Genomic DNA, 135,053 nt, shown 5'->3' on the forward strand with positions numbered 1-135,053 from the left:
AAGTAACACTTTGGCCAGTCATTTTATGGAGTAACCTGAAAACTAGTAGGTACAGACAGAACTGCCTGGGACGCTGAAACACAAAGAGCCAGAGCAAACAATGCAATGAAAGTGACGTCAAATTGATGTAACCTTAAGCTCATGATTACAACAGTGTGAGAAAGAATAACTCCACACACAAGGGCTACTTTTTGGCTCCTACCTCAAAGCACACTGTTCGCTGTCATTTTAAACAATAAAAGGTGAATCAAATAGACCATTACGGCAAGGCTGGGATGGTCCATTTGGTAAAGTAAATCCGTTGGGCATCTTTCTTCGCCTTTAGACAATAATTCTGATGGCAAAAGAGCCAAACGGGACAGGCAAAAAAAAAAAAAAAAAAAGGGCTACGGAAATAGGTGAAATTAAAGAAGTACATTCATATTTCAATTTTAAGGTTTTATATATCAGGACTGGGTTTGAAAATTTGGTAAATATAACCTCAGATGGACAACAACACAAGACACATTACACCTTATCATTATTTTGTTAATAAATGCAAAGCCAAATGAAAATGTGAAAAAACTAGGTGCACTTTAAGATTAAATAGCTTGTAAAAGCCTTTGAGCAGGAATGACATGAAGTATCTGAAGTACAGAGCCCCGCAAGGGACATGGAAATAAAAAACATGAAGATGAACTTCGAACTGGTGGGTAAGACGTTTCCGAAAATGTCGGAGCACTTTTGCAAATATGTGATGTATTGATAAACTGAGCAGATATTTGAAGTTTACACAGCTACATTCTCCCCTGAAAATATCGCAAAAGTTTATTTTGTGACCCAGAAAGAGTAATAAGAGTAATATTAAAACTAAGTAGCTCCCGCCATTGATGGAAACTGGAATTGGCTGGGGATAGGTGATGAGCCAGGCGACGAAGGCTGTCCCAATTCGAAGGCTGCTGCAAATGCTTCCTTCGTGGCCCAACCTATGCCAGAATTCATAGCGCGGCCCAGCCAATACCAGTTTCCAACAATGGCGGCAGCTACTTAGTTTTAATATTACCAGCCAATCACAGGCTTGGATGCAAAAAATCTGATTGGCTGTTTTGGTCTCCAATCAGCTTGAAATGATGAAATGCAATATCCCAGAATCCATTTCGTCACAGATCTCACAAAAGTTTGTTTTCTTTTTTTTTTTTTCTCCCATGTCCCTTGCGGGGCTCTGTACTAAAAATAGTTAACTGGTTAACTCAGTTTGCCTGGTGGCATTTTTGAATTTATTTAATCTGTTAAACCACCCTAATGGACATGTATACAGAAGCTGCAGTAAGTTGCAGTAACAGCAGAGGGAGATATTTTATTTCAAGTTAAAACGAAAATAATCACATAAATGCATTTAAACAGACAATATTAACACATTTAAATGTAAATATATATTTGCCGACAAACGTAATCGTTTCTGTCAATTAACAACCCTGGAATGCTCTCATGTGACTTCTTGGCCTTAAATATATTATGGCCCCCAGCTAATGCAACTTCTGGATGTGTGTCCATTTCACACTTTGGTGAGGTAAACCATGAAATACTTTGTTTCTATCCTTAAATTTCAGTATATAGCCCACTGAATTGTGTTAAATTTATTATGTTTAGGGGAAAAAGAGGATACCTCAAACATGCACTATGAAAAATTTCTGAAGTTGACCTAGGTTCTATAGAAACATGCACATTTAATTCTGTCTCCAAAATACATGAAAAACTGAAAGGTGTGGGGGTTTTTTTTGTTTTGTTATTACCATTGTACATTGTGTCATGGTCATTAAAATTTATTTAGCTTTAACTTTCAAATTGATAATGATTCATCTCATAAGTCAAGATCACTGTTCTGCTCTATATAAGCTGTCTCTATAAGTTTAAAGTAGTAAGCTGTGTGAGTACGCATTTTGAGACCTATTACGTCACAGCGATGCGATGACGGCTGTCCCAATCCGAAGTGTACTCCCAATGCATACTCCAAATGCGCCGTCGATTTCCCCAAATTTCAAGCATGGTCCGGTGTACCCTTCATGGTTCCATATATCCCACAATTCATAGCGTGGCGGTGGGTGTGGATACTTTTGCCAAAAAATACGGCAGACGGCGGAGCGGCCGAAGAGTAAACTTTCAAAAGTAAGTACTGAATATTATGTAACTTATTCATGTGCAAATGTTTAATAATGAAGAACATTAGAACATTACTTTTGGCCACATGTCAGCAATGTTGTGTGACATTAGTGATGTTTGTACTAACTTGATTTTAAAGCCTTTAAAATATACGCCGTCCAATAGTCGACCTTAATCTTACAGAGAATGTGATGATTTTATGGATAATTAAAGTCAGTCATATATCCACAAACACAACAAGCTGAAAGTCAGTGATGCTGCTCGGTTTGCAGTCCTGAATATCACGGCACAAGCAGGATTCACTGCACTGTTAATGTTAGCTATGTTATATTGCTGCCTCTGTTTGGTGGTGTCGAGCCAAACGGACTTTACAGTTTTTCTCAAATGTTAAAACACAAAAGCCAATCCTGTAACCCAAATGACCAGTAGTCTAAACACATTTACTAAATGTAGCCACCATATTCCAGTACCATAAACACATGTCACATGAAGACACAATTCACAAAACACAACCCTCTGTACTCATAAATCTAAACACATTTTTCCTTGCTAAAACACATGTTGCAAAACAACTCTGCTCATATTCTCAAATGAAAGCCCATGTGATGCAAAATGCTTGCCACAGTCACCAATCTTTGAACACAGGGAACACACCTGGCGTCAGTCACTACACACAGCGACTCAAAATTGAAGACACCTGTTGCTAAAGATGTGACCCCACCTATAAAAGCATAGTTTGGTGAAGATGCCAAACAATCACAATGGATGAAGGCATTCGAGCGTGCGGAAGGAGAAGAGCTGCAGGCCAAAGAGGAAGAGGGGTTGAGATCAGAGGAGGAAGAGGTGAAGGCCTAAGAAGAAGAGGAGTTCGGAGTAGAGGAGGAAGAGAAGGAGGCCAACAAGAGAGAGGAGAAGGTCCAGGTGGGAGAAGAAGACAACCTCGCACCATCATAACAGATGATATGCGAGCAACAGTAATTGATCATGTCATTGGCCATGGCATGACAATGGCTGAAGCGGGACGAAGAGTACATCCAAACCTGAGTAGGTTCACCGTGGCCACCATTATCAAGGCATTTAGACAACACAACAGGTATAGTACACTATTGCTTTCTTTGTCACACTACAGTTTTACAGGCCTGTGAAAGTGGTCTGTTACTTTACATGTAGTTTTACATATAAATCAGTCAATTGACAACACATGTTTCTTTCTTTAGAGCTGAAAGGATGCCACATAGAGGTGGGAGGGTTGCCATATTCACAGCGGCACAAGAAACCCTCATTGCAGATATGGTCCGTGAGAACAACTGCATTAGACTCCGAGAGATCAGAGACAAAGTCATTGCAGATAATGTAAACTTTGAGAACATTGATGCTGTCAGCGTGTCCACAATAGACCGAGTTCTCCGGCGCCAACAGATGAGGATGAAACAGGTCTACAGGGTTCCCTTTGAGCGCAACTCTGCGCGACACATAGAACGACGTTACGAGTATGTGCAAGTACGTATACATCCATGTCCACAGTACAGTTAGTGGACATACTGTGTTGCTTAGTGGCCTACATTACTTCTGGACAATACTGTGCTACCTGATTGACCGTTCTGAACACCTGTACGCTTTTCCATGTTCACAGAGGATAATGCAGTTGGACGCGATGGCCAGACCCCATGAGTACCTCTTCCTGGATGAGGCTGGCTTCAACCTCCAGAAACGAAGGCGAAGAGGCCGTAACATCATTGGCCAAAGAGCCATCACTGAGGTTCCTGGCCAACGGGGGGGTAATATTACTCTTTGTGCAGCTATGGGTACGGAGGGGCTTGTCCACCGGCATGCTGTCCTTGGGTCTTACAACACCCAACGTCTCCTCACCTTCCTAGAGGAGCTAAAAGACATCCTCCTGGACCGTCAACAACACCATCCTAGGCTAGCACATCACATGTATGTGATCATTTGGGACAACGTCCGCTTCCACAAAACACACCAAATCAGAGAGTGGTTCACCACCAACAGTGACCACTTTTTAAACGTCTGTCTGCCACCCTACTCCCCTTTCCTGAACCCTATAGAGGAGTTCTTCTCATCATGGAGATGGAAGGTGTATGACAGACAGCCATACACAAAAGAGAACCTCGTACGGGCAATGGAGCTGGCCTGTGCTGACATCCCAGTGGAGGCCTTCCAGGGATGGATTCGCCATTCCAGGGCGTTTTTCCCGCGGTGCCTAGCAAGGGACAATATAGCCTGTGATGTGGATGAGGTGATGTGGCCCAATGCAGCTCGGCGACATGATGCCGCACAGTGACTGTGTGTAATACTGTAAAAAGACCGTGTAGACAATAAAAAAGACTTCACACCCTGATCATGTTTCCGAGAGTACTGTTGTGTGCGATAGATTCTGTTTTTGCATTGAGTTGTGTTACAGTAGTGTACGTACATGCAGGATGTTTTTATAGATTTATAGTCTTTATGTGAAACTCACAAATCTAAATGCCTAATCCTCTGCAGGGTTCTATGACGATCCGTTACTGTACAGTTTATAAAAATATGCATTGGCAGTTATGAACCAAAGAACCTTCTCACAAATTGAGCATTGTGTTTTCAATTGTTTTGCTGTAGTGTGTAATGCTGTGTATAGTGTTTACAGTTTTGACAGCTTCGAGCTGCTCTCTTGGTGTGGGAGTTTGAGTTTTGCAGTGGGAAGGTGTGGTTGTGTTTATGTAGCTTTAGAGAAAGGTGTTGTGTTTGGACATTGGGGGACCTGGTGGTAACGTTTGTGACATGTGTTTTAGCATTTGAGAAAAACTGTAACGTGTGTTTGAACGAGCTGACGGTTCACTCGTTAAGCTGAAAGAAAGATGCTTTAATCACAGGAGTCACACAATGAGCTCAGGCACTAGGCGACTGAGCACAGAGGAGAGCAAATCATTGGTACTGTACAAATAATGTAAATATGACGGTGCATCACAAAAGATTAATATCAAGCTGATCACTTGACCCATATTACGTTACTTGCTCTTCTAGTGAATCAACAAATGGCGAAATGAAAAGCCTTTTTAGATGCTGGTCAGAGTCTTAGCTTACTTATGTGTTTATTTCATATTTTCAGTTGTTACCCTCCATGGCTAAACAAAGCACTCTAAATCGGTTTCAGTTATGTACTGATGAACACAACAATGGACATAAGGGGCTTCTTTCAAAGAAAAAACTCAGGTAGATGTTATTTTATATATTATGCTTTGTACAGGGTGGGCCATTTATATGGATACACCGTAATAACATGGGAATGGTTGGTGATATTAAAGTCCTGTTTGTGGCACATTCGTATATGTGAGGGGGCAAACTCCTCAAGATGGGTGGTGACCATGGTGGCCATTTAGAAGTCGGCCATCTTGAATACAACTTTTGTTTTCTCAATGGGAAGAGGGCCATGTGACACATCAAACTTATTAGCAATGTCACAAGAAAAACAATGGTGTGCTTGGTTTCAATGTAACTTTATTCTTTCATGAGTTATTTACAAGTTTCTCTTTGTTCACAGCCATTGACATGTCGAAGAGGTTAACACGTGAGGAGCGGATCGAAATTGTGTTGATATCTGGTGAACGCAGTAACCGGGTCATTGCAGCAGATTTCAATGCAAGACACCCTACGAGACCACCCATCTCCCATGCTACAGTTAGCAAACTGCTTGCTAAGTTTCGTGAAACTGGTTCAGTGTTGGATTTGCCAAAATGTGGACGCAAGAAAACTGTCACTAATGAAGAAACATCAGTGGCTGTCCTAGCTTCATTCAGCAAGAGCCCACAGCGTAGCCCTCGCCGCATGTCACTGGAGAGTGGCATTAGTCGAACATCCCTTTGGCGGATATTAGCTACTCACAAATGGCACCCTTACAAACTCCAGCTACTGCAGCATCTCAACGAGGATGACCCAGATCGGCGCACAGAATTTGCAGAATGGGCAAAACAAAAATTGGAACAGGACCCTCAGTTCATGCAGAAGATTTTGTTCAGTGATGAGGCAAACTTTTATGCTACATGATGATGTGTTTCCCTCTTTATGCACTGAAGCTGGCACGTTCCCTGAGTTTTTCCAGCAAGATGGTGCACCACCACATTATGGGTGCCAGGTCCGAGCATTCCTAGATGAACAGTTTCCTGGAAAGTGGATTGGTCGTCGTGGGCCAGTTGAATGGCCCCCAAGGTCTCCCGATCTGACCCCCTTAGACTTTTATCTTTGGGGTCATCTGAAGGCAATTGTCTATGGTGTGAAGATACGAGATGTGCAGCACCTGAAACTACGGATACTGGATGCCTGTGCTGGCATTTCTCCTGCGGTGTTGTTATCAGTGTGTGAAGAGTGGGAGAAGAGGGTTGCATTGACAATCCAACACAATGGGCAGCACATTGAACACAGTGGTCAGAAAGTGGTCAGAAACTTGTAAATAACTCATGAAAGAATAAAGTTACGTTGAAACCAAGCACACCATTGTTTTTCTTGTGACATTACCAATAAGTTTGATGTGTCACATGGCCCTCCTCCTATTGAAAAAACTAAAGTTTTATCCAAGATGGCCGACTTCTTAATGGCCACCATGTTCACCACCCATCTTGACGAGTTTCCCCCCTCATATGTTGTTCAATATATTTCTATGCAAATCAAGAGAATTTTCAATACAGCAGTATATTCACATTTGAAACCAAATATTTACAAACACTTTAGGGAAAAAAAACATAAAAACATTATTTTACTGTACAACATCAATTTAGAGTAAAGTTGTTTTATTTTAGATAAATAAATATTTAAATATCTTTTGAATTAGTTAAATGTCAGAATAAAGAGAGAGAGAGCTGTCTATTTTTTTTTATCACTTTCATCAAATTTAGGAGTACATGTACACTAAGTTTATTGTTAATTAATAAGAAAACTCCAGACTCCAGATTCCATTCTGAGCTTCTGATAGGTTAGTAGTGTCCATGTGATAAAATTGTTGGCACAGCTGTGGATGCATGTAAGGCACCCCCAAAACACAGAGCCTGTTTCTTTGACATGGGAAAAATCAAGAGATATCAACAAAAACGCCAGGAAAAGAATTGTGGAGCTCCATAAGTGTGGCTTAACTTTGAATACAATTTGGTGCCGTTTGCAATTACAGTTTTTCTCAAATGCTAAAACACATGTCACAAACGTTACCACCAGGTCCCCCAATGTCCAAACACAACACCCTTCTCTAAAGCTACATAAACACAACCACACCTTCCCACTGCAAAACTCAAACTCCCACACCAAGAGAGCAGCTCGAAGCTGTCAAAACTGTAAACACTATACACAGCATTACACACTACAGCAAAACAATTGAAAACACAATGCTCAATTTGTGAGAAGGTTCTTTGGTTCATAACTGCCAATGCATATTTTTATAAACTGTACAGTAACGGATCGTCATAGAACCCTGCAGAGGATTAGGCATTTAGATTTGTGAGTTTCACATGAAGACTATAAATCGATAAAAACATCCTGCATGTACGTACACTACTGTAACACAACTCAATGCAAAAACAGAATCTATCGCACACAACAGTACTCTTGGAAACATGATCAGGGTGTGAAGTCTTTTTTATTGTCTACACGGTCTTTTTACAGTATTACACACAGTCACTGTGCGGCATCATGTCGCCGAGCTGCATTGGGCCACATCACCTCATCCACATCACAGGCTATATTGTCCCTTGCTAGGCACCGCGGGAAAAACGCCCTGGAATGGCGAATCCATCCCTGGAAGGCCTCCACTGGGATGTCAGCACAGGCCAGCTCCATTGCCCGTACGAGGTTCTCTCTTGTGTATGGCTGTCTGTCATACACCTTCCATCTCCATGATGAGAAGAACTCCTCTATAGGGTTCAGGAAAGGGGAGTAGGGTGGCAGACAGACGTTTAAAAAGTGGTCACTGTTGGTGGTGAACCACTCTCTGATTTGGTGTGTTTTGTGGAAGCGGACGTTGTCCCAAATGATCACATACATGTGATGTGCTAGCCTAGGATGGTGTTGTTGACGGTCCAGGAGGATGTCTTTTAGCTCCTCTAGGAAGGTGAGGAGACGTTGGGTGTTGTAAGACCCAAGGACAGCATGCCGGTGGACAAGCCCCTCCGTACCCATAGCTGCACAAAGAGTAATATTACCCCCCCGTTGGCCAGGAACCTCAGTGATGGCTCTTTGGCCAATGATGTTACGGCCTCTTCGCCTTCGTTTCTGGAGGTTGAAGCCAGCCTCATCCAGGAAGAGGTACTCATGGGGTCTGGCCATCGTGTCCAACTGCATTATCCTCTGAACATGGAAAAGCGTACAGGTGTTCAGAACGGTCAATCAGGTAGCACAGTATTGTCCAGAAGTAATGTAGGCCACTAAGCAACACAGTATGTCCACTAACTGTACTGTGGACATGGATGTGTACGTACTTGCACATACTCGTAACGTTGTTCTATGTGTCGCGCAGAGTTGCGCTCAAAGGGAACCCTGTAGACCTGTTTCATCCTCAGCTGTTGGCGCCGGAGAACTCGGTCTATTGTGGACACGCTGACAGCATCAATGTTCTCAAAGTTTACATTATCTGCAATGACTTTGTCTCTGATCTCTCGGAGTCTAATGCAGTTGTTCTCACGGACCATATCTGCAATGAGGGTTTCTTGTGCCGCTGTGAATATGGCAACCCTCCCACCTCTATGTGGCATCCTTTCAGCTCTAAAGAAAGAAACATGTGTTGTCAATTGACTGATTTATATGTAAAACTACATGTAAAGTAACAGACCACTTTCACAGGCCTGTAAAACTGTAGTGTGACAAAGAAAGCAATAGCGTACTATACCTGTTGTGTTGTCTAAATGCCTTGATAATGGTGGCCACGGTGAACCTACTCAGGTTTGGATGTACTCTTCGTCCCGCTTCAGCCATTGTCATGCCATGGCCAATGACATGATCAATTACTGTTGCTCGCATATCATCTGTTATGATGGTGCGAGGTTGTCTTCTTCTCCCACCTGGACCTTCTCCTCTCTCTTGTTGGCCTCCTTCTCTTCCTCCTCTACTCCGAACTCCTCTTCTTCTTAGGCCTTCACCTCTTCCTCCTCTGATCTCAACCCCTCTTCCTCTTTGGCCTGCAGCTCTTCTCCTTCCGCACGCTCGAATGCCTTCATCCATTGTGATTGTTTGGCATCTTCACCAAACTATGCTTTTATAGGTGGGGTCACATCATTAGCAACAGGTGTCTTCAATTTTGAGTCGTTGTGTGTAGTGACTGACGCCAGGTGTGTTCCCTGTGTTCAAAGATTGGTGACTGTGGCAAGCATTTTGCATCACATGGGCTTTCATTTGAGAATATGAGCAGAATTGTTTTGCAACATGTGTTTTAGCAAGGAAAAATGTGTTTAGATTTATGAGTACAGAGGGTTGTGTTTTGTGAATTGTGTCTTCATGTGACATGTGTTTATGGTACTGGAATATGGTGGCTACATTTAGTAAATGTGTTTAGACTACTGGTCATTTGGGTTACAGGATTGGCTTTTGTGTTTTAACATTTGAGAAAAACTGTAAGAAATTCATATGATTTATCTCTTTACTCTTAAATTTAACAAATATGTATTTTAATATTTATCAATCTAAAAAATTAACATTTAGTCTGATTTGATGTTACAATTAAAAAATTGTTTGTTTTTTTGTCTGAAGAGTGTGTAAATATCTGGTTTCAACTGTATATTTGATGATGTTGGTGTTTGGCTTGATTGTCAGCACAAAGAGGGAGAGAGAGGAACAGAGAGGGAGAGAGAGAGGAACAGAGAGGGAGAGAGAGGAACAGAGAGGAACAGAGAGGGAGAGAGAGGAACAGAGAGGGAGAGAGAGAGGAACAGAGAGGGAGAGAGAGGGAGAGAGAGGAACAGAGAGGAACAGAGAGGGAGAGAGAGGAACAGAGAGGGAGAGAGAGGGAGAGAGAGGAACAGAGAGGGAGAGAGAGGGAGAGAGAGGAACAGAGAGGGAGAGAGATGGAACAAGAGCCAGGTGAGACAGAGCTATTAGTCACATGATTTGCCAAAACTCATCAGAACATGTGTCTAGTACCTAGTGTATCTTTTTAGGTTTGTTATTTTTCAAATTCTATATTTATTAAGTGATGCAGGCTTGTTTGCACAACAAGGCTAAATAGTTATATAAACTTTTCTGAATCTAAATAGTGTACTTTAGATTAGTATAATTAAAAAATAAGTGTAGTGCACGTCTATGATGATTTTTAGTGTTACTATCATCTAGTTTTGATTCTGATTCTCTCTGATTTTGAACTGTTGTAGTCCTGTTTTAATTCCAGATCTGTTCTGGGTCTGGTTGAATTGGGGTTTAGTCCTCGTGTCTTGATACAGCCCTGATTTTGTTCTGCCTTGCTGCTTAACTGAAAAAATAGTTTAAGGTGTCCTGCATATGTGATATATATTTTTTTCTTATATGAAATTATTCTTTTTCGAACAAAACTCAAAACACATCCTAATAAATGTTAAATTTCACAGCATGTTTTGTCAGTCTTTTGTAAGCCCCCCCCCCCCCACACACACACGCACACTACCATTCAGGGCTAAGCCCTGGGTGTACAAAATATCTGGCTCCGCCTCTGGTAACAGCAATATAGGGCCTGGATTTCCTTGGTATTGGTGCACACATAGATACATATTGGTAGGGCTGCTCAATTAATCGAATTTTAATCACGATTACGATCTGGGCTTTCAACGATCATTAAAAATGACTGAGCCGATTATTAGCCCCTCCCTCATGCTTTACTCTCGCGCTGCTCCGTGTGGCAAATCGAGCGCACCTCTCTGCATTTCGAACAGGAGTCACAACAATTAAGAGGACCCGAGGGAAGCTCGGAAAGCTAAGCAGAAGTTATTTGGAGAGGAGAGTGACTGCCATTGGTTGAAAAGAGAGGTAAAAAAAAAAAAAAAAAAACTTCAGTGGTGTGGAAACATTATGGGTTCGCGGAGTCACACATGGATCAAGTAGACATAGTGTGTAAACTTTGCTATGGTGTAGTAGCTGCACCACAGAGCAACACTGCAAAGTTCACTAAACATAGATGTTTACATTTTTCATTTATTTCTTATACTGCAAACATTTGCACTGTTATCAGTATTTGCACACTATTTTATATTATTTTTAAAGTCATTGTTCAATACATTGTTATTGTTAACCCTTTAAAGCCGGTCAGAGCAGCACGCTCTGTTTTGTGTAACTATTTTTAAATCCCTGTAGAACCTGAACCACGTAAGCTAGCGCAATATTTTGTTTTGCATATGAAACCGGAGGAGTTGTACTTACATCTTATGCCATCAGCTTGTCCTAGGTCCCGGTTTCCTTCCACATAAAGCTTTGCAAAAATTGCATAAAAAGCGCTTGCAGGAACAAAAACATAATATTCCAGAAACACGCCGATCCGATCAGCTGTTCGTAATACTTCCCACATTGCAAGAGACCTCAGCACCAACGATAGCATGTCCGCCATTTCCTGCCCGAAACCGGAAGTGACGTCATTTTCACGGAAAATGTAGTTTTTTACTTGTAGGCCTTAAAAGCCTATACTGGTGTTTTTATAAGTCATGTTTGACTTTTCTGAACAGTTTCTGGGATGCTTAGAACTGAAATTGCACTGCTGGAAATAGTTTATTTTGATGCACATGCTGTTTTATTTGCAAATTTGCATCATAGGATTGTTTTTTTGTTTTTCCTACAGTATATAAAAATTGCTATATCTCCAAAATAAAACTATGAAGACACTCAAAATAAATTTCCTGTTGTTGTAAACTATTTTTTGCAACTTTTTTGTATTTAAAGTTTTGAGGGATAAACCTCTTAAATTTCTCCAAGTAGAAATATATGTAAAAAAAACAAAAACGATTTTAAATTTTTTTGTAGTTTATTGCACTTTTTTGCAATTAATGTAGTTACTATGGACTTAATGCATACATATGATTAAAATATGGGCTATAACAGTTGTATTGATGTATAGCAACTTGAAATGCTCCCACAAATGGCACTACAACATGTAAAAAAATAATATAAGCTCTGGCGGACTTGGTTCTATAGTAGGTCTTAAAGGGTTAAATAAATATCGTCAAATAATCGAGATCTCAATTTCAGTGAAAATAATCGTGATTATCATTTTTGCCATAATCGAGCAGCCCTACATATTGGGTTGACTAGATAGAAACAGCTGCAGAGAGAGCACACAGACAAATACCACAGCAGGTCCTGCTGTATTTGCAAAATAAATGCAAATGTTAGACCCTTGAAAAACAGAGCAAAGACTCACAGCTTTGATTCAAAGCTTAATAGTTTATTTCAGAAGCAGAGAGAGAACAATTTGTTCTGGGAAACAAAGTATAGCGAAAGAAAATAAGTCAAGATGTAAAAGTTGCTTCTTTGCCAGATGCCTTCATGTCAGCCTAAGAACGAAAGCATGTTCTTGACACAGACGTATGGGTGTCTGATGCCACAGTGCTGATCATCCCAGCAGTCCTGTCCTGAAAGCACCAAAAATCAGCATTCATTGAAATTACATGGACACTTATATATACTTTCCTGTCATTCATATGAAATATTCAGTCAACATTTATTACTATTTGTAACCCAAAGAAGTAGTCATTTACTTTTTCTTTTTTTAGCATTCACAGAATGTTAAATTATGCTTTCAGGAATTCTTTGGGAGATTTACCTAGCCAATTCATTGTCATGCAGTTCTGATTGCCTAAAAAGTTGTCAGGCTGTGTGTTATATGCGTGTATAACTGAAGCGAGTTCCATCGATCCAAAACCAGTAACGCTCCTAGAAAACAAAAAAGGATGACACACTTTAAAACAAGCTACATCCTCCAAATATAAATATGTAGAGAAATTATTATTAATTATTATCAGTGCAATTAATTTTATAACTGTCAGAACTTATATAGGGATGGTACTATACCACTTGTCCATCAGAGCCTCCAATCCCTGTTTCTCCATTGGCATGAGTGGCATGATATATAACCTTGCGAATTAAGTAGTAGTCCCTGATATTGCGTATGGATGCCAGGTTTGCATTCACAGACTCACAGGCTCACTAAAGTTTTTGACAGACTGCAGTATTACAAAGTATATTAAAGTAAATAAAAAGGGGGAAAAATACATGGTCTATTAACATCACTGTTTTTACCTGAGCCTCAGCCCAGTTCAAAGGATTGGAATAATAACGGAAGCATCGGTAGCCGTACTTAGTCCAGCCATGGGGACAACATATGGCTCTTTTCTCTACATAATGTTGTCCTGAAAACAAACAAAGACTTAGTAGCTACCAACAAATGATTTTTAGATGCTGGTCATTTTTGTTTCTGAGCTTTAAAAATATTTTTTGTACATCGAACTCATTCACATGCTGTCCTTCTGTTCATCATGACATAATTATTGTGATTAGTTTGTTAGAAATCTAGAAAATGTGATTTGCTCAGCTACAATGAAAAAAAAAAGGCACAAAGCTGGAGTTATTCTGTGTCTTTGCTGCACAGCTGCCTCTTCTCCTCTCATTCTCTCCCCTCCCTCTCCTGTTGCTACTTCAATCATGAAACTGATCAAGCTCTCTTGTTTGTTTATCGCCCACTTTGCGCCAGAAAGAGGAAACCAGCGGATGTTGCGCTAGACAACAGCAGCACGTTCAAGCTTGATCAGCTGTTGTTAGAATTTATTTGATATTACTTTCTAGTATCAGCTGATGTTTGCTGGAGCCACAGCTGTAAAAGCTGCTGGTCATGATATCGGTTTGGATATGTGGTGAGAGGGAAACATGAAGGTGATACAAATCATACATATATACCAACAAGACAGTGTACATCACTGTCACAACAGCGTTTGTTGTAGTTCAAAGGCTTTATGGTTTTTCCTATAATACCTGGTGGTGTAGTCGGGCGATTTTTTTGTCAGTTCAGCCTTATATATTATGTTTAACCCGAGTGACCACCCGGTCAGCTGGTGGGTAACAGGCATCTCCGAAAACGTTAGAGCACTTATGCAAATATGTGATGTCTTGATGAAGTTTATTAGATATTAGAAGTTTACACAGCACCATTCTCGCATGAAAATATCTTAAAAGTTTATTTTGTGACCCAGAAAGAGTAATATTTCAAACTCCGCCACTCTGTGTTCCTCCGCCACTGCCTCGTTTGAGTTTTGGACAAAATGGATTCTGGGATATTGCATTTTATCATTTCGAGCTGATTGGAGACCAAAACAGCCAATCAGATTTTTTTTTGCATCTAAGTCTGTGATTGGCTGGTTTTGTGGCACAAATATAACGGTGTATAGAAAGAGTTGAGCGCGCACAGGCAGAAATGTTGAGAGCGCGAGCAATACATTGTGAGCGAGCGCAAATGCAAAAACTGAGTGAGAGGGGCTGCTATTGTGTGTGTGTGTGTGGATAATAGCAAACACTGAAATACATTTTTTGCACACAGCAATGAATTTTGTTCACTCAAATTTAGCTTTTCTTCGCTCAAAATAAATTTCTCCTCAAAATGCAACACTTTCACCTGCAATTTTTTTTACGTGCGCTCAAATTTTTTTTACATGCGCTCAGAATAGTGGCAAAACAATAACGCCATAGTTGCTGCCCTTTCTGGATGAGGCAGACAAATTAAAACATCACATGTTGGCAGATACTTAAATTTCTATTTATTATGTTTCCACACATGCTGTATATTGCAATATTTAGTCACACACAGGTCGATTAGCTTAGAATTTTTTTTTATATCTTCTCTTTGAACAAGATAAAAATTTAGGAGCAAATCATTGGTACTGTACAAATAATGTAAATATGACGGTGCATCACAAAAGATTAATATCAAACTGATCACTTGACCCATATTACGTTACTTGCTCTTCTAGTGAATCAACAAACCCAACAGTGAGATCTTAAGAGAGCCATAATTGTTAATATGTATTTTTTATTACAAGCAGTACTGGCATGTACCCTGAAAGTTACAGGCATATTGGTGCATCATCAGTACAGCCCGTTCTCACTCCCGAGGCGTACCATCCTGACGATTTGTCACGTCCCGCAGCGTTCCTGAGGAACGTGAAAGGTGACCTTCCATGTTCTTATGCTACGCGCTGGGTTATGGGTGAAATCCAGTGGAATTACGGTCCCGGGGTAATGCACGTTCCAGGCATGTTTTCCAACCCTGACCATAACCTTATCCTTAACCTTAACCAGCACTTTAATGACGTTAAATAGTGTTTTTCAAAGCGATTTAAGTAAAATGAACGAACATGTGAAAATTGATCCCGAACGGTTCTCATGTTTCCTAATTTTTCCAAACTCGTCATTCAGGGTGTTGGAAGCGTAATATGTTGGCGATTTGTCACCTAGCATAAAATATTAAAATTTGGGAGTGAGAATGTGTTGATCAGTAACTTCACTCACAAGTAGAATTTTTGGTTAGCTTTCTGGCTTGCCCCTAGTTCTAATGTTTTGCATTAGATTGTAACTGTTCTAATCCTAGTTAACAGACCTGAATGTTGCAGTTGCATGACACACTGTTGATGACAATTGTATGCTGTTATCTTTGTACCAGAATAAAGAGGGAATTCAGAATAAGAGCAAATCCAATTTTGCAATGCCATCCATTCTTCATGGGTGTATAACATCACATTTACCATAAATTCTCAGAACAATAACAGCTGCACACATTTTAGAAGAGGCCCCCACGAGAGGGGGTCAACGATCACACCAGAACATCCAGCCACACTCCCCAAACCAACAAGTACCCAGATCCCAGGGAGTGGCACCAGGGTCCATGCAGAGTAATAGGAAGTGTACCCCACCCTCCCAACTCTTGATCGTGGCTCAAGAGTTGGGAGTTCGCCTTGTAACCGGAAGGTTGCCGGTTCGAGCCCCAGCTTGGACAGTCTCGGTCGTTGTGTCCTTGGGCAAGGCACTTCACCTGTTGCCTACTGGTGGTGGTCAGAGGGCCGGTGGCACCAGTGTCTGGCAGCCTCGCGCCCCCCAGGGTGGCTGTGGCTACAATGTAGCTTGCCATCACCAGTGTGTGAATGTGTGTATGAATGGGTGGATGACGGATGACCCTTTGTGTAAAGCGCTTTGGGGTCCTTAGGGACTAGTAAAGTGCTATACAAATACAGGCCATTTACCATTTACTCTTGACCATGTACCACAGGGGCCAAAGCTCAGTAAGGCCCCAGATACTCACTGACACATGATCACCCACTAATAACACATATGGACACATACTGTACTGTGTGCAGTTTTTTAAATTCATTCCAAACCCTTGTTGGTTAAACTTGCTTTAGGGATATGAAATGACACCTCACAATTGGGGATGGAGTCAACTCAAACAGTGGGCAAAAGATACAAAGGGAGACATCAAGCTGAAAAAGAAGACAGCTTGGCTGGCTTGTAGGACTCGAAAGGCAGTTGATGAGTACCGGTAGGCCAAGCAAGTTCAAACACTTTGAGAAGTGGTAAATGTTCACTTCTACTTTCTCTCTAAAAATGACTGGTGAATTTTACATCTGACATGTGGTTTTAGCCTCAAGTATTTGGCACTTCATCACGCATTTCGCCATCACTGCTAATTTTCCGACCCTTTTGTCTTTGTGCTTTAAAAAAGAAACCTACATTTACAAATCCATTTATCTTCTCATTCTGTGACAAGCAGCATTGAAAGCTGAAAACCTTTGTAGACAAATGTTACTTAAACTTTTATGTCTAGTATTGTGGTAATCATTGTGTCATGCATAGTTGGATGTTTTGTGTTGTGGTGCAGATGAGTATATAATTTTGACATCAACAGCCCCATCATATGGCCAAATACTTCAGTGCAAATATTTTAGAAACTCTGTGAACACACAAGAAAAACATCTAAAAGTTTAACCCAGCACAATTGTAATTTGGCACTTGATGAATAAAATTAAATTGAACTGTTTAAATGAACAGAGTTAAAGATTTACCCACAGGGTCTTAACAGATCATTGTTACACATCTGGATATTAAGTAAATATCTCCTTCCAGCTGACCCAGGATTCACATATGGGATAATGACTGGTGGTTACAGTCTGGATGGGCTTGTTGGCTTTTATTTTTATTTGGGATTAATAGAATCTTTAGTTTACTGATTGAATAATTACTTAGAAACCTTCAGATATATCAGTATAAAGGAATGTGCAGCAGCAGCAGTAGATATGATAACTGGTGCCTGATTTCTCGTTTGGCTCTCAGCGAAGGCGGTCGCACTTTTCTCCTCTCCTCCTTCCCCTTATCTTCCCTGCTTAGCCTCTTGTGTCCTTGTCCTGTCTCGTGTGTATTACTTTCCCTGGAACAGTCTCTCACTGTCGTTCTCTAAAACCATCCATCCATCCATCTTCATCCGCTTTATCCGAGGCCGGGTCGCGGGGGCAGCAGCCTAAGCAGAGAGGCCCAGACCTCCCTCTCCCCAGCCACCTCCTCCAGCTTATCCGGGGGAACACCAAGGCGTTCCCAGGCCAGCCGAGAGATATAATCTCTCCAGCGTGTTCTGGATCTGCCCCGGGGCCTCCTCCCGGTGGGACATGCCCGGAACACCTCACCTAGGAGGCACCCAGGAGGCATCCTTGTCAGATGCCCGAACCACCTCAGCTGGCTCCTTTCGATGTGGAGCAGCAGCGGCTCTACTCGGAGCCCCTCCCGGATGGCCGCACTTCTCACCCTATCTCTTTTTTTTTTTTTTTTTTTTTTTTGTGTCCCGTTTGGATCTTTAGCCATCAGAATTGTTGTCTTAAGACCAAGAAAGATGCCAAGCGGATTTATTTTACCAAGTGGATCATCATGGCCTTGCCATATTGGTCCATTTGATTGACCTTTATTATAATTATGAATTTATTTTATTTTCGGTTGCTACAAACGGGACAGACGTGACTGGGGGATAGGACAGGGAGAAAGAATGAAAGAAAGAGAGGGAGAGAAAGAAAACCAAAGGGGAGAAAAGACGGTGGGAAGGAGGGGAAGAAAGGAAAAAACAAACAAACAAACAAACAAAACACCTGGATCACCTGTATGGAGAAAAAAAAACAGAAGAGAAAGCAAACAACAAAGAGCAACATAATAAAAACAGCACCATCACAATAAACTAGCTAGCAGTAGATAACAGTAGATACTAAATAATAAACGATATTGTGCAGCACGCAAGATAGACAGCGCACAATGTGCTTTGAGGCAGCAGCCAAGAAAGGTGTAGTCCGCGTCTGTGAACACCCGTGTGTACACCTGTGTGCATACCTGTGTGGATCAGCATGCTTGTATTCCAAAGGTTTCTCCATGTAACGATCTGCTAGGGAGTGTGGGGAGCCATAGCCCCGTCCACCAGGGTATGAAGCAGGTATGGAGGAGATCCAGGCCCCAGATATCCAGAGGCCCCAGAGTACAAGGACCCGAGGAGGACCACCAAAGGGGGGGGAACCGTGCCACCCTCCTGGGAAGAGCTGAGTAGAGCCCCAAACGAGAGGTCACCCCGCAGCTACGGAGCAGAGGCCAGAGGGGGTTGCAGTGGCGTGCCCGCGGGCTCTGCCGGCAGCCAGCTGTGCCAGAGAGGACCGAGCTTCAGGCCCAGAGGCCAGAGGCCTGAGGGCATCCCACCCCCCGGAAGGAGCCCAGCCGGGCCACAGGCACCCAGCCCCGCCAATCGGCCACCAGGAGTGAGCCAGTACATGCATGAGCGCCCAGCCCCAGACGACAAGGACCACCAACACACCAACGTCTGAGGGCATCAGCCACCGGCAGGGAGTGTGGTGAGGGGAGATAGGCCTCCGTACTTTAGAGGGCCTGAGATGTACCCAGAGAGGTTGAGTCTAAGACCCAACCTGACATATAGACACAGACAAACAGGCACACGCGGACACAGACGTGCATTCCCAACCCCATATGCACAACCAAATACTCGGCACTCACCCAACGTGTAGACAGACACAAATAGACACTGCACAGACAGTCGCACTCCCCAAACATACTCTATATCCCAGGTCCAGGTACCCCCGCCCCCAGAGGGGCAAGCCGCACCTAGACCCAGGAGATGTAACCCTTCTCTCTGGGGTGGAGGCAAGCGGACCACCTCCTTATCTGCAGTAGCAGGGAGGCCCCGCATCCCAGACCCCAGTCTGACGGCCAGCACCTCCTCCCAGCCCCCCAGCCCTGACGGCTAACAGAACCGGGGTGAGTGAAGACCTCAAACCTCCCTACGCCCGCTCATATGTAGTGTTGCTGTGTGCTGTTCTAAAGTCTCACCCTATCTCTAAGGGAGAGGCCAGCCACCCTTCAGACGAAGCTCATTTCCGCCGCTTGTATCCGCGATCTCGTTCTTTCGGTCACTACCCACAGCTCGTGGCCATAGGTGAGGGTAGGGACGTAGATCGACCGGTAAATTGAGAGCTTCGCTTTTACACTCAGCTCCCTCTTCACCACGACGGACCGGTGCCACGTCCGCATCACTGCAGCCGCAGCCCCAATCCGTCTGTCGATCTCCGGCTCCCTTCTCCCATCACTCGCGAACAAGACCCCGAGATACTTGAATACTTGAACTCCTCCATTTGGGGCAGGAACTCATCCCCGACCCGGAGTGGGCACTCCACCCTTTTCCGGCTGAGAACCATGGCCTCAGATTTGGAGGTGCTGATTCTCATTCCCACCTCTTCACACTCGGCTGCGAACCGTTCCAGTGGGAGCTGGAGGCCCCCACCCGATGAAGCCATTTAGGTTTCTCTAAAACCTAAAAGAGAATTATGGATTTGATCAACTGGTCTCTGAATGCTATTGACACCCTTTCCTCAACGAGAAGTCTGGGCTCGGAAGAGCCCGAGTGCCCTGGAGGGACTTTCCCTGCCGGATACACGATGGACGGGTGGCAGAAATGGAGGATCATGTGCCTGGCGGGACTGTCGATCGAGGACGCTGAAGATATCTACCTATTCGGAACCATGATAACAGGGTTCTTGCTGATCAGAGCTGGCTTGGCCCTGGCTTATCGGAGAATTAAGAGAGCGGAACCGGCTGTTCAAACCCCCCCAAGGCTGCCCGCCGGGATTGAAACGATGGAACGAGGCGCGACTTCTCACAACGAAAGCAGCATGGTTAAGACCTTGGAGACGCTTACAGCTGCCGTGAAGACTCAAAATAACACCATTGAGCGTATATTGGGGTACATCAGAGAGGGGCCTGCTCAAAATGACACCCTTGAGCGAAAGTTGGATCACATCGCAGAACGGCTCACTGCAGTTGTGGGGTCTCAGAATCAAAAGAATGACAACACCACGGAACGGAAGTTTGGTACCATCATGGGGAGGCTCGCGGTTCTCCAACGGGAGATTGAGAGACCAGTGTCGGAGTGTTAAAGAACAGCTTTGAAATTCTCCTGAGCTGCTCGCATAAAAGAAAAATCAACAACATCAACATGCAGATACCTCGGCGCCAGCTGCGGGCCCAAGGCTGGAGCCGAACAAAAACTCCCAGATAACGACTGTGTGTTGACTATTCTTCCCATTCCATGCAAGGCCACCTGGGTTGGCTGGCAGACTGTTTACTTAGCCTGATAGGGCGAAGGACACTGTCTCAGCTGAACTCTGGACACGCACACACATACACTTACACTGATAAGCACGCACTCATCCCCCTCCCTTTCCAAATGCCTTCGATGCTTGTTTCCTGTGGGGGAACACGGCGGGTATGTGTGCCGCGCTGGAATGGCAGTGCTGTGCAGGGCGGCTGCTCTGTTTGCTTCGGATTACTCCTCACCCCCCACCCAATCCTGTGGCTTGTCATGTCTTTCGCAAAGTTGTGCTGTGGACATTTATGTGCTTTTGTGCAGAGGAGTTTTTTTGTTTCCTGTTCTCATGCTGTCCTACCATGGAAGCACAGCATGAGTAGAGGTCTCTTTTTTTCCTCTTGTACTTTCCCATTGTTGTGTATATTTCAGTGTTTTTCTGTAACACTACCGATCTCCGACTTGTATCCCCATGTAATGTCTGTGTTGTGTCTGTAAGGTCGGGGGGGTCCCATTTCACTGCAGGGCAACCTGCATGTGGCGAATAAAGCATTGATTGATTGATTGATTGATTGATTGATATCCATCATGGCCACCTCTTAGCTCAGGGCCAGCAAAACAAGCAGCTTCTCCCCACCAGTTTCAACCAGTTTTATAGATGCTCATATAAAACTCTGTGAACTGCCAGGGAGGTTACTCTTTTTTGGGAAGATGGACTGCAGCTAACTGTTTTACAACTTAAGGTTTTCTAAACAAAAGACTTCAATGTACATGAGGTGTCTGTGAAGGCTCTCAGTCAGCCAGGTCATCGTGCTGTTATCCTTTGTGTCTTCCATGGTGAACTTGATGTTCTTATCCACAGCGTTAATGTGAGCAGTGAAGGACCCAGCAACACACTCAGACAAAACAATGGTTCATCCTAAAGTCAGAACTCCAAAACACAAACTTAACAATGTGGTGTATGCTGTACAGTGTAGCGAGGAATGCCCAGACCTCTACATTGGAGAGACCAAAAAGCCACTTCACAAGCACATGGCACAACATAGAAGAGTCAGCTCAATGGGACAAGACTCAGTGGTCCATCTGCATCTAAAGGACAAAGGTCACTCTTTTGAGGATCCCAATGTTCCCAATTTTGGACAGAGAGGACAGATGGTTTGAAAGAGGAGTGAAAGAAGCCATCTATGTTCACTGTGAGCGACCATCTTTGAAAAGAGGTGGTGGTTTACGACACCAACTGTTTGGCATCTATAATCCAGTTTTGAGATCCCTTCCCTTAACGCCCACTTAACGGCCTTAACGCCCACTCACATCCTGGGCCATCAGACCTCAGGGAATCACATGATAGGGTGGGGCTAAATTTCACAATGAGCTCACCTGATACTGATTGTGACCTACACCTGTTTTCACACCTTGGCTCATGTGATTAGGTAGAGGATCATGAGGGGGTCCATTGTCTCTCTCTGGGGATACTCCCACAGGGCTTAAATCTGGAACTCGCCACCATTTGACCCTAGAACTGAAGAAGCTTCTCGGATGAGAGGTGAAACGTCTTCAAGCAAGTTAAAGAAGTCCAGACGCTTTTCTTTCCAAACTTCTTAGACAACAGGCTCACACCTAGCATAAAAAGCAGTGCATTACATCAGACCATGGCCACCTTGATTTTATATTGTTGTGGCGGCACTTTCTTTTTTAGCTATTTGCTAGAAAAGAAACATATGGCATCATATTATTTCGAAATTGTTAGTTACTTGACCAAAAATACGTGTAATACTTTCTATATGGGCAAAAAAACAACAACTAAGGAAACATAACTAAATAATGTTACTGAACACCATGAATAATAAAGGCCTCTTGATGAAGGCCTAAATAAAATGCACCCCTTTATAAAATATTACATCTTGTCATGGTCCTGGGTGTTAACCAGTGTTTTGTGTTTGAGTTCTTTTTCTTGATTATTGGTTATTCACGGTTTTGTGTTCTTTATTATTATTAGTTGTTGTTGTTCTGGCGTCTAGTTTCAGACACTGTCTTCTTTGTGTTCCATGTGTCACATTCTTTCAGTCTGTTTCTCTGTGTCAAGTCTGCATCTTTGCGAATTGTCTCTTGTTTCCTGTTTTATTTTGATAGTCCCAGTCCTACGTGCAGTGAGTCTAGTTTTAATTACCCTTGTCTCATTATGTCTAGATTCTTCCAGCTCAAACCTCGTTTTCCCTCAGTGTATTTAAGCCCTGTGTTTCTCTCAGTCACTGTTGTGTCGTATCCTCTTCATGCTTTGTGTTTCTGTCGTGCTTGTGTTAGTTTCTGAGTGTTTAGTTTCTATTTTTCCAGTTTGTGGTTTTGTGTTTTGTTTTTTTGTGAGGTTTAATTTTATGAAAATTCTCCCACTAATAAACGCTGCTGCTTTAAGTTTAACCTTCTGTTTCAGAGTCCTGCATTTGGGTTCTCCATCCTGCCTGCCACACAGCACACCATGACACATCTATTCTTTTCAAATTCTTCCTTTACCATCACCTCATCATAAAAAACACAAGATGAAAATTTGGGAGCATTCCTATGAAAATGTGACAGAGACTCAGAGACCAGTTTGATTCAATGCTTAAAGGTTTAATAATGAAGATGATGTTCATTCAGGGAAGTAAAGTGAAAGCTTAAAGCACTCTTTCCATTACACACTCAGTTTGTTCTTATTAAAAGAGACAATCCAACTACAGGTTGCATCATTTTTCAACTCATTCCTTATGTAGCGTTGTGGTGAACTAAAAGAAGTAAAGATGTAAGAAGAGAAACATTTTAAGCTGGATTTATGAGATTATTTGCTCTAAAGACTGGTGAACCAAGCCTTCATTCCAGAGATCGTCTGACTTTCCTGGCGCAGACAAATGGGTATCTGGCGTCACAGGGTATGTCATTCATACAGAGGTTTCCTGTAAGCACCAAAAATAAACATTAAGTGAAGCCATGATCACATGGACGTCTATACTGACACAAATATTTAGTTTGCATAATAGCAGGAGCACCTGTCAATATTCATTTTTGACTCTACTTTCACAGCACTATGTAAATTTACTTTAAATTTAAAGACGTGAAATACAGCAATCTATTTTATTCATTATGGTAAAAGACAAAGTTTGTCTCTGTTAAAAATAAAATTTAGAATTCATATTATTTTCCTGTAAGTCACTGCTATTTATCACACCAAATGATAAGCATTTTTGAGAAAATGTGGATACTGTAACAGTTTTTGTTCCCCTCAAAATGAATTCATACACTTTCTTTTAAGTTTTACCTGTCCAATTCATATGCAGGCAGTTCTCTCTGCCCCCGACATTGTTAGGCTCTCCATGACACCAGTTTGCATATGTGAAACGGGTTCCATCGATCCAAAACCAATAACGCTCCTAGAAAACAGAAAAAAAAACCCCAGAGAATAGTGTCGATAGGCAGGCATATCTTCTAGTGTCAGAACTAATGTCTAATATTGAGTAGTGTACCTCTTGAGCATCTGAGCCTCCAATCCATGTAGGGACATGATTACGAGCACCATTAAATATGACCCTCTGAATCGCTCGGTACTCTCCGAGGTTGCACACAGACGCCAGATTTGCATTCAGGGACTGACAGTGTCTCTATTAGGACAAAAGGTCTAGTTTAAACCAAGTTTGATATGAAAAGTATTAAAGCAGAGAGAAATGCTAAATCGAAATCACTGTTTTTACCTGCGCCTGAGCCCAAGTCAGTTGATTGGGAAAGAAGTGAAAGTATCGGTTTCCATATCTAGTCCAACCCCAGAGGCTCCTAAAACATGCAGATCTCTTCTCAACAAGATGCTCTCCTGAGGACAAGCAAAGGATACTTAGATACTCAAACATCAATTATTTTTGCTATTTACAAAAAAGTTGTAATTGTCTTTCAAACCATGTGTAAATGTGTTTACACACATACATATATGCATAGATCGATCAATCTATCTATCTATGCATATAGATACATATATATCTAGACAGATAGATGGATATAGATCGATAGATCGATAGGGTATAATGGTTTGACATACTTCATCTTCTCACTGTTAAAACATATTGTTTGAGCAACAAACTTAGCGGCATCCGAGTTAGGACATAGATGTGCTCTTCAGCATGACAATAATCTGAGAGGAAAATTGTTACCAACCTGGGGGATTTGATTCAGACCCATCCTTACCCACTTCATCTGGAAGAACCCGAAAAAATTATAATTTTGATAACTTTTAGTGTTAAATTTCCATTTATAATATTGATATTATGAATGTTGTTTGTATTATTGATTCCACACATATATACATTATCTATATTATACTACAATACTCACTGGCAGCAGTGGTCAGAGCGATCATTGCACAAAGAAGTGCAGACACAGTCAGCAGCTTCATGGTGATAATTAGTATCTCTGTTAACAACAAAAGACCCAAAGTTATTAGCACTTCATTAAACAAAGCACAGAAGAGAATCTGAGTTTTCAGCCAACCTTTTGTAGAATATCTTGTCTGTTCAGTCAGTAGCTTCAGCCTTCCAAGGTTGGAACAAGGTGCTGAACAGCTCTGAGATCACTGCTTATATTCTGTCTCTTTGTAGTTTCAAAACAGGGAACTAACATTGAAAAAAAATGACACGTGTATTATGTGATTCATGCTGGCCAGACTTTTACTGCACTTCTTTCTTTCTCAACCAACACCAAAATTATTGCCAAATGCTGACTACTTCTTCCAGCTGCCCACTTAATTTTACTAGTCAACAACTAGTCAAACACTGGTCAACACTCCATAGTATAAATACAGAACATTTTATATATATAAGAATGTATTTTCGGGACAAAAAAAACATAAAACAAAGGAGAAGCTGAGTTCATGGACCTCCAAAAGTTGATTCTGTTCATCTGGACGTAGCGTTTTTTGGGGGAGAAACGTTTCGTCACTCATCCAAGTGACTTCTTCAGTCTCAGCTGACTGCAGGTTTCCAATCTTATAAACAGTACATTTGCATAATGACTGAAACCAGCCCACTGAAGGGACAATGGGCTGGGAGGTCAGTTCCTTAATCATAATTATGCAAATTCTGCCCAAGCAAAAACCTGTAGTGATCCCATATGTGTCAGGAGTATCGGAGCAGTTGAGACCCATTTTTTCTAAACACTGGGTCTCTGTGGCTTTTAAACCCCAAAACACGCTGTGCCAAAAATTGGTCCACCCCAAGGATCGGGTCCCCCGACACAGAGTAACATAGGATTGCCAGGATTTATACATCGGTGGAAACCAAACAACCTCTGGCGAAGCGGATGGCACAACACAGAAGAGCCACCTAATCAGGCCAGGACTCTGCAGTCTATTTACACCTACAGGCCAGTGGACACTCTTTCTATGATGAGGATGTACACATCCTGGACAGGGAGGAACGCTGGTTTGAGCGCGGAGCCAACAAGGCCATTTACGTGAAAAGGGAAAGACCATCTCTGAATCGAGGAGGGGGCCTAAGGGTCCATCTTTCACCATCTTACAATACTGTGATTGCAGCCATTCCCCAACTCTCTGTGAATGGTACTCAGGGCCATTGATCATAGGTCTTTGATCTGTGGGTTTTGGTCAGTGGTTGTTGATCAATGGTCATGAGAATTTGCATAATTATGATTAAGGAACTGACCTCCCAGCCAGTGTTCCCTCTAATTTTTCACATGTCTGAGCGAACACACAAACTCCCTGAGCGATCCCTTGGACCACTGTGAGCAACATCAGACGTGTGCACTGTGGTCACACCGGCATCGAATCCATCCAAGTTACATGGTTTATTAAAATAATCAAATTACAGCATTTACATTTATGTTAGACTACTTTTAATTAACTGCTTTAGCCCACTTACAATGAAAATTAAAAAAAAATCTAGTCATTGACCTGTGTAGTATGTTAACACTATTGGAAGTAAAAATAACTTGAACTCCAATTTCGAAAACACAACTTACTTCTTTCTTTTTCTTTTTTTTATAAAGCTCTGACTTGTATTGTGAGTCTGTGGTCTGGGAGAGAGTCCTGTAACTCTCTGTCTGTAAAATACAGTATATAAAGACCAATGCAGTTAATTATATAGTTACTTCTTCAAAAAAGTAACTGAGTTTGGCAAACAACAAGGTTTTTTGCAGCTATTTTTTTTTAAATGCAGCCAAGGCGTTTTTAAATAAACATTTCAAACTATTTACAGCACAATCAGCTGTTCTGCATCAAATTTGATGCCATACAAATTATTTGTGCCACTCCAAAAAGTAATTTCTGTCCACTATGAGAAAAAGGAGAACAACTGCCTGATACCTGCAGGCCTGACAACAGCAGATGTATCACTCCTGTAACACCTGTAACATTCAGCAGTCGCCTCATTGTTCTGACACACACAACAAAACTATTGACTACACTACACACTAACTACACAAGATTTGCGCTAAACGGCGCAAATCTCTCACATCTCAAAACACCACCGTCACTCCTAAAACTTCCCCCCGTTTCTTAACAACTAGCTGCCATGTTGCCATATCATTTTTTGATTGGTCGACATGGTACTTTTTTGGACGAATAGGAAAGGGAGAGGGGGGTGGAGTTTGTTTTTGCTCGCAGGCAGAGAGCGCTTTCAAGCCTTTTTTCTTATAAAACGCCGTTTTTACCGTTTCTTCCCGCAGTAAATATAAACAACGATAGTATTCAGCAAGGAAACCAAACATTGCAGATATTTTTATCATAACTCTGGTTTTACGTGGCCTATCAACACAATTTAAAAACTGGTATAAAGTCCACACTTTTTCCGTCAGTTGTTCCGTCTGTCCTGCTCACATCTCCAATGGTTGTACACGTTGTCATTAACGTGGCTTCACTCCACATCAGCCACGCCGCTTTGCTAGCTAAAACACCGGCACATAGATTGAGATTATCTGATGGCTCGGTCTTAGCCAAGGAGCCCGAACAAGCATCTTGGGGCTATTTGCACAGTTTTTTACCCACCAGACAAAGGAAGGAACTGAACCAAACGGTAGAAACCAGCGGGGAAAAAAACTAAGAATAAAGATGTCCTATTGATACTGACTGGCTTGTAGGACTCACTGGTAGGAAGCTGAAAGGTAAACAGGCTGTTGCTAAGCAAGGTCATGGAGCAAGACACGGAATGGATGAGCCTTCAATTCCACTTCCTCTATAACAATGACTTGATCACTTTCTAGGTCGGGTATGGGGTTTTAGCCTCTGTTCTTTAGCACTTTATAATGCATTTGAATATTCAAGCTACGTATAGGATTGAGGGAAGTTTTCATGTTGAGAAACACCACAACTAGAAATCCATTTATCTAAAAGAAACTATCTAAACCTACCTGGTCATATATCGAAATGTAATTGCCCCTCTCATTAAATCGTGAAAATATTGGAATCATTTTTTGGAATGTTTCACTTTCCTTAGTTAAAGGCAGTGTTCATGATTCGACAATAAGAAGGAGACTAGGCAAAATGGCATCCATTGAAGGGTTCCAAGGCAAAAAACTACAAAATATAAAAACTTAAAATAAGTCACAGTTTCACCATGTCTTCTTCAAGGATTTAGGTTTTGGAAGCAAGAAAGGGAAATAACAGGAAATAATATCGGTAAGGATCTTGGGCACTTTGTACAGCTTTCAAATAATTATTATCAAATGACTGTCATTCTACCCCTGCCATGATATATTATTCTGTTTTCATTTTTTTCTTTGACTAGTTTTACAAATGGCAATTATATTATAACAAGTCAGTAGTTAATTGGGCATGAGTTAGAGGTCAGACCAAGTGTGATTCAACAGATCCCTTTGTTAATAAAAAAAAAAAAAAAAAAAACCTTCAGGGAACCTTGAACAGCCCCAACCTGGTGGCAGGCCTCCGAGACTGATTCATTTGAGACCAAAGGGTCCCAAATCCGCCAGGGAGGTCTGTTATCCCATAGGAAATAGTGCTTTGTGAAATAAGTCGGGGCCAAATCTGGAGGCCCGGGCAGTACAATCATGGGCTATACAAACTGGCTTTAGGCAAATCAAAAATCATCTTCCTGGTGGGAAAGGAGTTGAAAAAGCTGGTGGACACCAGAGGTGAAGGAAAATGTGGCTCACTTGTGGAATATTTTAGGTACCTGACATGTACAGACAAGCAAAGTGGGCCTTGGCTTTGTGTGCCCAAACGAGAAACATAGAATGGGTCTGCATTTGTTTCTACTTCCTCTATGAAATATGATGAAATATGTCAAAAGTTGCCAATTCATGTTGGCCTCAACCTCAGTTATTCGACACTTGATCATGACAGTATATCACTTTTACTTTTGGGAACTTTTATTTTCGACAGTTAAAATGATGAGATAGCTATAAAGCCCCAAGTCTTGTGAAATAATGTCTGAAGTGAAAATAATTTCAGAAGCTTTGAAAGATGTTCTTTCTTTAGAATGTTAGCAAGGCTGTTGGCTAATTGATGATACCATGATAATGAGTTTATCTGTCAGTCACAGACTTTAGATATGCTCTTCTTTGCTGTTTATATGATTTGCATGTTAATTCTCACATACTGGAGAGAAAACACCAGTAAGTGATGATTTTTTTTAGTCTTCTTAAAGTAACCCAATATACAAAAACCAACAATGTCAGGTTCAGGGTAAGTACGTGACCCAAATGCAGGACTTCACAAAAGAGACTGTGTTTATTCACAGTGCAGATGGTGAACAATAACGTGACAGTTTCCAAAAATATGGCTTCCATTGTGGAGCTCCTGACTCCCACACAGTGCTCATGGTCTGTAGTGTGAATGGTGAAAACTCCAACACTTGATATATACAATAGCTCCACTCCTGTGACACACTCCCTTACAGGCTCTTGAAAAGACAAGATCAAGCAAAAATAGTTTCATCTCAGAGTCAGGGCTGTACTGACTAGTTAGCTCAGCCACACTGTTAAGTAGTGGGCCACTGATGGGGATGATCAGCGGCAGCCGGTGAGACTTGATGCAGGACAGTTATGGCTGGCTTCAGGACGGGAAATCCTTCCAGCCTCATGATCAAAGATGATTAGAGACAGTAACGTGTTACTGTCTCTAATAAGGAATTACTATTGCAAAATAGTAAGGAATTACTATTGCAAAAAAGGTCATTAGATTACTGTTACTTTCCCGTAAGCATGCTTCGTTACTGCGTTATTAACCAGTGATTTTTTTTGTGAGAGTGTCTCATGACAATGACGTAAGCGTGTGCAACGTTCGTGGTTAACAGCTGTGTGCAGATCAACAATGGATAATATAACGAGTGCGGGACAGAGTATGACTGTGCAGCATTTAAAGTGTGGAAGTACTAACCTTACTTTAAATTTTGATTCAGTAAAAAGAGACAGAAACATTAGCGCCCGTTGTGTGTGGGAAGAAAACTTCTTTTTACAGCGAAAAAAACTCCTAAACTTCCAAGGAAGCACCGAGTATGCTGTCACAGGAATTTGAAATTCACAGAGAAACTGCCGGATCCTTCCGCTGACATGACCACTGTGGCACACCTGCACCAGGGCAAACCTCCACCCGCCCCACTCCTGCTAAACAGGTGAAAATAGATTTATGAGCAACAGGACTTAGTGCCGCTGAGTCTTTGATTTTATTTATTTTCTGGACTCTGGAGGTTTGCCCTGTGACAGGTGTGCCGCAGGTGTGCCATTTTACCACTGACATGTTAAAATCTAAAGAGCAGATCAGACAGAGACTTACAATGCTATCAGATGAGAATACTCTTCAAAAGGTGTTTGAATTCAATGAGAAGGCTCATCTAGCACAGCATAAAAAGTCTAAGACTTGTACATGGAAGAAATGGAGAAGAAGGCTTTGTTATCTACCCTGGAACACCACCAAGCCATTGGTTCAGGTATGTGGATGACACCTGGATGAAAATCAAATCTCAGGGCGTACCACAATTCACAGATCACGTTAACTTGGTGGACCAACACAGCAAATTCACCAGGGAGGTTATGAAAAGTGGCAGGTTAGCCTTCTTAGACTGAGATTTCCATCAGTAATAGGGGACATTTAGAAGTTGATGTGTACCGTAAACCTACGCATACAGATCAGTATTTAAGGTCTGACTCTCATCATCAACTGGAGAATAAACTGGGTGTCATCAGGACGCTACAACACAGAGCGAACACCATCCCCACAGACACAGCGGCCAGGGAAGCAGAAGAACATCACATCAGGAAAGCCCTGAATAAATGTGGTTATCCCAGCTGGACATTTGTCAAAGCTAGGAAGGCGCCAAAAGAAAGCTCCAGCCGATCCAGGAGAGAAGGACCACCGCTGCCTAAGGAAAAACCCTTAATGATCCCATATGTGTCAGGAGTATCGGAGCAGTTACGAATCCTTTTCTCTAAACACAATGTCGCTTATGACTTTTAAACCCCAAAACACACTGTGCAAAAAATTGGTCCAATGAAACAGGTCCCCTAATGTTAACAGAGTAATATAGTGTACACTGTTAGGTGCCAGGAGGATTGCCATGATTTTTATACATCAGGGAAACAAAATAACCTCTAGATAAGCAGATGACACAATACAGAAGAGCTAACTTGTCAGGCCAGGACTCCATAAAGAAAAGATTTAATTTCTACATCATGTGAGCACAGAAATTTGAATTTGCATGAGGTATTTGGAAAATGGTGGATTTATGCCTGGATATCTATGAATCTTTTGAAGTATTCCCATGAAAATGTGACAAAGACTCAGAGACCAGTTTGATTCAATGCTTAAAGGTTTAATAATGAAGATGATGTTCATTCAGGGAAGTAAAGTGAAAGCTTAAAGCATTCTTTCCATTACACACTCAGTTTGTTCTTATTAAAAGAGACAATCCAACTACAGGTTGCATCATTTTTCAACTCATTCCTTATGTAGCGTTGCGGTGAACTAAAAGAAGTAAAGATGTAAGAAGAGAAACATTGTAAGCTGGATTTATGAGATTGTTTGCTCTAAAGACTGGTGATCCAAGCCTTCATTCCAGAGATCGTCTGACTTTCCTGGCGCAGACAAATGGGTATCTGGCGTCACAGGGTATGTCATTCATACAGAGGTTTCCTGTAAGCACCAAAAATGAACTTTAAGTGAAGACATGATCACATGGACGTCTATACTGACACAAATATTTAGTTTGCATAATAGCAGGAGCACCTGTCAATATTCATTTTTGACTCTATTTTCACAGCACTATGTAAATTTACTTTAAATTTAAAGACGTGAAATACAGCAATCTATTTTATTCATTATGGTAAAAGACAAAGTTTGTCTCTGTTAAAAATAAAATTTAGAATTCATATTATTTTCCTGTAAGTCACTGCTATTTATCACACCAAATGATAAGCATTTTTTGAGAAAATGTGGATACTGTAACAGTTTTTGTTCCCCTCAAAATGAATTCATACACTTTCTTTTAAGTTTTACCTGTCCAATTCATATGCAGGCAGTTCTCTCTGCCCCCGACATTGTTAGGCTCTCCATGACACCAGTTTGCATATGTGAAACGGGTTCCATCGATCCAAAACCAATAACGCTCCTAGAAAACAGAAAAAAAAAACCCAGAGAATAGTGTCGATAGGCAGGCATATCTTCTAGTGTCAGAACTAATGTCTAATATTGAGTAGTGTACCTCTTGAGCATCTGAGCCTCCAATCCATGTAGGGACATGATTACGAGCACCATTAAGTATGACCCTCTGAATCGCTTGGTACTCTCCGAAGTTGTGCACAGACGCCAGATTTGCATTCAGGGACTGACAGTGTCTCTATAGGATAAAAGGTCTAGTTTAAACCAAGTTTGATATGAAAAGTATTAAAGCAGAGAGAAATGCTAAATCGAAATCACTGTTTTTACCTGCGCCTGAGCCCAAGTCAGTTGATTGGGAAAGAAGTGAAAGTATCGGTTTCCATATCTAGTCCAACCCCAGAGGCTCCTAAAACATGCAGATCTCTTCTCAACAAGATGCTCTCCTGAGGACAAGCAAAGAATACTTAGATACTCAAACATCAATTATCTTTGCTATTTACAAAAAAGTTGTAATTGTCTTTCAAACCATGTATATGCTTAAACTTTTATACCCCCCAAACACACACACACACACACACACACACACACACACACACACACACACACACACACATATATATATATATATATATATATATATATATATATATATATATATATATATATATAATGTATACATAAATTATAAATATTTTATTTTCTCACTGGTAAAACATATCATTTGAATACATACATTACATACAAGCATACAAGTTAGGACATAGATGTGCTCTTCAGCATGACAATAATCTGAGAGGAAAATTGGAAAATTGTTACCAACCTGGGGGATTTGATTCAGACCCATCCTTACCCACTTCATCTGGAAGAACCCGAAAAAATTATAATTTTGATAACTTTTAGTGTTAAATTTCCATTTATAATATTGATATTATAAATGTTGTTTGTATTATTTATTCCACACATATATACATTATCTATATTATACTACAATACTCACTGGCAGCAGTGGTCAGAGCGATCATTGCACAAAGAAGTGCAGACACAGTCAGCAGCTTCATGGTGATAATTAGTATCTCTGTTAACAACAAAAGACCCAAAGTTATTAGCACTTCATTAAACAAAGCACAGAAGAGAATCTGAGTTTTCAGCCAACCTTTTGTAGAATATCTTGTCTGTTCAGTCAGTAGCTTCAGCCTTCCAAGGTTGGAACAAGGTGCTGAACAGCTCTGAGATCACTGCTTATATTCTGTCTCTTTGTAGTTTCAAAACAGGGAACTAACATTGAAAAAAAATGACACGTGTATTATGTGATTCATGCTGGCCAGACTTTTACTGCACTTCTTTCTTTCTCAACCAAAACCAAAATTATTGCCAAATGCTGACTACTTCTTCCAGCTGCCCACTTAATTTTACTAGTCAACAACTAGTCAAACACTGGTCAACACTCCATAGTATAAATACAGAACATTTTATATATATAAGAATGTATTTTCGGGACAAAAAAAAACATAAAACAAAGGAGAAGCTGAGTTCATGGACCTCCAAAAGTTGATTCTGTTCATCTGGACGTAGCGTTTTGGGGGAGAAACGTTTCGTCACTCATCCAAGTGACTTCTTCAGTCTCAGCTGACTGCAGGTTTCCAATCTTATAAACATTACATTTGCATAATGACTGAAACCAGCCCACTGAAGGGACAATGGGCTGGGAGGTCAGTTCCTTAATCATAATTATGCAAATTCTGCCCAAGCAAAAACCTGTAGTGATCCCATATGTGTCAGGAGTATCGGAGCAGTTGAGACCCATTTTTTCTAAACACTGGGTCTCTGTGGCTTTTAAACCCCAAAACACGCTGCGCCAAAAATTGGTCCACCCCAAGGATCGAGTCCCCCGACACAGAGTAACATAGGATTGCCAGGATTTATACATCGGTGGAAACCAAACAACCTCTGGCGAAGCGGATGGCACAACACAGAAGAGCCACCTCATCAGGCCAGGACTCTGCAGTCTATTTACACCTACAGGCCAGTGGACACTCTTTCTATGATGAGGATGTACACATCCTGGACAGGGAGGAACGCTGGTTTGAGCGCGGAGCCAACGAGGCCATTTACGTGAAAAGGGAAAGACCATCTCTGAATCGAGGAGGGGGCCTAAGGGTCCATCTTTCACCATCTTACAATACTGTGATTGCAGCCATTCCCCAACTCTCTGTGAATGGTACTCAGGGCCATTGATCAGTGGTCTTTGATCTGTGGGTTTTGGTCAGTGGTTGTTGATCAATGGTCATGAGAATTTGCATAATTATGATTAAGGAACTGACCTCCCAGCCAATGTTCCCTCTAATTTTTCACATGTCTGAGCGAACACACAAACTCCCTGAGCGATCCCTTGGACCACTGTGAGCAACATCAGACGTGTGCACTGTGGTCACACCGGCATCGAATCCATCCAAGTTACATGGTTTATTAAAATAATCAAATTACAGCATTTACATTTATGTTAGACTACTTTTAATTAACTGCTTTAGCCCACTTACAATTATACAGTATATAATGACCAATGCTGGGCAGTTAATTATATAGTTACTTCTTCAAAAAAATAGCTGCATAAGTTTTTTGCAGCTATTTTTTTTAATGCAGCCAAGGCGTTTTTAAATAAACATCTCAAACTATTTACAGAACAATCAGCTGTTCTGCATCAAATTTGATGCCATACAAATTATTTGTGCCACTCCAAAAAGTAATTTCTGTCCACTATGAGATAAAGGAGAACAACTGCCTGATACCTGCAGGCCTGACAACAGCAGATGTATCACTCCTGTAACACCTGTAACATTCAGCAGTCGCCTCATTGTTCTGACACACACAACAAAACTATTGACTACACTACACACTAACTACACAAGATTTGCGCTAAACGTCGCAAATCTCTCACATCTCAAAACGCCGCCGTCACTCCTAAAACTTCCCCCGTTTCTTAACAACTAGATGCCACGTTGCCATATCATTTTTTGATTGGTCGACATGGTACTTTTTTGGACGAATAGGAAAGGGAGAGGGGGGTGGAGTTTGTTTTTGCTCACAGGCAGAGAGCGCTTTCAAGCCTTTTTTCTTATAAAACGCCGTTTTTACCGTTTCTTCCCGCAGTAAATATAAACAACGATAGTATTCAGCAAGGAAACCAAACATTGCAGATATTTTTATCATAACTCTGGTTTTACGTGGCCTTTCAACACAATTTAAAAACTGGTATAAAGTCCACACTTTCTCCGTCAACTGTTCCGTCTGTCCTGCTCACATCTCCAATGGTTGTACACGTTGTCATTAACGTGGCTTCACTCCACATCAGCCACGCCGCTTTGCTAGCTAAAACACCAGTGTCGGCACATAAAGACGACGTTGATTAGCTGCGTATATACGAATGTGAATCACATTATTGGCTGGACTATGGGATAAGGTGGCATCGTTCTAATCCCATACAGGAGCAGCCAGTCACTTACTGACCAACACTGCAAAACAGAATTGTTAAAGTATTGATTTTAATTTCAATTCAGGTTAGTTTTTTTTTTGTGCGCAACGCAGATTTTCTGTGCACAGAGACCATGCCAGCAGTGCGCAATTGCGCACGCGCACAGCTTAGAGGGAACATTGCTCCCAGCCCATTGTTACTTCAGTGGGCTGGTTTCAGTCATTATGCAAATGTACTGTTTATAAGATTTGGGGAAACCTGCAGTCGCCCTGTACCTGTGCATGTGCAATGACAATAAAGTTGAATTCTCTTCTATTCTAATTCTAGTCAGCTGAGACTGAAGAAGTCACTTGGATGAGTGACGAAACGTTTCTCCCACAAAATGCTACGTCCAGATGAACAGAATCAACTTTTGGAGATTTACTTTCCTGGATGATTGAGAATGTATCAAGATGAGATCATGGACATTAAATAATCAGCGTTATTATAAAGATCTAAAATAATTTCTGTCATTTTGCTCTCACAGTAGAGCAAAAGCAAAAGGTGGTTTTACAAAGCATTGACTCAGGGGGCTGAATAATTACACACACCCCACTTTGCAGTTATTTATTTGTAAAAAATGTTTGGAATCATGTATGATTTTCGTTCCACTTCTCACGTGTACACCACTTTGTATTGGTCTTTCATGTGGAATTCCAATAAAATTGATTCATGTTTGTGGCTGTGATGTGACAAAATGTGGAAAAGTTCAAGGGGGCCGAATACTTTTGCAAGCCCCTGTATGTCTTGTTTCCGAGTCACATATAAGATACTTTGTGTCTTAAAGTTTTGCAGACTTAAATGAGTAGCTTTTGAGCCTGAAACAGACTTTAAAGCCTTATTCAAAACACTCCTTTAATGATAACAAAATGGTTTCCGGAACATTTGCCAAGGCTTAGGAACCTGCTTGAGATTATCTGATGGCTCGGTCTTAGCCAAGGAGCCCGAACAAGCATCTTGGGGCTATTTGCGCAGTTTTTTTACCCACCAGACAAAGGAAGGAACTGAACCAAACGGTAGAAACCAGTGGGGGAAAAAACTAAGAATAAAGATGTCCTATTGATACTGACTGGCTTGTAGGACTCACTGGTAGGAAGCTGAAAGGTAAACAGGCTGTTGCTAAGCAAGGTCATGGAGCAAGACACGGAATGGATGAGCCTTCAATTCCACTTCCTCTATAACAATGACTTGATCACTTTCTAGGTCGGGTATGGGGTTTTAGCCTCTGTTCTTTAGCACTTTATAATGCATTTGAATATTCAAGCTACGTATAGGATTGAGGGAAGTTTTCATGTTGAGAAACACCACAACTAGAAATCCATTTATCTAAAAGAAACTATCTAAACCTACCTGGTCATATATCGAAATGTAATTGCCCCTCTCATTAAATCGTGAAAATATTGGAATCATTTTTTGGAATGTTTCACTTTCCTTAGTTAAAGGCAGTGTTCATGATTCGACAATAAGAAGGAGACTAGGCAAAATGGCATCCATTGAAGGGTTCCAAGGCAAAAAACTACAAAATATAAAAACTTAAAATAAGTCACAGTTTCACCATGTCTTCTTCAAGGATTTAGGTTTTGGAAGCAAGAAAGGGAAATAACAGGAAATAATATCAGTGAGGATCTTGGGCACTTTGTACAGCTTTCAAATAATTATTATCAAATGACTGTCATTCTACCCCTGCCATGGTATATTATTCTGTTTTCATTTTTTTCTTTGACTGGTTTTACACGTGGCAATTATATTATAACAAGTCAGTAGTTAATTGGGCATGAGTTAGAGGTAAGACCAAGTGTGATTCAACAGATCCCTTTGTTAATAAAAAAAAACCCAAAAAACAAACCTTCAGGGAACCTTGAACAGCCCCAACCTGGTGGCAGGCCTCCGAGACTGATTCATTTGAGACCAAATGGTCCCAAATCCGCCAGGGAGGTCTGTTATCCCATAGGAAATAGTGCTTTGTGAAATAAGTCGGGGCCAAATCTGGAGGCCCGGGCAGTACAATCATGGGCTATACAAACTGGCTTTAGGCAAATCAAAAATCATCTTCCTGGTGGGAAAGGAGTTGAAAAAGCTGGTGGACACCAGAGGTGAAGGAAAATGTGGCTCACTTGTGGAATATTTTAGGTACCTGACATGTACAGACAAGCAAAGTGGGCCTTGGCTTTGTGTGCCCAAACGAGAAACATAGAATGGGTCTGCATTTGTTTCTACTTCCTCTATGAAATATGATGAAATATGTCAAAAGTTGCCAATTCATGTTGGCCTCAACCTCAGTTATTCGACACTTGATCATGACAGTATATCACTTTTACTTTTGGGAACTTTTATTTTCGACAGTTAAAATGATGAGATAGCTATAAAGCCCCAAGTCTTGTGAAATAATGTCTGAAGTGAAAATAATTTCAGAAGCTTTGAAAGATGTTCTTTCTTTAGAATGTTAGCAAGGCTGTTGGCTAATTGATGATACCATGATAATGAGTTTATCTGTCAGTCACAGACTTTAGATATGCTCTTCTTTGCTGTTTATATGATTTGCATGTTAATTCTCACATACTGGAGAGAAAACACCAGTAAGTGATGATTTTTTTTAGTCTTCTTAAAGTAACCCAATATACAAAAACCAACAATGTCAGGTTCAGGGTAAGTACGTGACCCAAATGCAGGACTTCACAAAAGAGACTGTGTTTATTCACAGTGGAGATGGTGAACAATAACGTGACAGTTTCCAAAAATATGGCTTCCATTGTGGAGCTCCTGACTCCCACACAGTGCTCATGGTCTGTAGTGTGAATGGTGAAAACTCCAACACTTGATATATACAATAGCTCCACTCCTGTGACACACTCCCTTACAGGCTCTTGAAAAGACAAGATCAAGCAAAAATAGTTTCATCTCAGAGTCAGGGCTGTACTGACTAGTTAGCTCAGCCACACTGTTAAGTAGTGGGCCACTGATGGGGATGATCAGCGGCAGCCGGTGAGACTTGATGCAGGACAGTTATGGCTGGCTTCAGGACGGGAAATCCTTCCAGCCTCATGATCAAAGATGATTAGAGACAGTAACGTGTTACACGTTACTGTAATCTGATTACTTTTTTCAAGTGACGAGTAAAGTAAGGAATTACTATTGCAAAAAAGGTCATTAGATTACTGTTACTTTCCTGTAAGCATGCTTCGTTACTGCGTTATTAACCAGTGATTTTTTTTGTGAGAGTGTCTCATGACAATGACGTAAGCGTGTGCAACGTTCGTGGTTAACAGCTGTGTGCAGATCAACAATGGATAATATAACGAGTGCGGGACAGAGTATGACTGTGCAGCATTTAAAGTGTGGAAGTACTAACCTTACTTTAAATTTTGATTCAGTAAAAAGAGACAGAAACATTAGTGCCCGTTGTGTGTGGGAAGAAAACTTCTTTTTACAGCGAAAAAAACTCCTAAACTTCCAAGGAAGCACCGAGTATGCTGCCACAGGAATTTGAAATTCACAGAGAAACTGCCGGATCCTTCCGCTGACATGACCACTGTGGCACACCTGCACCAGGGCAAACCTCCACCCGCCCCACTCCTGCTAAACAGGTGAAAATAGATTTATGAGCAACAGGACTTAGTGCCGCTGAGTCTTTGATTTTATTTATTTTCTGGACTCTGGAGGTTTGCCCTGTGACAGGTGTGCCGCAGGTGTGCCATTTTACCACTGACATGTTAAAATCTAAAGAGCAGATCAGACAGAGACTTACAATGCTATCAGATGAGAATACTCTTCAAAAGGCGTTTGAATTCAATGAGAAGGCTCATCTAGCACAGCATAAAAAGTCTAAGACTTGTACATGGAAGAAATGGAGAAGAAGGCTTTGTTATCTACCCTGGAACACCACCAAGCCATTGGTTCAGGTATGTGGATGACACCTGGATGAAAATCAAATCTCAGGGCGTACCACAATTCACAGATCACGTTAACTTGGTGGACCAACACAGCAAATTCACCAGGGAGGTTATGAAAAGTGGCAGGTTAGCCTTCTTAGACTGAGATTTCCATCAGTAATAGGGGACATTTAGAAGTTGATGTGTACCGTAAACCTACGCATACAGATCAGTATTTAAGGTCTGACTCTCATCATCAACTGGAGAATAAACTGGGTGTCATCAGGACGCTACAACACAGAGCGAACACCATCCCCACAGACACAGCGGCCAGGGAAGCAGAAGAACATCACATCAGGAAAGCCCTGAGTAAATGTGGTTATCCCAGCTGGACATTTGTCAAAGCTAGGAAGGCGCCAAAAGAAAGCTCCAGCCGATCCAGGAGAGAAGGACCACCGCTGCCTAAGGAAAAACCCTTAATGATCCCATATGTGTCAGGAGTATCGGAGCAGTTACGAATCCTTTTCTCTAAACACAATGTCGCTTATGACTTTTAAACCCCAAAACACACTGTGCAAAAAATTGGTCCAATGAAACAGGTCCCCTAATGTTAACAGAGTAATATAGTGTACACTGTTAGGTGCCAGGAGGATTGCCATGATTTTTATACATCAGGGAAACAAAATAACCTCTAGATAAGCAGATGACACAATACAGAAGAGCTAACTTGTCAGGCCAGGACTCCATAAAGAAAAGATTTAATTTCTACATCATGTGAGCACAGAAATTTGAATTTGCATGAGGTATTTGGAAAATGGTGGATTTATGCCTGGATGTCTATGAATCTTTTGAAGTATTCCCATGAAAATGTGACAAAGACTCAGAGACCAGTTTGATTCAATGCTTAAAGGTTTAATAATGAAGATGATGTTCATTCAGGGAAGTAAAGTGAAAGCTTAAAGCATTCTTTCCATTACACACTCAGTTTGTTCTTATTAAAAGAGACAATCCAACTACAGGTTGCATCATTTTTCAACTCATTCCTTATGTAGCGTTGCGGTGAACTAAAAGAAGTAAAGATGTAAGAAGAGAAACATTTTAAGCTGGATTTATGAGATTGTTTGCTCTAAAGACCGGTGAACCAAGCCTTCATTCCAGAGATCGTCTGACTTTCCTGGCGCAGACAAATGGGTATCTGGCGTCACAGGGTATGTCATTCATACAGAGGTTTCCTGTAAGCACCAAAAATGAACTTTAAGTGAAGCCATGATCACATGGACGTCTATACTGACACAAATATTTAGTTTGCATAATAGCAGGAGCACCTGTCAATATTCATTTTTGACTCTACTTTCACAGCACTATGTAAATTTACTTTAAATTTAAAGACGTGAAATACAGCAATCTATTTTATTCATTATGGTAAAAGACAAAGTTTGTCTCTGTTAAAAATAAAATTTAGAATTCATATTATTTTCCTGTAAGTCACTGCTATTTATCACACCAAATGATAAGCATTTTTGAGAAAATGTGGATACTGTAACAGTTTTTGTTCCCCTCAAAATGAATTCATACACTTTCTTTTAAGTTTTACCTGTCCAATTCATATGCAGGCAGTTCTCTCTGCCCCCGACATTGTTAGGCTCTCCATGACACCAGTTTGCATATGTGAAACGGGTTCCATCGATCCAAAACCAATAACGCTCCTAGAAAACAGAAAAAAAACCCCCAGAGAATAGTGTCGATAGGCAGGCATATCTTCTAGTGTCAGAACTAATGTTTAATATTGAGTAGTGTACCTCTTGAGCATCTGAGCCTCCAATCCATGTAGGGACATGATTACGAGCACCATTAAGTATGACCCTCTGAATCGCTTGGTACTCTCCGAAGTTGTGCACAGACGCCAGATTTGCATTCAGGGACTGACAGTGTCTCTATAGGATAAAAGGTCTAGTTTAAACCAAGTTTGATATGAAAAGTATTAAAGCAGAGAGAAATGCTAAATCGAAATCACTGTTTTTACCTGCGCCTGAGCCCAAGTCAGTTGATTGGGAAAGAAGTGAAAGTATCGGTTTCCATATCTAGTCCAACCCCAGAGGCTCCTAAAACATGCAGATCTCTTCTCAACAAGATGCTCTCCTGAGGACAAGCAAAGAATACTTAGATACTCAAACATCAATTATCTTTGCTATTTACAAAAAAGTAATTGTCTTTCAAACCATGTATATGCTTAAACTTTTATACCCCCCAAACACACACACACACACACACACACACACACACACACACACACACACACACATATATATATATATATATATATATATATATATATATATATATATATAATGTATACATAAATTATAAATATTTTATTTTCTCACTGGTACAACATATCATTTGAATACATACATTACATACAAGCATACAAGTTAGGACATAGATGTGCTCTTCAGCATGACAATAATCTGAGAGGAAAATTGGAAAATTGTTACCAACCTGGGGGATTTGATTCAGACCCATCCTTACCCACTTCGTCTTGAAGAACCCGAAAAAAATATAATTTTGATAACTTTTAGTGGTAAATTTCCATTCATAATATTGATATTATGAATGTTGTTTGTATTATTGATTCCACACATATATACATTATCTATATTATACTACAATACTCACTGGCAGCAGTGGTCAGAGCGATCATTGCACAAAGAAGTGCAGACACAGTCAGCAGCTTCATGGTGATAATTAGTATCTCTGTTAACAACAAAAGACCCAAAGTTATTAGCACTTCATTAAACAAAGCACAGAAGAGAATCTGAGTTTTCAGCCAACCTTTTGTAGAATATCTTGTCTGTTCAGTCAGTAGCTTCAGCCTTCCAAGGTTGGAACAAGGTGCTGAACAGCTCTGAGATCACTGCTTATATTCTGTCTCTTTGTAGTTTCAAAACAGGGAACTAACATTGAAAAAAAATTACACGTGTATTATGTGATTCATGCTGGCCAGACTTTTACTGCACTTCTTTCTTTCTCAACCAACACCAAAATTATTGCCAAATGCTGACTACTTCTTCCAGCTGCCCACTTAATTTTACTAGTCAACAACTAGTCAAACACTGGTTAACACTCCATAGTATAAATACAGAACATTTTATATATATAAGAATGTATTTTCGGGACAAAAAAAAACATAAAACAAAGGAGAAGCTGAGTTCATGGACCTCCAAAAGTTGATTCTGTTCATCTGGACGTAGCGTTTTTGGGGGAGAAACGTTTCGTCACTCATCCAAGTGACTTCTTCAGTCTCAGCTGACTGCAGGTTTCCAATCTTATAAACAGTACATTTGCATAATGACTGAAACCAGCCCACTGAAGGGACAATGGGCTGGGAGGTCAGTTCCTTAATCATAATTATGCAAATTCTGCCCAAGCAAAAACCTGTAGTGATCCCATATGTGTCAGGAGTATCGGAGCAGTTGAGACCCATTTTTTCTAAACACTGGGTCTCTGTGGCTTTTAAACCCCAAAACACGCTGTGCCAAAAATTGGTCCACCCCAAGGATCGGGTCCCCCGACACAGAGTAACATAGGAATGCCAGGATTTATACATCGGTGGAAACCAAACAACCTCTGGCGAAGCGGATGGCACAACACAGAAGAGCCACCTCATCAGGCCAGGACTCTGCAGTCTATTTACACCTACAGGCCAGTGGACACTCTTTCTATGATGAGGATGTACACATCCTGGACAGGGAGGAACGCTGGTTTGAGCGCGGAGCCAACAAGGCCATTTATGTGAAAAGGGAAAGACCATCTCTGAATCGAGGAGGGGGCCTAAGGGTCCATCTTTCACCATCTTACAATACTGTGATTGCAGCCATTCCCCAACTCTCTGTGAATGGTACTCAGGGCCATTGATCATAGGTCTTTGATCTGTGGGTTTTGGTCAGTGGTTGTTGATCAATGGTCATGAGAATTTGCATAATTATGATTAAGGAACTGACCTCCCAGCCAATGTTCCCTCTAATTTTTCACATGTCTGAGCGAACACACAAACTCGCTGAGCGATCCCTTGGACCACTGTGAGCGACATCAGACGTGTGCACTGTGGTCACACCGGCATCGAATCCATCCAAGTTACATGGTTTATTAAAATAATCAAATTACAGCATTTACATTTATGTTAGACTACTTTTAATTAACTGCTTTAGCCCACTTACAATGAAAATTAAAAAAAAATCTAGTCATTGACCTGTGTAGTATGTTAACACTATTGGAAGTAAAAATAACTTGAACTCCAATTTCGAAAACACAACTTACTTCTTTCTTTTTCTTTTTTTTATAAAGCTCTGACTTGTATTGTGAGTCTGTGGTCTGGGAGAGAGTCCTGTAACTCTCTGTCTGTAAAATACAGTATATAAAGACCAATGCAGTTAATTATATCGTTACTTCTTCAAAAAAGTAACTGAGTTTGGCAAACAACAAGGTTTTTTGCAGCTATTTTTTTTTAAATGCAGCCAAGGCGTTTTTAAATAAACATTTCAAACTATTTACAGAACAATCCGCTGTTCTGCATCAAATTTGATGCCATACAAATTATTTGTGCCACTCCAAAAAGTAATTTCTGTCCACTATGAGATAAAGGAGAACAACTGCCTGATACCTGCAGGCCTGACAACAGCAGATGTATCACTCCTGTAACACCTGTAACATTCAGCAGTCGCCTCATTGTTCTGACACACACAACAAAACTATTGACTACACTACACACTAACTACACAAGATTTGCGCTAAACGGCGCAAATCTCTCACATCTCAAAACACCACCGTCACTCCTAAAACTTCCCCCCGTTTCTTAACAACTAGCTGCCATGTTGCCATATCATTTTTTGATTGGTCGACTTGGTACTTTTTTGGACGAATAGGAAAGGGAGAGGGGGGTGGAGTTTGTTTTTGCTCGCAGGCAGAGAGCGCTTTCAAGCCTTTTTTCTTATAAAACGCCGTTTTTACCGTTTCTTCCCGCAGTAAATATAAACAACGATAGTATTCAGCAAGGAAACCAAACATTGCAGATATTTTTATCATAACTCTGGTTTTACGTGGCCTTTCAACACAATTTAAAAACTGGTATAAAGTCCACACTTTTTCCGTCAGTTGTTCCGTCTGTCCTGCTCACATCTCCAATGGTTGTACACGTTGTCATTAACGTGGCTTCACTCCACATCAGCCACGCCGCTTTGCTAGCTAAAACACCGGCACATAGATTGAGATTATCTGATGGCTCGGTCTTAGCCAAGGAGCCCGAACAAGCATCTTGGGGCTATTTGCACAGTTTTTTACCCACCAGACAAAGGAAGGAACTGAACCAAACGGTAGAAACCAGCGGGGAAAGAAACTAAGAATAAAGATGTCCTATTGATACTGACTGGCTTGTAGGACTCACTGGTAGGAAGCTGAAAGGTAAACAGGCTGTTGCTAAGCAAGGTCATGGAGCAAGACACGGAATGGATGAGCCTTCAATTCCACTTCCTCTATAACAATGACTTGATCACTTTCTAGGTCGGGTATGGGGTTTTAGCCTCTGTTCTTTAGCACTTTATAATGCATTTGAATATTCAAGCTACGTATAGGATTGAGGGAAGTTTTCATGTTGAGAAACACCACAACTAGAAATCCATTTATCTAAAAGAAACTATCTAAACCTACCTGGTCATATATCGAAATGTAATTGCCCCTCTCATTAAATCGTGAAAATATTGGAATCATTTTTTGGAATGTTTCACTTTCCTTAGTTAACCCTTTAAAACCGGTCAGAGTGGGCACGCTCCGTTTTGCGTAGCTATTTTTAAATCCCGGTAGCACTGCAACCACGTGAGCTAGCGCAATATTTTTTTTTGCATATGAAACCGGAGGAGTTGTACTTACATCTTATGCCATCAGCTTGTCCTAAGTCACAGTTTCCTTCCACATATAGCTTTGCAAAAACTGCATAAAAAGCACTTGCAAAAACAAAAACATAATATTCCAGAAACAGGCTTTGCCGATCCGATCAGCTGTTCATAACACTTCCTACGTCCATCAGCGAGAACTATCGCATGTCCGCTATGACCTGCCCGAAACCGGAAGTGATGTAATTTTCGCGGAAATGTAGTTTTTTTACCATCAAGGCCTCATGAGCCTATACTGGTGTTTTTAAAAGTTATGTTTGACTTTATGGCTTTCTGTGTCGTTTCTGGGATGCTTAGGACTCATATTGCACTGCTGGAAATAGTTTATTTTGATGCATATGCTGCTTTTTTGCAAATTTGCATTATAATATTTATTTTCGTTTTTCCTGCAGTGTATAGAAATTGGTGTATTTAAAAAATAAAACTATGAAGACACTCAAAATAAATTTTTGTGGTGGGAAACTATTTTGTGCAACTTTTTTGTATTTACAGTTTTGAGGGATAAGCCTCCTAAATTTCTCTAACTAGAAATACATGTTAAAAAAACAAAAACGATTTTCAATTTTTTTGTAGTTTATTGCACTTTTTGCAATTTATGTCCTTACTATGCACTTAATGCATGCATATTATTCAAATTTAGGCTGTAATGGTTGTATTGATGTATAGCAACTTGAAATGCTCCCAAAAATGGCTCTACAACATGTAAAAATATAATATAAGCTCTGGCGGACTTGGTTCTATGGTAGGTCTTAAAGGGTTAAAGGCAGTGTTCATGATTCGACAATAAGAAGGAGACTAGGAAAAATGGCATCCATTGAAGGGTTCCAAGGCAAAAAACTACAAAATATAAAAACTTAAAATAAGTCACAGTTTCACCATGTCTTCTTCAAGGATTTAGGTTTTGGAAGCAAGAAAGGGAAATAACAGGAAATAATATCAGTAAGGATCTTGGGCACTTTGTACAGCTTTCAAATAATTATTATCAAATGACTGTCATTCTACCCCTGCCATGGTATATTATTCTGTTTTCATTTTTTTCTTTGACTAGTTTTACAAATGGCAATTATATTATAACAAGTCAGTAGTTAATTGGGCATGAGTTAGAGGTCAGACCAAGTGTGATTCAACAGATCCCTTTGTTAATAAAAAAAAAACAAAAAACAAACCTTCAGGGAACCTTGAACAGCCCCAACCTGGTGGCAGGCCTCCGAGACTGATTCATTTGAGACCAAAGGGTCCCAAATCCGCCAGGGAGGTCTGTTATCCCATAGGAAATAGTGCTTTGTGAAATAAGTCGGGGCCAAATCTGGAGGCCCGGGCAGTACAATCATGGGCTATACAAACTGGCTTTAGGCAAATCAAAAATCATCTTCCTGGTGGGAAAGGAGTTGAAAAAGCTGGTGGACACCAGAGGTGAAGGAAAATGTGGCTCACTTGTGGAATATTTTAGGTACCTGACATGTACAGACAAGCAAAGTGGGCCTTGGCTTTGTGTGCCCAAACGAGAAACATAGAATGGGTCTGCATTTGTTTCTACTTCCTCTATGAAATATGATGAAATATGTCAAAAGTTGCCAATTCATGTTGGCCTCAACCTCAGTTATTCGACACTTGATCATGACAGTATATCACTTTTACTTTTGGGAACTTTTATTTTCGACAGTTAAAATGATGAGATAGCTATAAAGCCCCAAGTCTTGTGAAATAATGTCTGAAGTGAAAATAATTTCAGAAGCTTTGAAAGATGTTCTTTCTTTAGAATGTTAGCAAGGCTGTTGGCTAATTGATGATACCATGATAATGAGTTTATCTGTCAGTCACAGACTTTAGATATGCTCTTCTTTGCTGTTTATATGATTTGCATGTTAATTCTCACATACTGGAGAGAAAACACCAGTAAGTGATGATTTTTTTTAGTCTTCTTAAAGTAACCCAATATACAAAAACCAACAATGTCAGGTTCAGGGTAAGTACGTGACCCAAATGCAGGACTTCACAAAAGAGACTGTGTTTATTCACAGTGCAGATGGTGAACAATAACGTGACAGTTTCCAAAAATATGGCTTCCATTGTGGAGCTCCTGACTCCCACACAGTGCTCATGGTCTGTAGTGTGAATGGTGAAAACTCCAACACTTGATATATACAATAGCTCCACTCCTGTGACACACTCCCTTACAGGCTCTTGAAAAGACAAGATCAAGCAAAAATAGTTTCATCTCAGAGTCAGGGCTGTACTGACTAGTTAGCTCAGCCACACTGTTAAGTAGTGGGCCACTGATGGGGATGATCAGCGGCAGCCGGTGAGACTTGATGCAGGACAGTTATGGCTGGCTTCAGGACGGGAAATCCTTCCAGCCTCATGATCAAAGATGATTAGAGACAGTAACGTGTTACTGTCTCTAATAAGGAATTACTATTGCAAAATAGTAAGGAATTACTATTGCAAAAAAGGTCATTAGATTACTGTTACTTTCCCGTAAGCATGCTTCGTTACTGCGTTATTAACCAGTGATTTTTTTTGTGAGAGTGTCTCATGACAATGACGTAAGCGTGTGCAACGTTCGTGGTTAACAGCTGTGTGCAGATCAACAATGGATAATATAACGAGTGCGGGACAGAGTATGACTGTGCAGCATTTAAAGTGTGGAAGTACTAACCTTACTTTAAATTTTGATTCAGTAAAAAGAGACAGAAACATTAGCGCCCGTTGTGTGTGGGAAGAAAACTTCTTTTTACAGCGAAAAAAACTCCTAAACTTCCAAGGAAGCACCGAGTATGCTGCCACAGGAATTTGAAATTCACAGAGAAACTGCCGGATCCTTCCGCTGACATGACCACTGTGGCACACCTGCACCAGGGCAAACCTCCACCCGCCCCACTCCTGCTAAACAGGTGAAAATAGATTTATGAGCAACAGGACTTAGTGCCGCTGAGTCTTTGATTTTATTTATTTTCTGGACTCTGGAGGTTTGCCCTGTGACAGGTGTGCCGCAGGTGTGCCATTTTACCACTGACATGTTAAAATCTAAAGAGCAGATCAGACAGAGACTTACAATGCTATCAGATGAGAATACTCTTCAAAAGGCGTTTGAATTCAATGAGAAGGCTCATCTAGCACAGCATAAAAAGTCTAAGACTTGTACATGGAAGAAATGGAGAAGAAGGCTTTGTTATCTACCCTGGAACACCACCAAGCCATTGGTTCAGGTATGTGGATGACACCTGGATGAAAATCAAATCTCAGGGCGTACCACAATTCACAGATCACGTTAACTTGGTGGACCAACACAGCAAATTCACCAGGGAGGTTATGAAAAGTGGCAGGTTAGCCTTCTTAGACTGAGATTTCCATCAGTAATAGGGGACATTTAGAAGTTGATGTGTACCGTAAACCTACGCATACAGATCAGTATTTAAGGTCTGACTCTCATCATCAACTGGAGAATAAACTGGGTGTCATCAGGACGCTACAACACAGAGCGAACACCATCCCCACAGACACAGCGGCCAGGGAAGCAGAAGAACATCACATCAGGAAAGCCCTGAATAAATGTGGTTATCCCAGCTGGACATTTGTCAAAGCTAGGAAGGCGCCAAAAGAAAGCTCCAGCCGATCCAGGAGAGAAGGACCACCGCTGCCTAAGGAAAAACCCTTAATGATCCCATATGTGTCAGGAGTATCGGAGCAGTTACGAATCCTTTTCTCTAAACACAATGTCGCTTATGACTTTTAAACCCCAAAACACACTGTGCCAAAAATTGGTCCAATGAAACAGGTCCCCTAATGTTAACAGAGTAATATAGTGTACACTGTTAGGTGCCAGGAGGATTGCCATGATTTTTATACATCAGGGAAACAAAATAACCTCTAGATAAGCAGATGACACAATACAGAAGAGCTAACTTGTCAGGCCAGGACTCCATAAAGAAAAGATTTAATTTCTACATCATGTGAGCACAGAAATTTGAATTTGCATGAGGTATTTGGAAAATGGTGGATTTATGCCTGGATGTCTATGAATCTTTTGAAGTATTCCCATAAAAATGTGACAAAGACTCAGAGACCAGTTTGATTCAATGCTTAAAGGTTTAATAATGAAGATGATGTTCATTCAGGGAAGTAAAGTGAAAGCTTAAAGCATTCTTTCCATTACACACTCAGTTTGTTCTTATTAAAAGAGACAATCCAACTACAGGTTGCATCATTTTTCAACTCATTCCTTATGTAGCGTTGCGGTGAACTAAAAGAAGTAAAGATGTAAGAAGAGAAACATTTTAAGCTGGATTTATGAGATTGTTTGCTCTAAAGACCGGTGAACCAAGCCTTCATTCCAGAGATCGTCTGACTTTCCTGGCGCAGACAAATGGGTATCTGGCGTCACAGGGTATGTCATTCATACAGAGGTTTCCTGTAAGCACCAAAAATGAACTTTAAGTGAAGCCATGATCACATGGACGTCTATACTGACACAAATATTTAGTTTGCATAATAGCAGGAGCAGCTGTCAATATTCATTTTTGACTCTATTTTCACAGCACTATGTAAATTTACTTTAAATTTAAAGACGTGAAATACAGCAATCTATTTTACTCATTATGGTAAAAGACAAAGGTTGTCTCTGTTAAAAATAAAATTTAGAATTCATATTATTTTCCTGTAAGTCACTGCTATTTATCACACCAAATGATAAGCATTTTTGAGAAAATGTGGATACTGTAACAGTTTTTGTTCCCCTCAAAATGAATTCATACACTTTCTTTTAAGTTTTACCTGTCCAATTCATATGCAGGCAGTTCTCTCTGCCCCCGACATTGTTAGGCTCTCCATGACACCAGTTTGCATATGTGAAACGGGTTCCATCGATCCAAAACCAATAACGCTCCTAGAAAACAGAAAAAAAAAAAACAGAGAATAGTGTCAATAGGCAGGCATATCTTCTAGTGTCAGAACTAATGTCTAATATTGAGTAGTGTACCTCTTGAGCATCTGAGCCTCCAATCCATGTAGGGACATGATTACGAGCACCATTAAGTATGACCCTCTGAATCGCTTGGTACTCTCCGAGGTTGCGCACAGACGCCAGATTTGCATTCAGGGACTGACAGTGTCTCTATAGGATAAAAGGTCTAGTTTAAACCAAGTTTGATATGAAAAGTATTAAAGCAGAGAGAAATGCTAAATCGAAATCACTGTTTTTACCTGCGCCTGAGCCCAAGTCAGTTGATTGGGAAAGAAGTGAAAGTATCGGTTTCCATATCTAGTCCAACCCCAGAGGCTCCTAAAACATGCAGATCTCTTCTCAACAAGATGCTCTCCTGAGGACAAGCAAAGAATACTTAGATACTCAAACATCAATTATTTTTGCTATTTACAAAAAAGTAATTGTCTTTCAAACCATGTATATGCTTAAACTTTTATACCCCCCCAAACACACACACACACACACACACACACTCACAAACACACACACATATATATATATATATATATATATATATATATATAATGTATACATAAATTATAAATATTTTATTTTCTCACTGGTAAAACATATCATCTGAATACATACATTACATACAAGCATACAAGTTAGGACATAGATGTGCTCTTCAGCATGACAATAATCTGAGAGGAAAATTGGAAAATTGTTACGAACCTGGGGGATTTGATTCAGACCCATCCTTACCCACTTCGTCTGGAAGAACCCGAAAAAAATATAATTTTGATAACTTTTAGTGGTAAATTTCCATTCATAATATTGATATTATGAATGTTGTTTGTATTATTGATTCCACACATATATACATTATCTATATTATACTACAATACTCACTGGCAGCAGTGGTCAGAGCGATCATTGCACAAAGAAGTGCAGACACAGTCAGCAGCTTCATGGTGATAATTAGTATCCCTGTTAACAACAAAAGACCCAAAGTTATTAGCACTTCATTAAACAAAGCACAGAAGAGAATCTGAGTTTTCAGCCAACCTTTTGTAGAATATCTTGTCTGTTCAGTCAGTAGCTTCAGCCTTCCAAGGTTGGAACAAGGTGCTGAACAGCTCTGAGATCACTGCTTATATTCTGTCACTTTGTAGTTTCAAAACAGGGAACTAACATTGAAAAAAAAATGACACGTGTATTATGTGATTCATGCTGGCCAGACTTTTACTGCACTTCTTTCTCAACCAAAACCAAAATTATTGCCAAATGCTGACTACTTCTTCCAGCTGCCCACTTAATTTTACAAACTGACTAGTCAACAACTGGTCAACTCTCCATAGTATAAATGGAGAACATTTTATATATTTAAGAAAGTATTTTCAGGAAAGAAAAAAAAAACCCATAAAACAAAGGAGAAGCTGAGTTTATGGACATTAAATAAGCAGCGTTATTATGAAGATCTAAAATAATTTCTGACGTTTTGCTCTCACAGTAATCATGATGAGAATGTTTCTTCAGTAGACCAATTCTTGCCAGTTCTTTCCTTAGCATTTCTGTAAAAGACATGCAATAAGAAAAAGATAAAATGAGATCAGTGCCTCAGCTGATAAGAGATGTCTTGTATCTTTGACAGGCATTCACCAGAAAATTTTTATGGAGACAGATCTGTCACAGTACTGGGTCTGTGTGCTGCGTTTTTGATCAGTTATGTTCTTGGATTTGTTGTTTTTCATGGTTTTGAGTCACTTTATTGTTTTCTGCTTATGTCAAATTCAGAGATGGGCAGTGATGCGTTAAAAGTAATGCGTTATTGTAATTTGATTACTTTTTTCAAGTAATCAGTAAAGTAACAGGACTACTTTTTCAAGTAACTTGACCAACACTGGTTATGTTCTTACTTTTTAGTCGTTCGCTTTCTGTAACTTTGCCCTCCCCCGTTCCACGTCTCACGTCTAGTTACTCTTCTCTCTGTGCTCCATGTCTGCTTGGTCTTCAACCCGTTTTCACTCCCGACTCGTAAAATACCGACGATTTGTAACGTCCCTAAAATTCTCATGCTAACGCAAAAGGTACCCTTCCACGTTTTTCTCAGTTCACTCCAATGTGAACCCGCTCACAGCGATAAGAGACGCTTCAAGCAGAGGCTCCAGCCATCCATTTACTCCAATAATAACCCCGTCATGGCAAAACATGACGCCGTGAAGTACAATCTAACTGGAGAACCGAGGACCCTCTCCCCCGACGTGTTTTTCTCCCTAATGTAAGGCTTTCTTTGTTTTGTTTTGTTTTTTTGTTTTTTAGCCATCAGAATTGTTGTCTGAAGGCCAAGAAAGATGCCAAGTGGATTTACTTTACCAAGTGGATCATCATGGCCTTGCCATATTGGTCCATTTGATTGACCTTTATTATAATTATGTATTTATTTTATTTTTGTTTTTTAAAGACGGGACAGACATGACTGGGGGATAGGACAGGGAGAAAGAATGAGAGGGAGAGAAAGAAAAATAGAGGGGAGAAGAGATGGTGAGAAAGGGGGAAGAAAAAAAAAGAAAAACAAACAAAACACCTGGATCACCACGATCACCAAAGAGCAACATAATAAAAACAACACCATCACAATAAACTAGCTAACAGTAGATAACAGAAGATACTAAATATTACATGTTTTTTTTTTCTTCTTTTTTAATTTCACCTGTTGAGAGTGAAAAAAGAAAACAAGCAGAAGGAAACAAGAGCAATACAATAAACAACATCATGATGATATATGGGAATATAACAGTAAATACTAAATATTAAACATTATTGTGCAGCACGTAATATCGACAGCGCACAGTGTGCTTTGAGGTAGGAGCCAAAAAGGGTGTCGTTTGTGTGTGTGAGCACCCGTGTGTACACCTGTGAGCATGAACGCGCTTGTTTTTAAAAGGTTCCTTCATGTAATGATCGGCTAGAGGGTGTGGGGAGCCACAGCCCCGTCCTCCAGGGCATGAAGCAGGTATGGAGGAGATCAAAACTCCAGCCATCCAGAGGCCCCCAGAACACAAGAGACCAAGGAAGTCCAACAGAGGGGCAGCCGTGCCACTATCCCAGAAAGAGCTGAGGAGAGTCCCAGATAAGGGGTCACCCAGCAGCCGCGGAGCAGAACCCAGGGGGGGTTGCAGTGACGTGCCCATGAGCTCTGCCAGCAGCCAGCTGTGCCAGAGTGACCGAGCCCCAGGCCAAGAGGCCGAGGGCACCCCACCCCGAAGTGGCCCGAACCAGCCCCAGGCTCCAGGCTCCAGGCCCCGACAAGCAGCCACCAAGGAGTGAGCCGGTGGGTACCTGGACGCCCATCCCCGGACACAAAGAACCACCAACGCACCGATGTCTGAGGGCGTCTGCCACTGGTAGGGGAAGTGGTGGGGGAGATAGGCCTCCATACCTTGGAGGACCTGAGGTGGCGTCTGATACCCAACCTGACATATGGACAGAGACAAACAGGCACACACAGATACAAACATCCATTCCCACCCTCATGCTCTCATATGCAATTACTCAACACTCACCCAACGTGGAGACAGACACAAATAGACACTGTACACACAATCACACTCCCCAAGCATACTCTATACCCCAGGTCTAGGTACCCTTGCCCCTGGAGGGGGAAACTGCACCCAGACCCAGGTGGTGTTACCCTTTTCCCTGGGGTTAGGGAGAAGCAGACCGCCCCGACTCTGCAGCAGCAGGGAGGCCCCACATTCCAGACCCCAGTCGGAAGGCCAACTCCTCCTCCTGGCCCCCCCGCTCCAGCAGGCCGCAGAGAACGGGGGTGTGTGAAGACTCCAAACCTCCCTCTGCCCGCTCATATGTAGTGTTGATGCATGTGTGTTCTAAGGTGCCTTTAAAACCCAGGAGGGCATGGAGCTACCTGCCAGAGAGTAGCAGGTAAGCGCATAGCCCCTCCTGCTAGCCCTCAATGTCTACGTGTATTTAAAATTGAGAGGTGGTCTTTTGGATTCCGTGTGGCGTGCCCACCCCCAAGATCCTATATGTATGTGTTATGAGAGTGTGAGTAATGTGAATGTTTAAGTTGTGAGATAAAATTGAGGCACAGGCACCCAGAAGGGGACAGAGGGGGGGGATGCCTCCCCTGCACCCTGGTGACACATCTTTACCCCAAGGCCCTGCATGTGTGGGTGATTGTGGTGGAGCGGGAAGAGGGAGGCAGCTGGAGATGGGGAGGGAAGGAAGGGAGGGGCAAGTGACCCCTCCCTGGGGCCAGTAGGCACCCCCATACTCCGCAACCCGCCTGGGAAAGGGGGCCCAGGCCCATCCGGACCGGGGCCCAGTGCAGCAGCGCCGCCTGGCCCCACAGAGCCCGGGACAGCCCACCTGACCCCACCTCAGAGAAAACTGCACCCACCCCGTCATCCACTCATCTTCCAGACTACACAAGACAATAGATGCCCAGGCTGAGATCTTCCCCCACCTCTCCTGTATTTCCCCCTCCTGCAGCGAGAGTTCCTGAAGAGAGGAGAGCTCCTGCAAGATGTAACAACCTCCCCCACCAGTTGAAGAGCCCCCCAGGTGGCTCGATGCACCGGCGCCACCCTGCGCCAGGACTGGGCCCCCATACAGAATAAAGTTACGTTGAAACCAAGCACACCATTGTTTTTCTTGTGACATTACCAATAAGTTTGATGTGTCACATGGCCCTCTTCCTATTGAAAAAACAGAAGTTGTATCCAAGATGGCCGACTTCTAAATTGCCACCATGGTCACCACCCATCTTGAGGAGTTTGCCCTCTACAGACATCTACAGTACGTATACCTCCGACCTGCCCTTTCAACAATCCAACAGATCAAGAAGCTAATGTGCCACAAACAGGACTTTAATATCCCCAACCATTCCCATGTTATTACTGTGTATCCATATAAATGGCCCACCCTGTACATTGGATTTGTGTAATCTGTTTCTATAAAAGTCAAGGAGTCAGGTTACTAGGGTGCACCCGAGCATTGAAACCCAACTTTGAAACCCTACATTGAAAACCAAAAGTAACACTTCGCCAAGTCATTGTCTTACTATGTTTTTTTTTTATTTTTCTTTCATTTTTTTGTAAGTTTCCTTTCTACCATTCTAAAGTGTCTTTAACCTGTGCTTGTTGAACTCATTGTTTATTTCACTAAAGCCAGCTGGTTCTTTTGAGTTACATTCTTGTCTCTGTGTCTCATTTAAAATCACCCCTGTGCTCCTATAGTCGAACCTATTGGCCCATTACTGTGTTACACTTCACACTTAAAGGGCCATGCCTGTAACACCTATAAAGAGAGATCAAAAGAGAGCTTGAGCTCTTTTGGAGCATTATAAAGAGACCAGACTGGGCATTTCTGTAAATGTGAGAAAAACATCTAAAAGGTACACAAATCTCTCATAATAACTATATAGGTGGCAGATATGAGAGTCTCTTTAGTATATAACAGTGACATTTATTCTGAGGAAATTCTTGACCCGGTTCAAAATTTTCTAGGTCTATTTTGTGAAGTATACAAGCGTTGAAGAAAAGGCACACCCACAAAAAAAACAAAAAAACACCCAGCACGCCCCTGCGGGCGGTTTATCCTTCAAGCTCGGGTCCTCTACCAGAGGCCTGGGAGCTTGAGGGTCCTGCGCAGTACCTTAGCTGTTCCTAGGACTGTGCTCTTCTGATCAGAGATCTCCGATGTTGTTCCCGGGATCTGCTGGAGCCACTCTCCTAGCTTGGGAGTCACCGCACCTAGTGCTCCGATTACCACGGGGACCACCGTTATCTTCACCCTACACATCCTCTCGAGCCCTTGGTATTTCTCCAGCTTCTCGTGTTCCTTCTTTCGGATATTGCTGTCATTTGGGACCGCTACATCGATCACTACGGCCGTCTTCTTCTGTTTGTCTACCACCACTATGTCCGGTTGGTTAGCCACCACCATTTTGTCTGTCTGTATCTGGAAGTCCCACAGGATCTTAGCTCGGTCATTCTCCACCACCCTTGGGGATATCTCCCATTTTGACCTCGGAACTTCCAGGCCATATTCGGCACAGATGTTTCTGTATACTATGCCGGCCCCTTGGTTATGCAATCCATGTATGCCCTGCCTGCTAGCATCTTGCACCCTGCTGTTATGTGCTGGATTGTCTCAGGGGCATCTTTACACAGCCTGCACCTGGGGTCTTGCCTGGTGTGATAGACCCCAGCCTCTATGGATCTTGTACTCAGAGCTTGTTCTTGTGCTGCCATGATTAGTGCCTCTGTGCTGTCTTTCAGTCCAGCTTTGTCCAGCCACTGGTAGGATTTCTGGATATCAGCCACCTCCTCTATCTGCCGGTGGTACATACCGTGCAGGGGCCTGTCCTTCCATGATGGTTCCTCGTCTCCCTCCTCTTTCTTGGGTTTCTGCTGCCTGAGGTATTCACTCAGCACTCGGTCAGTTGGGGCCATCTTCCCAATGTATTCTTGGATGTTCGTTGTCTCATCCTGGACTGTGGTGCTGACACTCACCAGTCCCTGGCCCCCTTCCTTCCGCTCAGCGTACAACCTCAGGGTGCTGGACTTGGGGTGAAACCCTCCATGCATGGTAAGGAGCTTTCTTGTCTTTATGTCAGTGGCTTCTATCTCCTCCTTTGGCCAACTTATTATACCAGCTGGGTACCTGATCACGGGCAGGGCGTAGGTGTTGATAGCCCAGATCTTGTTCTTACCGTTCAGCTGACTCCTCAGGACTTGCCTGACCCTCTGCAGGTACTTGGTGGTTGCAGCTTTCCTAGCGGCCTCTTCATGGTTCCCAATCGCCTGCAGGATCCCCAGGTACTTGTAACTGTCCTCTATGTCTGCAATGTTGCCGTCTGGTAGCTCGATCCCCTCAGTTCTGACTACCTTTCCTCTCTTTGTTATCATCCGACTACACTTCTCCAGCCCGAATGACATCCCGATGTCATTGCTGTATATCCTGGCAGTGTGGATCAGTGAATCGATGTCTCGTTCACTCTTGGCATACAGCTTGATGTCATCTATGTACAGGAGGTGGCTGACAACTGCTCCATTCCGTAGTCGGTATCCGTAGCCAGTCTTGTTAATGATCTCACTGAGGGGGTTCAGGCCCATGCAGAACAGCAGTGGGGACAGAGCATCTCCTTGGTAGATCCCGCACTTGATGGTGACTTGTGCTATGGGCTTGGAGTTGGCCTCTAGTGTCGTACACCACATACCCATTGAGTTCCTAATGAAGGCTCTCAGGGTCCTGTTGATCTTATATAGTTCTAGGCATTCCAGGATCCAGGTGTGGAGCATTGAGTCATAGGCCTTCTTGTAATCAATCCAGGCAGTGCACAGGTTGGTCAATCTGGTCCTGCAGTCTCGGCTGACTGCTTGGTCTGCCAGTAGCTGGTGTTTTGCGCCTCTGGTATTCTTGCCCATCCCTTTCTGTGCCCCGCTCATGTATTGACCCATGTGCCTGTTCATCTTAGCCCCTATGATGCCTAACAGGAGCTTCCACGTGGTGCTGAGCCAGGTTATTGGTCGGTAGTTGGAGGGGACCGGTCCCTTCTGGGGGTCCTTGAGGATCAGGACTGTCCGGCCTTCGGTTAGCCATTCCGGGTGTCTCTCGTCAACTAGCAGCTGGTTCATTTGTGCTGCCAGGCGCTCTTGGAGTGCAGTCAGCTTCTTCAGCCAGTAGGCGTGAACCATGTCAGGGCCTGGTGCTGTCCAACTCTTCATACTGGAGACCCTTTCTTGGATATCTGCCACTGTGATGGTTACTGGACCCTGTTTGGGGAGGTCGCTGTGGTCTGCCCTCAGATCCACTAGCCACTGAGCATTGCCATTATGGGTTGCGTCCTTCTCCCATATGCTCTTCCAGTATTACTCCGTCTCCAGCCTTGGTGGTGCTGTTCTCTTATTGTTCCCCTGCCACTGAGAGTACACCTTGGCTGGTTCTGTGGAGAACAGCTGGTTTATTCTCCTGCCTTCTATCTCTCTGGTGTACCTTCTCAAGTGGCTGGCCAAGGCGAGGGTACTGCCCCTTGTGGCTGTTCAACTTATAACCAAGCATCTCACTGATCACTGCTGCCGTATTGTAGATTAGCTTGTTAGTGTCGGTAATCGTGGCTGTAGGTATCGTCCGTAGTGCTGCATTAACATCATCTAGCAGACCTTCTGAGGGTACTTCACGTAATCTTGGTAACCGGCTACGGGGGGTCCAGGTTTCAAGCTTGGCCATGATCCTATCTTTCAGGTCAGTTCCTCTCGCACTCAACGATCCTTCTCCTATCGCACTTGGGGCTTGGTACCCAATCTCGGGTGGGGGTGATGATATCTCCCCCCTGACCTGGCGTCCTGGCTCCCCCTTGCCGTAGCATTTATGTTGTACCTCGTCAATCTCTAGCTGTGAGAGCAGCCCCTTCTTTCGAATGTTGGAACACTGAGCTACTAGTTGTTTTGCCATCATTGTGGATGTTGGGTATCGAAGAATCCATAGGTCCCTCATCCTATTCATGTAACCCCTTCCGCCAGGGTTACTTGCGTAGTAGCATTCCAACAACGCCCTGTTTTCGTCTCTTGCCCACCGATGCCTTCTTGTTCCAGTAGCCCACTTCTCGTCAGGGTGCCCTGGTTCCTCAACACCTGACGCGGACCTTGTTGATCCGGGCGACGTCCGAGCCGGCATGCCTTCATATTTATCTGTCTCGCTCATGTCTGCGGTAGGCTCGCTTAGCATAGGGGGTCTAGCCTTAGGACCCTTACTGGATAAAGACGCCCCAGGCGGGAATCAAACTTGCGATCCTCTGCTCCAAAGGCGTGTAGTCTAACCACTACGCTATCCAGCAGAAATGCTATTTCAGAGGGTTGAAGCAGGGTCGCGAGCATAAACTTTGCCCAAAGCAACATACATAAAAGGCAACCTAAAAGTCTAGAAGAGCTTTAACAACTGAATGAAAATGCAGAAGTATTGCAAAGGATCCATTTGCTTTGATTTACTCAGATCACAGGGGCAGGGGGGCTGGAGCCAACCCCAGCTGTCATAGGGTGAGAACTGGGACACATCTTAGACATGGGAAGCCAGAGAACCTGGAGACAATCCAAGCAGACAGAATATGCAACCTCTGCACAGAACGGCCCTAGCTGACAGGAGTAGTCAAACTTAGACTTTCTTGGAATGAGACAAAAGTGCTATCCCAGCTGTCCAAGCTCTGAAATGCATTTCAAAAAGTCCCCACTGTGAGCATTAGGGAACTCAGTACTATAAGAAAGGTCTTTTTCATATTTCTATAACAGTTAGTGTTCAATTAACTGTCATTTTTAAGTGCAAAATTCAAAATACTTTTTTGTTGTTGTTTGTTTGAAGTTCACAAATGTAAATAGAATTTGGTGCTTTTCTTTGGCATACATGAAAGTGGTTTGGGGGTTTTGATCTGAAGGCCCATGAAACGAAAGGTATCAAAGACTTCTAAAAATACACAATAAATCAGCAGTTTCACCCTTTCAGAAAGAGAGGGTGAAACTGGAGTAATGTGTTCTCGGTGCTTTAATAATGATCATCAGACATTCACAAGCATTTGTTCCCACAGTCAACGGGGGTAAAATTGATTAGTTAGGGAGAAATTCAACAGTCTTGTGAAACAATGTCTAAACTGTGGTTTCAAAGAATGTGTCAAAAGCTGCCGCTTCTTTTGAAATTAAACCAAGGCTGTTGGCTAACTGATGATCACCATGATAATGACTTTATCTACCAGTCACGGACTTAGACCTGTCCTTTTAGTTATTGCTAAACTTTTTATGGTAAGGAAAACATTAGAGAAAACAAAACTGACTCACCTAGCATTAGACATCGTTTTCTGATTGAAAAATCTTCCTGCAATTTTGTCCTCAAGATTACTTAAATGTCTAGAAGTCTATTGTTGAATTTATGAACAGAGACCCAGCTGATTTTTTACCTGATTTTTCTTTAAATTAAATTTACGTATTTAGTAGTTTAATCCTCATTTTATTTTATTTTTTTATGTCTTTATTGTCATTGTTGCAGGTACAACGGAATTAAAAGTGGTGTCCGATCAGTGCATCGACCATAGAAATATGAAAATATAAATAAAAACAATAAAATTTAATAAAATCAAAAAATAAAATACTTAAAGTACTAATAAGAATAGTATGAGCAAACATTTACATACATTCCCACACACATGCTTCAGTCAGTGCATAGATCATTTCAAGAGTGGCCTAATGGACATTTTTTTTTTTTAGTAGCAGTATTCAGAAATGTTATAGCAGTTATAGCAAAACTGTGTTTGAGTCTACTTGCACTAATTGCTCTTTACTGTCTGCCCAAGGGCAGCCGTCCAATCAGGGAGTGGCCAGGGTGTGAGGTATCTTTTATAATATTTTGAGCTTTTTTAAGACAGCAGGTATAGTCTAGATCTTCCAGCATGGGGAGAGGGCAGCCAGTGATCCTTTGGGCAGTGTTAATGACCCCTTGGAGTGCTTTCCTCTGAGCCACCGTTCAACAAGTGTACTAAATGCATATGCAATAGGTTAGTACACTCTCAAAGGAGGCTCTGTAGAAGGACACCAGCAGTCTCTGTGTGACAGTCTCTGTTGGGCCTTTTTCAGCAGCTCGGAGGTGTTCACACTCCAGGAAAGGTTCTCCTCTATGTTGACTCCCAGGAAGCGAAAGTTTGACACCCACTCCACACAGTCCCCATTAATGATTAGTGGTGGGATCTCTGTCTTTTTCTTCTGTTGTCTGTTATGAGTTCTTTGGTCTTTTAAGTGTTGAGGAGGAGGTTATTGGCCTTAGCATGATGACAGCTGCTTTGCTTTGTCTCAGTAAGCAGACTGGTCACCCCTGGAGATGAGCCCCACCACGGTGGTGTTCTCTGCAAACTTCACAAAGGTGTTGCTCTGGTGGGCAGGAGTGCAGCCATGTGTGTAGAGAGTGTAGAGCAGTGGACTGAGCACACAGCCATGGGGTGAGCCAGTGCTGAGACTCAGGGCTGGGGATGTGCAATGGCCAGCTCTCACTCTCTGTCTACGGCCTAAAAGAAAGCTGTTGATCCACAAGCAGGTGCTGTATGGAAACCCCAGGTCCTGTAGCTTGACCACCAGTTTTTGTGGAAGGATGGTATTAAAAGCTGCATGGAGCATGGAGTGCTGTGGCTATGGCGTCTTCCATGGATTGGTTTGCTCTGTAGGCAAATTGGTGTGAATCCAGGCTGCGAGGCAGGGCTGCTTTAACTTATTACCAGTATAAAAATATGGCCTGTAAATGTATAATTACTGTTCTGGTTTCATCTGTTCTGCTGAGTCCGAGTTTTTCTTGATTTTCAAGTTCGAAATCTGTTACTGGAACACTACAACTCTACAACAGCCCTTTTTATGCTAAGTGATTCAATGGTGCCTTGGCTGATGTTCTGGGGTTTTTAGACACATATGTAGGTGACAGCTGAAATGATTGCTGAACTTTTTATACTATCTCAGAGTGTCTAAATTGGAAGATAACCCTCAGTTTTACCTTGTTCTTACAAGCTTTGAGCTTATCAAATTTAAAGCACAACATTGCACAGAAGTTGTTTTTGCCATGGCTCCGTGAAAAGATTACTTTTTAAAGGGGCTAATAATGTTGGTGCTTCCACATAGTTTGCATGGAAGGTCTTTTCTTATCTGTTAACATTTAGCAACTACTTGATGAGTCTTAATGAAACTTTGAAATGAGGAACACAAAACTGTAAACGCAGACTGTATGCCTTCAAAAGCAAAGTGCCTTTTGAAATGGATTGTTTTTTTAACATACTGATAACAATGAATTACAGCGGTCCAGCCTAGAAGTTATAAATGCATGAACTAGTTGTAAGTAGTAATAAATTAAACTAGTAACATGAACTACTGTTAGCTTGAAGGCCTGTATTATGTAACCAATTAATAAAGATTGATCATATTTAAAATTAAAGCATTAGTTAATGCCAGAATTTGTTAGAACATTTTTGTAGGAATGGGATCTACAAGACACGTTGATGGTTTGGATGAAGTAATTACTGAAGTTAACTCAGAAAGATCAATTGGAGAAAAAGAGTCTAAATAAATATTAGTGATGAATAAATACCAGAGGTGAAAGGAGCCAAAAAGATTATTAAAACAATAAGTGTTATTGAGCTTGGTTGGCAGACTTTTCAAGACACGGAAAGATAAGTGTTTCTTTCCACTTCTGTTATAAGAATGACTTATTGATTTATAATGTCTTACCTGTGGTTTTACCGTCAGTTATTTGGCACTTTTATGTATTTCACCATTATGACAACTTTTAGGAACATTTGTTTTCTAACGTTTAATACAATGAAAAATGATGTGTTCGAGATGAAACAATAAATCTTGTAAAATGTCTGAACTTCAGTTTACAAAGTTTTTCCTTCATACAGTTACTCAGGCTGTTGACTAATTGATGATACCACAGTAATGTGTCTATCTCCCAGTCACAGACTTAGACATGCTCTTCTTTGCTGTCTGTATGGATTGCACGTTGGTCCTAGAACAACAGTCCTGCCAAGGCCCTTTATATTATGAGGTAAAGATCCTACAGTGCAGAGAAATGGTAAAGGGTAAATGGCCTGTATTTGTTTAGCGCTTTACTTCATCCCTAAGGACCCCAAAGCGCTTTACACATTCAGTCATCCACTCATTCACACACACATTCACACACTGGTGATGGCAGCTACATTGTAGCCGCAGCCACCCTGGGGCGCACTGACAGAGGCAAGAAAATGCAAGAGTACTACAAAGGATCCATTTACTTTCACTTATCCAGTCAAAGGTTGCGGCGTGTGGGAGAATTTGAATAGTGCTAATCACATTACAGTGCTACCCAAGATCTAAAATGTGTTTGGTGATTTGTTTAACAGATTGGTGATTTTTAATTATAAAACACAACATAAAATGTATTCATGATCATGAGGCATTTACAGACATTGTTTCTGTCCTAAAACTGGTCGTACAGTTTTGTCATCTCATAAAATTTGTTAAATGCCTCAAAACTCACTGTAGGAGTGATAGTGACCTACTCATACAGTGTCTGTAGAATAACGATACAGCTGACCTGTTGGTAAAAATATTGGTGGCGATTAAACATATCATCAGATGCCCACTTAATGTGACAGGGTTCCAAGATGAATATGAAACGGTAATATACAAACATGTAACTTAAATCCATGGACAGTTTAAAATCACTAATTTACATGCATGTCTTCAGGTGGCCTGGTGGAAACAGACAATCTCTCAACAGAAGGCCCAAGCAGGGATTCAGACCAAGATCCTTGTTCTTAATAATAATAATAATAATAATAATAATAATAATAATAATGGATTGCATTTATATAGTGCTTTTCGGGACCCTCAAAGCGCTTTACAATACCACTATTCATTCACTCTCACATTCATACACTGGTGAAGGCAAGCTACAGTTGTAGCCACAGCTGCCCTGGGGCAGACTGACAGGTAACAGTACTGACCACAAGAACCCCATTTCAGATCTTCTGTCTGTGTCAAGGCAGCTCTGACTTCTGTGTGCCCTCTGTTCCTTATGTGAACTGCACATCATCAGTCATATGCTGTGTTACTATTTGACTGCTTGGAGAGTCTCCATAATCATTCAAATACAGCCAGGACCTTGTTTCTGTGGGAACCTGGACAAATGTGATGAGGACACAGAGAGTTCTCGTGACAGTTTCAAGGTCTCACTTGAACACTGGCATCACTTGACCATAACAAATACACACAAAAACAACATTTACAGTTTCACAGTTTTAAGATTCCCAAAAATCACAATTTCCCCAGATTTGACCCACACTAGTGGATCTAAAATCTTAATGGACATGGGTCAGGTTTCAACTTGAACAACTCCTCCAATTTATTATTTGTAACACCGGTACAATAGTAGAACATTTGAAAAGGTTTTCAGTTTTGTGTATTGCATGTTATATGGGTCACCCTAGGAAAGAACATTTTTTAATTTAGTAGTTTTATTCTGTATATAGTATTAATGTAGAGAATAAATGAACAAAGATACAGTCTAATGAGAAAAAAAGTGTAAGTACTATCCCTGAAGATCCTTAGACTCCTTCTGCAACAATGTGAAGTAACATTAATTTACATACTATGTACATACTATCTACTACTTGAACAGAAGTAGGTGGAACTAGAGTCACATTTCAGGCTAAATAGATGATATTTCTGGTTCATTTGCTGCCCTCAAAAATACCCCAAACAGTAAAATGACTCAAATTTTACCCAAACAGTATGTAAGGGTTAAACTGTTTTCTTTGTGGAATTACAGTTGTCGTCATCTCAGTGGTGGGACGTCAGATGTTGTGTGTTGTGCAGTGGATGATTTGAATTGAACTGCAATGCCATCATGTGGTCAGATAGCTGTACGACAAGCTGGTTTGATATCATGTTTTTATTTGTTTTTAGGTAAAGGGCTTTGAAACTGCGTAATAAAAACTTATGTTGGCCATCCTTGAGCAATTTTTAGAATCAATGGTCATGCTGCTTCATTAGTATTTCATGCATTTTCATCCTGTTATTTAAAAAAGAATTTGCTGCTGATTATCAACTAAATCAAAGAAATACCATCTCGATATGAATCTAACATCGACAGCCCCATCATGAGTCCAGAAAATTAAACTGCAAGTCACCATTCACATACGATAACATACTAGACCCAGTTATGCATATGGAATTATACACTTTTTAAGAGTACAGCATCAAATCACTTAGAGTTCTGGGCCATTGATCTGGCGAGTTAAGTAGCAGAGGGGATTGTTAATTGGACTAGAGGGGCAACAATGAGACAACCTTCAAAACTGGAATGGTTTTTCACATTTGCATTGTATAAAGTCATGTACCTGACTTTGGCCAACCTTTTTCTTGTGGCTACACTTTGTCCCCAAGACTCAGGCTGTAAATTCTAAAATTCTGCTCTACTCTTATGCCCCCAGAGGATTCCGTTTTGATACACTGGAGGACATTCAGTGAAAATGTGACCCAAATGTAACTTTAAATTAGTTCCGTTTATTTAATATGTATTTGATAAAACATTATTTTGAATTGACAACGCGTGAGAAATCATTTTTATCATCGGAGCTTTTTCTTTTCTTTTTTTTCCCCTGTTTAACAGGGGCAACACATGTTAATGAACATCAGTATACCAAACATAATGCATGCCTGTTTTTGTCATATAAGTTAAAAATAGCCTCCTTTATTGCCTTTGGTAAACTATTACGTTTGGCACTTCACAGTCCCCTCTAGTGGTGGCCCTAGTGCCAACTCCATGATCTCCATGGTCTTTTGATGAATAAATTCATTTAACAGATGTGGGGCAAGTAAATGTAGAACTTTATATATCAAACAGGCATAACAGAGCCCAAGCCTTCATTATTTGAACTTAAACAATGACTGTATTGTCTTTACTGTACTCTCATCACAGTCACATATCTTAGAGTAACAAAAATACATTTTATAAATTTTATAAATTATCATTTTCTGCTCTTGCTCTTGATGAAGGCGGTCACACTTTTCTCCTCTCCTCCTCCTCCTCCTCCTCCTCCTCTCCCGTAGGTTCCCTGCTTAGCCTCTTATGTCCTTGTCTAGTCTCGTGGTTTTTTTGTATGTTTACCTAGCCCTGCTAGGCTAGGTAAACAGTCTTCCAGCCAACCCAGGTGGCCTTGCATGGAATGGGAAGGAACAGTCTAAACACAGTCCGTATCAGGGTGTTGTTGTTCAGCTGGCGCCAAAGGAGTATCCGCATGAAGTGATGGTGGTTTTTACTTTAGTGCGAACAGCTCATATGAATTTCAAAGCAGTTCTACAATCCAACACTGGTCTCGCAATCTCCCGTTGGAGAGACGCGAGCTTTGCCATACTTGCGTTCTGTGATGTTGTCATTTCTTGTGCTCAAGGAGCCGATTTCTGAGAACTCACGGCAGTGTGCCTCCCCGAGATGTCATCCAATTTGCGCCCAGAGATGTTATTCCGGGCTAGCCCTTCCGAGATGTAATCCAGTCTGCAGTCAGAGATCTTATTCTGAGTATTCACAGCAGCCGTAGCCTCTCCAAGATCTTACCCGTGCTGCACTCAATGAGCCCATTTTGAGAAACTCACGCCTCTTCCCATCGTTTCAATCCCAGCGGGCAGCCTTGTGGGGGTTTGAACAGCCGGTTCCGCTTTCTTAAATCTTCGATAAGTCAGGGCCAAGCCAGCTCCGATCAGCCAGAACCCTGTTACCATGGTTCCGAATAGGTAGATATCTTCAGCACTCAGGCTCACCCAAGCCCAAACTTCTCGTTAAGGGGTGTCAATTGCATTTAGGGACCAGTTGATCCAATCCATAATTCCTCTTTTAGGTTTTAGAGAACAGACTGTGAGAGAGTGTTCCAGGGAAAAGTAATACAAAAAACACGAGACTAGACAAGGACATAAGAGGCTAAGTAGGGAAGATAAGGGAGAGGAGGAGAGGAGAAAAGTGCGACCGCCTTCGTCAAGAGCAAGAGCAGAATGTTGCGCAAATGGAAGAAAGCAGTCCTACATATTTCACATAATATGTGCATTGAAGGACATATCCTGGTCAAAAATGACTCCAAGGTTCCTCACAGTGTTACTGGAGGCCAAGGTAATGCCATCCAGAGTAAAAATCTGGTTAGATACCATATTTCTAAGATTTTCAGGGCCGAGTACCTCAGTTTTATCTGAATTAGGGAGCAGTCATATGGAATACAGTAATTGTTTTATTCACTTTTTTAAAATGGATAATTAAATGAATTATTAAGGCTTTAAATGTTGCCGTTCACTCTTTTTTATGGTGCTAGATGAATTACTAATTGCAGAATTTATTACTGTATTAGATTGACTGCTTAGATATGATGGCTGACGTAGCTGTTGGTTTTTCATATTTTCTTCCTTAGTAGCAAAGACACACAAACCAGTATGATTCAATGCATAAGGTTTTAATGATGGCGATGATAAGAGCATTTCATTCTGGGAAATGAAGCTTTAAAGCAAAAGAAACAAGGTAAAAATGTAAATCAGCAACAGATTCTTCTGAAGGATTATTTGCCTTCAAGCCAGACCAGGAATCATCGAAATTACTTCCTGACTCAGACAAATGGGTATCGGTAGTGACAGGGTATGTCATTCAACACTGAGTCAAACCATGATCAAGTGGATGAATACTTATCTATACTGAGGGAAATATTTAGTTTTGTTTCATTACAGTCTTTTAACCATAAACATTATTTGCTGCAAAATACTCTATTTTACCTGTAAAGTTCATGTGCATGCAGTGCTCTTTGCTGCAAGAGTTGTTAGGCTCTCCATGACACCAGATGTCACGATCCTGGGTCTTATGACCCAGTGTTTTGAGTTTAGTTTATTTGGATGTTTATATGATTAAGCTCATTAGGTTTTCTAGTTCATTTGTTATTAGATTCCCCTTGTGTCTTCCAACCCCTGTTAAGTCTCCCTTGCCCTTCATGTGTTTCATGTCTGTTACGTTGTCAAGTTCATGTAGTCATGTCTGCGTTTCATTATGTTTCCTATTTTATTTTCTAAGAGGTTCTGTGTTTTGTTTTACTCTTTCCCTGTGGCGTTGTTATGTCCACGTTGTGTCTACTGTGCCTTTCTGTCCCATGTTTCAGGTCCCTATGTTCTGTCTTCTCAGTTGCTGTTAAGTTTGCATGTCTAGAGTTCAGTCAGTGTGTTTCCTGTTTTACTTTGAAGGTCCATGTCTCATGTGAGTGATTCTAGTTTTGCTTCCCTTGTCTCGTCCAGCCTGATTACTCCCAGCTGTGCTCTCCTTCTGTGTCTCATTCCCTCGTTATCCCTCTGTGTATTTAAGCCCTGTGTTTCTCTTTGTCAGTGTCGTAGTCTCCCTCGTGGCTGTGTTTCCCTGTGTGTTAGTTATCCATGGCCCAGTTTAGTAGTGATGGCCAAATGAAGCTTTCTGAAGCATTGAAGCTTGTATTGAAAAACGGTTCATTACTCTGAGCTTTTCAACACAATCCTCTCTGGTGACATCTGGTGGCCAAAAATATGAAGAGCAGCTTGAATCCACAAAAGAAAACCAACTGCTTCGTAATGATTGCCCACTCTACAGAGTGGAATTCTGTCTGATATTGGGCCACCGTTGTGTTGCTTTAAACGTGTATTTTTGGGGTGACAAAAATGTGGTTTATTTGTTTAATAAATAATTTTGACCAGTAAACTTTCCTTGTATAAACATGCACCATTGTGTGGTCTTTCTTTGCTTGTGACTTCTTGATGTTGGTAAATACAATAATTGAAAAATACCACGTTACATATAATATACATATAATAATGTACAACACATTATGGAGTATATTTCTGCTATATTTCCATGTACTTATGCAGTTAATCGCTAGACGGGTGTATTTATAAATAATATTATATTAGGGAAATTTTCCTATACATATTTTTGACCTGGGGGTAGAATTGATTGTGAACTGGAAAGGGAAAATGCTTATAAACTTGTAAATTAAAAACATGATGCATTTAAGGTAACCCTTTTCCATTTGTATTTAAGAAGAAAATTTGTTCCACTGTACGATGGCCGAACCTGTTCCTTTTCGTGGAGATAATTTCTCCTGCCTTAAGGAAAATCCCTTCACATGGCACAGAAGAGGCTGGAGTGCAGAGAAACTGGTAGAGATGCAGTTATACAGTCTACCTGGGCCCCACAAACTATCAGCTAAAGAGAATAAATAAATTAAATTGCTGCACATTTTGCAGACTAACAGTTTAAAATTATTTAAAACATAAAATATATATTTTTATAACATTAAATGTAAAGAGTCAAATAGAAGTCTTTCTAAAGTTATTTAATGATATTTATATTATGAAAAGCAGATTTTTGACATTTGAAGTTTTTCCCGTTGTCAGATAAAATAAACACGCACAAAACAAAAGCAAACAACAAGAACACAAAGCTGGAAAACCCACCCGATTGACCAAAATCAACTAAAAATACTCCCACACAACAGAAACTCCTCTATTCCTCGCTGGCTCCAAATCTCTCAATAGAAATATCAGTGGTTCGCTATCTGTAACCATCAAAACACTCCACAAATCCCGCGAATGGTTCACCTGCTTATAAACCATTGAATCAGACACCGAAGCAGTTAGGCTCTAAATGAAGCTTCGGACGTCACTGATCACGTGACTCTGGCCAAACGAATCAAGCTTCGACACAGTGCTTCTGAAGCAGTGTGTTGACTTTTTTGACACAGGCACCGGAGCTTCAGCTTCAAGTGGGCCATCACTACAGTTTACTTTAGTTTTCCATGCCATTCTGCAATAAAGCAGTTTAAGTTTGTTGTCGTGAGTTTTGCATTTGGGTCCTTCTCCTGCCTGTACACAGCCGAAACATGACACCAGAGCGTGTATCTGAAACGAGTTCCATCGATCCAAAACCAATAACCCTCCTACATAACACAACAAAATAGACAAAAATGCATTAAAAACAAACTACACCCCAAAATTAGAAATGTGGTGGGCATGGTAATATACTAGCAAAGTACAGTGCTTGATGAGTAGATTCAGATTTGTAACTGTCAGACTTTATGTATCGTATATTGGTGAGTATTATACCTGTTGAGTCTCAGAGCCTCCAATCCATGTAGTCTTGTATGTATGAGTTGCATGATAAATGACACGCTGAATCATCCGGTACTCCCAGAGGTTGTGTACCGATGCCAAGTTTGCATTCATGGACTCACAGTATCTCTGTAGTGGAGATCAACACAAAGCAGAAAATTCAAAGTGAATAAAAGAGAGAAAATGTCACCAAACCTGGCTTTAGAAAATATGAAAGTAAACAGAGAAAAAGTAAATGATAAATCCATATCATTGTTTTTACTTGAGCCTGAGCCCAAGTCATGGGAGTGTGAAAATAGTGGTAGTGTCGGTTGCCATATCTAGTCCAGCTGCTATACCTGCCACAAGTACATAAGGTTCTCTTTTCAACATGCTACTCTCCTGAAGACAAGCAAAGAAGCTAAGAATATTTTAGTACAAGTAAATGACTTTCTTGTATCCGTAAACACATTTTGTATTTTTCCTGTAATTGCGCGTTTTTGTTTTTGATTCTATGTACACATGTTGGATTTTATACTGTCATAAAATAAATATATTGTTAGTGCTTATTTAGTGCTTATTGTTACTTGTTTTTAATATAGTCTAAAAGGGCCGTCTCTGAGTAGAGCCTGAGCCAAGAGTACTGACAGGAAACTGCAAGCTTTTGCAGAGCACAGGAGCTGCAGGCAGAAAGTGAAACTAAGTAGAGTGTTTGATCGAAACTTAAAGTGTGCGTGAGGTGTAGAGGAAGTATATAAATAATCAGACTCGCGGCTCCTTTTTCAGACTGAAGCTGATGTTGTCTCTCTGCTCAGTCTCCATATTCCGCAATATGTAAAATTAAAGATCATTTTTGAGTTAGACCACTTTGAGCCGTGTCTTTCTTGGCCGTTAAAGAATACAAAGAACTGGATTTAATAATACATATTTTTAAAAATGTAATTTGTTTTGGTGAAAATCTCGAAAATGTCAGCCGACCTGGTGGATCAGCAGCAGTGATCAGAGCCAGCATTGCACAAAGAAGTGCAGACACAACCACCAGTTCCATGGTGATGTAGTATCTGTGAAAAACAGAAGACATCAGAGGACATCAAGACATCATTCATTAGAGCAGACCTTCCCAAAGTGTGGGGCCCGCCCCCTAGGGGGGGCGCAGAGCCATTGCAGGGGGGGCGCGGCATGAAAAGGGGAAAAAAAACAAGGCTTGGACACTGCTAGCACGGGGCGCCTACACAAACGCAAAGCAGGAGATGAAGCATAGCTGAATATGTTTCCAAACCAACTTCATTCTAAGCCAAAGACTAGAAAATATGGTGAAGCATATCTGCCCTTTGGTTTCACCTGCACAAGTGCCAAGGTAGGTCTCCCCTGCATAGTTGGTCTGTCCTGCGTCGGGAGCAGCGCTGGGCTCTTCAAATCACAGACAAACAGTATCCTACAGTTGTTTACGTTTTTAACCCATTTTGCACAGAGAGGCATTTTTTAAAAAAAAATGTATTGATAGCTATGTTGAATATTATTACACAGGAAAAAAACAACTACATGTTAAATAATCCCACCGTGAGCCTCTGCCTTTGTAAATAGAGGGACAGTAACTGCGTGTTTATATGTAAGCCTGTAAAACCTGAAGATAGAAACAAAATACTGTTAATCTGACTATCATCCATTCTGCAATTCCTCTCATGTAAACAATAACGTGGCGCACAGCTGACGTGAAAAAAGGCACATACCTTTAACGTTGCATGACGAACTCTGTATTCCTCATCCACACGTAAATGCAAAAAATGAGTTTTAAAAAATCTCAGTTTTCGGTGATCCGAAACGCCGTTTACGTGTGGACGAAACAGCTGCGTTTTCAAAAATACCCGTGTAGGTGTGGATGTAGCGTAAAAGAGTGAGTAGTTTATTTTCTTACTACCTGCAGATTACTTGTATTTGCTTAATTGTTTACTAAATGTTTGAGGTGTGAAATAAACCGCAATTGAGCAAAATATGGGTGTGTGTGGTTGGAGGATGTGTTAGTGTGTGTGTGCGTGCGGGGGGGGGGCAAACAAAGGGGGGCCCAGCGAAAAAAGTTTGGGAACCACTGCATTAGAGAAAGGATAACATAGATTTTATAGTAGACCTCTTGTAGAATTTATTATCAGCACCGACTGGTAGCTTCAGCCTTCCAGTCAGAAGGTGCTGAAGAAATGTGATTAATTTCAGTGAAAATCCTGAAAATGTTGACCAACCTGATTGCTTTGCCTCTGTCCCACCTTCATCTGGAAAAGCAGGACAAAGTAAAACATTTAACCGTCAAAGTTGACAATTATATTCATACTGTTATTTGTATGATTAGTTCAAACATTATGTACGTTAGACTGCAACACTCACCAGCAGCAATGATCAGAGTGATCATTGCACAAAGAAGTGCAGACACAGTCACCAGCTTCATTGCAATGTATAGTATGTCTGTGAAAAACAGAAGACATCAAGACATCATTCAATTAAAAAAAAGACAGAATAGATTTTGTAGCAGACCTTTTGGAGTATATGTTGAATATTTGTAAAACAGATTTCTTCTCAGCACCGACTGGTAGCTCCAGCCTTCCAATGAGAAGGTGCTGAACAGCTCTATGGTCGGTGCTTATATACTGTTTCTTTGAAGCTTCAAAATTAGGAACTAACACTGAAAAACTGACATGTGTAACATGTGATTCATGCTGGACATACTTTCACTGCACCTGATTCTTTCTCAACTAAAATAATGACACATTGACTAGTCCACAAAGAAGGTCCACAGAGTACAACCACAAAATATTTGATGTGTTTATCCTTGTGGCACCCATAAAATTTACATCCACTCTTTACCCTCGGGACCCAAACGGATCCCAAGTCAACAGGTGATATAGCAATATCATATATGAATTCATTTTTCTTTTTTTCACATCAGATCTTTTAAACAACTTCAGATCTAACCATAGATATAAAGTTTTTCATTATTTTTTTTAAATATTTTTTGTGTTTTTATGGCTTTATTGTCATAAAGACCCGTGTTTTTTTTTTGGGGGGGGGAACCCATAATCTGCAATATTTTCCAAAAATTAATTGCAAAACAGAATATTTGGCAAAAGGCTATTAGAGCTTTGAATAGGTCAATAATTGATAACAACATTGATTTGGATGCATTATTATTTTTGGAACAATGAAAATTTATTGCAAAAACAAACTGAACTGAGCTGAACAAACAAAACAACAAACTGAACAAAGATATAATTTACATCTTATAACATGAACCACAAAGCATTTTGCAATGGACTTTGCAGACCGGGGCACCACATTTGCAGCAGCTAGTTTGGAATTCTTCTGCGCTGTTTACACGATGTGCACTGGTTCCGCATTGTGGAACGCTCCTCCTCCTCCTCCTGCTCTTTGCCCTGGGCCTGTAAGACCAGGCTGGCTGCAAACGCTGTTCTAGGCAGGTGGGTTCTCTTCATCATGGTCGAGGTGATAAGGGCTTTGCCAACCTGCTCTATGAACAGACTCTGCTTGTAGTGCTTTCGTCTGTTCCGCTCTGGGTCCACAGCAGTGAAGAGGACAAAAGCATTGTAGCAGCTTACATCAATCATGTGGTCGAGCAGACACATGGGCCACCTACGTGTCTGCCGACGGCAGGAGTAGGTGCCACAAACCTGCAAAACAAAAAGAAATGATCAGATGACATAAATAGATTTATACAGCCATAGAAAATAGATTCTTTCTGCCTATGAGCATCAAACTAGACCCCCACCCCGCCCCTTTCTGTAACTATCAAAACTATCGTAGTCTAAAACTATCATATTAAAACTATCATAATCACATGATCTGACTTTATCAGTTATAACAATGAGAAACACTAAACAAATTTGGCAAATAATTGATGTATAATTGTGGTCCAGATGATCCACAGCCCCTTTGCACTTGTTATAATCCAGGATGATCTGGGGCTTTTTCTTGCCAGAGTCCTGGACTTGTGGCTCATGGTGCCTGGTGCTCAACATGACAACATTTTTTCTTTTCTTTGGGATGTAGGATACCACAGCCCTGCTGCGGCTAAAGGCAAAGACAGAGGACAGAACTTCTCTGTGTCGAACGTTCAGCAGCTGTGGGGGCAACTCAGGTTTGTTCAACTGCAGAGTGCCCACCAGGGCCATCCTCCTCTTCCTCAATTCCTCTGCAAGAGGAAATGATGTACAAAAAATTGTTGGTTGTGACTGTGTGGCCCTGCAGCCCCTCTGTCAACTCAAGCACTACCTGCATGGCTTGGTTAACCTCCCTGTTTGCTGATGCAGACTTTCCTGTATACACTTAAAGCCTCCAGGCATAGGAGGTCTGCACATCACATAGGGCCCAGATCTTCAGCCCATATTTAGCAGGTTTGGAGGGCATATATTGTTTGAATGAACAGTGGCCCTTAAAAGGGATCAGCTGTTCATCCACACATATATCTCTCCCTGGATTGAAACGTTTGGGCAGGTGGTCGCTCCATTTGCTCCACAAATCTTATATAGGAGTCAGCTTGTCCTCCCTGTAGCGACCTGGACGGGAAAGACGATCATCAAATCTTACTGCCAGATTAATTTGCGCGAATCTTTTTTTTTGACATTGTGGCATGAAAAAGAACACATCCTGTCACCCCATCCCACAGGCTCGTTGTCGCTTCATGTTGAGACCTGTACAGGCCAGCCAGGATCAGAAGCCCCATGTAAGCCCGCAGCTCCTCCTCATCTATGTCCTTCCAGTCTTTTACTGACCTCTTGCCATGCAGGTTGGTAGAATGCAGGATTAGCTGCATAATGTCCTCTGCAAAAAAAGATATTGAAAGTGCTCCCAGGGCTGCTGATTCTAACAATTGCATAATGGGTTGGTCCTGGGGTTAAAATGGGAGGAGGAAAAAATGGCAGGACCTCTTCATGTGTGGGTTGCCACATGATTTCTCCATTTTTAGATCTCCGCTGATGGTCATCCTCCAGTCTTGTCTCTTCCTCCTCCTCCTCAGATGAGCTGCAAAGCTTCTTGGTGCCTGGCAAAAATTCCTCCCTTTCTTCGCTGTCAGAATTATCTCCACTGCTCGTGGTGTCTTTTTCACTTTCTGAAGTAGTGATGGGATTTCCGGCTCTTTTTAGAGAGCCGGCTCTTTCGGCTCCGAACCGGCTCTTCAGGTTGTTTTGTTGCTTTGATTAATTTATTATTAACAATAATATAAAATTATGCACAAAATGAATTACTAATGGAAAAAAAAAGTGGTTTTATTTATATATATAAATATATGCGGTGGCCCCTAGAGACAAAACACGTACAAACTCCAAAACACATTTCTAGCATGAACTGAACTTCCAAAACAGAGCTACCTAGATCACTTAAATTACGCAATTGAAAGCATATGTGTATTGTTTGTGTATTTATACACAAGCATTCATATATATTCAAATAATTAAAAAACAAAATATGTTCATTTACCTGTTATTACCGCACACCAAATCCGGTCGTTGGTACTTCCTGGCTTGTGTAGCCACTAGGTAACAAAAGCTCAACACTGCCCCTAGCATCCTGGAGCACTTCTGTTGTGTTTTGTACGTGTTTTGGAGTTTTTACGCGTTTTGGAGTTTGTACGCGTTTTGGAGTTTGTACGCGTTTTGGAGTTTGTACGTGCTTCAGGGTTTGTACGTGATTTGAAGTTTGTATGTGCTTTGTCTGTAGGGGCCACCGTAAATATACTTTTATTTATTCACTCCACATAAAATGTAATAAATAAATAATATAATACAAAAATCAACTATTCACATTTCAACTTTTAACTATTTAAATTTTCAGCTTTTTCCTTTTACAAATTTAAAGTGAAACAACACAAAACACTGCAAACCACAACACAATTAAATATAAATTATGATATGAAAACAAAAAGAACATGCATATTCTCTGTCATATGGACCTGCATGACTAAACTTTCTGAATCCTTTATCATCTGCAACTGAAAATAGTTGTGGATGATTACTATACCTTTCTAATGTGACGTTGTTGTCCCTGGCTCTCGTTCTCTCTCTCTCCCTCCTGCTCTGCTCCTGTGCTACTGAGTGTAAAGCACAAGACTCGCTTGCGGAGTGAAGCGGAAAAAAAGTGCGAGAGAGAGGGTGAGAGAAAGAAAAAAAAAAAAAACAACCCACGGCTCGCGTCGTTCACGTCACAGATCCAGCTCTAAGAGCCATTTCGTTCGCGACCGACACATCACTATTATATAGCATTTTTCAACTCTCCCAGATTACTCAAAGTATACAACATGCCACATTCACCCAACCACACACACTTTCTCTTAACTGAGTGCTTCCTAACTACATTCATACACATTCACACTCACGACATGCAGACTGGAGAAGAGAGGGATTGAACCACTAACCTTCCGATCAATAGGTGACCTGGTCTACCGCCTGAACTATATCCACCCACTGGCACAGATGAGTAAACACTCACTAGGTTTTGGATAAAGTGTACACTCACAAACCTGTCAAACCCGCATTTGAAATGTTGGCTACCATAGCAGTATAGTATTGCAACATGGCATTAGGGTCTAACTAAAATAGGAACATAAATAGTGCATCGATGCCATATCTGGCCTGCATCTGGAGGACATACACTCTGCCATGGCACCAGTCAGTCAGTGAGTCAGTGCCAGCTTGATGCCAGATCTGGGCCAGGCCTGTTTTCTATGAGCCTGGGCCACATAAACCAAACCACAATCAAGCCAGATGTGGCATGCCATCACTTAGACTGTGCCACCTATGCCAGGCCTGGCCCATATCTGGATGACATACGTCTTATCATGCCAGAAGTCAGCCAGCAGTGCCAGCTTTATACCAGATCTGGGCCAGACCTGCTTGCTATGTGGGATGTTAGGGGAAAAAAATCAAACATCCAGTTAAAGCAGGGGTGTCAAACTCCAGTCCCGAGGGCTGGTGTCCTAAAACTTTTAAATGTGTCCCTGCTGCAACACAACTGAATACATTTATTAGGTCATTAGCAGTGATGGGAATAACAGCCAGTAACTAGTAATCTAACTAATTACTATTTTTATCATTACAACCCCGTTACCGAAGCTGTCTTCAGCTAACTGGGAGCTGGGGGGTGAAAAAGAAAGGTAGTCATGTCATATCAATCACATGACTAATTTAAGATAACATAGCATAGCAACCTGAGTCTCCATTTTTGTGTTAAAAGAAGGGACTTCAAACTATATACCAGTTTTTATGATAAATAATATACACAGTTTTTTCCTGAATACTATCGTCACGTTTACTGTCTAAGGACAAAGATAGCAAGCACTCTCTGCTTACAACCAAAAAGAAAACAAAAAACACCCCTTTCCTATTGCTGGCAAACTGTACCATGTCGATTAATAAAGCAGTTATATGGCAACCTTTGGGCATTTGGTTGTTTAAGAAGAGGTCGAACTTTTAGGAGTCACTGCGACGAGCGAGAGAGCAAAAGAAAGAGAGAGTGAGCGAATTTTGAGATGTGAGATGTGATGTTTACCGTGTTTGGAGTGTGTAGTTGGTGTGTTGTCTTGTGTAGTTAGTGTGTAGCGTAGATGATAAGTTTTGTTTTGTGTGGCAGAACAGTGAGGCAACAGCTGAATCTCAGATGTGCTGCCAAAAAGCCACCAAAGACAGACTGCAGTGTAAACGCTGTCTCCAAGTGGAAAACAGGAGGCGTGATAAACCTCCTGCTGTCAGGCCTGCAGTTATCAGGCTTGTGATGTGCTCCTCTGTCTTATAGTGAATAGAAGTTATTTTTTGGAGTGGCACAAATAATTTTGTGGTATCTTTTTTATGTAGAACACCTGATTGTTCTGTAAATAGCTCAAAATGGTTATAAGAAATGCATTGGCTGCATTTTTAGGTAAAGAGCTGCATATAACATCGTTGTTTGCAAAACTTGAGCATAGGTCTTTAAAATTTAAAGCTTACAATATTTGCATTTCAAGTTATGAAAATCATTCGTTAAACATGAATTTGTGGTTGTTACAGTAAAAAATTAACCATACTCTGATTTTATGTTTTTAGTCTGATTTTAGATCAGTGTGTTAATACAGTATGGCAAAATGAAAAAATAACAGTCAATTCAGACGTGAGGTTGTGCTGAAAAGAATGATACGAAACAAGGTAAGGTAAATAGTATTTCATTGGGAAATGCAAAGTTAAAATCATAAGTATTCGAAAACGGCCAACTATACCCTGAACCGCAGTGGCTAAACGTTTTTTTTAAAGTAACGCACAAGTTACTTTTCCTAGTAATTAGTTACTTTTATAATATTGTAACTCAGTTACTTTTTTGAAGAAGTAACTAGTAACTATAACTTTTTACTTTTTACTTTTTCAAAGTAACTTCCCTAACACTGGTCATTAGCTAGACTCTATAGAACTTGACTGCATGCTGCGGTGGCAATTCAGCCAGCTGATTCATGTTATAGCAGCTCATGAGCAGAGATGGGCAGTAATGAGTTACTAGTAAAGCGTTACTGTAATCTGATTATCTCTATCTGTTCATTGTTGTGCAATCCCTCATGACTGTGTGAAGCCTGGCTCTGTGTATTCCTGTTCTGAGTTTCACTGTATTAAATATTTACTAGTGTTTTGCAGTGTTTTGGTAGCCTTGTTCATTATGATTTCACTCCTGTCTTCTTTGCATTTGAGTTCACGATCATCATCTGCCTATCTGTGGCTGGTTCACTCATCATCGTCCACCGCTGCAGTCTCCCTGCTCATCATCATTGCCCACAAGACGGAGCGTGGTCCTTGATTTTGAACATTGCAGCTCGCTGACTTTTACGGTTGTGGGTATTGGTGCGCTGGCCTGCCTTTTCTCTTTATCTCTGTCTTTGCGTTATGAGTGTGTTTTTGTCACGGTGCTCCTGAGCTGACTCACTTTCCCTTCTCTATCCATCCATCTATTTATGGTCTCCCACGTATCCCTATAAGGATCATTAATATCATTAATACCTTTTGAGATGTTCATTTTCAAACATTGCTTCAGCTATGAAGCAAAAATTTTACAGCACTTTTTTTAGATGTTCAAACTTTGTGTAACTGTGTAAAAAGCAGGAAACAGAGCTGCAAAATGCAAAACTGCCTGTTTCTGTTTAATAACATATTAATCATCATGTTAACTTTAAAAACAAACTTATAGTTAATACCATGGTAATGATAACTGATAAAAACAAGCATCTAGAAGTCTGGAATGAACTGGAAACATTTATGCAAAATTATGCTATTATTAAGTTTAAAACAATAATACATATGAATATATTAGATTCACATAGGAGTGTAGAGGATCCTCTTTCACAGAGAGGGCCAGCTCTTTGCAACAGTGCCTCGTGTTTAAGGGGAAGACTAAAGGTCTGTTTTGCCCTTTTGTTTTTTCGTCTGAGTCTGAGACATGACATTTTTTCGTCTGAGACCTGACATTTTTTTTCCTGAGACCTGACGATGTCCTAAAATGTACACCGTAAACTTGTCGTTTGGTTGGCTGATATGGATGTCCACCTGAATGAGGTTGACCATCTGAGAGGAAACACCTGTGAAAAACTGAAACAACTGCAGGTGTGGGGTTGTTTTGATATGACATATATTTGATATGATATAATGTCAGAGACATTATCCTAAACTGGCCTAACAAAGGACCATGAGTACAACATGAAACTTGCCTTACATAACGTAAGGCTGAAGTTCATTGATAATTTTAATCAAAAACTTGTTGTTGAAATATTTTTACTGAACATGCAAACATGTTGCATGTTTGCATGTTCAGTAAAAATGAACATGCAAAATCAATGTGTTGATTTATTGGTCTGTTATGAAGCTATATTAATAATATAATAATATAATAATATTATATATTATTGCTATTTCTAATGTGTTTTTATCACTTTCTGATGTTTTATTAATTAAACAACACATGTATTAATTGTTGTGTTAGCTATAGATATAATATTTATATATATTTATTTATGGTATAGTAAAAATATTTAATTATTACTGTTTAAATGACTAATATGTGACATGTATTAGTAGTGATGTTGTGCTGAGGGTTAAAATGCCTTTTTGTCTTTTGGTAACTACAAAATGGCAATAAACTATTAATATATGTCTATGCTGTGCTCGTATTTATTTAACCCTACTCAAATTCAATTTATGATACATTTTATTTTGAAAGATTTAAAATGGTTCTTTAAAGAACCATTTTTAAAAAAGGTTCTTTGAAAAACCTTTAAAGGTGCCCCAAAGAACCATCAAGAAAATGGTTCTTTGGGGCACCTTTAAAGGTTCTTCGATGAACCACTGAAAGAAATGGTTCTTCAAAGAACCATTGTTTGAAAGGTTCTTTGTGGCACCAAAAAAGGTTCTTCTATGGCATCAGTCTAAAGAACCACTTTTGGTTCCAGTTGGCACCTTTATTTTTCTGAGTGTATATGAAGCTAAAATTTCACAGCAATCATTATGCATGTTCACATTTTCTATCATAAAGCTTTCATGCACATAAGACACAGATGAGCAGAGCAGAAGACGTGATTGCTCTTAAATGGAATGATGCAGGTGGATGTCTCAGACTTTAGTTATTAGACCCCAAAATATGTGAGATGTGGAACAGACGCACAGACCAGTTGGATTCAATGCTTGAGATTTTAATCATTAAGACGAAAAAGAAAAGTTCATTCTGGAAAATAAAGATTTACTAAAAGCATTCTTTCCATTGCACATTCAGTTTGCTCCTATTGAAAGAGAAAACGACTTTATGTCACTTGTCGTGTCGTTCCTTATATAGCGTTACAACAAAGAAAAAGAAGTAAAGATGTAAAATGGGATTTTTCAAGGGGGGTATATGAGATCATTTGCTTCTTTGTCCAGTGAACCATGCCATCATGCCAGGAATTATCTTCTTTTCCGGACGCAGACATATGGGTATCGGTAGTGACAGTGGATATCGTTCATGCAATTGTGTCCTTTAAGCACCAAAAACCAACATTAAGTGAAATCATGATAACATGAACACATACTTATTTGTACTGAGGATAAGATTTCGTTTTTTATGACAGCAAACCACCTTTTGACTATAGTTTCACAACATATATAAATACATAAATATATAGATATCATTTGATATATACATATATATTCATATTTAATGAAATACCACAATGTTTTGTTATGTAATATTAACTGAAAGATACTGTTATTTTGAACTGAAACAACCAGTGTAAGTATTTGACACACCAAACAAGTCTGGATACCCCCAACATCAGCATTACACTTTATTCATATACTTACTTGACCAGTTCATGTGCATGCAGTGCTCACTGCGGCGACCATTGTTAGGCTCTCCACGACACCAGTACGTAAAACTGAAAGGAGTTCCATCGATCCAAAACCAATAACCCTCCTATAAAACAGAACAAAATGGACAATAATGCATTTAAAACTATGTACATAAATAGAATATTATCAAAGTAAAATGCTTGATATGCAAGCCTTTGTTTCATGATCAGTAATATACCTTCTGAGCATCAGAGCCTCCAAGCCATGTAATTGGGTAACTGTGAGTGGCACGATATATGACACTTTAAATCACCCGGTACTCTCTGAGGTTGCGTACAGATGCCAGGTTTGCATGCATGGACTGACAGTATCTCTGTAGTGCAGATCAACAGACACCAGAAATTTCAAAGAAAAAAAAAGCGATTTAACCAAGCTGGACTTTATAAAATATTAAAGGGAATTAACAGAGATGGGACAAATGAAAAAATCCAAATCACTGTTTTTACCTGAGCATGAGCCCAATCCAAACGATAGGGAAAATAGCGGTAGTATCTGTTGCCATACTTATACCAACCCCGATACTTGTACCAATACCCTCTCTTCTCAACAAGATGTTCTTCTGATGACAAGGAAATAATACTTGAGTAAAAATAATTAAGGATTTTTAAAGTGTACATATTTGTTGGTGTATTTTAACATATTGGTTATATGTAACATTTCTGGAAATATTTTCTCTCCAGGGCCTCAAAACAACTTTGTGCTGAAGATTTAACTTCACATAAGCAGGATATTGATGTGATGCTCTTCTGTTCAGTGTCACAGAAATGTGATTAATTTCAGTGAAAATCCTGAAAATGTTGACCAACCTGATTGCTTTGCCTCTGTCCCACCTTCATCTGGAAAAGCAGGACAAAGTAAAACATTTAACCGTCAAAGTTGACAATTATATTCATACTGTTATTTGTATGATTAGTTCAAACATATGCACATTATGTACGTTAGACTGCAACACTCACCAGCAGCAATGATCAGAGTGATCATTGCACAAAGAAGTGCAGACACAGTCACCAGCTTCATTGCAATGTATAGTATGTCTGTGAAAAACAGAAGACATCAAGACATCATTCAATTAAAAAAAAGACAGAATAGATTTTGTAGCAGACCTTTTGGAGTATATGTTGAATATTTGTAAAACAGATTTCTTCTCAGCACCGACTGGTAGCTCCAGCCTTCCAATGAGAAGGTGCTGAACAGCTCTAAGATCAGTGCTTATGTACTGTTTCTTTGGTGCTTCAAAACTAGGAACTAACTTTGAAAAACCGACACGTGTCATGTGATTCATGCTGGTCAGACTTTCACAGCATCTCTTTCTTTCTTCACCAAAATAATTGCCTCATACTAACTTCTTCTCCTTTCGGCTGCCCACTTAATTTTACTTATTGACTCGTTCATAAAGCGGTTCCCTAGAGTACAACGAAACATTTGATGTATTTAATTAGGATTGAATATGTCTTTTAAGAAACAAAAAATAACAACCATGTTAAAGTCATGATGCTTTGGTCTTCCCTTGGAAAATCTAGACGAGGCAGCTAGTGAGGGGGAGGTAGGGGCTTCTCTGCTCATGCTTCCACAAACAGGCTCCGAATGTTTAGGTTTTGTTCCTTGTCTCTTTGGTGCGTGGGGTTGTCAGCTTCTTTCTTATTTATTATTGTCTTTCCTGTGGCCTGTTTGTATTTTTTTTCATTATGTTGTGTTCCTGCAGGTTATGTATTACTTGGTTAGCCAATATTTAAATATTTAGAATTGCTCCAGTTCTTGTTCGATTTAATTACTTTCATTACTGCTTCACCCCTGGAACACTCCTCATCATCTATGTTGCAGTTTGCTTGCTCATCGCTGCCATCACTTCCAGTTTCCCAAATGAGGACGTGTTAAACCTGATAGCAAAACAGGCAGCCCCATACATCCTACACTGTATGTCCTACACAGCTCCAGGATTCTGATGCTGTGCACCTTGCTCCCTTTTTCGAGATTCAAAGACTATATTTTCTTTTACTAAGCTCACCTCCCTAGAGACTGAGCACCCTTCACTTCTCCCTGCTCCAAGGGTGAGGAGTGTTTTTGGGCCATTCCTTTAACCTCAGCCTTCAGAGTCATTTGTATGTCCCTATGTCCTGCCCCGGGCATCAGAAGAAACTGTGTGTCCTACTAAGAAGCCCGAATCCTAAATGTTGAGTTTCCTGACACTTATCCCAGATAGGGATGGGTATTGATAAGATTTTCACGATTCCGATTCCATTTTCGATTCTGTTTAACGATTTGATTCTTTATCGATTCTCTTATCGATTCTTTTTAAAAAAGGAGAACACTAAGGTCGATTAGCTTAGAACTTTGTTTTATATCTTCTCTTTGAACAAGATAGAAATTTAGGAGTAACATGGCCTTACAAACCCAACAGTGAGATCTTAAGAGATCCACAGCCTACGGTTCTTCAATGGGGCGTCACAGGGTCCCCAGGGAAAAAAAAATGTAAATGTAAAATAATAAAATAAATATTCTTCTGTAGCAATAACAAAGTATAACATAAATTATTCTGTAGCAATTACACAAGAATATCCAGTAATGTCACTGCCTACAATTAAACACATTCACTTACCGAAAATCATCTGCTGTGGCAAATGGGTTCAAGCCTTTGAACACAAACTTAGTCACTGCTCGGTGACATTCATCTATTGCAAGTTGCCCTGTTGTCATCCGTTCTCGTAAAGTATGACCAAACTTTTGAGCGTTTAAGCCGCTTAGGCGCCGTATTTCCTGCCAGGTAAATGACGTTCCGCAACGTGGTGACGTCATTCGGGGCGACTGGAATCGATAAGGGAATCGTTTGCAAAAATGTCAAACAATTCCAAGGAATTGAAACAGTGGGAACCGGTTCTCAACAAGAACCGGTTTTCGATACCCATCCCTAATCCCAGACCTGCAGAGAACAAACCAGAGAATCTACAGAGCTTCCAGATGAGCAGAGTCTGTGAGTTCTGTCTGTTCTTAAAGGATGTTTTGAAAGCTGCTACTTCTTCAGAATGTTATCAAGTTGGTTGGCTAACCGATCATGCCACATATTTCTTGGCTCTTGACGGAGGCAGTCACATTTTCTCCTTCTCCCTCTCCCTCCCTTATCTTTCCTGCTTGGCTTCTCATGTCTTTTGTACAGTCTTGCCTATCTCTAACCCTCAGAGAGACTCCCAGACTTGTTCTCTATAAACCTAAAGAAGAATTATTGATTTGATTAATTGGTCGCTTAACGAATTGAAAACCTCTTCTCGATGAGAAGCCGGGACTTGGGAGAGCCCGATTGTCCTGTGGAGACGTTTGCTGCCGTATACTCGATGGTCGATTGCGTCATGTGTCTGGCAACACTCTCGATGGAGGACATTGAACGACATCTACCAATTCGGAACCATGATAACAGAGTTCTGGCTGATTGGAGCTGGCTCGGACCTGTCTCATCAAAGAACAAGAAGGGGCTACAGCTGTTCAAAATCCCATAAGGCTGGCTGACATGATAGACGATGGGCAGGGCTGTGAGTACTCAGACTGTGTTTATTGAAAGCAATATGGATAAGATCTTGAAGAAGCTCATGGCTTTGCAACGGGGATTGAGAGACCTGGTGACCAGTGATGGACATTAGACCAACTGTAAAATTGAATGCAGTTTGTTCGCACTAACCAATACAACTACAATCTTCATCTCATGCGGCCCCCCTGGCGCCAGCTGGATGCTCAAGGCAAAAGCTGATGGGAATAACAAAATTCTCCCTTAGATAACAGGACTTGTTGTTGCTCTCCCCCCTCATTCAAGGCCACCCGCGTTGACCGAAGATTGTTGACTTTTGCCTAACCGGGTGAAGGGACACGTTCTCTCGGCTGAACACAGAACACACACGCACACATACGCATGTACACTGACACAGACCTACACTCACCCCCCACCCCCTCCAAATGCCTTCGAAGCTTATGTCTTCTATGTTGTGAGATGTGATGATTCATGTGCTGAGGTGTTTTTTTTTCTGTTCTCAAACTCGTCTCCCTGTTGGAGCTCAGTCTGGGGAGAGCTCTTTTTTCTCCTCGTCTTTCCTCATGTTGTGCATCTTCCATTGTTGTACCTCTCTGACCTGTCTTCCCCGTGTGATGTTTGTGTAATGTCTGTATGGTCGCAAGAGGAAGATGGCGCTGACAAGGCCGGCAGCCTTAACCCAATTTCCTTCGGGGCCAACCTTCGGGATCAATAAAGTTTTTATTGAATTGAATTTACAATTATGGTCAGTTCACTTTCACCATGATATTAAAGCACAACAGCATCATCAAATTTCAACCTTATTCAGGTGTCAGGTTGGAGTATAGGACTCATAAAGCAGCTGACAGGTACCTAAGAGCCAAGCAGGCTGTGACTCAGCAAGGCCATGGAAAAAGACAGAAAAGTTACAAGCTTTTTTTTTTAACACCTCCTCTATGAGAATGACTTTCTAGGTCTGATATGCACACTTTATCATTTATTTCACCACTGCAACTCCTTTTAGGATCCCTTTGTCTTTATGTTGACATAAAAAGCAAACAACTACAAATCAATTTGTCTGTCTTTATATGGCATGATCCCAACATCAGCATTGATCCAGAAGTCCAAATGCCTTCATGGATGAATGTATTATTCAGCCAGATAACAAATTAAATATTTTATTCAAATGTGGTTATAAAAGTAGTTTCTCTAAGATTAAAACAGAAAAGTTTTATTTTAGCAGCTTTTCCATTTCACTATTTATAAGATCAAAGATGAAGTAATTTTAACACTGATCAGGCATTCACAAACATTTATGTTTACATGGTGGACACAACTCAACATACTAAGTTAGGCATGAAATATAATTCTTGTGAAATAATTTCTTAACTTCAGTTTTGAAAGCTCTTCCTTCTTCAGAATGTTACTCAGGCTGTTGGCTAATTGATGATTCCATGATAATGAGTTTAGCTGCCACGAAGATATGCTCTACTTTTATGCTTTGCATGGTAATACTCACGTACTGTAAAAGTGGTTTAAATTTGAACCATTTTGAGATTTAAAAGCAGTAAAATGCACCTTAAGTCTATATATATCTTATACTGCCGTAATCATGCATGTGCTTTGATTTCATTTTTACATGTCTACAAATACAAGTACAACTAAGTGCTTGTATAATTTGTGAAAGAGGCATCTCTGACTCTTGGTTCCCAGATACTTTTATTTGACTGTCTTTCTGGATTTACCTCCTGGATAAAATGTGGATCTACCAGCACACCCTCTCCTAAGTATACTCTGATCTCTGGACCAACTGTGCTCCACACATTGCATAACTTTTATAATAAACAGTTCAAATTTTGTACAGTTACTGCATTAGAGCCATTTTTTTCTGAAAACCTTAAAAGTACCTATTAAATATATTCGTACTGAGATGTAATGCAGATGGATGCTTGCCTAAACTGTCAGATAGACAGAGACCACTTTGCTGTATTAAAAGCATAACTTTTACCGAGCTTGTTCCTCCTTTGTTGTCTACGGACTGAAAACCTCCAAGGTGAAATTATGATTCTGATAGATTTTAACAACTAATTTTGTGCATTCTGGTGAATTTTTATGCTTCACTTTGCATTCTTCCTTAATCCATTTAGGGGAAAATGCCTCTACTAAAGTGGAGCAAAACAAGGCATCAAGTAGAATTTCAGTTATACTGGAAATAACTTCACTAAGGCTCTCAGGCATTTTGTACTGCTTTTAAATAATCATTAGCATTTTTTGTCACTTCATGCCTGTACTGAAATAATTTTTATTCTTTTATTTTTCCCTTTTCCTGTTTTCAGATGTGAAAGTTACCATGTAACTCGTCGACACTTCTGCAAAGTCTATAAATGATTAAGACAGCTTGGCTAATAATCATTATAGGGCTTCTGTTATCAATTATTTTTGCAATTGAGTATTCTATTGATTATTCCACTGAATAATTGAGTACTCAGACAAAAAAATACTTCAATACTTAAAATTTTATTTAAAAAATCTAATCTAAACTAAGACATACAATAACATTGCCTGTACTCTCTTTTCCTGGAAGGCTTTCTGATATTAATAGGAGGCAAAAAAGGAGTTCTGACAGGTAGAAATGATTTGTGATAATGTGTTTTTTTTGCATGTGTGTGTTTAAGTGTGGTAATGAGTTACCGAGTTTGTCTAAAGCAGCTAAAGGAGTACTGGTGGCTGCAATGAAGAAAAGCGAGCATCCACCTGAGCTGACTGACTCAGTTAGAGCTCCAACTGTTTGTTTGATTTCCGCGTGAAATCGCAGTGTTAGTGTAGCTCCATGCTGAAGTATGACATAAATCATCATCTGCTGTTAACAGCACTATGTTTATTTAAAAACTGGAGGCTGTGTTGTATTAATGTTGTCATACATTTTTTTCACACACACGCTCTTAAATGAATCATGTAATTTAAGGGGTAGTTTAATTGGTTCAGGTAGTTCAAAATTTTGTCGGTAATCACATTTTTCCTGGTTGAGAGCATAGACAGAGTGTGATTAAAAATCACTCAATGACGATGAGATCAGAGTCAGCGCAGACTGTTTTGATTGAGGTTTTTGTTTGATTGAGGTGAAGAAAGCTTAAAAAAGTCCGATCAGACTTGGTTTGCTTGTAGGACTCATGAAGAAGCTGACATCTACCTACAGGCCAAGGCTGTGGTTCAGTGAGGCCATGAAACAAGACATAGAAAGGCAGCGAACCATTATTTCCACTTCCTCTATGAGAATGACTTGAGGTCTGACATGTGGTTTTAGCCTCAGTTCTTTTGCACTTTATCATCCATATCATCCATTCTCACGTATTGCTCTCAAATGTCAAAAAGGGTTAAATTTGACATTTGAAAACAGGGAAAAAAAGCTTGGGGGATTTTGATCGTATGGTCAAATGGAAGAAGAGCTCTCTGCTCTAGAAAATTCTGGTTCTGACATTAAATAGATAGAATAATTGGTGTATTTATTGATCAGGGAAATAATTGTACCCTCACTTTTCAAACTTGACAGTAATGATTTTGACAGGCTTACACAGGTCTTTGAATGTTCAAATTTTAGCAGTGTTACCAGGGTAACAGCTAATCATGTTTAATGTAACATACAAAACAAAGTTTTTTTTTCTCACAGATATTTTTATTGAATTGAAGCAATAAAGAAAAACAAATACATGCTGAATTATTAAACAACAAACACGTAATTTTCACAGTGATTGTTTAAACTGAAATACTAGAATACACATTAATGACACACTCACATATCTTATAATTGCTTTTATCAGTTTACCGCCTAGCCATACCACTTATTACCCCTATCCATCAGGCCAAGAAGGAAAAAACAAACCAACAAACAAACAAAGCAAGAAAAAAAAGAAACAAAACAGAAACAAAACACACACACAGACACAAAATATTGCAGATTCAGCAGGACAAAGCAGAACGCTGTGACGAGCTCAACCGTGCATCAGCCTCCCCAGTGGTGCCAAAAAGCGCAACTAATGGATTAGGATCTCCAGAATCCTTCAAGGCTAGGGCATACCCAGAACATATGGATAAGGGACGCCTCTGCACTCCCACACTTATCACAAGTAGGGTCAACATACGGATACATACGAGATAGTTTAACTTTGGAAAGATGGAACCTATGCACAACCTTAAATTGTAAAAGACAGTGGCGGAGACACATAGGGATGTGGAGTTAACTAACTTGAGTATTAAGTCCAATGTATCCATAGACAATGACCGATTTAAATCTTGTTCCCAGGCCGTTTTAATCCGATCTATCGAAGAACCGTTCATGCTCACCAGCCTGTCATAGATAAGAGAGATAAACCCTTTATGTGTTGGAACTAGAGTAAGGAGCATATCCCCCGGGCTTGCAGCTGGTGCTACTGGGAAGTTTGGAATCTGAGATTGGAGGAATTGTCTGATCTGCAGATATCTGAAAAGATGTGTATGTGGGAGATTAAACTTTTCAGAAAGCTGTCAAAAAACAGATCATTGAAACACAGTAATGCCCCTGTCATGCCATTCTCAAAATGTAGGATCAGATAATGATGGCTGAAAAAAGGGTTGGAGAAAATTGGACTCCGAAGGGAGAAGCCTGTTAATCCAAAACACCTCCTCATCTGAGCCCACACTCTCACCGTGTGCCAGACAACTGAATTATCGATTGTCTTGTTCGGGGGAAGGGGGAGTGAAGATCCAATCAGGGCCAGGACAGAAGAGCCTGTGGTTGAGTTCAGCTCCATGAGCACCCAGGACGGGCAATTACCTTTGATTGGGAAGTAAAACCAAGATATAATGTAGTGCACATTTGCTGCCCAATAGTAATATCGAAAGTTAGGCAGTGCCAGGCCTCCACAACTCTTGGGCTTTTGCAGTTGAGCCTTGTTCAATCGAGGGTGTTTACCTCTCCATATATAAGATGAGATAATTGAGTCCAAGGAATCAAAGAAGGATTTGGGGATAAATATTGGTAACAATTGGAAGAGATACAAAAATTTAAGAAGTATATTCATTTTGATTGAGTTGATTCATCCCACCAAAGACGTGGAGAGAGGGGACCACTGTGCTAGATGTTTTTTTGTATTATTTAAAAGAGGAAGGAGGTTTGCATTGAAGAGACAATTATGCTTCCTTGTAATTGTTACACCTAGATATGGAAATTGATTTCCTGCTATTTTAAAGGGGAGGGTAGTATAGTCATACACTGATGCCCCTCCATCCACAGGAAATAACTCACTTTTATATAGGTTGAGCTTGTATCCTGAAAACTGGCCAAATTGGCGAAGTATGGATAGCATTGCAGGTATAGATATTTTGGGGTTTCTAATTTTCTGCTTCTAAATTCAGATAAAACTGAGGTTATTGCACTCGGCCCTGAAAATCTTAAAAATATGGTATCTAACCAGATTTTTATTCTAGATGGCATTACCTTGGCCTCCAGTAACGCTGACCTTAGAGTCATTTTTGACCAGGATATGTCCTTCAATGCACATATTAAACAAATATGTAAGACTGCGTTCTTCCATTTGCACAACATCTCTAAAGTTAGAAATATCCTGTCTCAGAGTGATGCTGAAAAACTAGTTCATGTATTTATTACTTCTAGGCTGGACTACTGCAATTCATTATTATCAGGATGTCCTAAAACCTCCCTGAAAGCCTTCAGTTAATCCAAAAATGCTGCAGCAAGAGTCCTGACAGGGACTAGAAAGAGAAAGCATATTTCTCCTGTTTTGACTTCCCTTCATTGGCTTCCTGTTAAATCCATAATTGAATTCAAAATCCTGCTCCTCACATACAAGGTCTTAAGTAATCAGACCCCATCTTATCTGAATGACCTTGTAGTACTATATCACCCTATTAGAGCACTTCGCTCTCGCTCTGCAGGCCTACTTGTTGTTCCTAGAGTATTTAAAAGTAGAATGGGAGGGAGAGCCTTCAGTTTCCAGGCCCCTCTTCTGTGGAACCAGCTTCCAGTTTGTATTCGGGAGACAGAAACTATCTCTACTTTTAAGATTAGGCTTAAAACTTTCCTTTTTGCTAAAGCATATAGTTAGGGCTGGACCAGGTGACCCTGAATCCTCCCTTAGTTGTGCTGCAATAGGTGTAGGCTGCTGGGAGATTCCCATAATGCACTGAGTATTTCTTCTTAAGTCACCTTTCTCACTCACTATGTGTTAATAGACCTCTCTGCATTGAATCACACCTGTTATTAATGTTCTGCCGGACATTTATTCCTGATAAAAGGGAGTTTTTCCTTCCAACTGTCGCCAAAGTGTTTGCTCATAGGAGGTCATATGATTGTTGGGTTTTTCTCTGTATGTATTATTGTAGGGTCTACCCTACAATATAAAGCGCTTTGAGGTGTTGTGTTATGATTTGACGCTGGATAAATAAAATTTAATTTAATTGAAAATTGAATTAAATAGCTAGTGTGGCATGGATGTGGTCACTGACTGGCTGCAGGGGAGGGGTGACGCAGTGAGCTCCCAGGGCGGTGCAGAGGCGGGATGAACAGGTGTGCTAGGGACGAGTGATTGATTGTGACTCTTTTTATGTTGCAGTGACAGTCGAGGAGGGTGGTGAGTGGATGTGACAGCGGAGCGGGATTGTCTGAGTCCCTTGCGTTTGTGCTGAAACCACAGTGAACATTGTTAACGAAATAAATGTGCTGGCACCCGTGGACTTGTGTATGTGTGTTGGGCTCTGACTTCACAGTTAATTCTGCCTTAGGGTCCATCTGCTTTTTTAAATTACCAGCCACAAATAAATGGCTCTCCTTTTGTTAAATTACAGTTTTGTTCCTCTAATGTCTGCATTTGGTCCTTCTCCTAACAGACCATTACCATTGCAACCACCTCTTGCCCTCTGGTCAGGCCTGCATGAAGAGATCGGGAGGGGGAAAGGAAAAGGAAAGAGAGCTTCTCTAACCTGTTTCCTCAGAGAAGGGGCTTTTTTCTGTGTTAGTATCAGAGCGTTCAGACTACCAAAACCTCTCTACAATACCCTGTGTGCACTAAAGGATAAAACAAATGTGTCATGCCAATTATGAGGTATATAGCCTTAAAGATAAAAAAAAAAAATACATTCCAACATTAGGGACTAAAAAGAACAGGAGAAAAGGCAAAACATGGCATCTTATTGTTTTTAAGTTGTGTGTAGTCAATCAAAATGAACTTATTAGTTCTTTATGGAAAAAGTAACAAGAAGGACAAGAGAATCTATATCCTTTTGTTTTTCTGTTCATTCTATTTAGTATAATTAAATGATTGTACTACGCAATAAAAATCAGTCAAGCAAATCTGACAAGAATGTATTTGAATCAATGAAGACTAAAGTAAAATGTGTCCTTTTTAAAAGGTATTTTATCAATCATTTTCCTTTTACCATCTCTTCTATATACTTACATATCAAACAGTAGCTAAGATGTATTCTGGAAATTATCATCAGACCAACATAATATTAATACTTTATTCTGGATATTGTGTAGGATCTCCTTCAGTAAATGCTTTGAGTTCAATCAGATATTAGCAGGTCAGACGTGTTATTTTCGTTTTAGGTATTTAAAAATTAAGAGACATGAAAAATGTATTTAATGTTTTCATCTACACGAATGAAAAAGTAACATGTGTCAAAGACTCAGGGACCATTTTGATCTAATGCTTAAGAGTTTAATGATGGCGATAATAAGAACAGAAATGAATACTGTTTGCTGTTAAAAGAGACGATCCAGTCCACTCCAGTTTGTGTCACTTGTTGCTTCATTTATTATGTAACATTACAGCAAAAGAAAAAAGTAAAGATGTAAAAAGGTGAAAAGACAGTTCAGGGAGTTGATGAAATTATTTGCTTCTTTGTCCGATGGACCGTGCTTTTCATGAAAGACCAGGAATCTTCTTTTTCAGACCCAGACAAAAGTGGTGTCAATAGCGACAGCATATATCATTTATGCAGCTTTTTCCTGTACACACCACAAAAAAAAAATCATTAAATGAAACCATGAACCATGTGTACTGTAGTTGGGTGTAAGAACAAAATAACCTGTACACTTTAATTTCCGTTAAAAAGAAGAATACAGTGCATATATATATATATATATATATATATATATATATAGATAGATAGATAGATAGATAGATAGATAGATAGATAGATAGATAGATATATTGTTATAGAATATCAAAAGAAAGAAAGAAAGTGGTAAATCAAAATCACAGTTTTTACCCATGTCGGTGGTACCAGATGAATCTATGATGAATCTGGTGATGTATGCCCCACGTGCCACAACATGAGGTCAGATGTGAATGGAGTGGAGGAGAAGATCCACAGGGGAGACTGCAGGACCTCATCGTCTCTCCCAAGAAGAATATCATAATAATACCATATTTTTCGGACCACAAGGTTCACTGAATTATAAGGCGCGCTGTCGATGTGATGGGTCTGTTAGTACAGTACAGTACCACCAGTGTCTCTGCACCTGGCCTTGTGCTGGCCCATGTGTGCGCTACCTTTGGCAAATCTGATCTGGGCCACCAAAGGGACGTCATTCTTTGCGCTATGTGGGCCATGTATAAGCACGTTGTGTGGGCCAGATCTGGGCCATACCAGTTTTGCTATGTGGGTGTGCAACAAATCATCAGTATGTTACACGTTCCGAGGCATGAGAGTGGGTTGGAATGAAGCTATAAATGTGTTTTCCATGTGACATAAAAATCAACCTAACAAGGTTAAAGTTAGGGTTATGGTTAAGGTTATGGTTAGGCAGTAAACCATACATCTTGTGAAATAATGTTTGAACTTCAGTTTTGAAAGATTTTCCTTCTTCAGAGTATGAGTAAGGCTGTTGGCTAATTGATGATACCATGATAATGTCTTTATCTGCCAGTCACAGGCTTAGATGTGCACTTCTTTTTTCAACCTAGTTTGACTTTTGAGAACAGTAAATACTTTAAATATAACCTGTTTACACAAAAGTTGATTACATATCCTTACGTGACCAAACTGTACACAAAACAACATGTTCTAAAAGAAAAAAAGACCTTTAAATATTTTTAAATTTGATGCTTTCATAAATGTGTATGTATGTGTTTCATTTTATTTTTCTTTATTTATTTTCCCTTAGATCTGGAAATGTAAGTATAGTTTGGTGCTTGTGTTTTCCTACATGAAATAGTTTGGGGATTTTGACCTAAAGGTCAAATGGAAGAAGAGCTGTAGAACGGTTTGAACAGAACCAGGAAATATTTATGTTTTAGCAAGGCTGGTGAGGTTTTAACAAACACTGATGTGTTTTGAAATTCACAAGGCTTGTGAAATAATGCATGAACTTCAGTTTTGAACAATGTTTGAAAAGTTGTTGCTTCTCCAAAATGCCGATGCTAACCATGAAAATGAGTTTGGCCATTCTTTACTTGGTTATCTGCATGTGTCTGTATGTGTTGTATGGTCAAGAAAACATAAAATAAGGAAAGATCCACCAAGCATCAGGTCTACATGACAATTGTTTTCAATATTTTTTTTTTAATATACCAAATAAAACACTCAGGGTTCATAAGAAATCCAAATACCTTCATAAATAAATGAGTTATTCAGCAGAGATAACAAATGAAGCATTTTTCAAATGTGGTTATAAAATGTAGTTTACATACATGAATTAAAATGGACTTATATCCTCTAAGTTCAGTATGTTGCCCATGCTCAACATTAATTGTGTTAAACAATTATTTTTATATGAAATTAAAAAATACATTTTTAACAGCACTATGAAAAACATCTGAACTTTTGGTGTTGACTGTCATGTCTACACAGCAAATCCAGCATGTCCAAATTAACACTGTCAGATTTGATTTCAACACTATTAAAGTGTCTATATGGGTCCACACCAGAGAGTGTTAATTTAACTCTTTTTGGAGAGTTGGTATGTTAACTCTGATTTAGTGTTAAACACCAAATCTGTCTGGAGTTGATAATTTAACACTTACTAATGCTAACTAGGTGTTAAGAGTTTATATATTAACTCTCAAAGAGTATTTTAGTTTAACTACGTAAGAGTTATCTTCTAATTAATTCTAAAAAGCAGGAATTTTACTGTTCTGAACTTCTAGAAATTTATTTTGGAAATAAACATTTACTAAAAAGACGCAATGGTTTTTGAAAAACTTTTATTCTGAACTGTGCACCACAATGTCAAAACATTTTCTGAAAGATGTAACAGTGTACATGTTCTCACTTTCATTAGAATTTTGTTTATCAAAAGGTGTGACATAGGTGAGCTGGTAAATGCAAATAACAGCAGTCTCATCACTTATTTCTTCAATACAATATGCATGTCCTTCATGCATCACTTTGTGGAACTTCAACGCACTTCTGCTCTCCCCCATATTCCATCTTCACAAGCATATCCTATGTGGAGATTGAATAAAAATTAGTTGACACTAATTATTGGCACAAATAATCTGGTAATCAATTGCAGCACAGTAAAAAAAAAAAGGAATCCTCTTTGAGCCATTACTTGTGTAAAGTATTTTCCCAAAAGACAAGGACACAGGCAACAGGTAATACTGAACTAAATGTAAAACCTCAACCTTTTTCATTTTTACCTAAACCGTGTGCACAAAACTCTGGAGGGATCTAAATGCTAACGTAGAACCCAGTCAGGACATCTGCTACTGCTGTTTGCTCGTTTGTTTTTTTTTATGGGAGATCGTTTTCAGGCTTCAAGTAGCACCATTATACCAACATTTCACATTCTAGACATTGTTTTAGGTGTATTTCAGCTTGGCTTCACAAATGATGAAATCCTTTTTTCATTAGCTGAATCACATGGCGTTACTATCAACAAACGCAGTGGCGGTCCTAGCCTGTTTGGCGCCCTGGGCGAACACTCCCTCTGGCAACCCCCCCCCCCACCACCACCACCACCACCACACACACACACACACACACACACACACACACACACACAAAACATATTATGGATTGTACATTGACATAAAACTTGTTGGAATTTCACCAGAGAAACACACACATACATGAAGAGAGCGAGAGCATGCATTGTATGCAAACAGCTACCAAACAGCCATCATAAGTCGCCATACAATGAGAACAGGACAAATAAAGAATTGACAATGACTAATTAATATTGTGCTGAACACACGCTCTTTTCTACTCTGGAATATTCTCACTAATTTTCTTGATATTTATTTGTAATATCACCTCTGTTAATCCTTGATATTTATAATTGAGTGATCTATATATGTTAGTGCTATTTCTTAAATGTGTAAAATCTGTAATCTGTAATACTGTATTGTTTTAGTCTGTTACTATTTTTACCATTTCTTCTTGGAGCAACTGTAATCCACATTATTTCCTTAGGGATTAATAAAGTATTCTGATTCTGATTGTTTCAGGATGACCTGCCATTATCCAGTGACACGTCTGCTTACCTGTATCTTTTGCTCGTTTCTCCTCCTCTTCTTTTCTCTTTTTTCTAAACTGAGCACCTGATGGCTTTGAACTTTTCTTGTCCATCTTCCATTGGTTTTAATTTTGCACTCCAGTATGAACACCCATCCCCCAACCCGAGGATCACCACAACATAACCTAATAGACCTACACCTTAGTTGACAGATTCAGTTTGTCTAGGGTGCATTTCTGAGATTTCACACAACCCAGTATTCAAATCATGAGTACATAATGGGCTTGGATTTACAACATTATAAATGAAATGTGCTCTATTTGGAAGAAGCAGGCCCCCTCCCCTTTCGACGGGTTGTGTGTCAGACTTTAAATCATCAAACTGTAAATTATAAATTTTAAATTGTTATTGATCCATTACCACGAGTCCTAAAGTGTATATTTATTTTCTTACTCTTCTTATATTTATTGTTTGTTTACTTGCACTGCTGTAACTGGAGCCTCGTCGTCTCGTCTCTCTATATACTGGACTGTATGTAGCGGAGATGACAACAAAGTTTACTTTGACTTCAGCAGCGAGCAGGCGCACCGCCGGCTCTCGCGCTCACTTTTCACGTATAGAATTTTGAAAAAACATCGGTGCAAATTATAAGTCTGTATCATAATGTCTGGTGTTTTCATGTTTGTTGGTTTGTTTTATTTTGCGAGTTGGTTATTAGATGCTGCTCCAGCCAGCCAGAGAATCCCCCGCCGCCCCGCCCTCTCCTCCCTGTGTCGCAAGCAAATGGGCGATAGAAAACCAGTCGGTGCCTACGACATTCCCGATATGCGCTGGCATGATGTCGGGGCAGCATAAGTACGAGTAATTTTATTTATTTTATTTTTTGCCGATGCCCGTGATGCCACCCCCCACCATGATGCCGCCCCGGGAGATTTGGAGGCAGAAACTCTTCTTGTTTTAACCGGACAAATTTAGTCTAAAATGGAAAGGCAATAATCATTGAAAAGACTGGCTGAGAAATCAAAATCATTGTGAGCAGATAGCTGTAAGTTAAAAGCGTTCGCAAATTTCTCCACTGTGGTAGATTTCAGGATGCGAGAGCTAACCATCTGTATATCAGCGGACAATAGCTCATTAAAAGACAAATGATGATTCTGTTCTTTGTGATTACAGGAGCTGCCCTCAGATTCAGACCTCAGCACCACCCTGTGGCAACAGACAAATCATCCTTTATGTTCACTTTTTGTAGCAACTCTGAAATTAACTGATGAAAATGGTACAAAGGCTAAAGTACCACGTGTGCTTGTCTTTAATTTTATCAATAAAACAGCTGCAATTTTCACTGACATTGCAAAAAGCTACAAAGTCAAAGGGATTAATCATCCATGTAACTGTGTCACTATATATTTGCAGATGCAGTACCTCAGTTTGGTGTTTTAGAAAACTGCTGATTTCATTATATTATATTATATTCTAAATTTTCTTTGACAGCTTTAAATAAAACATGGTTAAGGTCAAATGTTGTCACTTGTAAAAGTTTTCACAATTTATTATCAGACAGAATTTCAAATTAGTTTTAGATAGCGCCATCGACTTCCATCGCTCTGGCGCAGAGACAGAGGCTGCTGTGTCTCTCTCTGCTCACTCAAGATTTGCTGTCAATGCACAATGCATAGAGCTGGTGGGTTTGGCTGCTGTTGAGTTACAAATGCTTCTGCTGCTGCTTATTTTATGTCAGTCTTCAGATCTGTACATGTTCACAATATTTGTCTGGGCTTCTCTGTTGTTTTGGCAGCTTCCGTGTTCTTCTCTTCCCCCTGATGTTTTTGTCATGGTCCGTGGTCCTGTGTCTGTGGAATGCATCACCGGCACACCTGCTCTCCATCGCGGCGATCACATGAAGAGCTACTTAACCCGGCGCTGACGGATGCTCCACACCAGTCCGTTAATCACCTCACAGTGGTAACTAGACTTCCACGAAAGCGTGCATTCACTTCTGGTTGGAACTGTGTTTAATCCGCCCACTTGTGTCCAGGTTTCGACCCGGCGTTCGGCGTCCGGCGTCTGCCACCTGCCTGTCCTCAACTGGATCACTCGGTGCTTCATCTGGACCCATTGACTATCTCCACGGACTTCCTGCTCACGGACTGCCACACTTCCCTCCCGAGCTCCCACGGTCCCGCTCTATCGTAAGCCCCCTACTCTAACTCAGTCCTGATGTGTTTTCCCCGCTTCCCGGCTCCCTAGTAATCCTCTCCCCTTTCTATTGCAGCCTCCCACGGTCCCGATTCCGGCTTCCTCGTGTCATTGTTTCCCCGGGTTTTTAGTTCCTTGTTTTGCTCCCTAGTTTTCCCGGGTCGCCTTTCGTTATTATAATAAAGTGTCTTTTCTGCTAGCGCTGAGTCTGCGTCTGGATCCTTTTGTGCACGCGCGCCGCGGCGCATGACAGTTTTAGCATTTCTTCTGTAGATTTTTCCATTTCTCTGCAATATTGATCCAGTCTTTGATCCATTTACACTCTCTAGGTTGCTTCTTCTTCCAACTGTATTTTCAGCTGGTTAATTTCCCTTTGTCTAATTACTATAAGCTCCTGGAGCTGCTTCAATGTAGTTTCTTTATCTTTCCTTGTTGGTTGAGTTGAGTTTATCAATCGGGAGGGATGCAGAAATGAAACAATAGGTATGGTCTCTGCAGCTGATGGTCCAGTCTCAGTTTCTTTTACATGCTGGCTTTGTGTTGGATGAGTCTGCCTCTTCCCTTCTTTCAAAATCTGGTTCCTTAGAAAGTCCTTGAGCTGTCTCATATTGCTGGGAGGTGCTCTTTCTTCTTTGAGTTTTGCAGAAATGTTAGTTGCCATTGTAATTTCATATTTATGTCTAACTCTTATGGTTGTCGGCTTTTAGTCTTAATTTGTTTTGTCTTGATGTTAAATTTTATCTAAATATACCTTATATATTTGTTTTTTATGTAAACAAGATAACATTCATTAGTAAGGATTGGGAAAACCTCTGTTTACCTTTGTTAGCCACTTGGCTATGATAGTAAACAGTAGACAGACAGTAGACACTGACGTGGCTTACTGAATCTTTTGGACTGTGTTCAGCACATTATTAATTAGCCATTAATTGGAAGTGGTGTTGTCATGGTCTGTGTGCAGGCGTGCAGGAAATGGACCCAATATGCAGACTCACGGAGGCAGAAACTTAAACTCAAAGAACCTCAGCTTTATTGCTGGCAAAAAGCAAAGCAGAAACCAAATTGGAAAGCTAGAAAACAGAACTTGAAAACAGAACACACAGGCTAGCATGAGCGACGACGCGACAACGGGAACACATGCAGACAGTAAATACAGTTGGGGAACAGGGCAGAGAGCATCACACAAAAAACAAGATATTACACAAGAACATTACCCAAATGCCTGTTTAAATAGCTGAGTTTTCAGCTGATTTTAAGAGAAGCTACAGAGTCAATGGTGCGTAGAGGTGGGGGTAAATTGTTCTACAGTTTTGGCACTAAGGTTTGAAAAAATGTGATCCCCTTTGTTTTTCTGGAATAGCTAGAAGAGCACTATTGGTAGATCTACAGATTCGGTTTGGAGAATAAGGGTGAAGAAGCTAGATGATATTAGTGGGGGGGTCTCTCCTCATAAGGCCCTGGAAGTAAGACTGGGGTTTTTAAATTGTAAATTAATTGTAACAAAATTTAGATTTTTTTTTTATTACTGTTGTGCATTTTTAATGTAAACTCATCATGTTTGGCAAAAAAAAAAAAAATGTGATGGAGGGAAATTGAGATAATTTTTTGATTCAGCACTCTAAAAAACACAATTTACTAAAAAAAAAAAAAAGAAAAGAATCTATTCAAAAATGCTTTGTAAAGATATTAAATATAATATAAAGCTCATTGAGGTGACGACTGTTGTTATTTAGCACTTTATAAATAAAATAAAATAAAATAAATTTGAATTGGTTTTAAGGAGTTTTCTTTAAGATATACAGTATTTTAGTTTTAGCAGTGTTACTGCTGTTTTGTTGGTTTAAGGCTTTTAAGGATGAAGGACAAAGTAAAGTTCAGTGCTGATCAGGCACTCACATATGTTCACGTGGTGGACACAATTGAACATAGTGAGTTAAAGATTAAATTATACGTCTTGTGAAATAATGTTTGAACTTTATCTTTGAAAGACGTTCCTTCTTCAGAATTTTACTAAGGCTGCCGGCTAATTGATAATAGCATGATAAAGAGTTTATGTGCAGGTCACAGACTTAAATATGCTCTTCTAGTAAAAATACCTTAAATATAATTCTTTTCAATGAAATTATGTATCCTGAAGTGACCCCAAATATACAAAATAATCAATATGGTCTAAAAAACAAAGCAAGGTTATTGGGGTTTTAGTAAACATTGATATGTCTTGAAATTCACATAATGTGAAATAATGTCTGAACTTCAGACACTGTTTCAAAAGCTGTCACTTCTGTAACAGCTAGGGCTGATGGTTAATACTGATAATAACCATGATAATGACTTTATCTACAATTTAGACTTAGACATCCTCTTCTTGGTTATCTGTTTTCGTTGTATGGTTAAGAGAACATAAGACAAATGAAAGATCCACCAAGCATCAGACATTCATGGTCATTGTTTTCTGAACTGAAACAGGTGGTCCAGTCTTAAAAGATTACTTAAATGCCTATATGACCCATGTAGGATTTACTGATTGGGGACCACTCGTTAGTAGCTGATTTTTACTTTGAATCATCTCTGAATCTTGTTTTATTATTGTTTTATTTCCAATACAACACTAAAAAAGAGACAGCACTGGCATATTAGGAATATTGTTGGTGGATACCCACATAGTGAGAGAGTTGAAGAGTGAGTTGTTTGGGACTATTGTCTATGGCATTAACTGCCCTATTACAATACCTTCTCAATAAACCGTGGTAAGAGCAAACCGTCTGGCACTTAAGAGTCTATGCGAATGTTACACTGGTGTCAGATTTTTAAAAAAGAGAGAGAGCTATTGCTAGTGACATTACTTGCTGGTTGGAGACACAAGACCCAATGATGTTGCCGGACAAGATTAAGAGAGAGGGTTCAGGAGATGGACGGTCAGCCACGTTCACCTACCCATAGAATGAAGGAAATGGCGCTGCAGCTGTCTCTCTGAATTCTCTCCAGCTTTGACTAGATGTTAGAACTTCCAGCGGGACGGAGTTGACGTCACATGGTACCCCGTCACGTGATGTAAACAAACATGGCAGTGCACTGGGCAGCTTGCTGTCCCGGTGACTGTCCTGGTAACTAGACCGGGACGTAACGCACACCGCCTGGTGGAGAGGTTTAATAGGACACTGGCCAAGCAGCTAGCCATCCTTACCTCAGAACACCAGTGGGGCTTCCATCTTTCCCTCACCCTCATGGCCTACAGGTCAGCAGTCTAAGACTCCACCCAATGCACACCTGCCCTGTTTAGGGAGAGAGCTGAGTATCCCTGCCAGGCTGGCTTTCGTCAAGCCCCCTGACACACTGGAGGCACCACCAGGCCTGGACTACTCGAGGAAGCTGCAGCTGGCAAAGGCAGGACTGCGCCAAAATAGAAATTCCAACAACACTACTAAGGGGAGGCACTTCCATGATGGAGAGCTGGTGTGCGTCCAAGGAGAGGAAAAGGATGTTTTTATAAACTGGATAGCCACTCAATGGGGCCCTGCAGTGTCCTGGAATGAGTTGGGGAAGTGGTTTACAGGGTGCAGTTGCCTCCTAGAGGTGGAAAGTGGTGTTGCACAGAGACCGAATGGCCCCTTATAGAGGACATTCTCTTCCTCCTTTCCTTGAAGCATTTGTGCAAAGCCCCCATACCCCTCTACAGATGGACTTCCAGCAGGTGCTGCCTTCCCCTCCTTCAGGTTTTCCCCCTCTAATCCGTATAGCTATTTCTACCTCTCAGAGATTTAGGAGACCTAAGAGCCAACGCAGACTACACCCCCAGCTCAGAGAGTGTGTTTTCACTCGAGGACAAGAACTTATTGTTGGCGAGGCAGTGTAATGATCCTTAAGGTGATTTTATTGTGATGTGTTCACTATTTCTGTTGCACTGTTTCCACTGCATGAAAAAAACATTGAGTTCATATATACTTGTATATATGAACTTTGGTTGCTTATGTTTATAGGACCACCTTGTGTCTTCCTCTTATATATTATATTTTCCCTTGCTGTAAGAGCTCTGTAACACCGAAATTTCTCATCCATGGGATAATAAAGGATTATTCTATTCTATTCTAATGATAAAAACTCTTATGATTTGGAAAAAAAAACTGATATTGGCCTAAATTAATCTTAAACTGCTAAAACCCAAAGGTATCTTTTTAGAAAATAAACTTGGTGATCAGTCCTTCAGCAATCCAAAGGAAACATCCACTGACAAATGTGAACGGTTTAACTATTTCTTGAAAGTGGAAAAATGGAAGAAATACAAAAAAAAGACTGACAAATTCCTTCACTTGTACTGAACCCTGAGCTGTCTATGTTTTTTTTTTTTTACATTTTTATTTTAAGAGATCACAATTAAAGAATTACATAAGATAACATACCACCTGAATTCCTCCACCTGTCAAATCAACACCACTTCCACTAATTTGTGAAAGATGTACCTCTGATTGTTGGTCTGCAGTTCCCCTATACTGTAAAATTTTCATTGCCTACTGCCTCTGTCTCAGTGTTTTAAAAATGCAATACTTAAACGTTTTCTAAATAAAACTGCACTGGTGTCAGATTTTATGATTGATATATTATTAGGGACCCTAAAGCTCCCCTAAAATAGGGTGAAATATATATTTTTCCCCCAAAATTAAAAAGTCATGCAACATCAACGGCCCCATCATGTGCCCAAATACTGATACTGCAAGTTATCATGCAGGTAAAGTAACAAACTATATATCTTCTACTTAATGGAACAGAAATCTAAGTGAAAATAATCTAGTAGAAATAGTGTTGCCAATGAGCCAATCAAACAGCCAGGTTCAAGACAGTATGAACTATGTAATAGACATGTCTATTCATTGTGATAGGTAAATATGCAGTTAAGCATTAAGCCAAAGACTAGTGTTCTTAACTAATTTAATTCATAATTTGAATTAACACTAATTGGCCTTACTTCAGTCCTCTTTTGGGAGGACCCAGAAATAGTGATTATGTTGCCAGTCTAGATAGGAGCCAGGAACTGGAGCCATGATATTACATGTGCCTGGATAGTTAAAATATATATTTTAGAAACAGGAGCTCACAAGGAGCTGTATTGCAGTATACTGGTATTTGGGATGAAAAAATGCCCCTGCAACATTTCAGGGGTTAATGACCACTGTCCTTGGTAATGTTCCAAACAGTAACACCAAACTGTACCTTAGGAAAGAGTCTTGTCGTGGCCAGGTTCGTCCAATTGATGCTAAGGTCTTTGAAAACATTGAGGACAGAAAGGTGTGTGTGGAAAACCTAAGAGAAAATTAAAGAAATGAAAGTTCATTATAGTTACATAAATTCCAAGATTGCAAATTTATCTAAATGTGTTCAAATCTGAGGTTGAACTGTTTTATCGCTGTGGTGTATAAAAACCAACTGTTTATCTTAAACAAAGTTACTGTGACTCTCTGTATGGCCTGTAGGTAAACTTTAAATAAAAAACTGTAAATATCTGGTCAGGAGCCTTTTTGTCAGTTCCTGCTGCCAACATTTTGGCACTCAGCACCCTCCATACTCTGACTCCAACATGATTTCTTTTTAACTCTGTTACATAGCAGTACTTTTTTCCCGTGTTTGCAAAATATATTCAATATCATTTTTTTTTTCAATTTCCCCTCACCCACAGTTAATTTTAGCACAAACAGACAACTACATGCAGATAATTTTATTATTCAGAATATATTTTCGTATTCATCATATCGGTTAGACTGATATACTAATTAAAGTATTGAGTGTGATTAGTATTATTATTACACATCATATTTAATTATACTTTTGATTAAAATCAGAGATAATTTAATTATGAGCAAAAACACATGTAGATAAACTCTGTTTTAACACTCAGCATCACATTACCCATAAAAAGTATGGATGGCATACTTTAATTTCATTTTTAGATAAAGATGAGTTAGGGCAGTGGTTCCCAAACTTTTTTTGCTAGGCCCCCCTTTGTTTTACAAAGAAAAATGTCCGCCCCCCCCCACGCGTGTCCAAGCGTTTTTTTTTTTTACCCTTTTCATACCGCGCCCCCCCTGCAATAGCTCTGCTTCTCTAATTTAAAGTAAAGTAATTCAAAATAATACCACAGTTGTGGTACTAGGAGGATGAGGGGTAGCACTGGCAACCGCCAGTATTTTTATTGACTAGGGAGTTTACAGAAATGGGGATTTTATATTGGTTGTTCTCTGTGTGCAGAGTAATTACTCAATATCATCCCCCATGCTAACGCTAACCTCAAAACTGTGGGATGATTCTTTATGTCCTCATGGGTAAAACCTTAGAATTGAAATAAGGAGTACGTTCTGTTTCACATGATCGTATGGGAGGAATGGAGTCACCTTAGACAAGCTTACTTGCTTCTAGTCGCCACTATTTTATGCGCAGAATTAGAGTAAAATCCTTTATTCCCTCGACTATTGTTTCTTGATCTGTGCTTTGACAGGCAGCAGTGTTTTTGATTGGTGTTTAAAAATTGCAGGTTGTATGAGTTACCCCCTCTAACTGCATGTTTGTGAACTTTGGGAGAAAGCTGGAGTACCCAGACAGAACATGCAAAGACCACACACGTTATCTGTGCCAGGTGGTGGATTTGAAAGTGGTGAGGCAACAGTGCTAAGCACTGCACCACCATAGTTAGTGAGATCAGGTTGATTGGTTAGTATCACATTCAATTCAAAATCCTGCTGCTCACCTTCCGAATTATTAACAATATATCTCCAAGCTACCTCATTGAGCTACTTAGATTATACACCCCTACTAGAGCACTAAGATCATCTTCCCAGTCACTTTTGTTCTGTGTTTTTAATGCCATCTAACATGCTAGCATGTTGGTACTTTGCCATAGCCTTCATCCTTCCCTGTTACTTCATCTCACCCTCTTGTATGTTAAGCACTTTTGTACACCACTGGTTTTAAATGTGTTATATAAATAAAGTTTGTTGTTGTTGTTGTTGGTGGTGATTCTAAATTGCCAATAGGTGTGAATGTGAGTGTGAATGGTAGTCTGTCTCTAGCCTTGCGACAGACTAGCAATCTATCCAGGGTGTACCCTGCCTCTGGTAGTTGGGATAGGCTTCAGGCCACCCATGCCCCTGATAAGGATAGCTAATAAGAGAACAGACGGAAATAGGTTTTGTGTTGTTTGATTGTGTAAATAGGTTGTGTGGGTAAGCTGCAAAGAAAGTCACCTAAATCTGAAAAAGGGGTGAATGTTGTTCCATTTAATGAAATATGCACATAAAAATGTGCTTTTATTTGAAAATCAGGATGTTTACACATGGATTTCTTTCATGTTTGGCAGTAGACCAATGAAAATATAACATACAACAATGACTCACAGACCAATTTGATTCAATGCTTAAGAGTTTAATAATGGAGGCGAGAGAGAAGAGTTCATGCAGTCGAGTGAAGTTTTGCTAAAAGCATTCTTTCCATTACACATTCATTTTGATGCTATTAAAAGAGACAACCCAGCTCCAGGTTACGGCGTTTGCCGATTCATTCCTTATGTAGCATTACAGCGAAATAAAAGGAGTAAAGATATAAAAAGGATTCTTCCGGGGTAATTGAGATTATTTGCTTCTTTGTTTGGTGAACTATAGCTTCACGTCAGACAAGGAGTTATCTTCTTTTCTTGACGCAGACAAATGGGTATCGATAGTTACAGGATTTGTCATTCATACACTTCAGTCCTGCAAGCAGCAAACATTGACATTAATTGAAACCATAATTATTTACACACATACAAATCTATACTAAAAGAAATTAAAATAAAAAAATTAAATTTGTGGAAAACACAACACTGTGTAATTGTTGTTTAAAAAACAAGTTTGATTTGATAAAAAAAAATAAATAAAAAATACAACAGCTGTCTTGTTACTAAATGAGAATTATTTGGGAAATCGTGGATACTTTGACAACATTTTCCCCTCAATATTCATAGAATTATACTTTCATTTGAGGATTCACCTGTCCAGTTCATGTGTAGGCAGTGCTCTCTGCGCCCAATGTTGTTAGGCTCTCCACGACACCAGTATGCGTATGTAAAAGGAGTTCCATCAATCCAAAACCAATAACGCTCCTAGAAAAAGCAATAAAATCGACAATAAAACATTATTGAATATTCATAGCATGTAGCTTGTTTTTAGAGAGACTGTTTTTCAAAGCCCAATTCTCTATGGCTAGAGTAATCTTTCTAACTGTCAGACCATGCATAATTATGAGTAGTATACCTGTTGAGCATCAGAGCCTCCAATCCATGTAACTGGGTAACTGTGAGTGGAACGATATATGACCCTCTGAATCTTGCGGTACTCTCCAAGGCTGTGTACAGATGCCAGGTTTGCATGCATGGACTGACAGTGTCTCTGTAGTGGAGATCAACAGGCACCAGAAATTTCAAGATTTGGGATTTAACAAAGCAAGACTTCAGAAAAAAAATTAGCAAACAGAGAAAGAGTAAATAGTAAATCCAAATAACTGTTTACCTGAGCTTCCGCCCAAGTATAGTGAAAGGGAAAGTAGCGGAAGTATCGGTTTCCGTACCTACTCCAACCAAAATACCAGTGCCGGAATCTCTTGACGATAAGATGCTGTCCTGAAGACGAGCAAAGAATACTTTAGTAAAAGCAATTTGTGTTTTTCTTGGGGTTTTTTTTTTTGTATAAATGTATTTATATGTACATGAAACTAATTTTATGAATGACTAACTCTTAAAAAAACACACTCTTTCTCCTACAAATGTAGCTAAAAAAATATATAATATTGACATATCATTCTCCTGTTTAGCATGGCAGAAATGAGACAAGTTTGGGGGAAAATCAGTAATATTCTGACTGACGTGACTGAATTGATCCCTCTGCATCTTCCATCTAGAAAAGCAGGGCAAATTAAAACAGAAGATGATGACTTTAATAAATAATACTGCAATTCTCACCAGCAACAGTGGTCACAACCATCACTGCACAAAGAAGTGCAGACACAGTCAGCAGCTTCATGGTGATATTCAGAATCTCTTTAAAAAACAGAAGACCCAAAGTGATTGACAGTTTATTAAAGAAAAGAAAAGAAGATAAACTGTTTTTGCAGCAAACCTTTTGTTGAATGTCTTGTCTTATTTCTTGACAGCACCACCCAGTAGCTTCAGGTTTCCAGTGAGAAGATGCTTAACAGCTTTGACATCAGGGCTTTTATACTGTTCCCTTAGTTTAAATCAGGAACTACTTTTATCTGCTCCCTCGCCGCAAGGTGTCGCCACAACGGGTAGCTCTGCAAGTGCATTTCATAATTTTTGACATGTACGTCATGTGACTCATTGCACTTCTTTGTTTCCTCACCAAAACCAAAATAACTGCCTCATGCTGACTTAATTTTACATTGACTGGTTAACAAAAAGTTCCCACAGAGTACAACCACAGAACATCTGATAAAGGCTTACTGTGTCTTGTAGAAAAACACACTGTTAAATAAAAAGCTGTGTTCAGTGAGATTAAAACATATTATAATTATTGTTGTTACCAGTGTTTGCGAAGTAACAATATTATATAAAGAAATATCCCTCCAAGAAAGCCAAGAAACAATCAGTATGACTACTTTGGTCCTCTTATTTTCCTAAAAGAAACAAAGTCAGCGAATGTACTCCATTATGATAGTTTTAAATAATGCTAACTAAGTTGACATTTGATGACTTTTTAGTTTTTCATTAGGTCTTTCTATACACAGCATCTTTTAGTCATATTAGTCACAATGAGAATGCTAATATCACTAAATCTAAGGTAAACTGTGCATCTCCTTGACCTTTCACAGTATGCCTACAGGTCTCAGAGCAGAGATGCCATGGTCACATTGTTTATCTTAATTTTTCAACAGTTGGTTCTCATGCAACATAACTATTTCTTTATTTTTCTCTGACTTGTTTTTCTGTTCAGTTTACATATAGTGAAATGTTCTGTGCGCAAAATTGCTATTGCCATTCTAGAGCAAAGTTACTGCTTTTTTCGGTTTCATTATGCACAACAAAACAAGGCTGAATATTGAACAGTCATTTATGTTCCTACAGCAGAAACTGTGGACGGTGAGTTAAAGATGTGAGTTTAAGATGAAATCATGATTCTTGTGAAATAATGTCTGGACTTCAGTTTTGAAGCACGTTTTGAGACCTGCTACTTCTTCAGTCTAACCGAGGCTAACTGATGATACCACGATAATGAGTTTATCTGTCGGTCACAGACTTGTCTCACATACAGCTTCTTGATTAGTTATGTGCGATGCATATTAAATAAAACAAAAACTGAGTTACAATGCACGAGCAATGTGTAAAAAACAAAATGCACCATTACTACTTAGAATAGAATAGAATAGAATAGAATGGCCCTTTATTGTCATTGTATATGTACAACAAAATTATGTAAATTATTAAACATGTGCACTTGGTTAATTGATCACTAGTAAGTGTCAGCACCTCTATAAAGACAGAGGTTTTGGCAGATACAACGCATAGCCAAATACATTTGCTTTAACACCTACATGGCAGACATGTCTGGCCCGGATCTGGTATCAAGCCAGCACTGCTGGCTGACTTCTGGCATGGTAAGTGGTTTGTCATCCAGAAGTGGGCCAGACCTGGCATAGATGACACTATTCATGTGATGGCATGCCACATCTGGCCCAATTGTGGTTTGTTTTTTTTATGGCCCAGGCTCATAGAAAACAGGTCTGGCATGGATCCGGCATCAAGCTGGCACTTCTGACTGACTGGTGTCATGGCAGGGTGTATGTCAACCAGATGTGGGCCAGGTCTGGCAATGATGGCACTATTTATGTTCCTATTTTCATACTTTAGTTAGAAGATCCAAATACCATGAGGCAATACTATACTGCTATGGTAGCGAACATTTCAAATGCATGTTTGACATGTTTGTGAGTGTACACTTTATCCAAAACCTAGTGAGGTTACCCACATAGCAACATTGGTATGGCCCACACATGGGGCAGCACAAGGCCAGGTAGACACGCTTGTGGTCCTGTGAAAAAAGCTGAGGTTTTCTTGGTTGGATGGTCTAGAGCAGGGGTCTCAAACTCGCGGCCCGCGGGCCACTTGCGGCCCACGTCACCTCTACTTGCGGCTCACATATTGACATGAAGAAATATTTTTTTAATTATTATTCAAAAAATGATTTCATATGAAGGCAATAGGCAGAGTGTTACAGGCATAGCCCTAAAGAATGTAGCCTCATGGGCAGTGTAGTCCGTGCTGCAGGGAGAATGGACTCCCATACCCGTTATGTGTCTGTGAGCGCAAGGGAGGGAGAAAAACGAGAGTCGAAAAGTACGAGCTGTCACCGACCAGAAACGGGAGCTGGAAGCATGTAAATATAATAATAACCACTGCAGCCAAGAAGAGTGCCTGACGAGCCCAGTTGTAAGTACGCTATTAAGACTCGACTGTACGCTGTGTTCGTGTTTTGCTCTGAAACAACAAGTTCAGTTGGAGCAGCCTTTCAACGCCTCTCTCTGTCTCTCGCTAGCAAAGTTGACCCAGACAGTAAAGCTAGTTTTCGGCTATGAGCCTGACACAGAACCGACATATTAGCCAGAGGTCCTTTTACTATGGTTCGGAGCCGCGGACCTGGCCGAGGTAACAAGAGAGTATAAACAAAAAGAAAACAATTTTCACTAGCAGTCAAAAACTAATGTGTACACTTATATCTGCATTTTTATTTCATTAAATACAAACAAAATCATAGCAGAAGTGCTGCCAGGTGTCTGGCCAGAAAGAGAGGACCAATTTGTTTATTTGGCAGTTCAATGAAAGGCTTCAGTTGGTTAAGAGTGAGAAAGAAAATTGCGTTAACATTTGCAGTTTTGTCTTGTTATTGTCATATGAAGGCTGTGTGCAGGCAGGAGTGGTGGACCCAAAGTGCAGACTCACGGAAACAAAAGGAGAACTTAAATACAGCTTTAATGCTGGATGGCAAAACAGAAAACTGGTTGCATAACAATACAAAAATAAACTAATCCGGCAGGCTGGCAGACAGACAGACAGACAGAACACACAGTAAAAGATGATGGTAGATCGTGACACTGACACAGAGAAACACAGGGCTAAAATACACAGAGGGAGCAATCAGGGAATGGGTAACAGGAGGGAAACACAGCTGGCCTAACAAAAATCAGGCCTAACCAGATGGGAGAAGCAAAACCAAATACATTAACATAAAACATGGACTTTGAAAGTAAAACAGGAAACATAACACAGAGACACAGACTTGACACGGGGATACAGCAGACAGGGGAGAGAGCAACTATGGATCACAGTCAGAAAACCAGAACACTAAAACTCAAACAAAACCCACACAGAGAACCTAAACTAAGAATAATCCTATAACCCATAAGACAAAGCTAGAATATAATGAAATAAACAAAATCAAAGAACCAAAAACCCAAAACACAGGGTCAACGACCCAGGCACCCTAACAATATTTGAAATTTGAAAAAGCAAACAAAACTGATTTTAGGAAATATTAGTGGGTGTTTTCTGTTTTGTTTTGTTTTTTTCTGTATGACTTGAACACTAAAGTGGCCCTCCAATGAGATGACGGTGCCAGCAGTGGCCAGTGGCTCATTTTGAGTTTGAGACCCCTGGTCTAGAGCATCCAGGAGTGAAAGACATGAGCAATGATTTTAGAGAAGCAGCTTTGCTGCTCATCAATCGGGGGACAGTTATAAGGCTATTTCCAAACAACCTAAAGTACAGAATTCTAAACTGAGAAATAAAAAATTGAAGATAGCGTGGAAAAAATTCATCCAATATGAGACTGTGCAAAGATCAGAGACACTGCAAAAACGAACAAAACAAATAACTTGAAAGCTTCATCTTAGACACTGCAGGCCTCAGTTGGCAAATACACTGAATGGATTGTTTGGCAGAGTTGGCAGGAGAACAATCCCTCTCTACAAAGGATATAGCATCGTGCCTTAGATTTGCAAAGTTGTATCTAAACGAACAATAAGATTTCTGGAATTGCAGGTGTCTGGCCATACTGCACAGCACTATGGTTGGTGAAACCAGCTCCAGGTCTGGGCAACAGCTTTCAATCTGTAGATCAGATGGAAGAAACTGTAAAAAAATGGAATAATTCTGTTTTCTGTTATTAATTTTACATGAAAAGAGTACGTAACAGTAACAACTTCTGTTTAATCACCTGGCAAAATATTTATTACATTTACAGATCAAACGGGACCCGTAACAATTGAGAAGAGCAATTACATAAAGTAGGCAGGCGATGTAAATGTTCTTTTATGTCTTTAAGCTTAACCTAGAATTTACTTACAGGTGCATCCTCATTGAGAATACTGTATTAAAAACATGGTTAGCGACAAGACTGACATATATTCAAATAATGTTTGTGGAAATGCACAAAACAGTAATAAAGTAAGACCAAAATCTTGTCGCATACACTCTTAATTTGGCATATCAGATCCAGTGCTTTGTGAACTGTGTGCTGGTTGAAGGCAGAAGCCTTGGCAGAACACAGGGACACAGGGAAGTGGTGAGCCTTCACTTCCACTTCCTCCTTAAGAATGACTTGGTGACTTTCTATATCTGACATGTGGCTTTAGTCTCAGCTGCGATGCATTTAAGCATCGCAGCTAATTTTGGGATGCTTTTGCATTTATGTTGAAAAAGGATCAACAACAAGAAATCAATTTTTCTAGTTTTATATGACATAAAGCAGCCATATCATACTTTCAAATATTGCCCAAGTACTTTGGGTCAACCTAAAGTAAGGTTCTTTAATGTCCTCCGGAGAGGTTTTAGTTCTATTCAAAGATTTGGTTCTTTTTGGTCTGCTCCCTTAGAAGAGCCAGCTGGCACAGCTCTCAAATGGTTCTTCATTTAGTATCTCTCAGCGCCTTCAAATACAAAGGATGCATGTGTGACATGTTTATTCAGTGTTTTTATAAATGTCTTACTTTTTGCATTTGCTACTGCTGGTAAGAATAGATATGGTGTTTAAAGATTGGACAAATGTTGTTAGCCATTTTCCATTTTGGAGGAGTAATTGGCTCCTTACCCAGTTTCTCATTAACACTTATCTGTTTGCCTTGGGTCATTTGTTTTGGAATAAATGCACTCATTTTCCTAAATGTACAATTCTTATTGAATTGCTGAAGGCCAGTGTATACCTGCAGTTTTCGGCAAGACAATGGATACTATAGAAGTACTCAAAATGGGAAACTGCTCTATGGTCAGTGGCTGGAGGAAAAGGGCAGATCTCCTCCAGCTGTATGGACGAGTGAGTGTATATGTTTATTGTTGACCCTGCTCTGATTGATATTTTCAGTTTATACATTTTGCACTCAGCTTTGCAGTCTTTGTCCTTTCTGCAACAACAGAAGGACAATGTTTTTGAATTGCAGCCAGTTGTTCCTACTTTCTATTCTCTTCACTTTCTCCTAACGTGGCTGAATTTAAATCCAGGTCCCCAGCTCTCTATATGTGCTTACCTGGCCTCTACCACTACACTACCTGCATGGATTCTCCACAGAGCTGGCTCACCTCAACGGGAGTCGGCTCTTCTCACACGCTCCAACAACAGAATGGCACATCACTATTTTATGAACCCACATTGAACTTGAACTTGAAGTAAAGAAGTGGGGAGAAAAAATAAGAAGAAAAAGTGGGAGCAACTGACACAGGCTGCATTCTGGTTGATGCACAAGCACTTACCAAAAGAGAAGAACAGAAGACAAAGAAATGACACAAGACACAATATTGGAAAGCACCAGAGTTTAATAATAACTAATCATGGTAAGCCCATCAGCAGCCTTTAGTAACATAACTAAGGGTTGAACTATGATCCCACAATCAAACCTCCAACTGTAAGTTTTACCAAAAATTTGCATTTCAGACTTTGAATTTAAAATACCTTTCCTCGCATACATTGTTGGGTTTTGGATGGCAGCTAATATGGGAAAAATATTATGTCATTCTTTTGTTCCTGTTAACACTCATTACAATGTTGTGGCTTTTTAGGGAGCCTTTAGTGACCTAATAATAATAATGACTTATAACAATCAAGCCTAGAAGTAATGAGTGCATGAAGTAGCTCTTTAGCATCACTGTAAGACAGAGGTGGGCAACTCCAGGCCTCAAGGGCCGATGTCCTGCAGGCTTTAAATATCACTCTGGGTCAAGACACCTGAATCAAATGAGTAGTTCATTACCAGGCCTCTGGAGAACATCAAGACATGGTGAGGGGGTAATTTAGTAATTTAAATCAGCTGTGTTGGATGAAAGACATCTAAAACCTGCAGGCCCTCGAGGCCTGGAGTTCCCCCACCCCTGCTCTAAGATATTTCAGGATGTGTCTACTATTACTGATATTTGTCAAATGAAGCAGTCCTACATATTTAATGTGTGTGTTGAAGGACATATCTTGGCCAGAAATGACTTCAGGACTTTTCACCCTGTTACTGAAAACCATGGTACTGTTATCTGTATGCAGCTAGATACCATTGCCTCTTTTTCACTCGTACCTACCCAGCTCGACTCGACTCTAATCAGTCATTATAGCAATGCGGCTGAAAGTCCTGTAACATCATTTGTGCGTGACACAAACACAACACAACCACAGTGGACATTGACAATAAGTCATAGAGTGAGCAGCAGGTACTATTGCCTCAGAGTTGTAACCACGATGTTTAAGAGGCACAAAAAGAGACACATATGAGTCATCATCTTATCATGGTGGAGGGGTTGAGTGTCCCAGTGATTCCAGGGTTATGTTGTCAGGGACGCTCGCCCTGGTCTCCCGAGGTGGAGTCAGAGTGATTCAACTAACCTCTATTAGTCCAAGGGGCCTAGCCAAGTGCAGCCATAAGATAAGGCACGGGCCTGCCCTCCTGAAGGTCAACCACCTGCAAAAGTACATAAGAATCACATTTAGAATAAAATTATTAAAATAAAAAATAAATAAATGAAGCTTAAAGCCAACTCTCATCCTGTAGCAAATGAAAAGAGGTGGGTTTTAAGAAGTGACTTAAAGTGGACAGTTAGGAAGCCTGTGTAAAATGCAGCTGCAGCAATTTCCCCAACTTAGGTGCTGCCACAGCAAAACCTCTGTCCCCTCTGAGCTTTTGTTGTGTCCTGGGCACATTCAGGAGCAGCTGTTCAGTTGACCTGAAGGACTGGGAAAGTACATGCAAATGTAAGTGCTCAGAGAGATAGGGTCGGGCACGACATTTTAAAGACTTAAAAACAAAATAATTATAAATGAACTATAAAATGAACGGGCCAGGCCAGTGAGGCCAAAACAGAAGAAAACAGGCTAAAACTCTCTTCTGTGTATCAGTTAAAAGTACAGCTGCATTTTGCACCAGCTGGAGACAAGACAGGGAAAATTGGGAGACACCAAAATAGAGCACAGAGACACTAATCATGGCAGCACAGGAACAAACTCTGAGCACAAGATCCATAGAGGCAATGATAATGACAAATTTCTGAACAATTTTGGTTAATCAGTCATGAAAAACACATGGTTGGAAAGACAAAGGATATTGTAGCTTCCTTAGCACCTCTGCAAACATTTGATAAACTTTACGTTGTGTGAGCCTTATAAAAAAACCCAACAACAACAAATACAAATTTCACCTTTCACACTCTGGAAGTGTTTTTACAAACATCTATTTCCTGTGGTTGAATCTTTTAAAGATGATATGTTAGACATGAAGCCACAACTCTTGTGACATAATGTTCGTACTTCAATTTATATTTCTTAAGAATACAACCGCAGCTGTTGGCTAATTGACGATACTATGATAGTGAGGTTATTTGCAAGTAAAAGACTTACATGCTTTCCTTGGGTATTTGTATGAATTTTACACGAACCCTGGCGTATAACACAGACAGACCTCTAGATGCATTTTAGTGAACTATAGTTACAGTGTTTGGAGCTGAAGGCTGTTTCTCCGACTCAGACCAGCTCACGTTCAGCTCTCATCTGACACTGCCACTCCAGGCCCCTGCTGCTGCTGGAAAGAGGGGAGACATGGTTAGCATGATGCAAATCAACTGTACCAGCCAGCCTTCCCCAGCACTGATCCCTCAACCCACTGCTCCACCCCTCCCCTTCGGCTGAGCCACAAACCACAACCCGTCACATTCAACTTTTACATACGTGTTGAATGATATTTGACCTGTTTCATATTTGATAGCATAAAAAATTACCATAATTATGATTACAGTACTTTACCATGTAATGTGATGCCTTTTCCTGAATTGACCCGAACTCCACCATGATAAGCATTTTTTGTAGCTGGTCACCAGGTCTGCACACATGTTGTGAGGCATTTTGGCTCAGTCCTCTTTACAGAAACTCTCTAAATCTTTTAGGTTTCTTGGCTGCTGCTTGGAAACTCCAAGCTTCAGCTCCCTCAGCAGAAGTTCTACCAAGTCGAAAGATTAGCTATTCCACTCTATGAGCTTAATGTGGTTCATTTTTAGCTACTGCTTACCTTGCCAGTATGTTTTGAGTCATTTTTGTGCTGTTAAGCTGTTTCCATCTCTGTGTGACTGTGGAGATGGTCTTCTTTGGGTCACAGTCCACATTACGTTCCCTCCAAAGCTGTTTGGTATGAATTCAACCTGCATTTTTGTCTTCTTCTGACCACAGCATTTCTGATATTCTGTGTCTATCTTAAAATAAGAGAGAGAAATGAATCTACCATAAAATTAGAGACCATAATTATTTCCTCCATTTTAAGGAACTGGATTTTTGTTCATATTCTGGTTCTATCGTAAAAAGAGAGAGAGAGAGAACTGAAACTACCATAAAATTAGAGAGTTGAATTATTTTCCCCACTATAAGGAACAGTGGTTACACACATTAGGAACAATTTATTGTTCTGCTACCTGAGAGCTAACTGAGATTAAAACAATACTCAGAAGTGGGATTTGGTTGTGGTTGTTGTTTTGGTGGTGTTGCTGGTTTTCTACTATAGGTCTCGTCCCAAAAGCACACACATTCATGCAGCGTTTTTATCTATGTCTAAGTGCAATCTAGCATTCACACATGCTCTGATGTATGCATCAGAGGCAACTTTGGGTTCAGTATCTTGCCTGTTGATACGTAAAGCGTCATCCACCAACTTTCCAGTTGGCAGATGACCTGCTCTACCACCTTAGCCACAGCTGATCCAATTTTCTTTTGGCCCAAATGTTTGCTGGTTGACCAAAAATTCTTTATTGTTAATACTATAACATTTTGTTTGTTTGTTTGTTTTCTATCATCTATATATCTTAGAGTGGACAAAAACTTTTTTTTTGGAGTGGCACAAATAATTTGTGTGCCTTCTGATATGATGCAGCACACCTGATTGTTCTGTAAATAGTTTTAAAAGGTTATATAAAAAACGGCTGCATTTTATGCTCTGAGTCAATAAACTTAGCTAGCAAAGGGAGGCATCCACACTTAAGCCAAATCTGGTAGGAAGTGCCCTCACCTCTACTAAACCCTTAGCTGTCAGTGGGTTTCTTTTTTTGTTTGTTTTCCAAATAAGATCAAAACTCAAGAATGAAAATCTTTCATCTTGATTTTGCACCCTGGCAACTGGCAACGACTGCTAGCCGACATAAAGCTGTAGGTAGGCTTTAGGTTTTAAGTGAAACTGGAAATTGGTAATTGCTTTGCTTTGGTCACTAGATTGTTGCAGTTACTTGTTGTTTATAAAATATGTCCACTGACGTGAAAACACTGCAACTACAACCACGAGATCCAGCATTAGAGAAACTGTGAGGCAAACCAGACTACAGTCCCATCATGTGGTAAGATACCTGTATTGCAAACTACCATGCAGGTATAGTCACAATTTGGATTCTTTAGGAAAATTTAGGGGCGTGTGTCATTGTTCCTCAAATGTTGATTCTGTGTCGAATTTTATTTTTTTAGTTTCTGTCTCAATGTTGTTTCCTGTTTTATTCTTTATGTACTTTGTAATGAATTTAACTTTCATTTGGGGGTGGCTGTAGCTCAGGTGGTAGAGCAGGTCAGCCACTAATCAGAAAGTCGGTGGTTCGATCCCAGGCTGCCTCCTGGCTGCATGCCAAATATCCTTGGGCAAGATACTAACCCCATGTTTGCCTACTGGTGGTGGTCAGAGGGCCCGGTGGCACCTGTGTCCGGCAGCCTCGCCTCTGTCAGTGCGCCCCAGGGCAGCTGTGGCTACAATGTAGCTTGCTATCGCCAGTGTGTGAATGTGTGTGTGAATGACTGAATGTAGTGTAAAGCGCTTTGGGGTCCTTAAGGACTAGAAAAGCGCTTTACACTACATTCAGTCATTCACACACACATTTGGGGTCCTTAAGGACTAGAAAAGCGCTATACAAATGCAGGCCATTTACCATTTATCTTGTTATTTCTGATGTGTTCCCATTGCATTTCTCACCTTTTCCCTCTGCCCTCATTGCCTGGTGTATATTTATTGCCTCCACTTGTCCTTTGTTGCAGTCTCCTTCAGTTCTGTGTTTTGAACTCAGAAGGAGTATACATTCATCTCTGGATTTAGCAGGGTGCCAGTGAAGAAAAGCCAATATAGCAGACTAACAGGGACTAAATATATATTAGTCCCTGTTAGTATTCTTGCTGCAGCAAATTGGATTAACTGAAGTCTTTTACAGTAGTTCAGCCAAGAAGTAATAAATGCATCAACTCCCGAGCCATAAGAGAAAAAAAAAAGATATAAATGAATGGTGAATGACCCTGTGTACTGTCATCATCAGTCTCTCAATTTTTTGAGAAACTGATGATCCCCCACCCGACATGGACTGGTGTCAGTTTGAAACGTTGAAACAGATCGCTATGTCTGTTTCCCTACAAGTATGACACAGTGCCCTGGGTTATTTATTAATAAGTAAGCCAAAATGCAGAAGTCTGTGTGAAAAACTAAGTACACCCTTACTGCTGACTGATGATGATGTACAACAGAGCCGCCTGTATCCCGTTTTTCAGTTTTAGTCAGTTTAACTATCATCAGCACTGTGTGAAATCAAAAAATATTTATGCTCGTCTGGCCATTTTAGCAGCGAGCGGTTCGGGTTGAGGGGAGGAAGACAAGACACTGTACACTATAAATATAAAATTTTATTTATTATTTATATGATTACAATTACCTTTATCCAGTAACATCATATTAAAACATAGACAAGTGCAATTTTAATGTATATATAAATATATATGCTCGCCTACAAACTCTGCATGGTAGTTGTTTATGTGTGCCAAAAGGAAACAGGAAATCATGGTCATGGTACTGTGCACACAGCGGTTGAAGCATGTTCTGTAACTGAAACCATGTGCATGATAATAATTTTATAATACTGGTACTTCTCCAGCCAGTTTTTTTTCCTGATAACAAATAGTATATGTGATTAAATTTAACAAAATGTAACACAGTTTATTTTTCTCTTGATACAACTTAGCCTAATATAATTTTCCAATTTTAGTTCAGAAAGTCTGAAAACAGTTAAATAGTACATTTGAAATATATTTTTAAACTTTTGCACTCACAAGGTTTCCTCCCAAAGTTCACGTCACGCTCACTACCTCTTTTCACACTTGGTTCCAGCTGTCACCCCTGAGATTTATACTTCCTCTTTATGAAGTCATAAAACACTTTAACTCATCCTGTTGTCTTTAACGAGTTTCAGCAGTCAGCTCGGCAAAAATATAAGGTAAGACTTTGACAAACTTCTGACAGAATCCTAAAACAAACCATGAAAAAAACTTTATGCTGTAAAGTTTTGCTGATTTTTACAAGATTGTTTCAGTTTTTATTTTTAATTTTGCAGCAGCAGTGATGATACCATCGGCTCTGTCACAGATAGAGAAAAAAGGGGAAGAACTTGGGTTGAGTGCTGTAAAAGGCTCAGTAAAAGCTGTTTGCACACCAAACTAAGGATTGCTTTATGTCTCAACCACCACTTTCCACCAAAAGAAATATATTAAAAATAGTTTTATGGTGACATACTGCAGAGTAGCTGCATTTAATGTGAAAGTTGAGGTTCCAAAAGTGCATTTCTATCACCGGGATTGAAAAAGAATAAGAATAATAAAAAATTAGAAATTAATTAGGACTTTATTGTCAATATTCAATCCTATGCAATGGTTTCTGAGTCACCTCATTTTAAAAAAACAAGAAACAAAAAAGAAGAAGAAACAGGTTCAGGGAAGAAATACTGTATATAATCACTTCTGTTTGTGTGTTTGTCTGTCTGTCTGTTTTTTAGCAGTCTAGCATCCACAGTTTTCAAGATATCGCTCACAAATTTAGTATGGTAGATGGTAGATGGTAGATACCAACAACAGCTCAAGCTAACTGAACTTTGGTGAAAATCGGATAAAGGTCACACCAAATGTGAAAATCAGTATAAACGTTATAATACCCACAACATTTTATGGATCGTCTTCAAAGTTCACAAGCACATGTTTAGTCCTAGGGGACACGAGTCCCTGGGTTGACTAAGCATTTGACCATAACCTTCATTTTTAGCACCCAAAGTCAGAGTTAAACTTGAAAAAAACATGTACAAGAAATGACATTGAGAAATACATCATGTGTAGGGGCATGGGGAGATCTGTATAACACACCTTTTTTATTTTCTCAATACGATCCCCTATGACATCACAATGATGCCATAAAGTTTCTCAGTTAAAGTTATTTATAAATATATGCTAAAATCCCAAGTTTTTACAGCTCAAAGGAGCCAGCAGTTTGAGCCAAGTCTGTTTCTAGGTAAACATTATAAAACAGACTGATTTAGGATGTAATACTTTAATGTCATAGGTGAAAGCTTAGGGTCACTTGAGATAGAAAAAAATAATTTTCCAACTTTAAGCTGTTTTAATCGGTTTTAAAGAGCTCTTTTTTAAGTTCTTTAAAACATTATCTTTAAAAACAAAATTATATGACTTTACAATGAAAAGAGAAGATGAATAAACTAGAGTAGATTTCCATATTAACAATGCTAACATCACTGATGTTAGCATTGCGGATTGCTAATGTCAGTATTAGCAATGCTGACATTAGCATAAAGCTGTTCTATGTTTCCCCTTCAGGGGGAGTTATGGTCTACCTGAGTGCTCTTGTTGAAATGTTCAAATACAACTGGAAATACAGTATATTAGGCAAAGAAGTTTTTAAAAAAAACCTTAAAAATTAGTATTTTGCATGACCTTTTCACAGTATCAAAAACAGGAAAAAGTTCCCTGTGATGATATCACAAGGTCATTTTTAAAGTCTGCAAGTGAAATCAATTGAGAGCGCTGCAAGTCCTTCTGTGATGAACTCCATGAAGACGGGGGCAGATGAGGAGAATGCTTTTTGTCTGAGCTCTGTATGAACAGGTGAATCTAATAAAGTCCTGAGTCATGACTAAACTGTTTCTGTAACATGTAATCTGACAAATAAGAGGGGAGTAAACCAGAAACAGATTAATATATGAAGATATAAATGAACCATCCTGAATAAGGACAGTGGGGACAAGTCAACAGTGGTGTGTTAAAGGTTTACATCTGGTTATAGAATTTAATGCCCCATTATAAACACAATCCAACAGATGGAGAGAGTAAGTAGATATATGTCAATTATATCACCATAATCCAGGAGGGGTAAAAAGTTGGCAGCAACAAGCCTTTGACTTGCAGTGAAAGATTTCATAAAAAGAACTTCAACTTAAGCCTCAGTTTGTTTATCAGGCGGTCAATATGTAGCTTTAAGGAAAAACTATTATCAATCACAATACCTACTGTAAGTATCTGTATGAAGCCACAGTTTCAACACAAATTGTCTTGAGCAAATACAAGAGAGGTAAGTACTGCAGGTATGCTGTTTTTATTTGAGAACAACATGATCTTGTTTTTTTCAGCAATTAAAATCAGTCTGAGCTGACACAGCTGTGACTGTATAAAATCAAAAGCCAGCTGTAATTGTTTAAAAACCATCTTGATGATTTGAGCACAATAAATAATTGTATCATCTGCATAGAAATGTACAAATGCATTAAAATTATGTCACAAGCCATTAACATAAATAGTAAATAATTCCAGCCCTGGGACAGAATTCAAAGAAACCTTGAATTCCTGCAAAAATCCCCAGCTATGGTATTTGTTTTGCTGTGATGAAACATGACCTTCACTGCAGGATGTGAAACAGATTTTTGCCATATTTATGTACATCTGTTCAGATCACATTTAGCCCCGGTTTCCTGTCCACAGCTTCATATCTGTGCTCATCCGTGAATGCAACATCTTGATACAAATCATATACCTTAAATAGATTGACAGGCCTTTCTTTAGAACCTCACCTTTATGTTTAAGCTAGCTTTTAGGCTTGGCGAAGGTGTTGATCCCTGTTTGTGTGTGTCCGCGTTAATTTGCAGAACAAAAAATTGATCCTAATGGGATATGCAGCCTGGTTTAAAATTTGCAGTGGTGTATTTGGCTTTTTGGACCTACCTTTACATCAATTTACATACTACATATTTCTATTTTAACATTTGGAAAATTCCGTATGGAAAAATAACTTTAAAAAACAATTACAAATATCTGTGTTATGTTTTATACAGTTTCCATTTTACATTACATTTTACATAATATGTAAAAATGTATGAATCGAGTTGTGATTAATGTATGAAAAATGCACAAATATTAGACAAGCATTTGCTATTTCTGGAGTGAAAGGTGCAAAGATTCTTTTTACCATGGGATGAACTGCTCTATAAATGTATAAATATAAAATGCTGAGAAGTCAATGCTTTGAGATGATATTTGTTGCTTCCTGCTCTGATTTCAATGCACTGGCTTTGTTCAAAGAAGATCAATACCCTGGAGCCATAAGAATGGAGGCTGTTATTTGCAACATGACTGAAAACTTCATGTGCTTATGCTTTAACAGATGAAACCATTTTGTGTAGGGTGTGTGACAAGCTGAAGACATCTCTGTTTTCTGATAACACCTTTCACTTTTGCAGAATTGTGTTGTGAATGAAACTTTTTAGGCTTCCTCTTTGAAATTGTGCTTCTTCCCTGTTGTTCTTTCACTTCTGTGTGTGGGTCCTCTGCATTCTGAGAAGTATGACTCACTTTCTCCCTGATTTATAAATCCTCTCAAACACTACTTCATGTCCTTCACTGATTTCATGCAGCATGAGACGTCCAACCAGCTGCTCCTCTGGTCTCTTCTTCATCCTCGTCCTCCTCTTCCTCTCTGAGAGCTGGGGCCAGAGGTTGAAGACAGACAACAAGAAGCCATCCTGCGATCACTGCAACCAGCAGCTCTTCTGTAACTGCTCCCACAGTGGATTCACCAGTGTTCCCACTGTAACAGGCAGAGCCTTGAGTCTTGATCTTTCCTTTAATAAAATAACAGCTGTGACGAATGATGACCTGACGGGCCACATGCAACTGAAGGTTCTTGATCTCCACGGTAACACATAAAGTATTGATGGAGTGGGTGTTGGTGGAGGGGCAAGCTGTGGTGATGAAAAAAAGTGAGAAGAATACCAACAGCTAACTATAAAAAAATATTCTTTTGACAACGTTTTATTTTGAAAAGTGAGACTATTTCAGCCTTTTTATCTGCTTTTTCTGTAACTAGTAGGATCATCAGCATATCCCAATGGACAAAATACTGGTTTTGTCTACTCACTCTGTATTGTTGCAAGTTAAAATTTGAGAAAAATCTTTTTTTTTTTTTTAATAATGGGAGTCAGTTGGATTTGTGGTTGCATGTTTTAGTCATAAGGGATGTAATTTGAAGCCAGAAGTCATGTTGTAGTGATAGTCCGACTGGGTGAAAGTCTACCAAAGTATATACATTTGGATGTGTAAATTATGCACGTCAAGGGACACTATGGCCATGAAACCTTGTCCTGAAATTTACTTTAAAACATTGAAAAGGTGATTTCAGGTTAAGTGCATGGCATCATCACACTCTCACTTGAAGACTCTGGGGGGAGGCAGTCATGCATAAAATGTGAACTATGATTGTGAAAAACTTGATCCAAAGTCTTGTTATCTATTTAAATATTTACTTTACAACAAAGTGTGCCATGAACAGGGGCTCCCAATGACATTATGATGTTTTGTAACAAGTCATTACAAATCCTTTATCTGCTACAGTTACTTTTTACTTGTTTATTTTCCAGTTGCTACAAAAAAGACTTGGCAGAGCTCTGGGATTTCAATTCAGTGTTTGATTTTCATCAATAAAATGTGTTTACAATTTGTTTTAAGATAGATGTTACTATCCTCCAGGCAATGGCTTAGCTGAGATCCATCCATCAGCTTTTGACTCTCTGTGGAGCCTGGAACAGCTGGATCTCTCTTACAACCAGCTGACTATGCTCAACCACAAATGGTTCAGCAAGCTGGAAGCTCTGCAGCAGCTCAACCTACTCAACAACCCATACAGGTAATAAGCTAAAGGTACCAAAATTGTGACAAGACAAAAAAAAAAAAACGTAAGTTATTATTATTATTATTATTATTACATTATGGTTATTTTCTTTTCCTGTGCTCTCATCTAGTTACCTCGGTTCTCCTCCAGTATTTGGGGCCCTAGTCAGACTAAGGAAGCTGGCCCTTGGAGGTCCTTCTCTGAAGGAGCTCCGGAGAGGAGATCTGTCTGGAGTCACCCAGCTGGAGGAGTTAACTGTTCATGCAAACAACCTGACCAGGTTTGCACGGGTTTTGATAGTGGTGTTAAGTTACTGTCTTTACTAGTGGTGGTAGCTTCAAATTAGTATCCTTTATTCTAACTGCCTTGAGTCTTTTTTGTTTATGGTTAACTGTAGTGAGGCTATGAATACATTTTTATAGGTGGCTATAGATGGCTAAAAGTAAGTTACTTAGTAGGTTAATGAATCAACACGCTTTATGAATTTTCTTTGCTATTGCAAAATTTAACCGTTTCCATCTCAACTTCAGAAATGTGTGTCAAAATAATGAAGAATAACTAAGAGACATCTTTAAAGACTCCTATTTATGGCATAACTCTTTTATATATAATTTCAGTTATATATAAAAGTTACTTTTTTTAAAAAGTCTTTAAAATGTGTTGGTTATGGTCTATTTTTATGGATTTTTTATCCTTATTTGGGCTAACAACACAACACTTCTCTATGTGCTTTTACTAAATATACAAATCAATATCTGATGCTTTTATTATTGTGTATACTGTCTTCCTTTTCACATATCCTCAACTTTTAGCTTCTGTATCTTGCTTCTGCAGCTATGACGCTGGTACATTAGCACACATTTGGCCGCTAGGTCATGTCACCTTGAGTCTCCATGGTCCTTTTCTAACAAATGTGACCTTGGCTGGGTCTATGATTGATGATGTGTCATATCCTGAGACACCCATCATTCTGAAAGACATCAATTTGATTGGAGTTCAGTCTGTTCAGCCCTTTAGTAAGGCAGCCAAAAGGAGGATCAGGTATGGACATCACTTCTACTTGGGTAAAACTGATATTCTAACAAACTGGGAAACAAACAAACCTATTCTTCCTCTGTGTTGTAACTCTTCAGGTATTTGACCCTACATAATGTTTCTGTGTCTGACGAGGCTATTGTTGACTTCCTGGTGGTATTAGATGGAGTTCCACTGACCAAACTTACCATAGAAGATGTCACACTGATAGGCGAAGGCTGGTAGGAAAAAAGCACATTATCTTTTTGGCATATGTCCCAGTTAGCAACTTTGGTTCAAAAGAAATGTTTGTGTATTATACAGGAAATTGAAAACAACGAACTTGTCTTTTTTGGTTGGGGTTAGGTGGGAGAAAGCTAGCCAAACTGATCACAGAAGCATAGATGAGTTCTACATCCGTAACGTTGCAATTCTGGATGTCTACAAATTTACCTCACTTCTACAATTGGGTTTTCTGCTGGAGTATCCAAGAAGGGTGTCTGTCATAAACGCCAAGGTAAAAATCATTTTCTCAATATGTTCCTAACTGTGGAAACAGACAGCTTAAATCTCTGAGACAGCTTTCTGTATCCTTCCCCTAAACCATGATGGTGAACAGTCTTTGTCTTCAGGTCATTTGAGAGTTTTTTTGAGACCCACATGTTGCTACTCTTCAGAGAAAATTTAAAGAGGAGGGAAACTTACGATTGACAATGTTCCCTCTGCTGGCACGGTCTCTGCGCACTGAAAGTCTGCGTTGCGCACAAAGAAAAAATCTAACCTGAATTGTAATTAAAATTCAAACTTCAACAATTCTGTTTTGCAGTGTTAGTCAGTAAGTGACTGGCTGCTCCCGTATGTGACTAGAACGATGACACCTTATCCCATAGTCCAGTCAATGATGCGATTCACATTCGTATATACGCAGCTAATCAACGTCATTTACAGGCTATGACAGCGTCCTTATGTGCCCACACCGGTGTTTTAGCTAGCAAAGCTGTGGCTGATGTGGAGTGAAGCCACGTTAATGACAACATGTACAACCATTGGAGATGTCGACCAATCAAAAAATGATATGGCAAGTTGTTAAGAAACGGGGGAAGTTTTAGGAGTGACGCTGGTGTTTTGAGATGTGAGAGATTTGCGACGTTTAGCGCAAATCTTGTGTAGTTAGTGTGTAGTGTAGTCAATAGTTTTGTTGTGTGTGTCAGAACAATGAGGCGACTGCTGAATGTTACAGGTGTTACAGCAGTGATACATCTGCTGTTGTCAGGACTGCAGGTATCAGGCTGTTGTTCTCCTTTATCACATAGTGGACAGAAATTTTTTTTTTACTTTTTTGAAGAAGTAACTATATAATTAATTGCCCAACATTGGTCTTTATATACTGTATTTTGCAGATAGAGTTACAGGACTCTCTCCCAGACCACAGACTCAGACTCATAATACAAGTCAGAGCTTTATGGAAAAAAAAAAGAAGAAGAAGAAAGTTGTGTTTTCAAAATTCGAGTTCAAGTTATTTTTTACTTCCAGTAGTGTTAACATACTACACAGGTTAATGACTACATTTTTGTTTTACATTTTCATTGTAAATGGGCTAAAGCAGTTAATTAAAAGTAGTCGAACATAAATGTAAATGCTGTAATTTGATTATTTTAATAAACCATGTAACTTGGATGGATTCAATGCTGGTATAACCACAGTGCACACGTCTGATGTCGCTCATAGTGGTCCAAGGAACTGCTCAGGAGGTTTGTGTGTTCGCTCAGACACAGGAAAAATTAGAGGGAACATTGACGATTGACCCTCTTAAATACTCTTTCTCATTATTGAATTCACCTGTGTATGTAGGTCAGGGGTCACTGAGCTTACCAATAATTAGTTCTAAAGGTTTTGGAATCAATAAAATGACAAGAGTGCCCAAATTTATGCACCTGCCTGGTTTTGTTTAAACAATTATTGCACACTTTCTGTAAATGCAATCAACTTCATTTCACTTCTCAAATATCACTGTGTGTGTCTTCTATACGATATATTTAACCTCCTAGGACCTGGCGTCCACATATGTGGACATCACATTTTGGGATGTCTAGACGAAAATACTTAATTTTTCTCTACAAGGGCCTGATATCCACTTATGAGGACATTATACTGCCACTGTTCTATCAAAATTTAAAACCAATGTCCTCATACGTGGATTTCATTTGTCTCAGAAACAAAAATTAGGTCAAAAAAAAGAATCTGGTAATTCTTTGTTTTTACATTCCTCAGGTCCCAATCAACCCAAATGGCAAAGAAAAATTTAAAATGCATGCCATGAAAGAGTTTGGGTCTTAGGAGGTTAACTGACATTTTTAATTGTAACAACCAACAATTTATACAGGAAAATAATGACTATTAACAACATTGCCCAAACTTTTGCATCCCACTGTAGTATGCTGTGCCAGTCTCTAAAGTGACCAGCTCTGTAATGTAAGCTGCTTGTGTAACATTTTGGAGAACAACTCTATGGAAAATATTGATTAGTTTACTCTCTAGAGACATTTTTCAGGATATCCATACAGTGATCAACTATGATTTTGAAAGCCTTGAGTTCACTGTTTTCAGTTGAAGATGGATGTTTTTAAGCTGACAAAAAAAAACTAGTCAGATGAAATCAAAACAAATCTGTCTAGCGGAACATAAACAGACACCTAGATGGTCTGTTTATTTTGTTACGTATCTTTAGGTCATCTGTGAGTTTGGCTTTTGTGGAGTTTGTGTGAAGATGTGGATAATTTTCAGATCAGCATGTATTCAAGAGAAAGGTTTTAGCTTACAGGTTTTAGCTTACAAGTTTTACTTGTATATACTATTTATACATACCATAGATGAAGATGGCCATTTCATCTAAAAACTCTTGTTTTTATTTTCTCTGACCCTAGTGCAGTTGAAATCAAAGCCAGAGATTTGTTGAACTATTTACTGATATTATAGATTGTATCAACACATCCCTTTCATTTTAAGTTTTCCTTACAGAGTTAACCTCTTCAGGAGACATAAAATCAAACTAAGGATACTTGCAAACATGTTTATAATGGCCTGCATAGTAGTTGGATGCTCTTTCAAGTTTCTACATGAAACTTTTTTACCTGATAGTTGCTACAATATACTTTGTTCATAGACTGTTTTCTGCATTGTACATGGAAATGGAAATGATTGCCAAAGATGACCCATTTTCCTGTGCATGCAATATTTACATCTGTCCACCCATTTTCTTTAATTTGGCTAATCCAGGGTCATGCAGGGGCCCGGAGACTATCCCACCTTATAGGGTAGCAGGGTACACCTCGGACAGGTATCCAGTCTGTTGCAAGACTAACAAAGAGAGACAGATAACTATTCGTTTTCACAATCAGACCTGTGGCCAAATAAGAATCAACGGTTTACCTAACATGTCTGTCTTGTGGACGGAGTTGTGATGCAAACTGGAGGAAAATACTAGGGGAGACACTAATGGAACTAGTGTCTCCCCTTACCTTACAGCTTCCCACTTTGCAGTCTTATTGATGAGTTTTGGTTCTTTCCTTTAGGTGTTTGTGATGCCTTGTCTTACGTCCCATCTGCTGAAGAACCTGCAGTATCTGGACCTGTCTGACAACCTTCTGACGGACCTGACTCTGGTGGAGACGCTTTGTGGTACAACACAAACTTTGAAGGACATTCGAGTTTTAAACTTCAGTGGAAATGCTCTGAAGGTGAAGTATGAAACTTTAATAAAATCTGTGTTACCTACAAGTATTCAAGAATTCTGAGGATTGATGACAACAAGTACTTTCCATCTTTCATTCCCCATTTCTGTCCAGTCTTTGTCCACCGTGAGCCGACTGGTCACAAAGTTCTCTAAACTGACACACCTGGACATTAGTAGGACCGGTTACAGCTTCATGCCCTCAAGCTGTCCTTGGCCTTCCACCCTGCGATTCCTAAACATCTCCGGGGCAAAGTTCACAGCCATTACCCCCTGTCTACCCCAAACCCTGGAGGTATGAAGACCATGTATTGACCTGGCAGATTGACCTGGCAACCTATTTTTTTCCTTATGCTTTATTCTTTACAGGTGCTGGATTTGAGCAACAACAACCTTAAAGATTTCACTCTACTTCTGCCTGTACTCAGGGAACTGTATCTCTCTGGCAACAAGTTTCTGAGGTTGCCCTCTGGGCTATCCTTCCCCAATCTACAAACCCTGACCATCCAGGTAATAAGTCAGATCATATGTTTATGCTTCTGATCCTCTTAGTGTTTCCATTATGATACACATTTTATTTCCACAGTCAAATACCCTGAACATGTTTGGCAAAACAGACCTCCAGTCATACCAGCGACTCGATAACCTCCAGGCTGGTCAGAATAAGTTTGTCTGCTCCTGTGACTTTGTCAGCTTTGTCCAGTTGGAACTCCGAGGAGGTGGAGGTATACAACTGACAGATGGAGTGGACAGCTACATCTGTGACTCCCCTTTCTATCTACATGGACAGCCAGTGGATCAAGTCCGACTCTCAGTTGTCATGTGCCATCAGGTTTTGTTTGTGTCAGTGAGCTGTGGCTTGGCGTTGTTTGTAGCCACTCTGCTATCTGTGGTGCTGTGGCGCATCCATGCCTTTTGGTACCTCAAGATGATCTGGGCATGGCTCAAGACCAAGCGTAATTCTCGACAACGGCAGCAACGCAGAGATAAGGCAGACACAGAAGCCCTGATATCCTTTGATGCCTTTGTTTCCTACAGTGAAAGAGATGCTGGCTGGGTGGAAAATTTTTTGGTACCTGAGCTAGAGGAGCCAAGGTAAATTCATCAGTTTTTGTGATATTATTTGACATAATTTCAGCCAAAGTGTCCACATTGTCATTACTGTGTTCATCAGTAATAAAGGTTTCAGTGTAGTTTTTCTGAACAAATACAACTATCTGGCATTTTTAAAAGGGTAGTTCTGACATCCGACAATGAAACTGCTCTCTGTGTAAATGCTGAATGATATAGGTAACTAGAGCTTTTGGCTACTGTTAATGACGGTTAAGAAGACAAAATTGGGTTTCAAACATAATTTAACCTAAATAAACTGAAACACTTCCAAACTGGGTATATCAACCTCTTTAAAAAGCTTCCATTTTTTAATAACCTAAATTTTGGGGTGATGTAGAACACTTGACATGGAAGATCTTTGATCAAGATCTGAGTCCAAAACAATGTGTTATTAAAGCAAATTTAATAGAGTTTTTAAAATTCTTGCGTTAACCATTTTTTAAATCATACAGATTTAAACTCATGAAATGATTGCAAAACTTTTAAAGTATATTAATTATTTTGATTGTGCAGTCTCTGGCTTATACGCTGTATACCAAATTAGAAAGTAGAAAGACTGAAAGCTGCTTTTTTCTTCACTTCAACAGTGAAAGCAGTTCTGGGACTAGGTCGACATCCCACCGGCCCTTGACTCTCTGCCTTCACAAGCGGGATTTCCTTCCAGGACAATGGATTGTGGACAACATCATGAATGCTATCGAACGCAGTCGGAGAACTGTCTTCATCCTCTCCGAGAATTTTGTGCAGTCTGACTGGTGCCGCTATGAGCTTGACTTCTCTCACTTCTGGCTTTTTGATGGTCATGCCACTGGTGAGGCAGCCATTTTGATCCTACTAGAGCCGTTGTCCAAGGATGATGTCCCCAAACGCTTCTACAAACTGCGCAAACTGATGAGTTCCACCACCTACCTAGAGTGGCCACAGGAGGAAGAGGAGAGGGAGGAGTTCTGGAGGAGTCTGCGCAATGCTTTGAGAGGAAACGATAACTAAAAGAGCAGAATATGATAAAGAATGAGAAGAAAAAGAAAGAGTTGGACAATAAGGGATACAAGAGAGGGATAAATAAAGTCAAAGTAATGCTGTAGCATTTTAATTCACTGATATCCGAGTCATCATTACTGAAAATCACAACCCTAGCTCCAAACCCCAAATTTATTCCTGTGTTTTGGAGAAAAGCAAAAAGGACGGGGTTGTGGTTGTTACCAGTTTCTGTCAGTCCAAGGAGGTGGCCTCCTCCACCAACTAGGACATCATTGTCACTAGGGATGGGAATTGATAACAATTTAGCAATCCCAGTTCTTGTTTCACTTATCAATCTCATTGTCTCCAATGTGAGAGTCACCACCATCTCTAAGCAGCATATCAAAGACATTAAAATCATACTAATTAATTACATGCTGTATGCTCAAATGTTTGTACATGTCAGAGCCATTTTCCCTCTTTGTTGTGAACAGTTTTGGGATCATTACTTGAAAAAAGTAATTATTGCACATATTGCAAAGAACGCTTTTCTTTAAAGTAATGCAGTACATTACTTCATTACAAACAGGATAAAGATGTTTGTTATACTACTCATTACTTTAATTTTACTATTTAAAATTATCTGAAAAACACTTTCACATTATTACCGTTCACAATATAAACCTGAGGCTACAGCCCTAAACACCAACACAAATCCCTATCCTGATGACCAGAGATGGGCAGTAACGCATTACTTGTAACACGTTACTGTAATCTGATTACTTTTTTCAGGTAACGAGTAAAGTAAGGGATTACTATTGCAAAAACGGTAATTAGATTACCGTTACTTTCCCGTAGGAACGCTGCGTTACTGCGTTACTAAAACCGTGATTTTTTTGCGAGAATGTCTCATGACAGTGACGTAAGCGAGTGCGACGTTCGTGACAACAGCTGTGTGCAGATCAACAGTGGATCATATATCGAGTGCGGGAGAGAGTATGAGCGTGCAGCGTTTAAAGCGTGGAAGTACTGACCTTACTTTGAGTTTGATTCCATAAAAAGTGACAAAAACATTAGTGTCCGTTGTGCGTGGGAAGAAAACTTCTTTTTACAGTGAAAAAAAACCCCTAAACTTCCAAGCAAGCACCGGGAGTGCGCTACCACGTAATAGGGCTTTGGAGTCACGCCGCAATGCATTGTGGGAGCGTGGCACCATTTTCGGGGTCTACGAATCAAAACAAACACACTGTGTTGGAACCACGACTACAAGATGCTTAAAAGCAGCTCAAAAGAGAATGGATTGTATAGAGACCGATTTCGTTCAGAGGCGAAGCAGCGGTACTTGCAGAAAATAGCGTGCATTGGAAATGTGGACCCGTATGAAATACGGCCATGGAGTAGAAACCCTGAAGACCAACCGCTATTGACGTAGCCTGACATATTTTCGTACCTTATCTGTGGAATCAGCGCGTACAAGTCGTCATTCAAACAAAGGTAAGTCAGCTCGAGTACTGCGTGTGAAATGCGTTGTGTGAAATGTTTCCCTGCAAACATTCACATTAGTGCAGCATAAATTCTAATTATACATCTTGCTTCCATATTTGTATCTTGTGTCACTAAAAATACATTTTATTTTAATTTTATACATTGATTAATGACCTGCAGAATCTCCTTATCATATTAAGTGATTCATAATTGTCACTTTATGCTTTCTCCATCTCTAAAGTGATGACATCCTTGCATTACATACTTTAGGTTCATTTTCTGCAGGCAGGTTTCTGACAGAGAACAGGCAGATTTACACTATAACATGCAGCGTTCTATAGATGGATGCATAAAAAAATGAAAAATTACATGTATGTGCCAACTTTCTAAACACTTTGTTACATAAAGTAGATAAAACACATTTATGTCGGCCTTGGCTCATAGTTCTTGTCTTTAAATTAACTTTGTCTGTGTGTGTTTCAGGTACTGCACTCTCAAAGACTGAATGAACCAGCATTGCAGCCATGGGTCACTGTGAGCATCACAGGGAAGGTTGAAGCCGCCCGCTGCACCTGTAAGGCCGGAGTCGCGGAGACCTGCACCCACGTCACTGCTCTTCTGTTTAATGTAGAAGCAACAGTGTTGATCTGTGGCACAAGGACTGTTACAGATGAACCTGCATACTGGGTTTTGCTGGGTAATGTGACCAAGATACAGCCAGAGGTTGGCCATAAGATAGACTTCTCCTCTTCAGCTGCCCAAAAAAAGGCTCTTTATCAAAACATAAACAGACCATCCGTATTGAAAGGTAAAAGGAGCCGTCCTCAAAAATGAAAAATCCCACCTGCTACTGTGGAGGAGTTGTCACTGCTATAATGCCATAATGTTTTATCTAGGGGTCCAGATTTATGCCTGTAGTACACTGCTGTGTAAATAATTTGCATTTACTGAATATGTACTGACTGAGTCCCACTGTTCAAAAGTTGAATAAAGAAACAAACTAATTTTTGCTCTTTTTTTTTAAATTAAAACCACTTTATAGAACATCACATCAGTTACAGTGTAGAATCCATGTCATTTATAGTTTACAAATGACAAAATGTTTACATAAAATCATGACAGTGTTTACATGATATCACCCACTACTAACATTACTTTATTTACTGTATCTTTTGAAAAAAAAAAATACCGCTATTTATACAGCAAAAGACTTAAGAATATTTAACAGGAGCAGGTTTCATTCTTCCCTGGTTTTATTATCACACTGTTCACCAAACGCAGCAAACCTTCACCATCTTATCCAGAAGGGTCACCTCTTCACCCTCACATGGAAGAAGTAATCTGATTGGCATGGTGGTATGTTTGAAGCAGGTCCCTTGTGTAGCGCTGGAACCCAGTCATGATGTTTCATCCATTTCATAGGCTGGTTTGCTGCAATAATGCCAAATAATTAGCAACTCTATAAATAGAAGGTAGTTCTGCAAAATCACTCAGTAGGATGTTTGTTCTAATTTGCTATGAGCTCAGAGCGCATCGAAAATAAAACTAATAGGCTATAAAGAGTGATATGAACATATTTAGAACTTACCAGAATGAAACTGTCTGGAGCACCAACAGATATTTGGAGATGGAAGAGAACTGCATATCAGCTCGTCTCACAGCTGCTATCCAGGCTAGACGCCTTCGTTTGGTAACATCGATACACGAGCTGCCTCATGTTGCTTCCAGGTTGGGAAAGAATGAAAAGATAAACCATTTTCAAGCTTATTCTCTTGCCGGTCGTGCGATCGAACATTGCAGCCGACCACACAGCAAGAACGAACCATGGCTGTTGTGTGTGCCTTCCACGCCCACCCCCGTGACATCACGCTCCAAAGCCCTATGGGAAACTCACAGAGAAACTCGCAGATTCTTCAACTGACCGCTGCGGCTCACCTGCACCAGGGCAAACCTCCGCCTACCCCACTCCTGCTTTACAGGTGAAAATAGACCGCTGAGTCTTTGATGTTATTTATTTTCTGCTGTGTTTTACTTGCATCTATTTGAAAGACTGAGTGTAAACACACACACAAAAAAAATATTTTATGTGCTGGAATGTGCAGAAAATAATTTCTTCCAGTCAGAGAATGTTGCATATAATTAAATTTTTGCTTGATGCATAAAGTTAAAAGATTAAAACTAATAAAACAAGTTTTAAAAAGAGACTTTTCCATTTGATTACATTTTGTATGATGGATTATGCAGAAAAAGTAGAATTGGGCTGAAAGATCTATCGCTTTATCACCTATTCAGGTTGTAAATCGTGTTTTTAAAAAGTAACTAAGTAACTAAGTAATTAATTACTTTTGAAAATAAGTAATCAGAAAAGTAACAGGTAATATAGTACTCTATATGTGTACCATGTGTTCCTATTTAAGTCAAGAATCAACATGGACCTTTTGCTTATAATGTGATAAAATAGACACTTGTGAGAGCAGGTGGTTTATTATAGCCTGATGAGT

The 135,053-nt window shown here is 40.1% G+C and overlaps 6 protein-coding genes and 2 pseudogenes across 6 annotated transcripts; 1 reads left to right on the forward strand and 7 right to left on the reverse strand.

Moving 5' to 3' along the window:
• Window positions 1-23,323: 23,323 nt before the first annotated feature.
• Window positions 23,324-25,353, reverse strand: LOC146390061 (ladderlectin-like). Its single transcript, XM_084923149.1, has 7 exons — window positions 25,232-25,353; window positions 25,076-25,153; window positions 24,899-24,937; window positions 24,445-24,560; window positions 24,220-24,354; window positions 24,015-24,126; window positions 23,324-23,652 (listed from the first exon to the last, which is right to left on the reverse strand). The coding sequence occupies exons 2-7, from the start codon at window positions 25,134-25,136 to the stop codon at window positions 23,570-23,572; spliced, it is 546 nt and encodes a 181-aa protein (XP_084779275.1). The 5' UTR covers window positions 25,137-25,153; window positions 25,232-25,353; the 3' UTR covers window positions 23,324-23,569.
• Window positions 25,354-31,506: 6,153 nt separating this feature from the next.
• On the reverse strand, window positions 31,507-33,581 carry LOC146390062 (ladderlectin-like). Its single transcript, XM_084923147.1, has 7 exons — window positions 33,460-33,581; window positions 33,304-33,381; window positions 33,127-33,165; window positions 32,634-32,749; window positions 32,410-32,544; window positions 32,205-32,316; window positions 31,507-31,841 (listed from the first exon to the last, which is right to left on the reverse strand). Exons 2-7 carry the CDS (start codon window positions 33,362-33,364, stop codon window positions 31,759-31,761), a joined length of 546 nt encoding a protein of 181 aa, XP_084779273.1. The 5' UTR covers window positions 33,365-33,381; window positions 33,460-33,581; the 3' UTR covers window positions 31,507-31,758.
• Window positions 33,582-40,579: 6,998 nt separating this feature from the next.
• Window positions 40,580-42,633, reverse strand: LOC146390063 (ladderlectin-like). The gene is made up of 7 exons (XM_084918002.1): window positions 42,516-42,633; window positions 42,360-42,437; window positions 42,183-42,221; window positions 41,707-41,822; window positions 41,483-41,617; window positions 41,278-41,389; window positions 40,580-40,915 (listed from the first exon to the last, which is right to left on the reverse strand). The coding sequence occupies exons 2-7, from the start codon at window positions 42,418-42,420 to the stop codon at window positions 40,833-40,835; spliced, it is 546 nt and encodes a 181-aa protein (XP_084774128.1). The 5' UTR covers window positions 42,421-42,437; window positions 42,516-42,633; the 3' UTR covers window positions 40,580-40,832.
• Window positions 42,634-49,703: 7,070 nt separating this feature from the next.
• LOC146390064 (ladderlectin-like) lies at window positions 49,704-51,730 on the reverse strand. Its single transcript, XM_084918014.1, has 7 exons — window positions 51,621-51,730; window positions 51,465-51,542; window positions 51,288-51,326; window positions 50,831-50,946; window positions 50,607-50,741; window positions 50,402-50,513; window positions 49,704-50,039 (listed from the first exon to the last, which is right to left on the reverse strand). The coding sequence occupies exons 2-7, from the start codon at window positions 51,523-51,525 to the stop codon at window positions 49,957-49,959; spliced, it is 546 nt and encodes a 181-aa protein (XP_084774140.1). The 5' UTR covers window positions 51,526-51,542; window positions 51,621-51,730; the 3' UTR covers window positions 49,704-49,956.
• A 9,387-nt stretch (window positions 51,731-61,117) lies between these two features.
• Window positions 61,118-74,861, reverse strand: LOC146390065 (uncharacterized; annotated as a pseudogene).
• Window positions 74,862-80,954: 6,093 nt separating this feature from the next.
• Window positions 80,955-82,736, reverse strand: LOC146390066 (ladderlectin-like; annotated as a pseudogene).
• A 23,427-nt stretch (window positions 82,737-106,163) lies between these two features.
• Window positions 106,164-107,794, reverse strand: LOC146390067 (ladderlectin-like). Its single transcript, XM_084920336.1, has 5 exons — window positions 107,734-107,794; window positions 107,285-107,394; window positions 107,030-107,164; window positions 106,767-106,878; window positions 106,164-106,489 (listed from the first exon to the last, which is right to left on the reverse strand). Exons 1-5 carry the CDS (start codon window positions 107,792-107,794, stop codon window positions 106,419-106,421), a joined length of 489 nt encoding a protein of 162 aa, XP_084776462.1. The 3' UTR covers window positions 106,164-106,418.
• An 11,650-nt stretch (window positions 107,795-119,444) lies between these two features.
• LOC146390068 (toll-like receptor 2) lies at window positions 119,445-131,500 on the forward strand. The gene is made up of 12 exons (XM_084923150.1): window positions 119,445-119,526; window positions 122,998-123,278; window positions 124,109-124,265; window positions 124,381-124,530; window positions 125,085-125,291; window positions 125,384-125,506; window positions 125,631-125,781; window positions 128,837-129,001; window positions 129,110-129,289; window positions 129,364-129,504; window positions 129,581-130,089; window positions 130,695-131,500. The coding sequence occupies exons 2-12, from the start codon at window positions 122,999-123,001 to the stop codon at window positions 131,095-131,097; spliced, it is 2,466 nt and encodes an 821-aa protein (XP_084779276.1). The 5' UTR covers window positions 119,445-119,526; window position 122,998; the 3' UTR covers window positions 131,098-131,500.
• The last annotated feature ends 3,553 nt before the right edge of the window (window positions 131,501-135,053 follow it).

Source organism: Perissodus microlepis, chromosome 3 (genome assembly GCF_051167445.1).
Source record: "Perissodus microlepis isolate ML-2025 ecotype Zambia chromosome 3, ASM5116744v1, whole genome shotgun sequence".
Lineage (NCBI taxonomy): Eukaryota > Metazoa > Chordata > Actinopteri > Cichliformes > Cichlidae > Perissodus > Perissodus microlepis.

Bases quoted from the DNA above. Each gene is read 5' to 3' on its own strand.
- LOC146390063 (XM_084918002.1), bottom strand. From the start codon at position 42,420: ATGAAGCTGCTGACTGTGTCTGCACTTCTTTGTGCAATGATCGCTCTG. The intron at 42,222-42,359 runs GTGAGTATTGTA...GGGTTCTTCAAG, and splicing joins CGCTCTGACCACTGCTGCCA to ACGAAGTGGGTAAGGATGGG. The intron at 40,916-41,277 runs GTAAAACTTAAA...TGGTGCTTACAG, and splicing joins CCTGCATATGAATTGGACAG to GAAACCTCTGTATGAATGAC.
- LOC146390062 (XM_084923147.1), bottom strand. From the start codon at position 33,364: ATGAAGCTGCTGACTGTGTCTGCACTTCTTTGTGCAATGATCGCTCTG. The intron at 32,750-33,126 runs GTTGGTAACAAT...GCTTGTCCTCAG, and splicing joins GTCTGAATCAAATCCCCCAG to GAGAGCATCTTGTTGAGAAG. The intron at 32,317-32,409 runs GTACACTACTCA...TCTGTTTTCTAG, and splicing joins GAGGCTCAGATGCTCAAGAG to GAGCGTTATTGGTTTTGGAT.
- LOC146390067 (XM_084920336.1), bottom strand. From the start codon at position 107,794: ATGAAGCTGCTGACTGTGTCTGCACTTCTTTGTGCAGTGATGGTTGTG. The intron at 107,165-107,284 runs GTAAACAGTTAT...TCTCCACTACAG, and splicing joins ATACTTGGGCGGAAGCTCAG to AGACACTGTCAGTCCATGCA. The intron at 106,879-107,029 runs GTATACTACTCA...TGCTTTTTCTAG, and splicing joins GAGGCTCTGATGCTCAACAG to GAGCGTTATTGGTTTTGGAT.
- LOC146390068 (XM_084923150.1), top strand. From the start codon at position 122,999: ATGAGACGTCCAACCAGCTGCTCCTCTGGTCTCTTCTTCATCCTCGTC. The intron at 129,002-129,109 runs GTGAAGTATGAA...ATTTCTGTCCAG, and splicing joins TCAGTGGAAATGCTCTGAAG to TCTTTGTCCACCGTGAGCCG. The intron at 129,505-129,580 runs GTAATAAGTCAG...TTATTTCCACAG, and splicing joins TACAAACCCTGACCATCCAG to TCAAATACCCTGAACATGTT.
- LOC146390064 (XM_084918014.1), bottom strand. From the start codon at position 51,525: ATGAAGCTGCTGACTGTGTCTGCACTTCTTTGTGCAATGATCGCTCTG. The intron at 50,947-51,287 runs GTTCGTAACAAT...GCTTGTCCTCAG, and splicing joins GTCTGAATCAAATCCCCCAG to GAGAGCATCTTGTTGAGAAG. The intron at 50,040-50,401 runs GTAAAACTTAAA...TGGTGCTTACAG, and splicing joins CCTGCATATGAATTGGACAG to GAAACCTCTGTATGAATGAC.
- LOC146390061 (XM_084923149.1), bottom strand. From the start codon at position 25,136: ATGAAGCTGCTGACTGTGTCTGCACTTCTTTGTGCAATGATCGCTCTG. The intron at 24,938-25,075 runs GTGAGTATTGTA...GGGTTCTTCCAG, and splicing joins CGCTCTGACCACTGCTGCCA to ATGAAGTGGGTAAGGATGGG. The intron at 24,561-24,898 runs GTTGGTAACAAT...GCTTGTCCTCAG, and splicing joins GTCTGAATCAAATCCCCCAG to GAGAGCATCTTGTTGAGAAG.